At 41.3% G+C, this 144,179-nt stretch overlaps 2 protein-coding genes across 11 annotated transcripts; one reads left to right on the forward strand and one right to left on the reverse strand.

Moving 5' to 3' along the window:
* The first annotated feature begins 10,617 nt into the window (after positions 1-10,617).
* On the forward strand, positions 10,618-52,844 carry LOC125707601 (kinesin-like protein KIF13B). Of its 3 annotated transcripts, none has more exons than XM_048974847.1 (40): positions 10,618-11,842; positions 15,144-15,228; positions 21,951-21,963; positions 22,166-22,226; positions 22,996-23,088; positions 23,711-23,891; positions 25,738-25,825; positions 26,336-26,470; positions 28,171-28,283; positions 29,140-29,251; positions 29,874-30,086; positions 30,491-30,601; positions 31,792-31,926; positions 32,186-32,316; positions 32,421-32,507; positions 32,624-32,817; positions 34,568-34,823; positions 34,920-35,082; positions 36,253-36,399; positions 36,732-36,881; positions 38,918-39,034; positions 39,273-39,443; positions 39,960-40,117; positions 40,325-40,457; positions 40,552-40,695; positions 40,863-40,892; positions 41,108-41,207; positions 42,020-42,146; positions 42,381-42,436; positions 42,597-42,721; positions 42,810-42,989; positions 43,645-43,737; positions 44,072-44,224; positions 44,331-44,408; positions 45,336-45,386; positions 45,517-45,616; positions 46,890-47,023; positions 47,643-47,699; positions 48,437-49,196; positions 49,595-52,844. In XM_048974847.1, exons 1-40 carry the CDS (start codon positions 11,773-11,775, stop codon positions 49,813-49,815), a joined length of 5,526 nt encoding a protein of 1,841 aa, XP_048830804.1. In that variant the 5' UTR covers positions 10,618-11,772; the 3' UTR covers positions 49,816-52,844. The 3 variants fall into 3 exon arrangements, with proteins under 3 accessions (XP_048830804.1, XP_048830805.1, XP_048830807.1); XM_048974848.1 differs by having other exon boundaries at positions 46,926-47,023; XM_048974850.1 differs by having other exon boundaries at positions 10,619-11,842; positions 49,643-52,844.
* Positions 52,845-54,991: 2,147 nt separating this feature from the next.
* LOC125707606 (homeobox-containing protein 1-like) lies at positions 54,992-83,875 on the reverse strand. Of its 8 annotated transcripts, none has more exons than XM_048974857.1 (10): positions 83,464-83,874; positions 66,729-67,271; positions 64,530-64,615; positions 63,416-63,526; positions 62,016-62,169; positions 61,283-61,365; positions 60,509-60,604; positions 60,038-60,126; positions 59,654-59,737; positions 54,992-58,807 (listed from the first exon to the last, which is right to left on the reverse strand). In XM_048974857.1, the coding sequence occupies exons 2-10, from the start codon at positions 67,268-67,270 to the stop codon at positions 58,649-58,651; spliced, it is 1,404 nt and encodes a 467-aa protein (XP_048830814.1). In that variant the 5' UTR covers position 67,271; positions 83,464-83,874; the 3' UTR covers positions 54,992-58,648. The 8 variants fall into 8 exon arrangements, with proteins under 8 accessions (XP_048830814.1, XP_048830813.1, XP_048830812.1 ...); XM_048974856.1 differs by having other exon boundaries at positions 60,038-60,129; XM_048974855.1 differs by having other exon boundaries at positions 60,038-60,132.
* Positions 83,876-144,179: the final 60,304 nt, after the last annotated feature.

Below are 144,179 nucleotides of genomic sequence, written 5' to 3' on the forward strand. Positions count from 1 at the left end.
AATAGAATACTCTATAATGTGAAACATAATTCCACCACAGGCAGCTGAAGTAGACAATAAAAGCCAATATCGTGATTCACACTCTAAAATGGCTTTCTAGATATTTCTGTGCTGCAGTTTGCCTGTCGACTGCTGTTAAACAAAGAAATGGCACATGGATAGACAGATGAATGGATGGATGCGGTGGCAAAGGAGAAACCCTCATGCACAGAAGATAGATGGGTCTCTTGCCTGTGCTGACATACTTTTATACCTGCAAGTTTTGTTTTTTTCTTCCTGTTAAATTTTAAAATTGTATTATTGTCTGACATGTTGTTACAACTGTTTGACAGTGGTGAGTGAGCTGTCATGCAGCAATCTAACCAGCATATACTCTTAATGTATTATCGTGGGGTTTCCCCTGGGTTCTCCAGTTTCCATCCACAGTCCAAAAAAACACATTCTAAGGTGAATTGGAATTGTCATATTGTCCATAGTTATGAAGTGTGAGTGTGCCCTGCGATGGGTTGGCACCCCATCCTGGGTTGTTCCCTGCCTTGCGTCTGTTGCTTCTGGGATGGGCTCCAGACCCCCCTGACCCTAATGGATGTGTCTTTAAAAAGAGAAGAAGAGTCCAGGGAAAGATTCCACCATCAATTGTCTAGTTATCTGCATCAGAGCACCTTGTCTTGAATAATGTCATCATCATGACTGATAACACCCAGCGGTTCACAGATACAATCAATAGACCCTCATATGTGTTTGTGATCTTTGCTTCATTTCTGGAGAGATTTTCTTTTGGTAATGGTCAATTGAATTATTTGAAGGAGCTTTCCCTACATTATATTTTATATTTTTCAATTCTCTTTACAAAACACTGCATAATGCCTAGCAACAACAGCACATTATTAGCATTTAACAAGAAAGAGTATTTTATCACACAAATTGGCTGTAATAATAGTCAAAGGGTATAAACCCAGACAGATATTATCATGTATGACAATAGTTACTGCTTCCTTCTACTTACATGCAGCTAACTAGTTTATATACTGTGTAATCATAATGCTTTTCTTTGAATGAAACCTTAAAATGAATCCACACAGCAATTTTCTCTTCTCTCAGTCACCTACAAGTCTTAAAAGAATTCCATCCATCCATCCATCCATCCATCCATCCATCCATCCATCCATCCATCCATCCATCCATCCATCCATCCAGCTATCCATCAATTTTTTGACGCTTCTCCTGGACCAGGTTGTGGGGGCAGCAGTCTGAACATCTGAGTAGGGATGAACAGATTATCCTCTCACCAGCCACCTCCTCCAGTCCCTCTGTGGGGGGGGGGATACCAAGGTGTTTTACAGGCAAGTCAAGAAATATAATCTCTCCAGTGTGTCCTGGGTCTGCCCCAGAGACTTCTCTGGGTTGTGCAGGTATCCAGGAGGTATCCTAGATAGATGCCCGAACCATCTCAGCTGGCTTCTTTTGATGTGGTTGAGCAGTGGCTCCTCACACTATCTTTAAGGCTGTGCTCCGACACTGAGTAGGAAACTCATTTCTGCTGCTTGTATCCACAATCTGCCTTCCAGGTAAGTACTGTCTTTACCACAACAGAACGATATAATGTCGCACAACTACTGACACTGAACCTATCTGCATGTCGATCTCCCGCTTCCTTCTTCCCTTACTCATGAACAAGACCCCAAGATTCTTAAACTCATCCTCAACCTAGACGGGGCAATCCACCCTTTTCCGGTTGAAAACCATGACCTCGTACTTGGAAGTGCTGATTCTCATCCTTCTCACTTGACACTCAGCTGCAAACCGCCCCAGTGCACACTGCAAGTCACAGCCAGACGATGCCAACAGGACCACACCATCTGCAAAAAGCAAAGACATGATCCTGAGGTTATTGAACCGGACATCCTCCACCCCTTGGCTGCACCTATAAATTTTGTCCATAATAGTTATGAACAGATTCAGTGACAAAGGGCAGCCCAGGCCCAGGTACTGAACCAAGTTCAATACCCTCCAAAACTGAGTCTGACTTACTACTGGCAATGCAAACCAAACTGTCTTTATACAGGTACTTGATGGCTGGCACCAATGGACCCTGCACCCCATCCTCCTGAAGCACCCCCCACAGGACCTCCTGAGGGACATGATCGTATGCCATTTCCAAGTCCACAAACACATGTAGACTAGTTACACAAACTCCCATGAACCTAGTACTATCCTTGTGATGGTAAAGAGTTGGTCCAGTATTCTGTGTCCAGGATGGAATCTGCATTCTTCATCCTGGTTTCACCAACGTATGGACTCTCATCTCCTGTACCCCAGCAAGGAGACTGAGGAGTGCGATGCCCCTAAAGTTGGAACACATCCTCCGGTACTCTTTCTTAAAGAATGGGACCACCGCCCCAGTCTACCAAACCAAGGGCAATGTCCCCAAGCTCCACACAGTGTTGAAGAGGCCTCCATCCAGTCCAAGAAGGCTGGATCTTCCAAACTGGTGTTCAGTGCATAAGCACAGACAACAGTCAGAGTCCGTCTCCCAACTCAAAGTGGAAGGGAGGCGACCATCTCATTCACCAAGGTGAACTCCAACAACCTGGTTTCCAACTAGGAGACAGGGGTGTTGCTAAAAATTTTGGGCCCCATGAAAGCACATCATATTGGGACCCCCAGTCTAGACCAATTCAGTTATTTTCCAAATTTTTAGGGCCCTTGGAATTGACGTAACTCAACCCCCCCTTACTGTATCCCTGCTAGGAGCTGAGCGTAAACCCACACCTGCCTGGTGCCTCTCACCATGGGCAAATCAAGAGTGGAATAGAGTCCAGCCCCCCTTCAGGAGTTTGCTTCTAGACCCTGAGCCGTGCGCTGAGGTGAGCCTGACTACATATAGGCTTCCCACCAGGTTAGGGTTAGGGTTACATTCCATGTCCCTAAAACCACATTGTTCTACTGAGACTCCTGCCTTCCACTGCCACCTGACCTACCATGCACTCCACTCCCATGCCCCCCCGCCTACAGATGGTGGCCCATTTTTAAGCATATTTTGGAGTTTAAGCATTAAACGATATGTAGTTTTTTATTTATTATTTATGCTATAATTTTAAAAAAGACCTCTGTTTAAACATAAGTACTGTTTGTTGAAACATGATGTCATCGAGCATTTACAGGTGAAGGGCAGCACAAATTGGACTTTTATCTCAATTTACAGGCAAATAAGCCTTGTGAAATAGATGGTGGTCTTTCCCTTTTTTCGAGAACAGTGATTTCGCTTAAGCTATAAAGCACTAAAGGTTTGGGCTCAAAACTAAATAAGATAACGGGTGAGAATTAACTGAATGTCTAATTCATTTCTGAACCCAAGCACCTGGACTTTGACTTTTCTGCCACCTCTGTCCATACAATCAACATTACTCTCAAAGCTCTAAGCTGCAATTGCTCGTCCAAACTAGATAACAGGTGAGTGTTTATTGAACTTCCGCTCCATCCATGAGAACAGAGGGAGGCAGTCTCACCCACGATTACCTCACTGCCACTTCTTGTCACTGTACCAGTCAGGCTGTTGGAAACCCAAGCTGATCGTGCAGCATTTCTAATACCCTCAGTGAGCTGCACCAATTCAGGTGCTCGCAAGCACTGGGCCTTCTCCTTGAAATCTTGCTGACTTCAAGTATTTGAAAATAACCCAAGGTTTTTATTTATTTTCGGGGGTTTAATTGAAACCTTGACCCTGCTTCTCAGCACAAATTACAGAGCTGCTCCTGAAGGCTATTTTTATTTCTTGCCAGACATGCATTTGGTTTAATCCATTAGTATTCCAAGAGGTCGGCCGTACACAGCGAGTGCATCAAGTTTAACTGGAGGTTAAATATTACTTACTTTTTGCAACCTAAATAATTACTTAATGCATAAAAAACCACCCAGTACCAAAGATAGCCATAGTTCTGGGATGGCAAGTCAAACAACAGGACCTGTTTTAATATTAAAACTGTGACCTGTAAACAAATTACTCTGATTAAAGCAATATGATACGGACAGAGGCATGCCGAAATTATTTTAATTTATTTTTTACATTAAAGTTTTCTTGAGAAATCAAGGAATAAGGTGAATACTGTACAATTTAGTTTTTCCCATGCTAATCCAACAACTCAGAACTTGATATTGAACCTTCAGTTTTTTTGTGGCATTTTTCCTTGACAAATAAATAGCACAAAAAGCTAATGAAAAGTATTGAGAAGTAAGCAAACTTACTTGTAGAAATGGCAAAGCCTGATATGTGGATCCATATCATCATCATAAACAGAAGATGTGGATATAAGCTTTCACACTCGTTTTACTTGCACAATAATTCTTGCCTTTGCGGCGGTTCTTTCGATTAACTATTTTTGTGTGAGCAAATCATAATTTTATTTACTCATACTACTGATAAATATATATTTTCCAAAAGAAAATATGTAGGGCTATATCACAAATTTTTTACTCATTAATTTTGACAAACCTGTGATGTAATTATAGGGTTGGTGGAGGGCTACCCATGATCATGGACAGTAATGTCTTCCCCACTCATCGCGCTCATTCAGTGCCGGTCAACCCACGAGGCGACATGGACAGCTGGCTAGGTCGCTATCTTCTGAGGGGGTGTCGACTTAGCAGCCACTGGATGCATCACACTACCCTCAGTGCGAAAAAGCCCTCCGCCAAGCCTGCCTGGGCCACCAAATGGGCAACATCCGGCACTCTGCTGATTATACCTCTCGATGAAGCTGCTTGGGAAAGGGCCTTCAATGGAACAAATAGTATTTACGTGAACAGACAAAAGTGCGCTTTTTTCCTCTTTATGAAAGGAAAATTTTAGGAAGTAGTGTGATAGGCCCACACTGATTTTGACTGTATCATTGTGACTACACCTGTGTAGACTTTTTTGTTATAATAAATATAATATTATAATAAATACAATAAAATCCAAATGCGGGGGCGGCATGGTGGTGCAGTGGTTAGCACTGTCGCCTCACACCTCTGGGACCCGGGTTCGAGTCTCCGCCTGGGTCACATGTGTGCGGAGATTGCATGTTCTCCCTGTGTCGTCGTGGGGTTTCTTCCGGGTACTCCGGTTTCCCCCCACAGTCCAAAAACATGCTGAGGCTAATTGGAGTTGCTGAATTGCCCGTAGGTGTGCTTGTGTGAGTGAATGGTGTGTGAGTGTGCCCTGCGATGGGCTGGCCCCCCATCCTGGGTTGTTCCCTGCCTCGTGCCCATTGATTCCGGGATGGGCTCCGGACCCCCCGCGACCCAATAGGATAAGCGGTTTGGAAAATGGATGGATGGATGGAAAATCCAAATGCAACCTCACTTTGAGCCTCATAGTGATTTCTGTGACACTTCAATGGAGAGTTAAAGACACACAGCCCCAGAATTTTTCTTATCTGAGTGTCGATCACCATGACATGCACTCCTGACTGTCTTTTGAAACTCACAATGTTTTTATATCATAGATTTACAACAAGATTTACAGTATTAACCCAGCAAGATCACTGTTTGAATTGCCAGTGGACGGTGCTGCCTAAGTGTACAGTACTCTGAAAAAGTGACGAGCCCAGCGGGGTAGAACTTTTATTGCTATGTACTGTCTGTGAGTCACTTATCAGGAAGCAAAATAAGCAAAACTTAAATTGTAATACTAACTGAAATGAATTAAACTTCACTGTGAATCCTAGTACAGTAAACATAACCTGTCAAACCAGAGGTGGAAAGTTTGGGTACAGAAAGAAAAATTCCAGATCAAAAATTTGTTTCAACCAACCAAATGACTTTCTCAGTGACTCTTTACACTCAACTCTTTGGTTGAAACAAAATCTTGGTCTGAATTTTTACTGAATTCAAACTTTTAGACCTGTGATATATCAGGAAGTTTTAAATATTATGCCATGACTTTTACATGCTAATAATCACAAATCGACTTCAGGAAATCTAAATCAGGATTTCCTGATTTAGTCTAAATCAGGAGCCTCTCCATAGATTTCTTGGAGCACCGTACAGCATTACTGACCCCCTCCCTGGCCTTCTACTCTCCTCTCATCCTTCAGCCCAGATCCTGGAGATCAAGCCCATTGGCTGTCAGGGTTCCATCTGATTAGCAGCTGGACCCATTAATCTAATCGTGTCCATCTTAACGAACCTGCTGATAAGCAGCACGGGCCCAGTTTCCTTACGCAGAATAGTTCCTCTTATCATCCTCTTGAAAGTAAATAACCATTACGTTGGGGGGGGGGGGGGCGGGGGGGGGGGGGGCAGGCGGGGGCACAAAAAAAACTTGCATCGGTGCACAGCTAATAATACAGGTTATCTGATGGGAAATCGAAGGGAATCATCTTCCTCCCAGTTTATCCGTCATAAAAAAGACAATCTCCCTGAAATGGCATCACCCTCCTTTGAGAGACGCCAGGGTCGCACAGTCCTGATGAATGCCCGATGGCTGTCTTAACATATTCACAGCTCAAGGGCAGAATTTTAAGGAGAGTTTAGGTGGATGGCAATTATGGAGGACAAACAATCTTTCTTAAACGTGGCAGAACAAAGACCAGAAAAAAGACTATAAATTGCTTAGCGGGAGGCAATGCAGGGTTGAGAAGGACAGCTGAAGGAGACTCTGGCTTGAAAATCGGTGTCTTGCTGACGTGTCCAAACAACTATTGCAGTGTGGTACCAACAGGCGACGAGAAATAAATTGTGTGGCAGGAAATTTCATGCAAAAATGCAGCAATGTATTCTCTTTTTGTGGTTTGCGCTCATCCCTGAATGCGTCACAAGCATGAATGGAAAGATGCATCTTCTGCCTTTTGGCGAAGCTCTTTCAGGAGCTGGATCCGCAAAGTGTGTGGGAGCTGGCGGGGTAACGGGTGGTGTTTGGCAGCCTCGCATGCTTCAAAGCAAATGCCCTTTACAGTACGGGTTCCCCTCCAGGCTCTCCTGCTTTCACGACAGGCAGTCCCTTACCGGGCCCTTTGAGGTGCCCCCTCTCTAGGGAAGATAGAGGGGGGAGCTTAACATTTACATTAAATTACTTGGCATCAAAGAATACCACTGGCTGTCCCCCCTAAAGACTAAATGATTAAAAGCAGCTTTTACAGGACAGCGAAACACACATTTGTATCAGAGGTGCTTTGCTTCCAATGGCAACCTGTGCCAACCAACTGAAAAACAGATTTTAATAATTCATTATAATTCAGTGCATGCTATGTTAGTGTCAAAGCGATATGCAGGGTATATGTCTTACAGGGTATATATGCTTTGTGTCACCTGGCTGGGAGACGCGCAACAGAGACGTTTCCTCAATATCTGAGGAAGAAGCAAGGGCTCTATTAGTAGTTTTTAATGAGCAAAGATTATACAGTGATTTTAAAGTCATGTTTGGGATTCAGTGAGCAAACAGCGGCCATAAAGACTGCTGAGGGAACTTTAAAGACCAGACAGAGGCGCGAGCACCATTTGGGCTCATTCACAAGACATCAGTTGCTATTTCGTAGAACCCACAGTGGTACAGTTCTCATTTTGATTATAGATCAGTGAAAGCTATGCACTATGTCAGTACAGTAAGCAGAACAGCTTTGCTTGATTCATATCAAGAGCATTTTTCAAGAACTGACCATAATTTGAAGGCTTTGCTAGATAAAAGAGAAAGCCGGCTCGCTGTATGAGAGATACTGAAGCACAGCATTCTGTGTGGTCCGATAAGGGGAATGGCTGTACGCTAGCTGCCCCATAAAAACGTCTGACTGCCCCTGGCCCCCAAGCTGCTGCGTTCTCCTCACACGCTTTCCCTGCTGTTCCTTGTTTGGTGCTATAATCACTGGTGTTGGTTTGATTGCCAAAACACTGGTATTTCAGTCGTTGACTTGCCCAGATTTTTTTTTTCCGCCAGAATTTCGCCAGTGACTTCAATTTATTTCTCAAACACTGATGTTTGGGGCAGTTTCACATATAAATAAAATGTACGTTTTATGTTTTCATTTATAGTCGTTTTAAAATTTCAGTAATCACAACAGTAAGCTCAACTGGCTTTGGTATAATGAAAAACTTTTTTTTTTTGCAGAAATAAAGCTCAAAGAAAATAACTTTGCAAAAGGAAGCAGATCCTACGGACTATGAGTAATATGTACGTAACTTCATTATTACATCAGCTACTTTATTTGAAGCACCATCATGAGTAACTTTATATTTATTGAATACAAAACGCAGGGCAGACTTGGCACTCTGCGGAAGAAAACCGTCAGGGCTTTCGGACCAGAGGTACCAGATTACACTGTCCAAAAAAAGATATATGCAGATGAAATTGCCCATTTCACAACTTACAATTTCATTTAACCGAAAAACTGGAGGTAAATCTGTTTCATAATGAAAGAAATGAAAGAAAGAGGATAAAGATAATAGGTTCACAGTGCCCTCTAGTGCAGAAACACCGGATATTACACCGTTAGTATTGAAAGGTTACCGTTAAGGCTTCTTACTTCCATACACTGCGATGGTCAGCAATTAACTAATGCTGTCAGGGTTGGACTGGGTTTGAAAATCTGCCATAGACTTTGTGTCCCTCATTATGCATTTTGCGAACCGACGTACCCATTGGCCCACTGGCATGACAGAAAGTCATGATAAATATAGGTTAACGGCATCTATAGCTGACGACAATATGTTTAATTAATAAATTAAACAACTGAAATGAGAGAGCAGTTTTTTTTTAAATACTTTTTTTAAAAAAGTAAGGAAGTTTCAGGTTTTACTGCACTTTGGGGACAAATGTGATCTATATCCCCCCCCCCCACACACACACACACACACACACACACACACACACAAACACACACATTAGGGTATAGGCTATATATCTATGTGGTATAATTTTAAAATGTCATCGATTATGAACAAGTTTTGCAGTAAAACATCCATCCATCCATTTTCCAAACCGCTAATCCTACTGGGTTGTAGGGGATCCAGAGCCTATCCCAGAAGCAATCGGCACGAGGCAGGGAACAACCCAGGATGGGGGCCGAGCCCATCACAGGGCACACTCACACACCATTCACTCACACACACACGGGCAATTTAGTAACTCCAATCAGCCTCAGCATGTCTTGGACTGTGAGGGGAAACCAGAGTACCTGGAGGAAACCCAACGACAACATGGGGAGAACATGCAAACTCCACACATATGACCCAGGTGGAGACTCGAACAGTCGAACAGTGTGAGTCAACAGTGCTAACCACTGCACCACCATGCCGACCCTACAGTAAAACATTTTCCAAAAAATCTGAAACACCTGGAACTCTTTTCCCAGGTCCTTGTTGAAAGAAACCCTCCACATCATTGATGTCAGAAGAATCTGTTTTCATCTAAGAGACAATCCTGGGGAAGAAGAAGAGGCTAATTGGAGTTGCTAAATTGCCCGTAGGTGTGCATGTGTGAGTGAATGGTGTGTGAGTGTGCCCTGCGATGGGCTGGCCCCCCATCCTGTTTGTTCCCTACCTCGTGACCATAGCATCCGGGATAGGCTCCGGACCCCCTGCGACCCAGTAGGATAAGCGGTTTGGAAGATGGATGGATGGATTCAATGAAATATAACACAAGACACAAAAGAAGATATTAACCATTTTATTCTGTTTTGTTTTTGTTTGTATTGAGAACAACCCAGTATGGAAAAGGCATTTGATATTATATATTATATTTCATGTACAAAAACTCTTAAGATTGCTTATTAAAACGGTACATCTGAATTGCACAAATATGTACAGAATATAATAAGACTGTGGAAGATATTTATCAGGTGTTCTAAGGATAAGACCTCTAAGAGTCCATGTGGCATTTGTATTTTCGCTCAGGTTCCCTGGCACTGTAATGTATAAAATCGAAAAGTAATCAGATAGCATTTGGGCATTACTGTAGAAAGTAGAATAGTAACCGATTAGCCAACGCGCCGACTTAGCAAGCCAAATCCCCTTTGTCTCAGGCGGGGGATGCCGGCAGTGAAACTTGCCCTGGACGCTTCATGGGCTTCAGCCTGTATCGAGTAGACTTTCTTTTTGAACGACTCTTTTAAGAGAACGAGGTGATCTCGCTCAGTAGACTGGTTCGTTCATCTGACTCATCGAGTGATTCTTTGTTCATTTTGTCCGCGATACAATCTTTTACTACCCATTGGCATAATAATCTAGAGATGCCTGAAAGAGTCAGTATGATTAATGTAACACATAGGCCTAATGCCATACACACACACACACACACACACACACACTTATGCACGTATGTACGTTATTTTAATTATACATATAAACCTCATACCCCCCCTCCTCCATGTTTGACCCAAAGTTACGCCCTTGTAAATACTGATTATGGTTTATGACTTCTAAGGTATAATTTGAGTAAGGTAATTTAATGGAGTATACATGTAATTCATTTTCATGCATGTTTATTAGACTGTTTTAAATATAAAAACCAATAACAATAACAATTCTTTTAGTTGAACGAACTCAAAAGAACCAGTTCTTTGGAAATAAACCTCCTTTCCATCCCTGCCGATTGGTAACGTGAAGATTCGTTGACCTCACCAACATGCCGATGAACCCGCCCAGCCGCTGATCCCCCGCGTGCGCGACCTTCTTCCCCGGAGGAGGCGGTGCGAGGTTATTCTAGGTTAGCCGTAGTGACCGGTACGCGTTCGGGGAGTTAAACAGGTGGATTTTCTTCTAAGTCGGACAGTTCGAAGAAAATTTATAAAATTGAAAGTAAAAAAAAACGGAAACCACTTTTACCCGGATCGGAAAGACGCGTAAAGGAAGCTGACAAGATGGACGTTGTTGCCGGCGCGTTTGCTTGCTGAAGAGGGGACGCGTAACTGTAGGCATCCAGTTAGCCATCTTCCAGGGTTACCAGCAGCTCGCTGTCGGCGAGGAACGGAAGAAAGGCCGAAAGTTAGCGGTAACTGACAAACTACTCCTACTTTTTTATCGCCCATATCAAGCTCGTTTCTTTGGAGTTCAGAGCGAAACGCTTAATTAAAGGCGCCCCTGTCCTGCTTAGTTAGCCGCTAGTTAGCTCCTCCGTGGTCCGCTAGTTAATCACCTGATTTAGAATGACAGTCTAGGTTGACAAGCGTAGAGCTCGATAACAGCATGTCAGGCTCAATTACAACTAAACAAAAGTTAAAACTCGGAATAAGAGACGAAACGCTAAGTATTATTTAATTTGCTAGTCAGACTAGCCCCCGGAGATAGGCGTACGCATAGTTTTAGTAGCAAGTTGTTGTATATAGGGTAAATTCGCATGGAGTCGTTATTTTAATGAGCTGAATAGAGAATAAATTTAAGAATCAAGGAGTTAATACAATGCAAATATAGAACGGTTGGATAGCAGGATACGTTATATAATATATTTAACTTATGCAACTTGCAAAGCCACCACATCTGAAATAATCAGCAACTTTTTAGTTACGTTATGGTCACGCCATTAATGCACAGAGGCAGAATCTGAAAGCGTATTGCTGCCTGTTTTTTTGTTGTTTTTTGAGGTGGAAGAACGAAATAGGTGTTAAATATTTATTTTCTTTTTCGTGGGCGCAGTCGGAGACAAGCTCTACCTCTATTCCCAAAACTGCTAAAATATATATATATATATTATCGGGACGAACAGAAGAAGATAAGCTTTAAAGTTAAATGTCCCAGATTTGAATGAGAAGATTGACAGGGGTCAGAGCATTCCCAGCGTATCCCGACTGACTCTCAGACACCATGGGGGAGTCCCACCAGCCTGACTCCAATGTGAAGGTCGCCGTCCGAGTCCGGCCCATGAACCGGAGAGGTAAGTGAGCTGGGACGCCGCTTCTCAACGTCTAACCTCCATTTATTGCCTCCTGTAACCAAAAATATTTGTATAAGTAACGTTTCATATATATATTAAGGCCGTAATTGTTTTTATGCATAACAAGCTGATGGAATTCTGTAACATTAGTCACCTGTAATTGCTATAACCACAGTCCAATGAAAATATTTACAATTTGGATTACAAATTCATTAAAAAGAGCACCTATTTATGTGAAATATGCGTTGTAAATAGTATATTTTTGATGTTTCACTGTTTGTTTTTATTTTTTTGATAGAGTTAATGTAAATATTTTGCGATGGGAGTCAAAGTGGAACTTCCTACTGTGCACCATACAACAGAACGGTTAATTTATTGCTCATTTTAATGTTGGGTATAAACAGTACTGAGGGAACCGAAATTTCATTTGTTTCATAATGAACACAGGAGCATGCAAACATTTATCTGATACTTCATTAATGATTATACTATGAGAAGAGACATGGCTGTAGCACTGGCTGGAAAATGTTAAAACAATTTAACATTTTATTGATGTTAACCCAAAGCACAGTGTAACAAGTCTGACATAAGCTTTCAATCACTATATCAGAAAACAGAAGTGACTTATTTAAAATTCATTGCTACTTGTTACAAAATCAACCATACAAGTGTAAGGAAGGCCAAAGATTGTCTAAAGGGTTTCTACCCTTTCCTTGGTTAATGTCATAATTTATGGAGAGAGTCACCAAATTCCGTTAGTAATTAAATATGAGTTGCTATTTTAGACTGTCATGTGCTTTCAGAATGTAAACAAATGTGTTACCCTGTCATGTGCCTTACTGTGCATTCATAGAGAGTGTTGTAGTAGCATTAAACTTCTGGCGTTGATACTTTGCTAATGTTTAATGGGCTCTGGTGGAGCTGGTCTGCGCTGTGCTGGACAAAGGCAGGAAGGGAGACACAGAGCTAAGGGCTAACATTGCATAACTGAGCGCTTTCCCAAGTCCACAAAGCTGTGGAAGGGCAGCCTTTCTGCAAGTTGTCTTCTCCCCTCAGCCCTTCGTTCCTCTTGTTCTTCAGCTTAATGCCACCGTCAGCTTTGCAAGGTGTTTTTTTCTGACTCTCAGTATGTGGGATTTTCAAAAATCATCATGTGTATATATGTGGATATTAAATCGAAAATCATAGTGGGTGGGGGGGAAACATTTGCTTATGCTGCTGTTAATAGAACTGGACATAATTTAAGTAATGAAATTAAAGCATGGTGGCCTTTTCCCCTCTATATTTTTGACTTGTAAATAAGGGAGTTCTTTGGCTTAGTGGTGTGTGGAGGAAGCCTGTGTTTCCTCCGGCAGCCACATTCGCTGCAGTGGCAACTCACCCTGGTCACATGACACATCCTCTTGTGGGGGTCATGATTCAGCCTTGTTTCCCTTCAGCTAAATTCTCTTTGCCACCGGATTTGTAATGTAGAGAAATCATCACAGGCACTTATTGAAGTGATAGTTATTGGTCTATGCACCATCTATATATTTGATCATTATAAGCAACTAAGATGAAGACACGGCTGCATCCAAACCCCAAATTCACCTCAAATTTATGTGGAATACAGTTGTCATAAATTAAAGCCACCTTTTAGTTGAGTAATATTTTTCCATTTAACAACAAAATACAAAGTCTTTTTGGGTGGAAAAAATGTAATCATTATGCTTCAAAAGTAGGGCACTTCACACTGTATTCTAAAAGAAGAGTTTGTATCTAGATTGATTCCCCCTGTACCCATGGTTAAGTTGTTGGTAAATTGATTTAAGTTGCATCCAAATCAGAGCTGGACTGAATTGTGTCGTAATTTGTTAATGTATTAAATTTAGCTTTGTCTTGCTTAATGCATTTATTTTTTTAAATGAGCTTATATTGAAGAACTGACCATATATGTTAGAACTGTGTGCCAGGTGGAGGTGTAACGGTACATAAAACTCACAGTTCAGTACAAACCTCAGTTTTGTGTTCATGGTTCAGTGCAGTTTGTTATGTGGTAAAAACAGAATTTGTTTTGAAATGATTTATTATTAAAACTGCAAGCACAATTAGGAACAGTTGCAAACCAAAGGCAAGGCATCCGTCAATGTGATTGAATAACAAAATGTAATAGACACTTATTTGTATAAATATGTAAAATGAAAAAATAAATAAAAATAAAAAGTCTGCATCTCAAGTCATAATGAACTGAATTCCATGTTCTCTGCTGCAGAGTATGATTGCATTTTTGTAGCATTAAACACCCCTATAGTCATAATTATTTTTCTTTCTTAGCCCAGACTGAATTTCCTGGCAAAAGTGCCTTAGATGCAACTTGCAGAGGCTGTTTCTACCTTGTTCCGGTTGTAGACACACGTGGAAGATGGTGTTTCAAATAAGTTAGTGTGCTGGATGCATTTTTGGCAACATGTTTGAGTTCGATATAACACGGGCAACAAATGTTCTTGCTCTTATGAACTGCTGTTTCTCCAGTGTTGGTGTAATTTTTTGCAAAACCAAGATGTTCCCAAAGTACTGACTTAACTGATGTGGCGGGGGGGGGGGGGGGGGGGTCTCTCCAAGATGTCCTTTTGCCATTATGACATTAGTGCCATTAGTTGGGGCACTAGCCCTAACTAACTCACAGCTTCAATTAGCATAATATTTTCTGTCTTGAACATCTACTGGTGAATTTAGGTTCCTCCCGTGTTACTAAATATCCATTTGTTTCATTGGGCACTCTGAACTGAAAGTGATGTACTGAACAGTACACGATGAATACCTGTACCATTACATCCCCATCGTCCGTGATGAAAGGTTGCTGGTTCAAGTCTCGTGACTGGAAAAGTGCTGCCACCATTGAGCCCTTGAGTAAGGGCATTCACTCCAACTGGCTGATCCTCCCACTTGTACTTCATTCTAGATAAAAAAATATCTGCTAAATAAATAAATGTAAGAAATATAAGATTGTATGTTTCGCTTGTTCTTCAATGTTAAGCTGACGTTTTGTTCAATGGCCATGACTTGTAGCTGTACTCTTCAAACGCTTGAAGCATTTGTTGTCTGACTGAAGAGATTTTCCTCTGAGCGAGTCTCCCACCGTTAAGGTGGCACAGAGGATGACGACATGTGACCTGACAGCCGTTGTGTCTGCATTTTCCTAACACATTCAGGGGATCTTTGGGGTTCCTTTCTGTGGTGGCTATGCCTTGACGTAAAGCAAATAGAGCAGTGTGAGACTTTTTTTCTGAAATGATGTATTTTGTCTGCTCCCGTAACACAGAGAAGGACCTGAATACGAAATGTGTGGTGGAGATGGAGGGAAACCAGACCCTGCTGTACCCAGCCAACATCGGCAAAGGAGACAAGTAAGCAGGGTGTTGGGAAACTTGGACAAGCAGATTGATACTTAATAAATGCTAGTAGCAAAATGATCTTGACAAATATATACAGAGTCATGTCGATTGTATGATTCTGAATGCTCTGAAGGGACTTTGTTTGCCTTTTCTGTTTTTAAGTTCAATTTCTGTGACAATTAAAAAGTGCTGTAGTGCTACTGTTAACCAGTGGAGGGAATTCTCCTTTTGGCTCCCGGTTTGAACTCATTCTCACCTGCTGAGTGTGAGACAAGGGAAGATGACTGTGGGACAGTGATGCGTTTAATCGTCCACCCAATTGCCTGCCTGCTGTTTTCCCGCCCCCTCCCCCTGTGCTGTGTGTTGAGGCGTAATACTTCTTCGTCTGCCCCCAAACCTCCCCAGCAGACTTCTGTTGCCATGGAAACAAGGAGGTTAGTTCTAGGTCATCAAGAGCTATAGGACCCTGGTCAATATATTTAAAAAAAAAAAAATCTACAGAAAACTGAATATCATTGCCGTATGAAGAAAGCACAGGTGCTGTTTCATATGTAGACCTGCCATATTTGGGTTAGGCTGAGGTGTAGATGTGTTGAACATGCGGACAGTAGCACAGTTGACTAATAGGAGGCTGACTGATATTCTAATATGTGTGTGTGGCGATTCTTTGTCACGCAAGTGGCGTTGTTTTTATAGCACTTTCTGTAGTTCTGGATGATCATTTGTAGGATCGTGCTGTGACATGCCTCTTGTTAACCACAGACAAACATCCATTTTGTGGTCCTGTGTGACCTACACTGGGTAAATTCCTAAGGAACTGCTGTTGTAATCTTAAGCCAGGCGCTAAACCCAAATTATTTCGATCGGTTGCCTATTGTATGCGTGTAAAAGTGTAGAGTCTTGTGGCTGTTTTGCATACACATCAGACGTGACAGATAATGCGTATATTTGCGCTTCTACTGCAGATATTTGGTGCAATGCCTTTGTTACTGATACAGTGTCAGAGTGCACACGCTGTCCAAAAGCTACAGCTCGCTGTTATACTTTCAGTGATTTTTATATGTAGAACTGTGCCTTAGTAGGTGCTTTGGAGTAAAGTGTTTGCTGAGAAAAATGATACGGGGAGGAAAAAAATGAATGCATCTTTTTCTGGGCACCTCATAGAAGTTTAATGGGCTGAGCAGGAAATCTGGTGGTAAAGGAGTCTTATCTGTTGTGGAAGCCACAGCTAAATAGGCAGAACGGGGATGAATGTTGTCATGGTCCAAGCTTTCAAGAAAGTGAAACCACAAAGGCATAAGGTAGATAATCTCCATGGAGAAAGAACTCGGAATGTTAACCAGATGCGACAACTGCATGGCCCATTGTGATTCCTGTAAATGTTTTGGAATATTAGTTGTTTTATTACACTGAACTTGTAATATATATCTTTACTAATTACCAGTTTCTTGTTTTTTGTTTGGTTCCTCATTTTCAGTTTGATATGAGGAATATTTTGGAAAATGAATAGGTGGGACAAAAACTGTACAGCTTTGTACAATTGCAGCTATATACTGGAACAACAACTAATCGAGTAATTACCTTTAACAGGATTGTGCTCATGGAAATCAAAAACATCGGTGCTCCATGTTGTAACCAAACACAACTTGGTTGGGTTTGTGAATACTGCTCTGATGTATATTTGTTAGAGAGTAGTTTGACACACAGAACAGGGAGCTTGTGCGTTCCCCCCAAACCTTACAAAAATGTTGCAGATCTTGAAGTCGAACAATTCCATTTAAAAGAAAAAAGATTTACATTTTAAAATGCTTCTTTGGTTGGCCAGACCTTGACCTAACAAACGCTCCTTCCAGCCCATGCTGCTTATCTTTGGCTTGCTAAGGGTGTTTCTGTTTGCTTGCGTAAATGTGTCATGCCTGCTAATTCATTGTGAGTGCTTACAGCATATTTATTTCGTCCCTCACGCTGCAGTTGAGAAACAGCTGCCTGTTAAAGATTTAGCCGTTCCTTCTTGTGGCGTCAGAACTACTGTATCTCGTGGCTCAGTTTTCCGGAACTTAATGAAAGCATGAATTATAGATGAACTATAGAAACTGTTTTGAGCTCAGTGTTGGTAGGAGACATAGAGGCAGATATGCATTTGGCAGCCTCTAATATCATGCATTTCCTTCATGAATAAATTCTCATAAAGCATTTTATATCATTCGTCAGCATCCTCTGATTCATACCCCATTCCCTGTATCTTAAAGGGAACATCATAGAATCTTGTTCATAGTTTAAATGCTTTTAAAAAAGGCAGATATAACATAAAGGATAAAATATTTATTGGGGGGCATTAGTTCCAGAGTCCCAAATTTGCCACTGGTGACCAATAATGATGCTTTTTTTGGGGATTTCCTTTTACCCATACGGGATCAAAGTATTACAGTCATACCTTGTGTGCCTCTCTCTCGTACTTATGAGTCAATTAAGTATGATATACCCAGTACTTAAATATAGGCCAGGTTTGGAACACATCATTGTTATTTGTATTGCCTAGTCATTGATGCAGAAAGTACTGTATATAACTGTTTTGTCCAATTGAAAATGCGGAGGGAAACCTAAATCTTGATCCCCTTTGTTTCTGTTGGTTGCTTTGCGGCTCACATGTGTCATATGGTCAGGCAGAAATTTTATGGGTACTATATCACTATTCGTTAGTGATGTACCGATGTGATATTCGGATTGGTATTGGCGCCGATCCAGGCCTATTCGACGGATCAGGTATCGGCGATACGTGACCGAATCCACGTCCGATACTTACTTATTTAGGTTTTGCAGTCTACAAAGATCTGATTTCCTGTACGATCAGTCACACGACAGGTCTTTCCCATTTTAGATCTGATTTTGTGGCTTTCAAGCTGAACGTTAATGCTGCCCCTCAGTTTTTCTGCTTCTCGGTGTGTGTAAGCGCAGTGACTTCCTTCTGCAGTGACGTCATGCGCATACCCTTCACATTAGGCGGAGTGTAAGAACATCAGATAAAAGGGTGACAATCTGGGTATTCTATGGTTTACAGAGCAACTTAGTAGCACAGCGATTTGCAATCTTTTTAAAAACAAAGTTTTGAGAGGTGGGAGTACCATTTACTGGAAAATCCCACTAAAAGCACGAGACAATGCGATTAATATGCAATAACACAATGGATGATTTGGGAGTCATTAGCATGGGCAGTTTTGCGCACTTGCTACAGCTAGAGGGGCTGCTGTCGCAACAAGGGGTTAGTGCCAGTGGGAGAAAAATTGTGGGGCATTTTAAGCATTCGCCGCTCGCGTATCCTCCCTTGGAAATTATTCAAACTGAACTGCAGATGCCTCAAAAATGCTTAAAACAAGATGTGCCAAAAAAGTGGAACAGTACGTTTATATATGTTTGTAGTAGTGTAAGATTTAAAATCTGTATTTATTAGTTGAAAATTATGAATATATGAAGTATAAATATATATTTATTCTATTTAAAGTAAAAAGAGCTCCTGTATCGGAAACTGTGCAGGTATCAGCAGTTGTGTATCGGAATCAGATCGGAACTGGAAAAAATGTGAATGGGCCCATCCCTACTGCTTCTCTTTCATGCATCTTGCGTGTGACCCGGCTGATGTCTTTAACTGCCGCTTAGCCCAGTTGTTTTTCTGCCCGAAAGTTCTACTGTGACACCCTTGATATAACTAGGTACTGTACAGTATGTACCAAGTGCAGCTGTGGATCAGTCAGAGTGTAAACTGGCATGCAGTGATATGTTCTGTTGTGAGTGTCGCTAAGTGTTTAAAATCAGAAATGGTGATGTTAAGAGTGCTCAACACAGGCCTTAGAATCTATGGCTGAATGTCATAGGGATCAGCGCAGTGTGCCCTTCATGCAGATTAACACAAACACTTTAGGCTCAGATGTTACAGTATTTGTCAGGAAAATCAGTCATGCTCAGTCCTTTCGTAAATAAAGCCTTTTGTTTCTAAGTTTTAACTAGAACCGAAATAGGGTTATGGTTTTACACTCTTAAGTACTAAAGGGTCTTGTGAGAGTAGCTAGCTCATAGTCTGAGAGTGTAGCATTAAGGCAGAGAGGACAGATCCGGGGGCACACTCATGAGGCAGAGAGCAGAAATGGCTTTTCATTTACCCTAGTGCCCCTTTTATTGTGGCAGTTCACAGCAAGGAAGAGTTTGCCACCATTTTCTTGTGCCTGCGGTGTAATAAATGATTTTCAAACGCGTCAACCTTTCCCACAGTTACATTCAAAGTTACGCTAGAATCAATAAAACCCAAAACTTCATAGAACATCTCATTATATTGCTATTACAGCTAGGTTTTGTGAAATAAAGTCAACAAACTATTGAGAAAATAGACATTCTCTGCCTTGGGAGGGAACATAACGTCCTGCCCCAGGTCACCCCGCCTACGAAAGACGTGAATATCTAACAAAAACAAAGTCCTGTCCGACATGGTTTCAGAGGGACACTTATACTTGCCTTCAAAACAATTGAAAAGTCAGTGTGGTTTTTGTTCCTCTTTTTTTTCACCCTTGAACCAAGTGTAAGTTATGGAATTGAGATGTTGGCAGCTTTCTGAAACCTTTCAAGTTGGAACTAATTGTATATGTTTTTGTGTTTTTGTCTTGTGCTTATGCATAAGTTTCAAATTGTGTCTCTCACACGCAAACTTGACTCCCATGCAGACACCCCCTGACTGAAGTTCACCCTGACAAATGCCACAGGGGGCTCAATATCTCTGTTATTTCTGGAATGTGACAGCAGGAGACTGCATAGCTCCATTACTATACACTGATCACTTTGTTTGCTGCTCCCCGGTTTTTTAGCTGAGAGGATGAGGTTTGCTGGAACCGAATGGACGTGTTTTTCCTGGTTCCTTTTTCCCTGCCGTTCACAGTAGCGTCATGAGGTTACGGCCACTTTTCTGTGTCTGCGCTTTTGTCATCTGTGCAGTATTTGCCCTCAGGGTAGTCGGCACAGACGCTGAATGTGACATGTTTATAAAGCATAAATAAAATTGCTATAATTAGAATTCACAGGGGATATGATGGAGGGGAGAGAGTCTGGTCTTTTATAGGAGCACTGTGGCTGATTGACTAAGGTGAAAGAACACAAAGGAGTATATTTTAGTGCTGCCTTTCTTTTTTTAAAAATGGGGCTTTTTATGATTTTGTGTTAAAGAAAATATCCCTATTCTTCAAAATGTTTTTGATAGAAATAAGAATATTATGAATATTGTCCAGTATGTATTATATGAATTTGGTATTCAGAGGGAAAAAAAAACGCATATAGGAGGATTGTTTTGCAATTGCTATTTTCTGTTATTCGAGGCTTATCTTTGCATTAGCTTGGTTCTTTAGGCAAGTGCTTATTCATTTCAAAACGTACAGTTTAACTAAATAATTCAATAATTGTCACTTTTATTGCCCATAATTCATATGGCATTAGGTAGGTTTTTGACTTTACGTTGAAAATTTGGTATAATTTACTAAACGCACTGAGAGCTTTATAGAGTAATTGTAATAAAAAATACATAAAAATGCAGCAGTCTTGTTTAAAAGCTTTTCAAAAGTTTATACGTCCCATGCCTGAGGTCGCCTTCAGGAAAAACACGACTGCAATTATAACATTTCAGTATTCATAAATAAAGAAAAGCAAAACATAAGCCACTCCTGTGTAAGTTTAAATCTGAACTGTAATTATGAGTACCACTTTTGCACGTAAGAGGCGATGTGTGAAATTTCGAATATTCATTAAAAATGAGCTGTAAAACATGCAGTTCCCAATCTAGCTAAATGCTATTGAGTGTTCACTGCAACAGTCTCTCCTGATTTTCAGAAATTCAAATATCGAAGTTCGGTCTTGCTGGATCCCCAAGCTAGCTTTAAGCCATTATACGACCGATATACGGAATATTAGAGGAGAAAGGAATTTCACTGTTTTATTGTGGGGGAAGGGGAGACGGTTCTCAGTTTTTGGCAATGAGTAGTGTAATGCAGAGTTCCCAAGTAACACGTTATTTTATCAAACTACTGGCAGAGGATGGGTGCGTGCCTTTTATCCCTTCAGTGCCCTAGAATGCTCTAGTAACACATTATTGCTTACAGCACAATTACATTTCCTGACACTGGGTTGAATCTTGAATAATTATTTACTGTGTCATCCGAGCAATTGAGCAAGCTCTTCTTATTGACTAATCGCTTGTTTGTGTTCAGATTCGGCAAACAAAGGACAGTTGATGACATGGAGTTGATGGCCATTTATAGGGTCCTGGTTTCTACTTCAGTACATCCTTCCTGATTAATTCTCATTGCAATTTCGAACAGCAATTCCACACAATGCATTGACGTGCTTACAAACAATGGAATCTGATTGTTAATGAACCATAGTGAATGCATGTATTTCTGAGGACATTCATTTTAATTTAATGGAATGTTTTGAATATCTTGTATAACATTTGAAAATGTATGTGCCAGATTTGGGAAATGGTGGGGAAACACTTTTTGCTATCCAGATATTTTTAATTTGTCTGTTTGTTAATTATGAAATAATGTTGATCAGCTTTTATATTATTTTTCAGTCACTGGCCTGGACTATTTGCTCAAGCAAGTAGTTGGTATTCGAAAGTATTTAATTCTGAGGTGAAAAATGCATTAAATCTCCCCCTCCCCTTTTCCCCCCCATCGTGTGCCCTCCTTGAACCACACCAGGGGCCAGCCTAAGGTGAGGCCTTAATATTTGCATTTTGAAGTAATGCATACTATATTTTTTAAAAACATGGCTTTGGTTGTGAAACTTGCATGCATTTTATGAAGCTGCTAATCTTTGTGCTTTAGTTAAACATGTAAGTTTTGCTTTAATCAGCCTGTCCTTGCACACATTTGGTTACCCTATTCTGCTATTTCCTTGTATTTCTTCTCTGTAGGTTTTTGCATATGATTACTGTTTCTGGTCTATGGATGAGACGGACACAGATAAATTTGCAGGTCAGCTTTTTTGACAAGCCATTTGTGTTTTTATATTGAAAATACATTTTACATTTTAGTCTCCCCCCCCTCCCCCCTGATATTCTGTTCAAAAAGTAGGGTTTGCACTGTTTTTGGTGCTGTAGCTAGTGGGTAATAATTAACCAGAGCCTTACCTGGAAATGCTGTAAAATGTTATATATCCTTAACTATTAAGGTTATATATTACAGTTGCACAAACATACAGGGGGCGGCATGGTGGTGCAGTGGTTAGCACTGTTGCCTCACACCTCTGAGACCCGGGTTCGAGTCTCCGCCTGGGTCACATGTGTGTGGAGTTTGCATGTTCTCCCCATGTCGTCGTGGGGTTTCCTCCGGGTACTCCGGTTTCCCCCCACAGTCCAAAAACATGCTGAGGCTAATTGGAGTTGCTAAATTGCCCGTAGGACTGCATGTGAGAGTGAATGGTGTGTGAGTGTGCCCTGCGATGGGCTGGCCCCCCATCCTGGGTTGTTCCCTGCCTCGTGCCCATTGCTTCCGGGATAGGCTCCGGATCCCCCGCGACCCAGTAGGACAAGCGGTTTGGAAAATGGATGGATGGATAAACATACAGCCGATGTGGAACATATTTCGAATAATGTATTTCTTGATGAAAATAGTTCATGATTTAGTTTTACCTAGGGGTGTTGTCACACAATCAAATGCATACTGCTTATCTTGGCCTTGGCTTGCTTAAATATAACCAGTGTGCGATCTTTACTTTAACATTAGCATTTGCCTTATTTTGCAGGGCAGGGTGTGGTTTTTCAGTGCCTTGGGGACAGTCTCTTGGACAATGCCTTTCAGGGCTACAACGCTTGCATCTTTGCATATGGACAGACTGGTATGGCATGATCTGTGGCGGTGGTAACCTCTGTAGTTCGGGTGAAAAGGCTGTGTATGAGTATGTTTGCCTGCACACTAAGAAAATAGAATTATTGTTTTAATCATTATTATCCTCGCTGTTTAAGTCACTAGACGGAGTCGTGAAAAAACCTTTTTTTGTTTCATAAATACCCCAATATTTATTACATCAAAATCACATTGCCATATTTGAAAAATGACCAATACAATGTTCTGTCATAGCGTATTATACAAAATACTTATTTCTTGTTATGCTCTCCTGATCTTGTTGTATCTGTTCTTCCGACCAGATTGCAATTAAAGCTCATGTCACTTCATTTGTCCACACCCCCATTATTATTAATGTTATTTTTTTTTTAATGTCTGTGATGTAATAGGTCAACCAGAAAAAGCCCAATACTAACAAGCTGAAAGGATCCATATCGCCACCTATTGTAGTCAAACATACTTCAGTCAATAAATCGATTCCCCTCCCATGCATGTATACGGGGACAAGGACAATAGTCCTATTAAATGGCGTAATTGAGCTATAACCGTGTGCATGTAAAGGTATTGTATGTTGCAGATTGTGTATTTCAGTGTAATCCCTGGATTTCCTTCAGGTTCTGGGAAGTCTTACACAATGATGGGCTCTGCGGACCAGCCGGGCCTGATCCCGCGCCTCTGCAGCTCGCTGTTTGACCGCACTTTGCTGGAGCAGCGGGAGGGGGAGAGCTTCACCGTCGAAGTGTCCTACATGGAGATCTACAATGAGAAGGTCCGTGATCTGCTGGATCCCAAAGGGTAAGAACTTTTATGCGGCTCCCGGTATGACAGACGCGTCGTGGTCAGAAGACGGATATTTCCAGGAACAAGTAATCTATTTTAATGCAGTGAACATAATGGCCTTGCTTACCCTTCTGTTTTGGGTTTTACCTGTTTGTGGCTTGAACTATGAACTATCCATCTGTTATGTACATGCCAATCGGTGTAGGAAAGATTTACAGAAGGTATGCATGAGTTTCGAAACCAGACAAATCTTAGACAAGAATATATTATGTATTAGTTTCTATTTGCCTAATTATAGGTTCTGTCATAGCTATGAATAATGGAAGGAATTAACCTAAATAATTGCATAGGGAATGTATGATGATGATGATGTTTAATGCGGGTCCTAACAGCTGAATTTAGGTGCATCAATCTTCTAACCATGCATCCTGGTCTGGGTCATTAGGGGACCTGGTCTGAGTCTGGGTCATTACGAGACCATCCTAGACAGGGTCCTTCTGCCTCCCAGAGCACATACACACTCATTTGAAGACCGCAGTTAGCCTAACTGCATGGCTTTGGACCGTGGGAGGAAACACGGATCATACTGGCCAAACATGTAAACACCGCACACACGCAGCGGCGGTGGGATTTGAACTCACAACCTAGGATATATAACAATGCTGCTCTTTGAGCCATCGTGCTGCTTTAAATGTTTAATTTATGCAAACTGCTAAATACAGTGAGTGTTCCACTGCACATATATTACAAGATTGTAGCACATTGTATGATAAGTGAATGTAAAATATTGCAGAATTATTTATAATGCGGTGCATCTGCAATCATAAGTCATTGTAGGGGGATAGACAGCTGACTCTTTCTGCATTTGCTATATGATCTATCAAATGAGGCCTCAACTTTTATATTATTTAGTATTTGGGCTGATGATAACATTATCTCTAACCTTAATGTGCTTCCTGTGCCTAGTTTTCCTGAAAAGGTGATAAAAGGGGAACATTGCCATTTGTTTTCATTTAATTGAAGGGTACTATGGCAACAGTTTGCTCAGCGGGAAGCACTTAGGGCTCTTTCTGAACAAGATGTGTTTGATTTCTCACCAGGCTGCGTCTGCAGCGTTTGCATGTTTCCACTTCACTTTCCCATCACAGTCCAAAGCATGTGATATAGGCTGTATAGGGTTTATAGGCTGTATAGGGTTTATAGGCTGTATAGGGTTTATAGGCTGTATAGGGTTTATAGGCTGTATAGGGTTTATAGGCTGTATAGGGTTTATAGGCTGTATAGGGTTTATAGGCTGTATAGGGTTTATAGGGTGTATAGGGTGTGTAGGGTTTATAGGATGTATAGGGTTTATAGGCTGTATAGGGTTTATAGGATGTATAGGGTTTATAGGATGTATAAGGTGTGCAGGGTGTATAGGGTGTGTAGGGTTTATAGGGTGTGTGGGGTTTATAGGCTGTGTGGGGTTTATAGGCTGTGTGGGGTGTATAGGCTGTGTGGGGTGTATAGGGTGTATAGGATGTTTCCTGGCATGAGTGTTTCCCTTCATGAGCTCCCGGCTCATTGTGATCCTTTGCCTGACAAGCGGTTATCAGCGATGTACGGATGAACAGCTAGCTGTAAATATCGTCAGTGGCGTCTTAGCCACAGTAATATGGCAGCTGCTTTTGTCACTGTTTAAAGATCTCTACATGCACGCTGCTGGCAGGGAGAGGAATGGTCATAGACATCCTGATTGCGGCTTCTTGTGAAGTCAGTTTCCAAACTTCATGGAACGTCGAAAGTCAGTGAGTTCTTGAGCACTTGAGGCAAATGTCACAAGTGAACCTTCCTTGTTTCCCACCCTCTTGCCTCTTGGTAGAAGCCGACAGGCACTGAGAGTGAGAGAGCACAAGGTCCTGGGGCCGTACGTGGACGGCCTGTCCCGCCTGGCGGTGGCCAGCTTCAAGGTACGAGTCTCTTAACCATGGTGAACTCCTGACTTTATGCTCCTGCTTGCTGCTCGATCTGAAGTCATGCTGGAATGCTTTGGTTAAGGGGGGAGGGAGTGGCATTTCTGTTAGTACACATGCTCAGGGACCAGACTTTTCAATTACCCATGAATGTAATTCTAATTTCACAAATATTATTTACTGATAGCTTTCCTGTTTTTCATTGCAGACAGAACTATAGAACTGATTTCAGTTTAATCAATACTCTATAAAAACACTGTCGGAACAATCTCGTTAATTATGATCATGAAGTAATTAACTGGATTGTATTTCATATAACATGGCCTATAATAATATAATTGAATGGTATTATAATTGAGTTAGCTTTATTAGTAGTGGCAATAGTTGCAACATAGTATATTAGGAGTTGCATCGTTCTTGATTGTAATTACACAACTGTCAAATTTGGACCAAGTCTCAGAGTTTCACCTGCTCCCCACTGACCCACTCGCATTTCCTCGTTGGTAGGACATCGAGTCGCTGATGTCAGAAGGGAACAAGTCGCGCACAGTGGCCGCCACCAACATGAATGAGGAGAGCAGCCGCTCTCATGCCGTTTTCATAATCATCCTCACTCACACGCTGAAGGACCTGCGCTCTGGGGTGAGCAGAGAAATGGGCTAACGTGGTGTTTTCCAGACCAGTCCTTGGGCCACACTGGACAGATCCACATTTTTCTTTTATCCCAGTTCCCAGAACACCTGACCCAAGCATTCAGGAGCTCTAAACTTTGAAAAAACAAAAATGTGGATCCGTTCAGTGTGCCCTGAGGACTGGTTTGGAAAACACTGGCCTAACGTAAAATTGTTACATATCTGAAATAATAATAATGATGTAACAAATACACTTGTGGTAGTCACTCAATGGGTGGCATTGCAATGTTGCTTTCCTGAGAGTTTCATTCCAACCCCTAGGTCTGTGCATGTGGAGTCCTTTCTGCAGGTTCTCAATTTTGCAAGGGCTTTTATTTCCCCATTTTGTTTCTCCCCAGTTTTCCCAGTAGTCCATAAAACACACAGTTGGCTCAAGTGGCATTTGTAAATTGCCCTTACTGTATGATTGCGTGCGTGACCGCGTGTTCGGCAGTAGATCAGCATCTCATCCACAGTGTCCCCTTCCCTGTGTTCTGTGCTTCCTGCGATAAGCTCTTCGCTTTTCATGTCAACTCCTGGATGAGCATTTATGCAAAACAGGTGGATGAATGGCCGCTTTAACATGCTTAACTACAGCTCAGTATTCACTGGCTGATATTATTTTTCCTCATTTATTTATTTTTGTTGCCCTTTGACATTTGAGAAAATATAGGTTTTTATCCATTTTCTGGAGGACTCTTATGTGCAAATATGTAGACCAGGATGCAATGCTCAAAGCCGCCTGAAGAACAGCAAGGTTAATTAATAACTTATAACGTCTCTCTTCCTGCTCAGATGATTGGCCTCCTTTGTTTCTGTGTTCCATTTCCATCCTGCCCCATTGAGTCACCTGTTACCAAAACCCGTCTCGCTTAGCTCGACCTGGAGCTCATTCCTGTAAATAATTAAAGAGGCCGAGTTAATTTCTTGCATGCGGCAAGGGCTTTTAAACCTCCTTTAAGCTGGAAAGCTGTAGAATGCGGCTTAAGTTTTGAGGAAAGTTTTTTTTTTTTTTTTTTTTTCTTCTTTTTTTCCCTCCCTGTGACTGGCAGCCCTATCAGCTACGGCATAATCCCAAAGGCTGCGCTTTCCCGCACGATTAGGGCTCAATGCCTCCTGTGCCCTTAAGACTTAAATGCTGGGAAGACAAATGCATTCTTTGTTAGCACGAACCCTGCAAGGCCCTCGATCCTCGCTCTGTCATTTTCTCCCCATTTGGCCTACTTAACTCCCAGGCAGCATTTATCTGCATGTCTGTGTTTACAACCTTTTATATGTAAATGAAGAGAAGCTCATAGTAAATCATGTCTGATCTATATCCACCTAAATCAGTCTGTATTACTTAAAATGCTCCATGTTTACCCCCCGCCTCCTCCCCCCCCCAACACCCCATAAAATTTCAGCAATAAATCTGATCTTAGAAGACCAGCGTGGCTTGTTTGCCTAGGTTGGGATCATTAGAATGGCTGCTGTTCTTGTTCTTTGTTGGAATATATTACTAAATTCATTTTAAGCAATAAATCTCCATACATATGCTGCATTTTTCCTCTCGTGGGATGAATAATATTTGTTTTTGCGTTAATAGCACAGGGGTTTACGTTTTGAATTTACAAACCCTAGTGGTACAATCCTTCATGGTCCTCCCCTTCCTCCTCTTTGTTTCCTCTACAGACCAGCGGAGAGAAGGTGAGCAAGCTGAGCCTTGTGGATCTGGCTGGGAGCGAGAGAGCAGCCAAAACGGGTGCCGCCGGCGAGAGGCTGAAAGAGGGCAGCAACATAAACAAGTGAGCGTCGCACCTCTGCTGCCTTCTTGCTGCTGTGATTCTTTTGACTGTCCTGATTTTCACGCCATTGAATCTTGATCATCATATACGTGCCCCCCACCGATTGGTGGGCATGTGGCCAATGAGAATGCTGTAGGGTGGTCCCTGTCGATCATAGAATGCTTAACATATATTTCCTAAAAGCATGTGTGTGAGGCAAGTATCATTTTAATAGCTCCCTGAATTTTCTTAATTTACATGCATGTCAACTTTTTCATGATTCATACTGAATGCTACACTGAGTTGCAGTATGCAGTATATACCGTTTACAGTACAATACGGGGTTGGAACAAAATTTGGATTTTTACTTGGACCTGAAGTATCTACCTCTGCAGGCTTTGCTCTCACCTGTATATGTGTGATTATGTCTGCAAGTAAAGTAAGATGGGATACACATATATATAGTTTTTTACAAACTAAAAAATTGCAATGTGCATGTGCTTGTACAAATAACATATAATTTCATTTCAAAATCGTGTCAATTTAGAAAATAATATTTATGCATATAATGCATATTTCCTTCTTTGGATGGCACTGCTATTTTACTGCTTTTTCCTCAAACCCCTTCTCTGAGAATTATCTGGAGCCTCCCCTGCCTGCCACTCAGTCCTTCAAGCTGTGGGTGTGATTCCAATATCCCAGTGTTTCCCAGTCCGGTCCTCAGGGACCCACAGTCGGCCCATAGTTTTGCTCCCTCCCAGCTCCCTGACTGTATGTGTGTCCATAAGGCCACTGCTCTATTCCATTGCATGTGTTGCTGTAGGAATGACGGCGCTTTGGCCTGACTGTGATTACTGCTTCTCTCCCGCCTGCACAGGTCACTCACTACACTCGGCCTGGTCATCTCGGCGCTGGCAGACCATGGTGCAGGCAAGAACAAGAGCAAGTTTGTGCCCTACAGAGACTCTGTGCTCACCTGGCTGCTGAAGGTGAATGGCTCTGAGGCTGTTAATTCTGAATTAAAATATCAGCCTGTTATGTTTCATTATTTGATCTGCCCGGCAGAATGGTGGCTTAGTTGTTGGCACTGAGCCTCAAAGCTTTAGGGTTGGGGATTGAGTTTCTGCCTGTGTGGACGTGTATGTGGTATTAACATGTTGTCTTTGTGTTGTTGACTTTTCTCTCGCAGTTCAGATGTATGTAATTCAGATCAGGGGTTCTCAGCCCCCAATCCATGGAATGCTGGTGGGGGGCGTAGTTGCCACCTACCCCATGCTTTATGGGACCATTTCATATTGAAAAAGAAAAAAGTTGTGATTCATGGTAAACGTGATTTGCTCCGTATTTCCGTACATATTTCGTACACGACTAAACTCTGCAAAACGTAATCGTTGTCCCCGCCCTTTTTACGCGTTAGTGAACATCAAAAGTTTGGGTACTCATAGTTTACATGAACTAGTGTTTGAATGTATGTGAATGTATATGTCCCATGCGATGGTATCCTGTCTAGAGTGTTCCCGGTCTTGTAGCCGTTTCCTGATATAGGCTGTAGGTTCACCGTGGCCCTGTACAAGAAAAATAGTATGGTCGTCTTCTGTCTTTCTCATTCAGGACAGCCTTGGTGGAAACAGCCGGACAGCAATGGTAGCCACCATTAGCCCAGCGGCTGACAATTACGACGAGACTCTGTCCACTCTACGCTATGCCGATCGGGCGAAAAGCATAGTCAACCATGCCGTTGTCAATGAGGACCCCAATGCCAAGATTATACGAGAGCTCCGCGTGGAGGTGGAGAAGCTGCGGGTTCAGCTCACTCAGGCCGAGGTAGACGATTTGAATCTCTGGGCAAGACATTTACAACATGTTATTTGTAGAGACGGACAAAAACAGATACAGTTATGTTCAGTGTCCCATGAATAATCTCAAATACAATTGCTACTTCCATACAAGTATGCAGAAATTAGCCTCTCAAATAATGTCTTCTATTGTAGCTTTCATGTAGCATAATAATAATGTTAAAATGGCCCCTTCTGACATGGTGAAGCTCAGATTTGGCCCTTCACAGAAGATAAATGCACCGGCCTGCTTTATTTAAGATCTAAATTATCATCTTCCGTAAACTAAATTGTAAATCAGTGGAACATTTTCAACCCTCCTCGATTCAGCCCTCTTTTTTTCTTTTTTTGCTCACCATTGACCTCTCCTTTATCTCTTTGTTGATTTCTCAGTCCATGAAGGCTCCTGAGCTCAAAGACAGGCTGGAGGAATCCGAGAAGCTGATCCAGGAGATGACGGTGACGTGGGAGGAGAAACTGAGGAAGACTGAAGAGATAGCACAGGTCACTGTCTCACTCGCGTACTTCATTCTGTGAGCCTGTTTTTTGTTAACTGTTTGGAATTAACTATATTTTTGCAGTGGGATGTCCTCTGATTTAAGTCATCTTAATAGAGAAAGAGATAGAGACAAATCTACCTTTTCCATGTCTTTGTTGAAATTAGCCCAGCATTTACTGCCTGTCAGCAAACAATAATTTTGCCTCATGATTCGAAAGTTGGCGCCTACTTCAGCAGCAATGACTCAAACCAGACATTTTCTGTAGCATTCGATCAGATCAGTCCTGCTGATTTGGCTTGGAGATGTTTAGCCTGTTCTTTTTTAGTAAGCTGCATTGACTCATTGATCTTTTTGGCTGTCTTATCTGAAGACTTTCCTTTAGGTCATACCATAACGTTTGAATTAAAGTCTGGACTCGGCCATTCCAGAGCACAGCATTTGGTCGGATTCGGCCATTCTGTTGATTCACTTCTGTGTTTAGTTTCAGTTTAAGTAGCGATCCCTTGACATTCCTGTATAATTTACTGGTACAATTTAGAATTTAGTGTTTGTTTAGCTTATTTAGTGTCACTTTGTGGAATTTAGTCTGTGGTGGTAGTAAAATAGCTGCTACATCTAACAGGTTGGCTGGAGAATTGTTGGTCACTTGCAGTGTTTAATTTCTTTTCCCCATACCTAACGTTTCTTGCTTTTCTTCCTTTGCCCATTAGCATATACATCTTGCTGAAGAAATTAATCTATTTTTATGTAAATAATAATCATTATTACTATAATTTTGTGTGAACAGCTACTCCTAAAAAGTCACGGTTTGAATGCTGAAGCCATGTTTCCAACACGATTCTGCAAACTTTAGTGTCAAAGCGCGGATTATAAACACTAAGGTTATTGCACTCTCCCCCCCCAGGGTGGGTCCTTTTATTGTCCTGTCACGGAATTTAAAATGTGACTCAAATCATTATTATACTTTACTTCAGAGGTCATTGCTCTTTTCAATGTCACTTTAATGAGAAAACTAACAAGGTCATACAGACCGATACTCAAATATGGACACATGGTTTTATATATCTGAGTGATGAGTGACCATCAGTCTTGCTAATATGTGTTGATTATGAGCTGCTGAAAAGATGTTGTAAAGATGCTTGTGGGGTGAAGGTGGGAAAGACTCTGATTGCATTTTGGTGATTGTGACTTTAGGAGCGACAGAAGCAGCTGGAAAGTCTGGGCATCTCCTTACAGTCTTCTGGCATCAGGGTTGGAGAGGACAAGTGCTTCTTGGTCAATCTCAATGCTGATCCTGCCCTCAATGAGCTTCTGGTTTATTACTTAAAGGTATACAGTACCTATATACAGGGTATCCTTAACATCATGTGGTTGTTTATCTTGTGATGTGTTTGCTTTCTACTGTGAAACCCAAAAATGCTAGAGATGTATCAACACAAAACTGCTAAACTGTAAAAAAGAATGTTATTGGACAAACATTGAATAGTCATATACATTCTTAAAAGAATATACTTCTGCGCCTGGGCAAATAAAACACCTTTTTGTTCTTTTATTGTTCCTTTTTTGTTACTGCCATATATGGTTGCAGGAACACACCCTAATAGGCGCAGCCAACACTCAGGACATCCAGCTGTGTGGGATGGGTATCCAGGCAGAACACTGCATCATAGACATCACAGCCGATGGGGGTGTGATCCTCACCCCGTACCCGAAGTCCCGGTAGGGCTGCATGTAGATCCACACACTGAGTTGCATTTCAGTAACTTGAGTGAACCTTTATAATGATGTCTGTACTGAGCCTCTCTGCTGACATCTGTCTCCAGTACATGCGTGAATGGCTCCCCAGTGACGAGCCCACTCCAGCTTCACCATGGAGATCGCATCCTCTGGGGGAACAACCATTTTTTCAGGTCAGCATCTGTGTGGGAGGGGTTAAGGAGCACGTCCCTGTGGCTGTGTGTGTCAGGGAAGATTAATTTTAAAGATCTTATAGGAATATGGGGGTAAATGTTTATTTCCTCCTCAGGATCAACTTGCCTAAGCGACGGGTACGTGGTGGAGTTGAAGATGAGGAAGGTGACGGCAATGCCATGAAGAACAGCAACAGCGGCGAGCCACTGGACGGCGACGGAGACACTGGAAGCGAAGTGTCCAGTGAAGTCAGCTTCAGTTATGAGTTCGCTCAAACGGAAGTGATGATGAAGGCCTTGAGCAGCAATGGTGAGTAAGAGCAAATGTCAGGAGGAAGTCGGGGTGGGGGGTTGTGGTGTGGTGATGGCACGTAAACCTGCAGCTATCTTGTATTTTTTTTTTGTTTTTGATATACACATTTGAATTGACCTTAACAGGATGTCAACCCAGAATTACATTAATTTCTTTAGTATCTGTTTATTTTATTTTATTTTATTTTATTTTTCGAAAAACCTGGCCTGTATTGAGCATTAACTTCACCTTCACAATGCATCCATTATGCATTCATAGAACATTCAGTGTACTTTTGTAATGCATTCATAGAACGTGTCCCCACCACACCAGATATGATACTTTTGGTACTTCGAGGTGTTGATTTTCCACTGGTGTAAAAACTGGTATCGGTGCCGAATGACACCACAACGTGACCTGGGGTATTTCATACTGAATTTGAAAAATGGTTGTAGTACATTATAGGCCTGGCTGATGTGTGATATGAATGCCAACATTGCATGTAATGCACATGCATGTAATGGACATTATAGCACAGGGGGTTTCTTTCGCTTAATCATTTTTATTCTGTCATAGGGAGAAAAAAAATCTTAGCTGACTTTGCAGTTTTACTTATTGTTCATTTTACAGATTATCTAATATATGTTTGAAAATCAATTTAAACTTTACCTCCACGACTTTTGCATAAGTGCTGGATGCATTCATCCTTGCTGTTTAAATCATTCCTAGACGGGTTTGTGAGAAATTAATAAATTCCTTTTGGTTATATAAATACCCCAATATTTTTTTTACAGCAAAATCACATTGCTAGGACAGCATGCTATATGCAATATGTGTGCTGTCCTGGTATATTAAACCAAATACTGTATAATGCTAAATTTCCTGTCATGCCATCCTGATCATTTTGTTGTATCTGTTCTTCTGATCTGATTGCTTTTAGTTTTTTTTTTCCCTTTTTCGTTGTGTTATGAGTTTTCAACTTTCTTCAAGATATGCTATTTGCATAACCAGCAAAGAAAGAAAGAATGTCAAGTTCCACCCCAAAGTCCCAAAGAAGTACCCCAGCCGGTTTGGCACTTTGGGGTCTGGCACTTCTGGCATGGTACATTTGGTGCTTTCGCTTTTCCATCGACTTCCGGTTCAGTACCAGTACCAAAGGTTTGATACTTGGTGCGGTGGGAAAGCACCCTAAGTTCACCTTAACAGCCTAACATACCTAAACGCCTTTAATATACATTTACAACAAATATTACTTGTACAATTTTAATGTACGTACATGTTAATGTATAATGTACGTTAGAACGTTAAGGTAAACTTACAGGCAGCTTCTGAATGTTCAGTGACTGCATTATGACGGTATTATGAAAGGGCAGTTAATGTAAAGCGCCACCCTGTATTCTGGTTTTCGTAATAAATCGGGTGATTCCCCGCCATTTTCGGCTGTGTTGGTTGTTTCTCATGCATCCATAGCTCATGAGACGGTCAGAGAGGACTCCAGGTAACAGATAATTGCTAAATGTTATCTGAGAGTGTAAGATCTGTTTTATATCAGACTACCACTAACGTCAAAACAGCAGGGGGCATAAAAAGTACAAATTAATGTCTGAGGAAGCGAAGGCCTATTGTGTGCTGTCATACTGTAATTAACAAGAGGAATAAGATATGAAATGATTGGGTTTTGGTGGAATTGTTGCCTGCTTGTGCAGAGCTTGGCTTAGTGTGAGCAGCTTCCTGTCTTGAACGGCCCCGCTTCCTGTGAACCCCGCAGACCCCATGCAAGCTGTGCTGCAGGGCCTGGAGCGGCAGCACGAGGAGGAGAAACGCTCCGCCCTGGAACGGCAGCGCCAGATGTACGAGCAGGAGCTGCAGCAGCTGCGCAGGCGCCTGACGCCCGACAAGCAGTCGCTGTTGAGCCCGCAGTGGTCGCAGCAGCACTACCGCAGCATGGAGAGACTGAGCCTGGGTGGGGGTTCCTCTATGTCATCCAGTGCACAGCAGCGCCTGCGGCAGTGGGGCGAGGAGAGGTCAGAGGTCACGATGGGCACCACTGATGGACAGGGCAGCGAACTGACGTGACGTTGGTGGTGTTGACCCTGTGACTTGTGCCCAAACCCTTCCAGAGAGGCGGTGTTGACACGCAGCCTGAGGAAATTGCGGGAGCAGATCGTGAAGGCCAACCTGCTGGTGCAGGAGGCCGGCTTCATTGCTGAGGAACTGGACAAGAGGACAGAGTACCGCGTCACCTTGCAGATCCCGGCAGCCAACCTCAACGCCAACCGCAAGGTCTATTCCTGCTCCTCCAGCTCCCACACAGCATGGATCAGGCCTGTCTGACAGTCCAATCAATATGTGTCTGATCTTGTTCATCCCAACACTTATTGAACTTTACTTAGTACCTGGTATCTGTAATGTTTTCTGACATTTCTCCGTGTTTCTCCATGATGCTATCTGACATACAGTTTGGATACACCTGCTTTCTTAGGTATGTTATTTACAATGTAGGAAAAGGCCTAGAAGCAGTTAGGTAATACATATCAAATATTGCAACGATCAAGTCTTCAACATCTCAAAATTTTCACAATTTAATTCCTCTAAATAAACCCCCCCTTAGCTTCGATGGCAGCGTTGCAGACTCCTGGCATTCTTTCAGACAGCTTGCAGATATAGCCACCTGAAATGCTTCTCCAACCATCCTGAAGAAGTTTCCACAAGTTCGGGGCACAAGTTGCCTACCGTACTCTTACTCTTCAATCTGACTCCCAAAGCGCCTCTATAGGGTTTGGGTCGGGGGATTGTGGGGGCCAGGTCGTCTGTCACAGCACTGCATCTTTCCTTGTTCATAAGATGATACGTACTACATAACCTGGAGAAGTGCCTAGGGTCGTTGTCTTCTTGAAAACAAAATGTTGTTCACTAGATATATCCAGACGTTTAACTGGTACTTGGTGTGTGTGTGCGGGTTTGTGTTTAAATAACCTTAATTTTATAAAAAAATTGTGAATGCAATCAAAAAAGTAAAAATGTGCAAAGTCTTGTATTTTATTAGGTTGCTTATGGTTAAGGTTAGGGCTGGGTAGGGGTTAAGGGTGTCGTAATTGGGATTAGGGTTTCTCCCATAGAATTGAATGGACGGTCCTCATTTAGAGAGGTACACCAAGGTGTGTGTGTAAATATAATTTAAACAATAGTGCCCTCATATCTGGTGGTGATATATTCCAAGACCTATCACGGATAAGATAGATAAATAAATATGATGATAATTTAAAACTTGTTACGGATGGGCCAAGCTGACATAATCTGCTGAAAATTAAGGTTAACCTTGTATGTCGTGTGTATGGTAGAAGTGTGTGGCAGCCCTGCCTTCGGCACGCATTTGTATCCTTTATTTACATATATTTCCCAGCTTCCTTACCACAGTCCATCCAATTTCCCCACCCTCTTTTCCTCTGGCAGCGTGATGCGGTTCTGAGCGAGCCAGCGGTCCAGGTGCGGCGGAAGGGCAAGGGAAAGCAGATCTGGACCCTGGAGAAGGTGGAGAACCGTCTAGTGGACATGCGGGAGCTATACCAGGAGTGGAAGGACTTGGATGAGGACAATCCTGTGAGTCCTCATTGCCTTGGATCACATTCTTTTTTGGCATATATTAAATTGATTTCTGGTCTGTTTATGACCCTTAAAGAGAAAGAAAACTCTCCTAACTACAGTAAAGTTGGCATTCTTGGGATGAGAATTCAAAATATCAGAAGCTATCTGGTGATTTTATTTAATTTCTGTCATAGGCATGTATAAGCTTTCAGATTAATAACATTTTGAAATAAGATTATCATCTTGTAACAAGCTGTCATCTACTTAAATTTAATCCCCCATTGTTGATAAGATGGTCTGTGCTATTACTTGATCTCTCGCTCTCTTTTATCCTGCACTGCCTACAGGTGATGCGTTCCTACTTCAAACGGGCTGACCCTTTCTTCGATGAACAGGAGAATCACAGCTTGATTGGTGTAGCCAATGTCTTCCTCTCCTGCCTCTTCTATGATGTCAAACTGCAATACGCTGTGCCCATTATCAACCAGAAAGGGGAGGTAGGGACAGACAGAATGTTGCAACTGTTGGATAAAATCCTTTGGGAAATATCAGGGTGCTGTATAATACATTTTTTTATTTAGTATTTTTTTATTTTATTCAATTAGTATTTTTGTTCCTATCTTTGGTTCCTGGTTATATATATATATATATATATATATATATATATATATATATATATATATATATATATATATATATATATATATATATATATACACACACACACACACACACACACACACACACACACACACACACACACACACACACACACACACACACACACACACACACACACACACATATATAAAATCTCAGTTAAGCTGGTGTTTTTCGTAGTCTGTGAAAAGTAGCCATATGAACCCCTGGCCAGATTTAACGGGCAGTAAACCACACAGCAGACGGGGTGATGCTAATGAAAACGTTAAGGCTGGTTAGGTAGCGTTGTCTGTGACCTTCCATGGATTCGCCAGCAGAAACTGAAATTAGCCCATTAAGTCAAAGGCATGTGTTCAGCAAGAGTATCGGACTTAATTTTTAAATAAAATGACATCGTACAAATAATAACTGCTAATTTTGTAAGTTTGTAATTCACATGTCACAAAAATGCCAACGTATTGTCACAACCCCTTTTTATCTGTGCATATCTGTGTGAGGAAAAAAATGTGAGGGGGGGGAGACAATAACTTGGAAATTGCTCCATGGGAATGTTTAAAATCTGCACTTGCATTGGTATGAATATGGCATGTACTACTTCTGGTAAGCTGTACTGTAAATGGGGAGTGGCACCTTTAAGCGGCGACCACGGTGACTGACATTTTGGATACAGTTTTGGGCAATGATGGTGCGTAAAATGAGGGAATGTGTGGAGGATATTTCAGTTTTCATGTATTCATAGAAGTTTTCTTTGTTCTGTGTCAGCCCATAGAAGAATAACTTTTTAAAGAGGGTAATGGAGCTCTGCTGCTTTTGTAAAGAGTGCCTGTTAAAATTAAATGAATTAATTTTGTGCAGGTTGTTTACCATATACATAATATGGTCCTTATGACTGGCGAGTGCTTGGGATCTACCCGCATTAATTCTGCGTGTGCTTCAGTACAACCTTCAGTCTAGACGCCCCTAGCTGATAGTGTTCACAACATTCGTGACGTAGGTTAAGTACGGCTGAATCTCATTTCACTGCCATGCTATTAAGGAATTGCGTTTCTATAATTTCCAGGACAGTTTTAGAATATATATGTTCATTATGTGAGAGAAATTGAGTTCTAAAAGGTTCTTTCACAAGTGACACTTAAGTAGATCCACTTCTCAGAAGCATAAAATGTAACCAGTTGAGGCTCTGTAAAGTTTCGGTTATATAGAAGAGTTAGTTATTTACAGACTCTAGGCTGTAAAATGAGTTTGCAGTTAGACTGAGTAAAATGTTCGGCATTCAAGCTATTTATTTTGCTAGAAAAACACTTAACTTTTCATAATTTATCATCTTAATTTATCCATCTATCACTTTTCCATGATTGCGTTGCCAGTACAGCATTAAAGTGAACCTGGAACTCATCTAGGGTATATATAATATATTATATAGTTGTATGCTTAATTTATGCTTGTTTATAAAGTCACAGCTGTTAAGAGAGAATAATTCCTGTGGATGCACAAATTGAGCAACGATTGTAGTTGATTAAATGAAGCTGTGAATTGAGAGGATATGATTTTGCAGAGCGCAAATGCTTTTGCAGAGATGTGACTTTGCAGAATGTAAATGAGTTTCCTTTATGTAATAGTGTTATTCTCTTTAGCTCTCTAGTACCACTGTGTGTACAGTTTTGATAGTGGAGGACTGATTTTGATTAGCTAGGTAATATCTTGACTAGTAGCAACTTGTTTCTTGCATACTTTGCAGAATTTTTTTTCCCCCTTTGCTTTGTGTGCGTGCATGTGCGTGCATGTGTGTGCATGTGTGTGTTTGTGTGTGTGTGCGTGTGCGTGTGTGTGTGTTGTGGCATTGGAGTGATAAGCTGATCACTTGCCTTGTCAGGTGGCGGGTCGCCTCCATGTGGAGGTTGTGCGTGTCAGCGGCAGCTTCCAGGATGATGGTGAGGACTATGTGGAGAACCCTGAGGGGGAGATGCTGGAGCGCAAGTTAGTCTGCATGGTGAGTGCTGTTTGGGGGGCCCGTTCCTTTGCAACAAAAGTACATGTGTTTTGGTGTAGGTTTACGTAGATGAAATCAGCTGTCCAGGCTTGTTCCTGTTTATGGAATTATGAAAACCAAACTGGGTTAGGAACAGTGGCAGATCTATTGAAGAAACTGGCTGACTAAACTGTTAAGTCATGGCGGAGTTTGTGTGCTGCAGTGGTCTGATCGTCCTCTCTGTTTGCTCCTATGACAGATAAAGATCTTGCAGGCTACAGGACTGCCCTGGCATCTCTCCAATTTTGTCTTCTGCCAGTACTCCTTCTGGGACCACTCAGAGCCTATTGTTGTGGGGCCGGAGATGGACCCCTGCTCGTCCCCCAGCATCAAGGACCCCCACTTCATGGTGGTGTTTGACAGCTGCAAGGTGTGTAGTTGTAGACGGACTGGCAGGAAGTCAGATGACGTGCTTTCTGGCTTAAGCGGCGCTAATTTGTGCCAGATGTGCAATCTGTAATGCTTTCCCTTCAAGCCGTGTGGAGTCTGGAAAGAGAGACTGATCTGGGGTGTTTATATGTACGCAAACGTGACCGTTGTTGTGTTCTCGTGTACCTGTCTGATGTCATCTTCCTTTGCCAAAGTACAGTTCCAATACTGAAGGACAGTAAAAATCCCCAGATAGTGTTCTTACCCTTCCCCAAATTCCTAGAATGCACAGGTTGCATCCTCGCCCACAAGAACTATCTCAATATTCATTGCGTCCCAAGTTCGTTCTTGGGAGACAAGTTAGCAAGATCACTCTTGCCAACAGCGCAAGTACATTCTTTGCGTTCTTGGTATTGATAAACACCCCTTGTGTATTTGTCTGCATGCATCAATACCTGATTCGTTTGTCAGTTCTCAATCCCGTGTTTCTTTGCCTGCGGCGGCTGGCTTCCTGCAGGAACTGTCCGTGTCGGTAACTGAGGACTTTATTGAGTACCTGACGGAAGGTGCGGTGGCTATTGAGGTCTATGGACACAAGAAGAATGACCCATGCAGGAACCCGGCTCTTTGGGACCTCGGCATCATCCAGGCCAAGACCCGCACGCTGAGGGACAGGTATGCCCTCACAGGAAGCGGTGGATGCACTCTGTCTACAAATGCATGGAGGATATTATGCCATGTGCAATTTAATGCTACTTTCTCGGTTTTATGTATTTTCAATATTCTGCCAAGGTAATCAGTGTGAAGTGATCATGTATGGCAGCAGCTTGTTGTGCTGTGAAAACTCCAACTGCAGATCAGTGTACGTGATTGTGTTTGCAGGTGGAGCGAAGTAACCCGGAGGCTGGAGATGTGGGTGCAGGTGCTGGAGCTGAACGAAAATGGCGAGTACATTCCTGTGGGGGTGGTGGCCGCGCCGGATGTGCGCACCGGCGGCATCTTCCAGCTCAAACAGGTAGGCGTGCGGGTCGACACGCATGCTCGTTCCCCCCCTCGAGGGCTCGCTTTGGGATGCTCGCAGCTTGACCCCCCCACCCACACACACACAGGGCCAATCCCGGCGCATCCAGGTGGAGATCGTCTCTGTGCAGGATTCGGGTACCATGCCCCTAGTTGTGGAGACGATCCAGGCCGTGTCCGTGGGCTGTGTGGAGATTCGCCAGGCTCACACCTCCAAGGGCGGTGAACTGCAGGTTTGGGGGGCATCTCTTTGTTTGGGGAATTATTTACCCTGTCAGGTATTTGTCTGCTATAATATATTCAGTATGAAAACCTGGACACATTTTTTTATTAGCTTTTGCCAGTACAAAAGGATTGTGCTTTTCTTTAAACCTGACATGAGATTTTCTTTCCATTGAAGGGTGAAGGTGATGACATGGACAGCTATCAGGTATATAAAGCTTGTATGATGTTATGTGATGGATCATTGTCATGACAGCTGCATAGCAGTCGTCTTTATACATTTCAGTTTTTGAATTTAATTTTTGTGAAATTTAATTGTTCTTATGATGGATTTAACGGTGTTTAAAAGCTGATCTCGGTTCAGAACTTACTGATATGTTGGTTTCTGTAAGGGGTGCGATTGATAACTTTTGCCTTCTGCAGGAACGGGACTTGGAGCGGCTTCGACAGCAGTGGTTAGCGGCCCTAACCAAGCGGCAGGAGTACTTGGACCAGCACCTCCAGAAGCTAGTCAGCAAACCAGGTAGAGTTTGGTCAGATAATGCATTATGAAGATACGAGCTATAATGCATTATAGATGACAGCTTCAAGTAGTGTTGCCGAATATTTTTGGTGAAGTTATCCTGGTTTTAGATTACGTTATGGTCTAGAGGGATGTGTCTCAAAGTTTTCGCTTGTTCTTATCCAGCCTTCGCACTGTCACAGATGCAGCTGTAGTTCGGGTTAGATATATTAGCTTTCTGTGTCTGTGGGGTACAAGTGCATTTTTCCTGTCTCTTGAGGAAAATGAATACCATAGGTTGCTGTAGCGGGAAAGATGGATTGTCACTGATACGTGAGGAACCACTGACTGCTTCAGCTGAAGGTCCCCATAGCATTCAGCATTTCAGTGCATATGAGTCATGATGGAAATTGCCATGAAATGTGCAGTGATTTGAGGTTATGCAGAACTTCCCGGTTTGTACATGAATCATTGCATTTTTCTATTAATATTCTCTCTTAATCTGTTGAATTTTAATGGCTTACATTCTCGGCATGTCTTGTGAGGACTGGCCAGTGGAATAACTGCCTTTGATTCATGATCTCACTCCTCCACATATGACGATTGTCACATTTTGAATATTTGTAGGTGGAATTTGTTTTACTTGATTTATAAAAGGAATAAAAGAACTGGCATGAAATTTTTGCATTTTAATAGTGTAATGGGATGCTATAAATAGTGTCATTTATCTTGTTTGTTTCTTTAAGGTCTTCATAGCGTACGTTTGCTATGCAGGAATGAGACGAGCTCATTGAGTTCAGCTGTCTAAATTGGGTAAATCTCCGTGTGCACAGACAAGACCGAGGATGACGTCGACCAAGAGGCCCAGCTGCTGGAGTGTCGTCTCACCCTGACAGAGGAGCGAAACGCCGTCCTGGTGCCCTCCGCTGGTAGTGGCATCCCTGGCGCCCCTGCAGAGTGGTGAGTTTGCCCTGGGATTACGGTCGTCCCAACTTTCCTTGCCAGGACGCTTGGAGTGGAGAACACCCTTATACATGTGGGCCACCTTTTAGAGCTGTGTGTGTGTATGTGTGTGTGTGTTTTGGAGTATGTTAACATGACTTCTCATTTTATTGGTACATGAGATTTGAGGTGGAATCGCTCTGTGGATCTTGGGTTCCCAAGGTGCTGACAAGCTGGCTCCTGTTCCCACAGGGTTCCTGTGGCAGGGATGGAGAAACACAGCCCAGTCCTCTTCTTGGATCTCAATGGTTAGTTTCCTCCTCTGTTTATCCGCCGTGCACCGTATGTACATTACCGAAAACAGATGGCTTATGTCCTTGCAAAGGAGACTGTGTGTGTGTGTGGTGATTCTGTCAGCGTGACTTGAGTGATGCAAAACCCTCCACCCCATTCTCTCCTTGTGTCCAGCGGAAGACTTCAGTTCTCAGGACAATCTGGACATGCCGGAAGCTGGGGGCTGGGACGCCACTCTCAGCGGAGAGGACGAGGATTATTTTTTCGACCTACAGATCGTCAAGCACGATGACAATGAGGTGTGGGGGGGGCGATGCTGGTGAGCGACGGGAAGCCCAACTTTTCTCGGTTTTGCCGACCCTTTACACTGTATACTGCCCCCTCCAGGTGAAGGCAGAGGCTTCCTGGGACTCGGCCGTGCACGAGTGTCCCCAGCTGAGCCGGGGGGGTGTGGCACTGGAGCAGCGCGTCTACCTGATCGTGCGCGCAGTGGTGCAGCTAAGCCACCCGGAGGAGATGCAGCTGGTCTTGCGCAAGCGCATCTGCGTCAGCATCGTTGGCCGCCAGGTCCGTCCGCCCCCTACCCGTGCCCCGAATCACTGATTTTATGTTTGCATCCCCCGTAGACATTTCTAAGATTATGCTCCTAACAGCATAGGAGAGAGTTTGGGGGGGGGGGGGGGTTGCAAATTAATAATCTAAATATAACATAGAGGTATATTTTATAGTTATATTATATTTATCATATATAATTATAATATATTTCTATTCTATTTAGCCAAATTAAATATTAAATATCATACACATCCTCTCTGGTTCCTTTGCTGCTTAATCTGTCCCACCAAAATCTTTTCATGGTTTTTTTTTTTTTTTTTTTTTTTTTAACCCCCCCACTCCACAGTTGCTGGCCATTTGCATTTGTTATACGAGCCAGATTTAAGACCTAGTTACATCCCAGGGCTCTTTGTCGTTGCCTTTGAGCTGTTTTGTATAGAGAGGCAAAACCTTCACCAATTAGTGCATCTTGTAAATGTGTGGGGTGTGTGTGTCCATAAAGGATCTTTGGGCCTTAATTAGCAGCCTGGCGACCTGTTGAGAGTTGCCTCAAAAGCTGGAGAGTAGCTGTGAGACCCTGGGGCAGGGGCGGGTTTGGTCCGTGAAAAGCAGCTCACTTTTATGGTCATAGCTCACGATGCACGCGGACACGGTTCTGTGATTGCAGGGTTTTGCCCAGACCTTTCTGCGGCGGAAGTCCCTGCGAAGCACCATCCCTGGCTGCGGGGTCACCTTCGAGATCGTCTCGAACATCCCCAGGGTGAGGGGGCCGCGGCACACAACACCCAAAAGGCCGTCAGCTGTGCGTTAGGATGCTGCTGCTGATGTACAGCGGATGTTTAGCTATTCATAGCCTTAGCCTGATTTTGGCCTTTGACAGCTTGATATGGTGATGTCACATTAATTTCCCTGCCTCATTCTTTACAAGCCCCGCTTCTTATCAAGTGGACTTTATTGTCATAACATCCATATACAGCTATACAGCGGCATGAGATAGTGCCGGCGGACTGGCAGTAAATTAACAGTAAAGTGACCAGTGCCATTGAGGGGGTATTTATAGGCTTATCGCTTAACGAGCCGCATATACGTGTCAGGATGCCCAGAGCTCCGAAGACCGGGAGATGCTGGCCCGGCTGGCCGCCAACGCGGAGAACCCCAAATCTGCCGACAGCGCGGCAGCCATAGAGAAGTACCTGCGCAGCGTGTTGGCCGTGGAGAACATCCTCACGCTGGACCGCATGCGGCAGGTCGGCCCTCTGGGGCTTCCCGATGCGCTCAATAGTATCTCCCACTGTTCCTCACTGTGCATATTGATGTCCGTGTCCCTTTGTCCCTGCTTGTGTGTGTGTACAGGAAGTAGCAGTGCGGGAGCAGTTTGCAGCGAAAGGGAAGGGGAGCAGACGCAGCCTGAGCTCCCCCAACATGAACAGGGTAAAGGCATATGAATACGTGCCAGCCCCCCCCCCCGGAACACACCCGATGCAGAGGATCATCTGTAATATTAACACGGTTAAATGTCAACGCACAACAATTATACCAGTTAAAGCCGCCAAACTGCAAAACGGGAACAGGACATTAAACGTTGCCGTTACCCCAGTGTTTCCTTGGCTTCGGAGTGTGCTGCCTGTTAGCTGCATGTTAGCTGCATGTTCTACATTATACACATTTAGGAACAGCTTTGGTTGTACACACACTTGGATGATGTCGTTTCAAATGAGTTAACACGTTGGATGTGTTTCCAGCAACATATGTGAGTTCGGTATCACAGAGCCAACAGTGTGTCTTGGTCTTAACAGCTTCTCTCTCTCCAATGCCGGTTTAATTTATTGGGAAACAAAAATGTTCCAAAATGGGCAATTATGATTGGCAGTAACCAGCTGACAGCCACAATTAGCATAATGTTTTCTGTCTTGAATATCTACTTGTGGATTTAGGTTCCGCCCGTGTCGATAAATGTATTCATTTGTTTCATTGTGCGTACCGAACCGAAAATAATGCATTGAACAGTACACAACGAATACGTGTACCATTACATCCCTGATCCTGATGATATATTGTGTGTGGCAAACCTTTAGTGGCTTGTATTCCTGAATAGAACATGATGTTCTTAGCTTGTCAGCTGAAAGTCATCTAGTTAAAAGCATTGATCTTGAGTGTGTGAAGCTGGAGATGCTGTAATTATGCAGAGTGCGTTTTTTCTTAACAAGGACTGCCAAGGAGACTTGCTTTAAAAAAGAGATTTGTACTTGTTCTTGACGTTTATTGGTTGAAAAGTTCTCAGCTGTATGAATTGGTGTATAAGTTAGAACACACTATAAAATAATAATACCCTTCCCACCTCATCTTTCCATCTTACAGTTGACTGGGAGCAGACAAGATCTTTCCACAAGTTGCTTGTTGGAGGACAAGGTAAAATCTTTACCTGTTTTCTAAGCCTACCCACAGTTAGATTTCGGAACCAGTGATATAGTAGTTTTATGTTATACAGTCATCTGTATCGCTGGTCTTTTCTTCAAACTGTTGTTAACCGTCCATTCAGGGCCGCTGGGAGAGTCAGCAGGACATTTTCAGGACTTCTCCTCTACTGAGCCGCCCCCCTCTGCAGCCCTCACCTGCAGAAAGCCAGGAGCCGGAATCAGGTTTGCATCTTATCTAAACACACCCGTGAATCCCCTCGCTGACCTATTCAACCAAACTCCTACTGAAGCCTCACCATCTATAATGTCCTTGTCTTGCGTTCCTTGGCATCATTTGCAAGTATTGCATGCTACGATTGTCTCAACCTCATAGTTTTTTCTCTCTTCTCCCCAAAGTATTTTTCTTTAACTGTAAATGATTGCTGCCATCTCTTTATTTGGATTTATACATGCATAGCTTCTTATCCAAGTGCTAACAGGTTCGTTGCATGTGTGAATGATATGCACTTGTGGAGACAGTCTTTTTCCATTCATTATTACGACTGTCCCAGTATTGTAATTTGTTCTTATTTACCAGTGCTGTCAAATTCTGCTCTTCGTTCCTTGCCAGTAATGTTCCATAAATGCAAGACTCGGAATTATTCAGCTCTAAAATTCAGAGGATTTTATGGTCTTGCACTGTTGAGCAGCAGATGAGATGTCAGGATATAGAATGTAATACACGCCCAGACACTGTTTAAATATTTATGTAATATCAGGTCCTGCTCTTTATTTTATTGTCCTTCATCCCACATTTTGCTCAAGTCAGAGCACCCAAAAGCTACTGAAATGTTGTTTGCTATTAGTGATCATGTTCTTTAACAAAGAACAAATGCAACTCAATAAGAACAAATGGCAAGTAAAGTCCATGCGAGTTTTGGTTGGTAATAAATAAATGGGTTTAGCTAGGCATCTGTATCGTTTAGCTATATACACTGCAGAAAAAGTGCCTCGTACTATTACACACTCAGAAGGACACTGGAATGGAAAGCTGTGATATATATTGTTTCAGCTGTTTCTAACACCTGCTCTCTACGCTTTATTACTCGGTCTCACTGAAAAGTGGGCCGACTCCGTAAAAAGGGCTGATCCAATTTTCTCAAAACATGCCCAGGGTTGGTGAGCTGAGGGGAGAGTCATCCCTGCCCCCTCAAAATCCTGAGATAAGAGCTTGATTGAATCCTAACTCATTGTTGATTATTTAAGCTGTGATTTTTCTACACAGTTTATTTTCTTACCCTGTTGGTTTTAGGATCGCAGACTTTATAGGGGGTTGCGAGGGAATCCTCTGAATTTGACTGTGAAAGGCTTCTGATAGTGTTTCCTTCATCTAGCTGCGTCTGTCTGTATTTTCTCTCATCTGTCTTCTCCTATGCTGTCGTCTTTCTCTTCCCCTCTGCTTCTTCCACCTTCCTTGTCTTTTTCTTCCTCCTCTTCTTCCTCTACCCCCTCTTAGGTATCTCAAGACTGGCTGCCTCTTGTCTTTCCCCAGTGAAGGCTCTGGCTCCTCAGATGCCCAAACTGCTGAAATCACTCTTTCCTGCCCGGGATGATAAAAAAGAGCTTCGCCCGTCACCTCAAGCCCAGCAGGTGGGACTGCCCCCCCCTCCCCCAAGACCCTACGGGCCCCTCTTTATAGTAACGCCCCTGCTTATTCAAACATGCTTTTTGTGCATCACTTCCATGAGGATGTTTCTGAAAGAATCGAAATGAGGAACGACTGAGATGGAGCAGTCAGAGGCAGTTTGCGTGCACAGAAGTGAAAGCCTGCAAGTGCAGGCTCTAATAGCCTGCCATGCCATGAGCGGTGGGAGATCTCGTGAAAGGGGTAAATTAGCTTATCAGACTTTGAAAAAGGCAGAAAGAAAATGCAGTCGGCAGCAGTCTTGGGATTCTGTAGCTATGGCTGCAGAAGTTTTGGTAGGAAGAGAAAACTCGAAAGCAAATTCTAGGTCATGGTTGGAGCTTTTGTGTTGCCAGTGATTGCCCTCCAAGCAGCCGTAATCCTTGTCGAGCAAGCTATACATATGCAATACTCATTTATATCAGGAATTGGTATTCGTAGCTGTGAAGAGAGCATTAAAATATAAATTCACGTACAAGCGTTCGCAAAGCTGATTTTGTGTTTGTTGTCAAGCTGGTGCATTTGCGTAGATTCTTTCTTAAACTCTTGCCTCGTATGATGAAAGCTTCTGTTCATTCTCTTTAGCCTATTCCTCGCATCATGGTACAGTCCATTCATGAAGGCCCTGTTAAGCCAGAACTGGTAAGTCTGCTACACTAAAGGCAGAAATCTGAGAACAACCATGAATATTCCATTGTCACTGCTTGCAGAGCTACAGCTGGGGCTTCCGTTTGGCTTCCAGGAACCTGACAGTCTAAATATAATCCCTGCGTGCCTGATTGTTACATAATGTTTTGTTTTAAACTGTCTACCTGGTTAGTGATGTATCTTTAGTCTATAAGAACTTTAGTGTAGTAAAATGGAGTTTTACTTACTGTAGCCGTTTTCTGTTATTCTTAGGGCTGGGCAATTAATCAAATTACAATTGCAACTACGATTTTGGCTTCCAACTATTATCAAAATCGAGAGAAAGCTATTATTGTGCCGCAAAAATGCTTCCATTATAAATCCAGCGCACCCCTTTCCAGCTATTTTTTTGTTTGTTTCTCATTTGAATTATATTGAGAGTTCAATCACATTATTCTTTCTTTTGATTTCAATAAATTCGTGATATTTCTCAAGTTAATGAGTAGTCATCTTAAATAATCGTGATTATGAATTTTGCTATCATCGGGCATTTCGTGCATTTTATGATCTTTGAATGAAGTATAATGTTGATTAAAAATAAAATCGTTTACTTTTTTTGAACATTGGTTTAAATATTCTGTTCATTTATGGGGTTTCGCGTGGTTTTATGAGAAGCTTGTGTTTCCGGTTTTTGTGATGCACTGCCATTGCTATGTCAAAATATAATGATTCTGCCATGTGCATGTCTGCAGGTCACCTCGTTGGGTCACAGTCCTTCATTGGAGAGATTCTCGGACATGCCAGATTCTCCACCTTTATCTAAGCACGAAACGCATGATGACACGTTGCTCAGCCCTACCAGTGAGGTGTCAAGCGGTTATTTCTCTACCAGTGTCTCCATGGCAACCCTGTCCGAGGTGTATTCCACCGGTGGAGAGCCTGGTGCCTGCCCGGGTACAGCTAGCATCGCTACAACACCTAGCATTGACAGTGAGGACACGGTGAGATCGCTTAACTCCACCGCTGTAGTGGATGGGGGGAAAAATGGATTTCGAGGCAGTGCTGAGAAAGGAAAAGGCCATCAAAGAGCAGTGACCCCAGTGGACCTGAAACCTGCTGACAGGAACGGTCTTGCGTCTCCTCAGCCAGACACAAAACCTGTCCTTCCTACAGCAAGCTCCCTGCCAGCATTACTATCTGCTGACAGCACGACGAGCGCCTGCAGTTCCCACAAAGCGGAGATGACAGCGACCTCTGATGTTAAGCCCTTGAATAGGCTTATGGACGAGGTGGAGAAAACAGTTTGGCCTGAAACGGGGCAGTCAGGGAGCCTGGAGAAGCTGGAGATCATGTCGGACTCGGATGAAGCGCTGGACACCACGCTGCCGAACTGGTTGAAGGGTGGAACGCGGGTGACTGTGGGCGTTGGCAAGTGCGGGACGGTTCGCTACGTCGGGACCACGGATTTCGCAGACGGCATCTGGGTGGGGGTTGAGTTGGACAGTCCGTCAGGTACGTTTTGATTCCTCTACTACATATTCATTTATAATTTATGGTCCTTACAGTCTTCATCTTTTCTTAGCATCCTACTGAGGTCTGTGGGGGTTTATAATTTTTAATAATTATTATAATTTGAAGAGCACACCCCCATACATGCGATGTCATCTTAACCCCCTAATTGTCCTCCTTAATGAACAAAAGGACTTAATAGACTGGCTTGTGCAGAACGAGAGATATGAGCAAAAGCACAATGTCCTCTACAGAGGACAACAATGAATTGCTGGATCTCTTGAGGATATTAGATTAGTCCTCAAAATAGTCGTAATTTATCAAACATCATCACCAGCTTAATGAAATTCAGCATATCAGTAGCTGATTGGGAAATGCCTGATATCGGTTCATTCTTGCAGGAAGGGCACTCAGTGATGTACCGTCACTGTCCCATCTGTCCTCTGCAGGTAAAAATGATGGCTCTGTAGCCGGTCGCCAGTATTTCCGCTGTAACCCTGGTTACGGGGTCCTCGTGCGACCGGAGAGGGTGGGTCCTGCAGCGGGTGCCAAGTGTCCTACACAGGACCAGCGACGCAGTGGCTTGTCCCGGGGGGGGAACCGCAAGTCTTGGACCAGCTAATGGAGGCTGTGTCGACATCCCTTCCCCCTCCACACTGGCTCACAGATCTCCTGTGGTGTTGATATGTGTAGACCAGCTCCACCTTTTCTGACAGAGTGCGCCCCGTGGGTTGTCTCCTGCTGTCTGCCTGTGAGGATGTACACGTGATGCGCGGTATGACATCAAGAGCGCGTTTATCCGCAATTAAATCGCTTTGCCCAGGGAAGCGTGCTCGCGTGTTTAGAGAAATGGCAGAATCGCTGCTTTTGCTGCTGAATCAGAAAGTGATTTGCGTCTGATTGATTTTCCTGCCCCCTAACACTATTTAACAGAATGCAGTATTCTACAGCAATATTTTCCAAAAACCTTTGAGTGCAGCTGCTCTCCTTTCGGCTGAAATTATCCTACATGGTATAAGAACGAAACAGATCTTCTTACTGACAAAATGTTGCAGTAGTGTTGGTTTTATTTATATAGCTGAAAATCCAGATTGTGCCTTTAAGAATCAAGGAGGGGAAGGAAATCTTCTATCCACACAGAATGCCTTTTTAAAGACTGAGTTGGTCTCAGGGACGTTTCAGCAGTGCCTTTTTAGAGCTTCATGGCAATCCAAGCACACTGGAAAAACAAAAATCCTCCTTACACTATCAACTTCCAGCAAATATAGTTTGGGAAAAAAAGCTCTTCCTGTTTTTATTACATTTCTGAAGGCATATTCATGCATAGACATAGATATATTTTTATTTTCAGGGTGCGCAAAGACCCTCCCCTCCCAACTTGATTTTACTGAAATCGTGGATTAAGGTATGGAATGACAGGGATGGTCAAATCGAAGTCCTGTACCGCTGATTTTAAGCACATATGCTGGCCTACTGGGATGGACTGTAATATATACATTATAGTAGAGAGACGGACAGTATGTGTCCTGGACCACTGGGCAGTCCTTTCCATTCCCCATTTCCCCTTAAACTGTCATTATCTGTGTCATCTTGTATTGAGTCTAACTGTAGAAGCTGTATAGATGCAGAAAAGTGAAGATTACCTTGTCCCAGAAATAGACACAAAGTGCAGATTATCATTAAAATGTTTGTTTGAAATCAGAATTAGAAGCGGCCCTTTAAAAGGGTTAATATATTTACTTCCTTCTTCTGTGAGGGTCTCTGCTACCTGCTAACGCTTGCTGAGAATTTGAAATACTAGCCTTGATTCCAGCCCTCGATCCTCTCTAGCCTTAACTTTTGGGCAGGTCGTGATTGTGGAGCATCGACAGCAATTCTTTGTTTTTTTGAAAAACGGCCAGATTGGAATTAAAAAAAAGTCAGCATTTCAAAAATATGCAGCATTCTCACAGTGTGGCGAGAGGCCGCGAGTTCATCCCCTCTGCCCTTTCAAATAGCTGTCTGCAGAGCATTTTTAACACTATCATGCCTCTCCGAAATAAGAATTTCGTAGCTTCAGTATTGCATTCTGTTAAAACAAGCAAAATGCATCGTCTTAATCTGCTTTTTTCTGTGCTGAAATCTAAAATCAACACAAACCATACAGACTGACTGTAATATATACGAGGTGGTAGTTTTGCTGATAAAATTTTTTACCTATTAACCCTGCTTTTATAAACTCAAGTCCTGTTTCATCATTCCATCTCATCATATGTGTTGTATATACTTCTTTTCAAGGTATGGATTTTTATTTTGATTTAACGGCGCTTTAATTCTATTACTGCACCCAGTATAGGAATGACATTAAGGACAACAAATAGAATCCAGAAAAACGTGCTTGTTTAACACTGAATCCAACTGCATAGTATTTTAATACTGCAGCTCTTACCATGAACATACAGACGCCCAGATCAAAGAACCTGCACTGCCGCCGTACTACACGGTATGTAGGTGCATTTTGCTGAGGGATCACAGCATGCTGCTCTATGGAACGCACAAAGGGCCAAAGCGTCCATATGATCACCATTATTACCCGTAGCTGGACAGTGTTTGTATCTATGTCGTCGTTCCCTGTTTCCGTCTGTATTGTTGTGGGACCTTTTAATTACCAGTTGCAATCTGCAATGAAATGTGTGCAATACAGGGCTCCCTACCTCTGACTGTTCATGTACTGACTAAACCGATTCACCTGTAGGGTTAATGTCCTTTTTTTTGTAAAAATACTTTTGGGAAAAGAAAAAAAAATCTTTTTAACTCCTAAAATTAATATTCTTCTCTAAAACGTGTTCACTAAACGTATGATTCCTACTGCCTGTTTATACATATTAACACTCAGGTTGTAAATATTTGGTATAAGTACTGTATGTAAACATCTATTATATGTAAACAGCCCTGGAACACCAAGCAGTAGGTTAAGGACAACGTCACATTGTCGCAGAGGAAGTGGAGGTGGCCTTGGATCGAGTTGCTCTGACTAGAATGAGCATTTTCATGCAAAAGGTGCTGTGATACTTACCTTAGAATTTTACCATGTGACCCAGACAGCGGGAGTAAAACGGTTCTGAATGGATCACAGAAGAGGACATGCTTTTTAAGCTGTTGCCTGCTTGATCCTTGAGTGAATGGTCTGTCCTGATGGCCTGATGCAAATTCCGGCAACCGCCCCAATCCTTGTCACTGCCCATACGTCTTGCTCCCTCCCTGACTGCACTGATGTTCCTGCTGAAATTACTTTCCATCTGTGCCTCGTTTCATAATCGTGTTGCTGTGCAGCCAGTTGTGTGATGTGTACTATAGCTGTACCTACTGTACATCAGCCATTAGACAAAACATAGGTTTAATATTGTATTCATATGCTTCATATCAAGTGTATAATAATCCGATGTTCCCATTTAACACAATTTGTTGTATACTGCAGATGTTTGTCTGTATATGTACGTGGGAATGCATGTACATATGCACAGAGTAACAAGTAAAAGTCCCTAGTCTGCTAACTGAACTGTTAACTGATCATTCTGTGCTGAGACCCAAAGAATACAATCGTGTAATACTGTGCATTTTTAAGAAAGCAGTTCTTCTGGTCACAGGTTAATAAAATTTGTTTTTACAGAATCTCTGGAATTGATTGTCCTTTTTCATGACTGTCTTGGCCTGCTGCTGTTAATTTTCTTTCACATGTTCACAGTTTTTCATTTGTCAACATGAATCGATAGTTTAGTTTAGGGAAAAAAGGTTACGCAATTAGTAATATACTGGTCAGGGCTCCACAATTAATCATTTTTAAATCACAATCTCGATTCATTCCCCTATACAATCTTACTCCAGGGCTGCAGAGTTAATTATCAATGCATACCCCGGTCTCATTCTTTCTATACTGTCACATCAAACCAAGCACTTCCTTTTTCTCCTGCAGCATCAACACCATGCAACAGGGAGTGGGGGTTGAGAAACGGGTCTGAAATCACATACTTAGACATTACGTACTGAATCTCATTAGAGACCATCTACTTGAGAACAGCATGCATATACTTGGATGTAGTGATGTTGCCACCTCACATATTACCCAATACGGTTGTTTACGAATGACATAGCTTGACCCCCACAGAAGTTTAAAATCATTCAAAACTATTAATGAAAAAGATTCACCAATTAGCCATAACATTAAAACCACCTGCCTAATATTGTGTAGGTCCCGCTTGTACCATCAAAACGGCTCTGTGGAGAGTTTCCCGAAGCCGCCTCAACACTACGTTGTTTGTAAGTTCCGTGTTAAAAGAGAACTTGCAAACGATGTAGCATTAAGAAGTCTTAGGGAAACACACCCCTGATCTATTGAACTCCACAAGACCTCTGAAGGTGTCCAGGTGTATCTTGCACCAAGACGTTGGCAGCAGTCCTTTGTTTCAAAGTGGGGCCTCCATGGGATGGACTTGTTAGTCCAGCACTCATGTCCTTCAAACTATTCCTGAACATTTTTTGCAGTGTAGCAGGGCACATTATCCTGCTGAAAGAGGTCACTGCCTTTGGGGAATACCACTGCCATGAAGAGGTATACTTGGTCTGCAACAGTGTTTAGGTAGGTGGTCAAAATAACCATATGAGTGCCAGGATCCAAGGTTTTCCAGCAGAACATTTCCCAGAGCATCACACTCTCTGCCAACTTCCCTTCTTCCCATAATGCATCCTGGTGCCATCTCTTTCCCAGGTAAACTAAGCAAATGCACCCGGCTGTCCACATGCTGTAACAGAAAATGTAACTTATTAGACCAGACCACCTTCTTTCATTGCTCATTGGTTCAGTTCTGATCCTCATGTGTCCATTGTAGATGCTTTTGGCGGTGGACAGGGCAGCATCCCATCTCCTGTGGATCAGACCAGATGGATTAGCCCCTACACCCCAGATGCATCAATGAACCTTGGGCAATCATGACTCCATCACCTGATCATCGGTTCACCTTCCTTGGGCCATTTTTGGTAGGTACTGACCACTGCATACCAGAAACACCCCAAAAGACCTGCAGTTTTGGAGATTCTCTGACCCAGTTGTCTACCCCAGTGGTTCTCAGTCCTGTTCCTTGAGAACCCCATGCCAAAAAGTTTTTATTCTAACCCAGTCTGCAACCTGCCACTTTCATTATTAGCCTATTAACAACCATCTGAGCCTTTCCCTGTATCGGTGTACATATGAGTCAACTTATGTTTTCAGCTTAAACTTGTACACAGAAGGCAGTTCCTGTGCCATCAAGTTGCAGCTTCACTTGCCTTGTGCGATTGCGTAGCATCCATTATTCTGCAGAAGATAGTACGTCATCGGGGTGCCATTTGCCTTGTGTCTCATCCCTACTGAGGATTCAGATATACTGTCTTGCATTTGTAAATGAGTGGAGTGTGTGCCCTTTATGTTCTGGAAAGTTGTGGTTATCTAAATGTATAAATACATAGACAAAAATTATATTGGTTTTATATCACCAATACCGATAACTGGCTAACCTCGGTGAACTGTAAGAGAAAATCACGATCTTAATTTTGAGTGGAAAAAAAGTGAATGGTGCTGCCTTAATACATTTTCTACTTTTTAAATTTAGAAACCCATGTAAGGATATAGATATATACATTTAAAAATGACAAATATAATGGACCAAAAGTATGAATGCAAACATGTAGTTTGGTCTAGGTGGGATTCTGTTAAGAATTGTGAAGTATAACTCCAGAGAGAAATGCAATGGTAACATTCAAAAAAGACAGTCATTGTGGCTTCATTTATCATTGATATAGTATTTTTTAATTCTATAATAGGTACAATACTAAAATAAACACAAGTTAAATTTCAAAAACAAAAGTAACAAAAGCATATATACCGTATACTACATTTTAATTACAGAACAGTCTACTGTCCAAAAAAGGCACTAAATTCTGAAATAGGAGATACAGAACTTTTTAAAACTATTTTAAATTGATACAACAATGATTCATTTAATCTTTTTTTTTTGTTATATTTTTATATATTTACGTTTCCTTACACATATTCAACAAGGACAAATGGCAGGGACAGGAGAAGTCTGAACCCTGGGACATTAACGACGACATAACCCTTCAGAGGTCAGGGGTTGCCACACCTTCCATTTCCCATCCCCCCTCCCAGAAAAAAAACACAGCCCTTGACCTTGATCACAGAACATCAACCCCTGAGCCAAGACCCCAGTGACTTGCTTACTGTCCTTGTCACACATTTTAAATACACACAAAAGGTCTCATTTGGCGCAAGTGTAATGGCATCTATCCTATCCTTTTCTGAAGCAGTCCAAGGGGGATGCTTTATGTGTTCATTTATTCAAAGCTATCCTCAAAACCTCCAGCCTTCTAAATGGGTTTCTTGTGATTTGATTGCATTTCTATTTTTGTACAAGGGCCTGTGGACTGCATGCCTAAGAAGCAGTTTTTTTTTCCCCTAGAGAAGGGGAAAAAATGTTCTTGTAATTCACAGACTGAAAGCAAAACAGTCCTTTAGCTAGACTAAGCACAAAGAATAGGATGTGCTGTCTTACTGAAGAGGGATGAAACATATGTGTCAAAGGAAAGCCTTAAGTATACAAGAAGCTCTGCACAAAATTGACACCACCTTGTGCCGTATCACAGCCACAACACACTTCTTGGCAATCATGTTTAAGCAGATCTAACTGCATGCATTCTCTAGTATCAGTCACATGGAGCAGAAGAGCTTTAGTGTAGTTTGGCGTTTGGGCCCTTTCAGAATCTCCAGTCCGCTTCCAAAAACCCGTCCAACTGCAACTTTTGTACTGTATGTGCCAGAAAAAAAATATAAAAATCAAAAAACGTATCAATATGGCTTGCTGGACACCAGAAACAGTACAGGGAACTGGCCCAGGTCGGTGGGTCGTGTAGCGATGTGTAAGAATTAAAGTGCAGAACAACATTAGTATTTAAAAATAGTCTTTAAGCACCCTTGTTCTTTTCTGTTGATGCGTCTTCCCTCATTAGCTTAACAGTGGGAAGGGAAGCCACACGTGTCAGCATTTCCGTACCTGGAGTGAACCAATGCATGAACCTCATACATGGCAGTTTTAAACTGCATACACACTGCTGCACTGGGAGGACTGCCACTTTAAAAAAAACTGAGGTTCCCCCCAATGACCTCTTGAGCTAGGTGGGTTCTACACTAAGTCTGGTCAGGGTCAGGCGTTCTCCTGTACCCTGTGCTCTGAACCGGATGCTTTGTCATTAAGCAATCAATTACAATTAAAAACACAGATGGATTGCCATTACATTAAAATGGCTGATGAACAGATAGGAACCAAGGCAAAACAAAATTAATCGTAAACAAAAAAATGAAAAACAAAACTTCAAAAACATACTAAAACATAAAAAAAAAATATAGAATCGAGAAAAGTGTCATTTCATTCTATACATTTCTGCTTAGCAGAATTTTACACAGGAAGAAAAAAAATTATTAAATACACTTTGTCAGGTTATGTTCTGGAACAGTCTTTTTTCATAGGATACATGATTGATATAGAACCAAGCGCTAGATTAGTCAATAGCAGAGCTTCAAAGATTCCCAAGCTCTGAAGCAGCAGAGAAGATTTACTAGTCAGCTTAGCTGTCATTCAATAGCTAAAACATTAGGTTAGAAAAATCAGTTCATTTACATTAAAAGCAGCATCCTAAGAGCTAAAGGATCACGGTCTGTGGGGGCATTTTTAGAGGGTCTGCTCCCCTGAATCTAGAGAAAGCTGGTCATCCGCAATCTGTCTCAGCTAGTCTACCTCATGCCCTTACATCTACCTAACAGCTCAAGGGGGCCAAACTCGACTATGGAGGCGCTAATCTAGGTAATTTTTATTTTATTTTTTCATTTTTAATCACCCTTAACCTATTTCCACAGAACATTCAAAACCATGTAGAATATTCTTAGCTATATTTGACACATTTTCAATAACAGTCACTGATTCACAGATGACAGTTCATTTTTTTGTCAGTTCAAAAAAGGCCACCCAAGGTGACATGCTACATGTTAATTGGCCTCTTCAAGGATTCAATCTGGCCCCCCAGAGCCTACGCCCATTAATGAATCCAAGTGACCAATAAGCTTTGAGGGGAGGCATTTTGAGCACTTTGGCGTGAGATTTCTTCTTGTCTAATATCTTGGCAATATTATGGTGTGTAATCTAACCTTCCACTTTAGTGACACAAGCATCAGCCTGACGACAGCAGATGCAGCCCCACACTGAAGTTCTGTGTACAGTGAACATCTTTAAAACGCTGGTCAGAGAGAGTGTGCGGCTTAAGGCCAGAGGCATCCACTGAGGAACACACCGTATGCGGTCGCCTCAGCCCGGCAGAGTACACAGCGCTCCTCCTCCTGCCGCTATCGCTGCAGGGGCCGTGACAGATGCACACCATTATGTTTCAGCTGGTGGACTGCCCTACCAGCCTGACCTGATCTTATCTCACATACGCACAGATCCTCCTCCCTGCCCTTTCACCATTTCACACCAGGACCTTGATGTTTCTTTAAAATACACTAATTTGGGGACTGGAGTATTGAACAGCTCTAGGCTGTATTTTGGCAAATCAGCCCTGTAGTACTTCACAGGTTTTGCTGGATAATGGAATGCAAAATAGGGCATAAAAAGAAATGTTAAAGATTTTTAGTGCTCACGTTGTTTTCTTACAGGCAGTCGACTAAACGCATTAATACACGAATGTGTCCCTAACCTCTGTACCAGGCTATTCTCCTTCCCCCTTTGGAGACCATCTGAGATAAAGGCTGCCCCACACGCGCCACACTGTACCGCGTCCTGTTGAGATATGACGGTTGCCATCTTGTGTCTAGTATAGCTACAGCACTGAGGGGTGGAACGACAACAAATAATACTGCTGCTCTGAGAACAGGAAGAGAGGTAGAGAGAAGGGCCGTTCTCCCTTAGCCCCTCCCACACAATGGGGGGGATGGGGGAGTGGAATGGGTTTTTGGGACAGTGATGGGGGAGGGGTCCACAGTTGTTTGTTATGCCAGGCATTTGGGTACGGTAAGGAGAGAAGAGTGAAGAAGGCATACAACCCATTGCCTAGGGGAGGTACGGAGGAATTTGTAAAAACCTAATATTCTTTTAGTTAAAACGCACACAAGCATATATGTTTCTGTTTTACAGACATTTAACCTGCAGAGGGTGCCTGCCATGGGGCAACTACGGGCACCTTTGACATAAAACAGGGGAGGTTAATTAAGGATTGACAGCTTCTAACATTTAAGGATTACGCATAGTCATTTGGTCATTACAGAATGCGTCTGCCGTGAGGCGACATTGCACGCTCGCTCGACGTCGGACACTGTCGCACACACACATCCACACCACACCCCTCCCCACCCTGCCCACTCCACTCCTGGGGCCCCTTCAGTCATCATCCAGGACCTCTGTCTTAATGTCGCCGCCGCCGCCACCACCGCTGCCCCCGCCCTGCCGGGACAGCGCCAGGATGCTGTGGTTGACGGCAGCCATCTCCACTGCGAGCGTGATGGGGTCCTGGTGGTCGCTGTGGCTGGTGCTGTCATCCTGGGGGGAGACCAGGAGAGAGCGGTCAGTCTGGGGACTTCCGCCTGCCCTGCACCCTGTGAGGCTTCCACTAAGCCAGGCCTGGCCAAGCTGGCAGCCAACTGGGGGGCAAAGTGGACACCTACAATCGCAAGAAGGGTGGTTTGTTTAGATTGATTTCCTTCCTGTGATGCCATGACTGTTCACTTGAGGTCTTTGGACATTCACACAAACACCAGGCGGCAGCTCTGTACTGTTCGGCTGGGATGAACATGCCAAGATTCAAGGAGCAGAAACTCCACAGTTTCTGAGCATCGGCCTAATTAATAACTTGTCCCCCTACCCCATCAACATATCAGGAAATATAGACCAGAATCCCTAAAAAACTGCTGCTAAAATAATTCAAACCTCAGTTCATTTGACTATTGTTCTCATTTAATTAAAATACATATAAAGAGCTATATGAAATGATTTAGTTTCTCCAAATGCAATGCAACAAAAACTTAGGGAAAGGAATGGATGCGCGTTCATAGTTGTGTTATTCCAGTATCCACCTCAAACGGCTTCTTGCAGGCAAGAGAGAAAAAAAATCCAGACAGCATATTATACAACTAATTTAAACTTGGGAAATTACTGAAAAGTATAAAATAATTGTAAAAGCTAGTGGTGCGATGTCAAAGCCCACAAAGGTATGCAACAGTCAAGCTCAGTTAAGAGTCCAGTCTTAATTTAATGTCGGTTAACTATCTATTAGTCATTTTCCGTGTTAATTTTGTGATGTTACTTCGTTTTCAGTTTTGGCTTTATGCAGTGATTAGCTTAGTGTGCGACGACGGCTCTTATGGGTTAAGTGTTTTTCTAGCATACCTGTGTGGGTGATGACAGGTCAATTCTGTTGAAACCAAAGGATCTGGGGGCTGGTCTCTTTTCAAAATAGGTGACATCGCAGCCCTGCAATAGTTTCATGAAAGTCACATTTGTTTTCCCGCAGTTGTCAGGAAGCACACCTGCGGGTACACACCTCCCAGGCCATCTTGGGATCCCAGCCCCACCCCCAGTACCAGTGTCCTCCACCCCCCTCTCAAAGAAAAGACTCCAGGGACTGATCTGCGGGCTTTGGGTTTTCAAGAGGGGGAAAATGTCAAAGGTTAGGCTTTCGCGTGGTGGACACTGTTATAAACAGTACATGTTTTAACCCCAATCAGCTCTACTCCCACCAACACCTTGCCGAACCCTTGTAGCCATAGCTACCTGTTCGGAGTAGTCGTTGCCGTCGATGTCATCGCTATTAGAGTGACCGCCAGGGCTCTGCATGTCTATCCCATGGCTCTCCAGGATTGCTGCTTCTTCGAAAAAAACAGACCTCGCCATAACATATCTGAGGCAGCGTGCACATCGCAGACTCACTGCCAGGCGACTTGATTAATTCTGCCGGCGTCTGACGTCTTCGATTATGAAATGCGTCACGTCTACAAGCAGATGCCAGACTCCTTCACTAGAAACCCCTCGAGGTTATACTGGAACGCAAAAGCAAACTTAGCTGTGGTGCACTCGAAAAACACGACGAGTACTTTGCACAATTAAGGAAACAAAACAGTCCAGTGCACTCTGTATTCCAAAAATAATATCTGCCTTGGATCTGTATATAAGGACAGATGTTACTGTATCAGATCAAGCTCCCTGTCTTCCACAGGCACCCCCTCCCCCAACCTGAAACATTACCAATATTGGCTCTCCTCTTGATCTCCTTTCGCCGATTGGCAAACCAGTTGTAGACCTTGAGGGAAGTGACTCTTTCCAGGTCAGACAGCTTCTTCCCTGGGGTAAGAACAGAGTCAGTGAAAAACATGCATTTATGATCAAAGTTTTATGGTGAAAGGGGTACTACTACTACTGCTGCTGCTGCTGCTACTACTACTACAAGACTTGGTTTAGTCTATGTAATATGAACTGGACAGAATATCAAACAGGCCTGTTAAATCTGACATGCATTTTGGTACAGGAAAGCGAAGAAATTGCTGAGCACTGACAAAAACGGCTCAGCTTGCACAAATTCCCTGACAGATATTCATATTTTCTCTCTCTCTCTGTCACCCCCGCCCACCCCCAGACACACACTGATACACAAACCCCTCATTCATATATTCCCATCATTGTGGGGACTCTCCATTTCTATGGGCATAACCCTAACCCAGAACTAATTTAACCAGAAGTAACCACACAAAATACAAGACTTTTGGTCATTGTGATCCACACAATATAGGAAATCCAACTGTGCACATATGTATATATGGAAATGTAAAACCCGGGACTGAATGCGACACAGTTTCAACATGTAAACAGGCGTTTATAAAACCTTGTATGGCTAAAATATTTGTATTTCAAATAACTATTTTGCTGACCATTTTGAAGCAACATTTACAAACAGCGTTTCAGACATTTGTTATAGCTACGATCTTAGGAAGACTGTTCTTTTGACCCGATCGTAATCCGTACCTGGTTTCTGAATGACGGCATTGCAAGCATTGGCGATCTCCTCCCTCTTCGCTTCATCGGGATACTGGTTCTCATTGAAGTAGCTTGGAGACAGATGAAAGGCCAGGGATAATGTATCATCACAAGTTGCAGACAGGAATAGCAAGCATCAATCTTATATGTGTTGGGTGGCTGGCTGCATCTGTGCCTGTACCTCAAGTGGAACAATGCTCACAGTGGCAAGAACTGAGCTTGAAAGCAATCAGGCCACTGAATACCCAGAAGTCAAGGTCGCAGCTGGTGCTGCAGGCTCCCCTTTTAGTCAGAACTATCAGACCTTTTCATCAAATCAAACACGGCTCTGTAATTTGCATGATTTAGTGCTAAAGTACTGGCTGACCTTAACAACTGCTGCTCTCCCTCTTTCCCCCCCTTTAACTCAGATCTTCATCTTTGACGCTTTTATTGTTTATTCCCTTGTCGAAGGCAACGTTCTCAGCTGTAAATTTTCCCATTTAAAACATTTACAACTTCATGGATTTGAAAACAGCAGCTGCTTTTACTGAGCAGCTCAGGTTAAATGCCTGACCAAGAGTGGCATGACCTGACCCTAACCAGAACCGGCAACCCTCTACCCACAAAGCTAACAAACCTCACTTGGCAAACGACCCCAAATCCCCTTCACCTCAGATTCCCCTTGCACCTTGGACCATCGTAGCGTGGCTGCCCCATTCACCTCTCCATGCCTTCTCACCTCTCCATCACAGCGAGACACTCTTTCCTCCAGGTGAACCGGCTTCCCCGGCGAAGGCGGAAGCTTCCGGGTGTGGAGCTGATTGGGGGAGGCGTCTGTCTCCATTCCACCTCATCCAGTGCCATGGGGGCAGGCCGCATGGTCAGTGTGGCCCCTGGGGTATGCATTAAAAGCTCATACTCAGGCAAATGACACTCATCCATAGCTTACGCACACCAGAAAACAAACGTGATCGGCTGGAGTTCCCTGCTGCAGTCTGGACATCACCATAACCAGGTTGTTAATGTCTGAGCTACAGGGCTGCTGATTTACTGTTCTGTGTTGCAGAAACTCTCACCATAAAAACCTGACAACCTTCCCTGACTGGGCTTTTATCTTGATTTAACTTGATCAGTTACTTAAGTGCTTGTCAATTAAGACTTACAAGGTTGAAATATAGTATGCTCTCTTCTGCCTCTCCCTGTTTGTGCTTTAACTATTTGATTATACGCTATTGAGTCAATACATCAAAAGATATTTTTTTTTAATAAGACTTTACTGCATCTGTATGGGGGTGGGCGGGGGTAGCCCCCAGTTGCTGGTTTTCACATGGCCCCGTGGATCCCAGTGCCATTGTGGCCCATTAACTCGACCGTTTGAACAATCCTCTTATTCAACGACCCGTCAACTGTCAACAGAAACCAAGCCCTGAGCAGAGTAGACTCTGCGTACTGTGAACCGGTGGGCTTTGTGAACAGGAGGTGACCCCCGTCACTCTCGGAGGAGGAAGAGGAATGGAAGCAGTCTACCACCAGGGAGTTTGGAAGGAAAATTTGGCCGTCCTTCATTAGAAGAAGGAAGAAAAATGCTTTTGCTGGTTTTGGCTCAGTGCCAGCACTATGAATCACTACTCAGAGTGGCAAAGTACATGGGGGGAGGGGGTTGGATCTATAGATACACTTACACATCTGACAGTATCTCCCCTTGGCCCACTGACCTTTGTATTTATACGAACAAACACGGAAAGTTGCAGCACTTCTTGAATGTGGTTTATTAAAAATCGTACTTTCAGGAGAAAGAAATGTTTTTTTTCGACGCCCAGACTTCGAAGCACGTGTGCATGGCCAGCTGAAATACGGAGAGCTTTCTGTCTGGTGCACCAGCTTTCAGCCCGATCCAATAAAAAATTATGAGCCCAGCTACATGCCTCGCCTCCCACCAGAAGGAGCCCTGTAAAGAGGATGGTCTGCTTTCCACCCCCCACCATTCAACAAAGACTCATAGTGGGGGGAAAAAAAACATCAGATAATGACAGAGAAGTCATACTTCCACACTTTCGTGACAGACCAATAGAGTGAAACAGCTGTAGGGGGATGAAGAGGGGTGAGATGTCCGGGAAAAGGCAACGGGGTGGGAATTACCGGGGGTGGTCTTCTCCATCTGGTACCAGCGAAAGAAAGCCCTCTTCTTTTGTTCACTGAGGTCTGAACCCTGCTGCAGTAGCCAGTGGGAGATCCGACTTTGGCTGATACCTTTTTTTTTGGGGGGGGGGGGGGGGGGGTCCACCAAACAACGATCAATAAATAACCCAACACACATCTGAGGACAGACAGAGGTACTCACACAGCAGTACTAGTCCGCTAGCTCAGCATACACAGGGCACCGAGGGATAAAACACATTTACAACTCAAAAGAAGTGCTATAAAACCGAAAGTTATCTGGCTTAACGACGACCAGCTTAAAGGCAAGTGCAGCCAAATTATGTTTTACGCAACACTTTTACTGCAAGATGTGCATGATTAAAAAAAATAGAATATTAAAAAGAATCTTTAATGGAAGTTCAATGTGCTTTGGCAAAAAACAACTTTAACACAAGGACCCCAGAACAGCGCTTGCCAAATCATGCATTCATCTCCGTTCTGCCCTTAGAAAGTCATTCTACTGCATGATAACTTTGTGATAAAATGCTATTTAAAAAAAAAAAAATGTAGCTACGCTTGATATTCGTGTTTGCGGCTAGGGTTTCTGATATGAGGATGTGGACGGGGACATGCCGCCGCATAGCATTTGGGGAACGCCACACGAGCAACACACATGTGGTCGCGCGTCCAATTAATCCGTACGCGCTCCCGTGTACACCCATGCCGAAAGGCACACGGAATGCAAGCACGGACGACGGGCGACTGCCTGTACCTGAAAAGCGAGGCGAAGACAATTGGGTGTGAAATTGTAAGAGTGCAGAGAGGGAGCTCATAATCAGAAGGTTGCTCTTTTTGATCCAGCCAGCGGCCCTCGGGGCTAACCTAAATTGCTTCAGCAAATATCCAAGTGTATAAATGGATAATGTGAAAATATGTGAGCCAAGTAAGCTGCCCTAGATAGTGCTGTCTGGTGAGCAAATAAAAACAATTCCTGTTGGGACCAGATTACCCAGACTTTTAGAAAAGTGGGACAAAGACGGGCAAACTAATTAAACTATATTATCCTTAAAGCGGGTGAAGCTGTAGAGAGGGCCACTCCATCTCGCACACACACCTGTGACCTGGGCCACGACCGCTTGGGAGATCCGACGATTGCCCAAGAAGGCTTTGATCTCCTCCTTGATGATGCTACTGTCCCTCCTGTGGGGGAAACAGGAGGAAAAAGGGGGGGGGAGATTAATACTAAAGAAACTGAAGTATTCTTTGATACGATCAAGACAAGTTGGGCCAATGTTCTCAAGACCTTTTTTCAGGCAGGGGTGACCTGGAGCCTCGCTTCGACTCAAGTCTTTTTTTGTCATTTTCCAAAAGATGAACAAGACAGAGACAAACGGCAGGTCGCCTCTCCATTTCCGAGACGGAATCCCCTGGTGCAGACCGCCGCTGGTGCAGACCGCCACTGGTGCAGACCGCCGCTGGTGCAGACTGCCACACCAATTTCTGCCATCATACTGCCACACGCACCTTGTGTGATGAACGCGCGTCACACACACCTCGATGTGCAACAACCTTTTTTGCTCAAAGTTTCAAATAAACAAATTTAATAAATAAATGGATAAATAAGCAGGCAAGCTAGGCTCTCTCATTTACATTTATATTGATTTTAATTAACAGCAGCCAGGCCTAAAAGTGTGCTTGCAAAATGCAGTCAAAATCTGACTTAAGTCTCTCCCCCCAACATAATCAAATCAATACCCTATGCATAAATGAGCCTGGGGTGTAAAGTGTCCTTGAAAAAAGAACAACTCTGCATTAAGAGACACCTCAGCTTGGTTTTTCTGGGACACTCAGATCAGCACCACACAAGCAGCAGAGCTTAATAAAATGACAACCCCAGAATCTTAGCCATGGTTTTCTTAACCTTCTATTAACTCTAGTCTCATCCACAACACTAGGGTTATATTCCTGTATGGGAGGACAGTACATATCTATACTGGAAAACAATGGAAACAATCCTTTATAGTGGAACTCACTATAGGTATCAGTTTTCATCGCCTTTTTTTCTAGAATAATTTTCATCATTTCTGAGCTCTGTGTGGTAAAGAATCTAAACGCATTAGGCAAAATGATTTATTTTACTTTGTACCGAAATTGTAGCATTTTAATAACTTTTGAAGATAAATGTTTAAAATGAGATCAGGGACGGATTTGTTTTGCATGTGCGATGCTGCATTTTTTGTACAACGAAATTTAAATGCAGCCAAAATACATCTATGTACAAAAGTTGCAGCAACAATGTAAACGTCTCCCTGTCTGCCTCCCCACCAGGGAGCTTCGCTTTGCTCCAGAACTGTGGGTACCTGAGTTGCTGTGTGACTGTGGGTAACAGCTGCCATCTGGTGTCACGAAAAGGAGAGAACTGTCCAATTAATTATAAAAGAAGGGGACCAAAAAGTAGCTGGGTACAGGATGGAGGCCAATCAGAGAGCAAGAAACTTTAACCTTCTGTTCAGTTCCAACTACGATTTTATGAACACTGAAAATAATCTGATGGCAGACACAAAACGGCATTTAAATATACAGAAAAAAAGCTTTAATGTACATAAATTAATATAAATAAAATATGATCACAGAAAGTTTATCAAATAGAATTTTCTATATTACATTTGACCAGTGGTCAAATAATCATATCTTGTCAACTGCTCCTAGAAAAAAAACATTCATAAGTACCACAAATGCAATAATGTATTATGGTTCAGAGAAATACAATATAGTTCAGTGTCACTGTCCCAGCAATGGTAATGAATTTATTAGAAGATTTATGTGTTATATTTTTGTGAAACGCTCTTTCATCATAAATACTATATTTGAGCTCTAGGAGACAAAGAAACTGTGGATATGAACATCACTTCACGACACATCAGATCACATCCCATCCATCCATCCATCCATCCATCCATCCATCCAGTGCAGGGTCAGGAAGCACAGGACACAAGGCATAAGACATTCTGGCTGCGATGCCAATCCATCACAGGATACACCCACAAACAACAGGTTTAGAAGGGAATCTCCTAACCACAGGTTTTTGGACTGTGGGAGAAACCTCAAGTTTGCTTGGAGTAAATTTACAGGATTACAGGGGGAGCATCCTAACTCCTCACTTATGGGGTCGAGATCAGGAATCAAACCCATAACCTTGTAGGTGAAAAGGGGTTAATGTCATCACACTTCCAATTCAATGATCAACAAATGGCAATTAGCACGTTCTCTGTTAGCGAACGCTTTGATTTCGTCCCGCATCCTTCACACTTACCTCATGAGCTCCTCCACTTTGTCGTCGATGTCCAGCTCCTCCTCTGTGGCCTCAAAGCCGTAGCCCCGTGCCGCTGCACTGTTGACCGGATAGCGAGGAGGGGACAGCTTCCCGTTGGGGACCGCAGAGAGGGCTTCGCGGCCGTTCTGCGTCACCACGGCGAGGGAGACGGCGGCCGGGGCCGGCGGCGGAGGTGGCGAGGTGTCGTAGCTATTGCTGGGTGAAGGGGAGAGGCTGCCGGCGCTGCCACGGTACTGCGTCTGCGTCGCTGCGGTGGCGGTGGAGGAAGATGCCGGTGTGTTATTTGAGGATGGGGTGGCAGACGAGGTGGAGGCAGTGTTGCTGGCTGCTGAGGCACCCCCGCCTCCGCCCCCTCCATAGGCGGGCCGCCGGCCAAACTTCTCCCCATGCTCGCGGTCCAGCCGGTCCAGGGTATCGAGCGCGTGCAGGATCTCCTGCTTGGTCATACCGGTCCGCCGCAGCCGCTGCAGCAGGTCGATCTGCTCGATGGTGAAGCGTGGCTCGTCCGTGTAGTGTGACATTCTGGGTACAAAGAAAGGAGAGAAAAGGAGGGGTATGCATTTATTAAGCTGAACCGCCAAAGACGTTTTAACAGCTTGGCCGTCCATCGACCTCACGGATCTCAGCGCTGCAAGTGCTATGGCGATTCCTCCTCTGCTGTACCATCCAACGTTCATATCGTTATTCGTTTACCTGGTTTTAATACCTATTAACTTCCATTTGTTTTATAATCTTATCAGATCCCATGGCAGGTGGTCATTACTGGAGAGCTGATCCAAGTAATTTAGGGCAGAGGCGAGCATTAAACGAGACCATTTTGGTTTCCTTTACAGAGGTAAGACTGACAATCTAAATATAACAGCACTACAGTAGAGAGGCAAGGCTGTAATATTGTCAGTTTTTCTCGCGTTACTAGAAGAACTGACAAAAACAGGAGCAAGACATGGCATTTTTGTGCCTGCAGATGTAGACACAGCGTCAGTGTCGAGAGAGCGTCCGCCACCCTGGTGAGCTGTGACACCTCCAGGCACTAGCAGTACAGAGACACTTCGGCAAGAGGTTTCCACACCAGCTCTGAACCGAGTTCAGGCACTGGTAGCCTCAGTAACTTTCTGCACTTCTCTTTCTTAGGAAGATTTGAAAAAAGTCATTTCTGTCCAGAGCCTACTGGAGATCTACCCACTTGATCATTAGCTATTTTTGGAAGGCACCAATTGTGATGGACTGGCATCCTTTCCAGGGTGTTCCTCACATTATGCACTGGGTTTCCTGGGATAGACCCAAGACGCAGTACGATCCATCTCTGGATAGAAAGCACCAAAATCTAGGGGTGTAACGGTATACAAAAATCATTGTTGGGAACATACCTCGGTTTTGAAGTCATGGTTCGAAACATTTCCGGTACAGCGGGAGTAAAAGAAACAAAGCATAAAATGCTTTATTTATTAAACAATGGTTTACTGAACAAAGTATGACTGTCTTAAAAAACTGTCAATTTTGCTGCAACCTACTAACAAAAAAATGGAATTTACTTAAAAGTAAATAAAAATAAATATCCATTATGGTGCACATTCAGAAAATTAACTGCACCTGATCTCTACTGTATTCACATAAACACTTTTCAGCTTCATATTCAAATTGTGCAACAAAAATATTGTCTCAGAAATACAAAGCATAACAGAATAAATATCCATCATGGTGCAGCATAAAAAATACCTGCGCTGTACTTGGATTCACATTAAGAGCATGCAGCATCCCGATAGCATGTACGCGCGCATGCGTAATGGCGCGGATTCATCCGCCCCTTCCCGAATGCTGCTTTGGAGAAACATACAAACACACGATGGAACCGAAGGACCCAACCGAAAATTTTTCGTATGATTATATGTACTATTACGCTCCTACCAAAGACGAATGGAAATGTGGGGAAACTCAGTGATATATACCTTCAAGCACATGTCTGTGGTCATGTGAACTTCCAACAATTTCAAAAAAGCATTTTGGCCACCAAACATGCAGCCTCCCCCCCCCCCAACATAATTTTTTTATATAGCTGACATTTACAGCAACAGCCACCAGTCTTGAACGGCCATTACAGGTCCAGCCCACATGCCTGTTAGGAAGAAAACGTGACAATCACATTAAAATATACTGATAGGGTATCTGTGGAATTGGCCTTCATTTCATCATGTGTTTTGATGATAATCTTGTTTCATAAGGAAATGAGACCTTAGCCTTTGGCCCCAGGACCCATATTTTTTTTCTACCATCAACGAGGGAACAGACCAGTTGTTCCATATAGTGGAAGAGCTGCAGGCAAAGACACAAAATGGATTTATCTTTCAATTTGTAAAAGGCTTTTATTATAGCGAGAGAGTGAGAGTGAGTGAGAGAGTGCGCGGGTGTGTGTGTGTGTGTGTGTGTGTGTGCGCGCGTGAGAGAGAGAGAGAGCAGGAGGGTAGAAGAGTGGGTGAGCAAGCAGCAGACTCTTGAGGGAAAACTGCCAAGAAAAATTTCCATCTGAAGGAGCCAATCTCCTTAAAAAAAAATAAAAGGCAGAAGATGACTCACAGAGCACCAGCGATGCATTTGACAATGGAGTATATAGGAATCGGCTCAATGAACGATCACACGGCGAAGCCAGACGTGGGTCCCAAACGCTGCAGACAGCACACACATCAATGCATTGGTTATTATTAAACTTTTGATAAAGGCATATGGAGCGTCTCCACACACAAGGCATCCAAGTGCTCCAGTACAGAGGGAGAACATTACTTAGTATCTAAACGATGGGAAAAAGTACAGTAAATCAACCCCAGTTCACTTTTTACTCTTTGTGTTCTGAAACGTATCAAGAGCTAGACTCATTTGTTATAGTTTGTTCCAGAATGCTTCAAGGTTGGAAGCCATTTAAACTTATTTTGATGTGGATAATCTTCATTGGGGGGGGGGGGGGGGGGGGTTCCCACTGTGACATTTCAAGGTTATTTCCATTATCCGCTATTCAGGATTCCACTAGTATGGTCAGAGTAACCAGTCTGTCCGCAGCCTGACAGTCAAAAAAACTTAAAATATTTGCATTTCTCTGGAAACCACTAACCATCAGCCAGGCAGACTACTTCCAAGAACTGCCATTTGTAGACAACCGAACGAGTGAAGAGGCAGGGCAACGTTCAGGATAAAGCTGGGTTACTGCGGAAGGGGGTGTGAAGCATGTGTACTGCTTCACTGCCATTCATTAATGGTTGCATATGGAAAGTTGGGACAGTATACATTAACGATTTCCAATGTTGGATTCAGCAGGACCGAAACCTTCCTGGAGAAACATCACAGTCATTATTTACTCAAACTAAGAGGAATAGAATTATTCATAGGGCAAAGGAAAGCAAACAAACATACTGAAATGTACTTCACTTCAGTTATATTCCAAACCAATATACTGGCCAATAAAAGCTGAACAAAAGAATGTCAGCACTGTAACTGAACATACCAGTTTCCAGCCTGCTGCTATAATTGATTGATATAGCAGAACAGTAAGAACATGCACATTTCCAGCCGGCTGGGTAACAAATTAAAAAACAATTGATTACGGGGCTACACGCTACAATATTCTCGTATGGATTTTATTGCTGGTATCGTGTCTATTTCATCTCTTCCAAAGGTGTTAAGCGAGACTGCAAAATATCATTCAGACATATCTGGTGCAAATAATTAACCTGCACCAGTGCATGCGAGTGTAAAAAAAGTGTCTTGAACCCTGCATGGTGCAACTTCAGCACGCTACTAGTGCAAAGGGGGCAGAAAACTGTGCAAAAGAACATTTGTTCCAAAAACCACTGCCTAATTTTATTTGTAGTGTTTTGTGAAAACAACCCAAATGCCATCCTATTATTTTGACATGGGTTTGAATGAGCTTTAAATTTAATTTAAGTACATATTAAAGATGGACAGACAGTAGGAAAATGTGCCTTATTATCACAGAATGAAACCTCCTAAATTCAGCCCCAGGGGAGGCAAAAAAAATCCACTGAGGTACCACTGTAGCATCGTTAAGCAGTAATTGGGCAATACTGACGGCACCTTCAGATATACCGTTAACACCAAAATAATGCTGAATAAAACACGTATAAAATCAACATATCAGAAATGCTCCGGTAGCTGAACATGTACAATGACAAAGAAAATAAAATAAATGCCATCTGGGTGAGCTCCTAACAGCTTGAACATTTTAATGGAACTTGAAACATGCTCCAATGAGGTATAATGTATAATTTTCTAATCAAAACCAAGTGTTAAGTCACATGCACAACAGTTGTTTAAAGTTGTTCAATATTTTGGTTAAATTCAAAAGTCTAAATTAATCGAAAGTAAGCTACTTCAACAAAACTACACAGAGTTCCCTGCTCCTTCCATCATTAAGTGATGTATACCATCTGTTGTTGCAAATGTAAACACGTTTCCTCAAACTTAACTTTCCAACTTTACATTTAATCAGGTAGTACAACTCGCATTTATCATGGATACCAACTCAACTATCTTCTGCAAGATCTGCCAAGTGTAGTGAAACCACGAAGCCATGCATTGATTGCCCTGACATGTCTGCTAGTTTCCAAATTTCAACAAGAAACATCATAACATAAAAAAATTCTGACCTAAATCAACTTCATTGTATTAACATACAAGTTTCCAACCATTAAAAAAATATTATCTAGACATAAAATCACTTCGATAAAAATATTAATAACGTTTGTTAGGATTTCAGTACAGCCAATACGCACGCCAAGACATTTTTGACAATTCTTTGACTCCAACCTTGTAGGAACAGTCTGGGGAAGGCCCTTTTCTGTTCCAGCATGACAGTGCCCCAGTGCACGATGCAACGTCCATAAAGAAGTGGTTGGATGAGTTTGGTGTTGAAGAACTGACCTCAACCTCATCGAACATCTTTGGGATGAACTAGAACAGAGGCTGTGAGTCAGGTCTCCATGTCCAACATCAAAGTCTGACCTCACAAACGCTCTTCTGGATGAATAGGCAGAAATTCCCACAGACACACTCCTAAATCTTGTGGAAAGTCTTCCCAGAAGAGCGGCAGCTGCAACAGGGGGGGGGATCAACTCCATATTGATGCTGAAACTGATTTACAATAGGAATGTATACAAGTTCCTGTGGGTGTAATGGTCAGGTGTGCCAATACTTTTGTCCATAGAGAGCAGCTCTCGCCTTACTTAAAATAAACCTGCATACAGGCCTATCCATTCAGTCTACCCTAAATGGCAAGGCTTTCTAGACAACCATCAACCTGGGGACTACCGGCCCTCCCTTTTGACAGATAAGAGAATGACATTTGAAACTTAGGATACAAAGCCAGGAATGGAACTAGACAGAAGACATGACAATTAAAAACAGGTAAGGCAGTTTTTTTTTTTTTTTTTTTACACTTTATTTGCCGTTTTTAAGACTATGTAAAGCAGAGGTAGGGTGCTGCTGACATGTTGCAGTCCCTGAACCGAGTGAGAAAAGACTTGTGTCGATTCTTCCCAAGGATCAGAGCTTTCAAAATAATGTATTTGACCAAAGTCTCCAAAATGCTCATGGCAAGGAAAACACACGTATGTATGTTAGTGCAAGTTTGTTTATAATTAGAGTTTACCCATGAAAGAAAAACTTTTGGAAATTAAGATTCTGTTTGGTTAGCATCTCATTACTGTAAGGATTTAAACTAACACTTCTGTGAAAGTTGGGTAGGTGTTATAATGGTTTATTTTGGCAAGGTCCAACCGCTGGTGCCATTTTCAAATAGGAGGCGCAGGTGAAAGGCCTACAAAAAAAGAAAGAAAATACGGCAACCCCATAGCCCCACCCCCACTATAAAGGATAGAAAATGGGTAAATATGCACAGCTAATTATACAGGACAGTTTTACACCAATAGGAAAAAAAAGCATGCAGGTCAAGCATTAGATGCTTTAAGAAATATAGCTCTGACATTAAACGAGAGGTACAATTATTAATATTACAAAGACTTGTAATATGTGCAATCTGTAAATCGTGTTTCTTAATTATTTAAAGAATAGTTGTAGAAATAGAATACAGGCAGTCCCCAGGTTAAGAACTCGACATTGACCAATATGGATTTTTCAATGGCTGATGCTGCTGCCGATTCTCTTGGGTGGTGAGGCAGGCTGATGGCCGATATTGGGCTGATGTTTTTTTTAAGTAGAAAAATAGTAAAAGGTCAATAAAACTGTCTCTTTAAAATATTTAACATTAACAACATACAAAAACAATAAATTGAATATTAATCACACGTTATAGATGTGCATGGAGCATTTTAAAAGTAATAGATAATAAAAACAATTATTTAACCACAACCAGTGCATTTCATATTTCAATTTATGAGAAAAGTAATAAAACAATATTGTTCAAAATTGAGATAGTTTTGGCTTTGAGGTGATTTTATTCATCAGCTGAAACTGATTTAAGGAAGGGGAGGTTAGAACTCTTACATTTGGTGATCATGCAGGTTCACTACTGTAGGTGCCGATAAACCACACAACAACAGTGACAAAGTTAGTGGTTCGCATGGTTGTGCGTCAATCAAGCGCAGCCACCACTATACTAGCCATGTAGTCTGATTAATCGGCTGATGCAGATTGCCATAAAATACTTGGAAATTTTTTATTTATTTTTTTTTAAATCAGGTGATTTTTCCAGATCAGTTAACTTATGGACAACTTGTCCTTACAAAAGGAATGCCATTTTTTTATAAAAAAAATTCGGGTTAAAAACAATGGTTCGTAATTATTATGTGATGTTCGTTGGCTCAAGGTACAGTACCGTATGTAGTTACATTATTATTATTATTATTATTATTATTGCATAAGTATAATTACGATGACATACTACATTATTTTTCCAACTTTCCTACAAATTAAACTTGGGGAATGAGTCTTGTTCGTAACCTGGGAACTCTCTGTACTGCCTATTTAATTAGATTTTTGCCTCCTACTTCAGGGAATCCGGACAAGCCAGTCCAGCTTGGAATTTTTAATTTGTCATTTTCTCCATTCCTAACTGGTTCAAGCTGATTGAAAGGTAACAGTAGTTCAAATAACCACTTTTACAACCAAGGTATGCAGAAGAGCATCTTTGAAAACTCAACACATCTCACCTTGAAGCAGATGGGCTACAGCAGCAGCAGACCACAGTGGGTACAACTCCAGTCAGCCAAGAACAGGAAACTGAGGCTATAGTGGGTATGGACAATGGAAGTTTGTAAAATCGTTGCGTGGTCAGATGAGTCTCAATTTTAGCTGCATCATTCAGATGGTAGGGTCATAATTTGGCATAAAGAACATGAAAGACTGGATCCATCATGCCCTGTACCAGCAATTCAAGCTGGTAGTGGCGGTGAAATGGTGTTGGGGATATTTTCTTGGCACACTTTGATTCTCTTACTAATCAACTTAGCACCTTTTAAATGTCATAGCCTACCCAAGTATTGATACTAACCATGTCCATCCCTTTATGATTAATCACTACTGTAGGTGCTGATAAACCACACAACAGTGACAAAGTTCGTGGTCCGCATGGTTGTGCGTCAATCACGTGCAGCCACCACTATAAATGTGATTAATCTAAGAAATAAATTCAGATATAATGAGTACTTAATCTACCATAGAAATTTCGTAAAATAAATAGACAAATAAATAAAAATACATGACATTAAATAAAATATAAACTTGCAGGCATAGGCCTACATAGTTGTTTTACTTTCAGTTTTGTACATTACATATTTGGGATAAGAACACAGACAATGTTTAAAAACAAAATGTTTTGTGAAAATCCGGAATAATGAAATGGCAAATTATAAATACATGGACACTGCATTAGTTTCGTGAAGCCTCTGATGTTTCGAGATCAAAAATTTGTGCTCTAATTTTAAACATGGTTCACAAGCTCCCAAGAGTTTGGATTTCGTTACAGTGCTTGTGAACATGGACCACAGTCTCTGAGGAATGTTTGCAGCCTCATCTTGAATGTGTACCATGAAGATTTAAGGCAGTTCTTAAGACAAAAAGGGGGTCCAACCCAGTAGTAGAAGGTGTACCTAATAAAGTGGCAAGTAAGTGTATATTTTATATCTAGTACATAAACACAATAAAATTTTCAGGATAAATAGCTTAACTTTGCTTGCATGCAAAGTTAAAACATAATATAATATGTGGATTTTTTTTTTGTTAAAACGGATACCAATTTTTCAACTTTATCAGACAATTTTAATCCACATAACTAAGCGCAGAAAATATGGTTGCACAATTATGGGGTCATCGGATTGTGAACCTTAGGTTTCCTTCGGTGTCACACATGTGGCAGTGTTACCCAATTAAAGTCACACAGGACACACTCCAGCACCTGGTGCACCAGGAGGTCGCATCCAGAGCGTTAAGCACCGTCGTTGACAAGAGCCACAGCATAGAGTGTAAAAACCAAAGAAAGCACTGAATGGGTAACAAGGAATATGTGACATCCCCCAAAAAGGCCATTTACATTCACACAATGCAGTGGAACCATGATTTCACACATCAGCACATTAAAACCTGCGGCTTATTATAAAAACAGGGCTCTGAGCAAACTCAGCATTGAGCAGAGTAATAATAAAAACATCGCATGAGAAGCCATACAGCATTCATGTTTTGTTTCAAACAGACATTATCGCACCCAATCTGAGAATAGAGGCAAACCAACAGCCTAACTTCTTCTTAAAAGGCAAATGATACAGCTAAGAGAAGAAGAAAAAAAGCAACCGAGTAAATAGGGGGTAAGTAAGTAAATAAATAGCAATTTCAGGCAGGCTGTCATGAAGCAGCCAGACTGGAAACCCATGGTATGTGGGTTCACAGCTTGTCTTCAGAAAAGGGGTGAGAACATCTGTGAACGGGAGATGAAACAGGCAGGGGGGGAAGGAAGCTGTGGAAGGAAGATTATGCATGTGGATGAGTGCAAAAAGGAAACATAATGTCAAATAACAGACGAGTAAAGCAGGGAAGTAAATGCAAAGGGGGAGAGTTGTTTCTGTCCTCGGCTCTTCTAAACCACCTTGTCGTGACACGTTTTGTGGACAAAGGGTGTCGGCCTGACATTCTAATCAGTGCTCCCCTTTCAGACCAGCTTAGGTGAGACTGTCTCAGAAGGCTGAACACAGGTAAATCGAGCCAAGCTTTCACGCTAAAAGGTTTTGCACGTCATAAAACATCCAGAGTAAAATGGTTCAAGGAATTGTATACACACACAAACACGTTCAAATCTACAAATATAGACTTAGTTAAGAAACCAGATGACTAAGACAAGAACTGCACACTTGTGTAGGTCACAACGCTGGCTTTCCCGTTGACAAATAAAGGGAATAACTTTCCATGACATTAAGATTATGTTTAAACCTGACAATTCCAGGTTACGATTCCTAACAGAGGCAGTGGAACAGAAAAATTCCACGTGTAAGCAATGATATCCACAGAAAACCAAAGCAAATGTGCTTCAAACATCTCTGATTTGAACTGTGATGCAGTTATTTTCCATTGATTAAGGTTTGTGTGTTACTTCTGCTTGGGGAGCGGGAAAAAAGTGCCCTACCGTGTCAAATTCTCATCAGAACAAACGAGCTTCCGAAAATACTTCCTATCACCAAAAATGACCCAGCCTGCACTGCCTAGCAACAACAAATCTGTGTACAAAATGACAAGGTTGCGTGAAAGTCCAAAACTTGACACTGAGGAAATCCTGCTTAATAATTTTTGGATTGTGTAACTAAACAATTGAAATCACTTACACTTGATTGTGTCATAGGTAAAGCTAATTTTATGGCATGTTTCTTTTCTTCAATCATTCTTGCCAAAATAGGGCCATAAAATCCCGTCCGTTGGCCCTTTACCATATTAAATCAGGGACTATTCTGCAGTCCATCCTACAGAGCATACAGTCTGTACAGGTTTGTCAGGACATCAGTCAATTTCAGGCCACTCGACCCAAAAAAATGACACACAAATAGAAAGGCAGCAACATTGAATGACACAGAGATAAACACTAGGTACAGTTTAAAATAATAGTAACAGAGCTGGTCAATTAAAAAGCAACTCAACCCATAGTTTCACTCTGTCTCAATGTGTAACAAGGTGAAAAAATACATTAAGTGGCAAGAGATATATTAATACATTGATTAGCACAGTTAAGTAGCCTAAATGTTATATATCTAAATATTACTTATTGATAACCTATTATTGTAAGCTTTGGTTGTCAATTATCTTAATACAAGATGAGGTAGGAAATTTCCACACCTATACAAAAAAGTGTGTGATCTTCAAACTGCAATAATACCTGCGTAATCTGGGCCAGTAACCAACCTTGAACAAGTGTCCCAACGGAAAGCTTAAAGAAACTGCATCAAATGGCATTTTCATCGCATCTCCCATTCCCTTGGTTATTCATGACCTCCATATTTCCCCGCACAATATCAGCCATGGAAAATTAAAATCTATAAAGCCTCTTGACAGCTGCCTGTCAATCTCTTAAAAATTCTTCATAAAATATTTAAAACATACGTGTTCCATGCATGTTGTTCTTTGCGAATCCAAGTGCTGTGATTATGTACTGGCATAAAAATTTAACACATGAAACGAAGCGAATGGTGCGATATTTAGTTCATAACTGATTTTAAGATCGGGGTTTTTAATTATGAAGTTTCAGAGCTCAAAAGTCTCAGAACCTAGAATCATAATAACAAAAGCGTGTGTCCTTTTAACCACGACATGACAGGCTCAGTCTCATTTATCCTAATGCTACTTCAATTAGCAAAAAAAGTATTTATTGAATTCCCCTTTTCTGAAATGCAGGGTGACAAAACAAAACTGGCTATATTTTACACTGGTAAATACTTATCTATGCATATTATACAAATACACACATTTGTATTGTCACATATTTCACCGTAATGGCACATATTGTTATCCCCTTATATGAGCAGCACATATGAATGTTTCCTTTCCTTAACAAGGAGCAGGACGGGCCCAGACGTCTTTTGCTGTCTGGTCATTCCAGGGAGATGGGCTGGCTTGCCAATATTATAATGTCCCTGAAGATTACATTTTCTAAGTTGAGCTGCGACTTTGCATATCCTAGCCAGACCACAGAGAAAAACTGCACAGACACTGGTGAGAGCTGTCTAGAGAGTAATATATAAAGTGGTGAAGTCTAACGCACTGGCACACACCCTCTGAGAAGAGAATGTAACACAGTCACAGATTTTACATAAATATGTTCTTCTTCAGCTGCCTGACAGGCATTTCAAGCATTGCTTTAAATAACTTCAGGAACAAATACAGTTCTCAAAAGTGATGGTATTTAGACAATGAGTGCAAACACCTCATCACTTGTGCACCGGCGACTTTCCACGTTTCCGAGACTCATAGCAAAATACCCAATGAAGCCGTTTTGCAGTGTGCTTCATGATCCGACAACTACCTTCCGGCGAACAGCTGTCATCTGGAACTAAAAATGTAAAGGCACCTCTAGTAAACTTGCTGTAACTGATAGATTTAAGTGAAACATTATAAACTACACACACAGACTGTATATTATATATAATAGCAGTCAGAACACCGAGTCCGGATCCTCATCAAGGGCCATGGGTCTAGCTACTGAAAAGAAGAAAAAAACACATTGTACTTTACTGCAGCCAACAATCAAAACACGACCTAAAACATGCACATTACTGAGGTCCTGCAAAGTGGCCGGTACTACATGAAATACAAAACACTGCTTTCAAAGGACTCAGGTGTAAAAAAAAAAAAAACCTTTATTGCTTCCATTGCAAGGAAAATGATGCCTGATTCAGTCAAACTGTGAGTAACGTAAAGGCACAGAGTTTATATTGAAAGGACAGTGCCCAAAGAGCATCGGGAGCTATACAAAATGAGACAGTTCTTTCTCATGCTGCATGATTAATGGGAATGTCGAAACAAATACAAACAAATAGCAATGCTTTCAGCTAGGCAGATCCATTATGGGCTTCACATAATTCTGATCTGTGTCAGCTGGTGTTTTCAGCTTCCTTCCAACCATCTAATTTGGTTTAAATGTACTTGTAATAATTATATTTTTAAATCAAAATGTCAGAAATATTTTATATTGTCAAATTTAACATGCAAAACATAATTAATATAGTCTCTTACATGCAAGAACCAGGCTTAGTTGTTATTCAGAACGGTCGTTTGATTTTAAACATTTAACATTTTTACAAAATCTACTAGATACAACAAGGGTTCAACATAGCAATGAACTTGGTCCATATTCAGACCTTTTTTTTAAATTTCTATTTATGCAGAAACTCCCTTGTCCAAAGCAATGGAAGTGAGGAAAGTCTGGGTCAGACAGCAGTGCCAGCCAGCATTCCTCGAGTGGTTGGGGTTAAGGGCCTTGCTTGAGGAGCTAATAGTGATATGATTACTCTGTCAGCCACAGAACTCAAACTCACGACCTTCGGTGGCCTGTACTACGAAGCGGGTTTCTGGCTTATCTGGGTAACTAGTCGGATTTAAGGTACCACAGTTTAAATGGACTTCATATTCGTTCACTTACATTTTGCCCAGACTACCTTAAATCCGACAAGTTACCCCGATAAGCCAGTGACCCCGCTTTGCGGTACAGGCCACTGGACTCAGACATATATCCCAATAACCACAGTTCCCCGTTTAAAGTGCTGCCTGAAATGTTGTCACTTGTGATGACCTGCAGGAACTTTATAACATACTCTGATCCGTTTCAGAGAAATATTACCAAGGGCATTTAATAAACTGATTATAGTGGGGGCGAAAAAACAGGTCACATGAGACATATCTACTTCTGCATTATATTATCATAAGTCTTAATCATCCAATAAATCAAAAGTGCACATAAATACAAAAACATCTTTCCACGTTGTGTTTTTCAGTTATAAAAACAGAACATTGTCCTTACAAATCAGTGCCATGAAGTATGAACTGAAACAAGGACGCATTGCTATCTTAACATATATGGATGGCAAATAACACAAAGCAATCATAGATACGGACTGCAGAATCATTTACAAAGTGACTTTAACCCCTCGCATTTCAAACTACAAGGGTTTGCATTCAGCTACGTACTTGTTCTGGGCAACATAAGTAAACCTTATAACTATCCGTCTGCAATGCAGAGGGGTAGTTTAAAATGCTCAGTATAACCAACAAGTAGATATCGGACAAGGGAGGTGTTCAACCTAGTTTTGCCTCCAGATAAGTCATTTCCCCCTCAAATCTTGAAGTTTGAATATTCCCAACGGTACACACATTTAAATGTAATGCAGCTCTTCTAAAAGGCAGAGATAATAAAAAAACAGGTTATCCTTATATGCAGTTAAGACAGCTGCATATGGCACAGACATTCAAGTCCCCACCCAACAAACAAAGCTTTGAAGTATTCAGGTCAGCTCCACTTATGTCTCCGGCAAGGGTGACAACTGCAGCTGCAACTGCATTTATCATTTTCCCATAGCCTTGATCTAAACAGAAACAACACTTCTGATTACCATTTCTGTTTCCAACAGAAAACATGAATGGAAATAGAAAAGAAATTAAAATGCAGCATTTCTATGAAAATGAAAACCTTTTAGCACAAACCAGTTGTGCAGATTTTAAGCAACATTGCAGTATTTATGCGGTATTTGCTAATAATATTATGTTGCATACATTGTAGAATACCAGTTTTATTGCACTGGTCAGCAACTGCAAGAATCATTGTGATTTACAATATCGTCACTTTAGTCCATCTTTATAGACTTTAGCCTTCCTCTTACCATGTTTGCTATTGATTTGTTTCAATAACAATCCGACCAGCCATTACAACTCTGGGATATCTTTTTTTTTTCCTGTCCACATAAACTTGCATCAACAACAGAAGAGGTCACACAATGACACCCCTAAGTTAAAGAAATAAGGTGAGAGATAAAGTACTACTAAAGTACCGCCACTTACGAAAGGATATAGAAGTGAATTTTAAATTGTGAAGCATTTCCATGCAGTACTGTATTCAATATACATTCAATACAATATACATCGCATCTACAATGGTTGCAGCTAGGAATTGGTCATCCCAAAGACCGTAGGACAGCACAGAGAAATAAGGATTTTTATTCAGTATGGTGCTATAGCATACCTAGATGTCTTCAAACAGAGCATTTACACCAACAATGCAATTCAATAACACTTAAAAAAAACAGAAGAGCAACAACAGAAGAGTAAAAATCAAAATTCACTAAATACCTCTGCTGGAATATAAAGTATCTGCATGTAGATTGTATAAGAATACGTTAAATTACACTGTACGTGTATAAAGATGGACTGAAATGATATACATAAAATGAGAATGCATTCTTGCAAAACAAAGATATCCACATGCAGTTCACATGTGCAAACCATGAGGTTTAAGCACAGTTTCAAACACTTATTGCAATTAAGATCAGTCACTACGCATAATAGACATCCCATTTCTCCAAGGATGTTGGCAACTGGCCAGTAGTAAAATGGGCGGACTTTGTCTCTCACTTCAACCTCTGTGCATAATAATCAATTTAATTACAGTTATTATAATTCACCACTTGTGTTTATGCAGGGTATCTTGAAAAGCAGGTGCAGGTTTTGAGTTAAAAACTGCATCAAAAATACGTCCAAATATAACTGCGAAAGCAGACTTGAAGATACAAAATTCACAGTGATCTAAAACAAGGATTGAAATGTTAGAATAGAGAGATTCTGGGACCACATGCAAAGAATAGGCAAATGATATAACTGTAGAAAGAAATGCAGTATATACAAGTTGATCTTAACCATCTTTAAAAGATCATGTAGAAAGATTGGTTGTTTTTTGGCAGGTATTTTTGCCAATGGGAAAATATAGAAAATAAGTATGCAGATTTAGAGATAAATTAAAAAATAACAGCTGCCAATGGAAAATAACAAGGCTAAACATAAAAAACCTGGTTATCCTTAAGCAAACTCTGAAAAATGCCTCCTGTCCTATTACAGTTAGCTAATGGATTACTTGGTAAGAGTGGGGAAAGATTTTTTTAGCTCTCTAAAACCTCTGGGAGACATTCTTGAGCAGAAAATATATTTTGGAATTAAGTGAAAGTAGTACTATACATCTGATCAAAAACAGCATTTCCTGCAAAGTATAAAAAGTATAAGAATAATACTAGATGCTTAACAATAAAGTATCTTTTGAAAAAGAACTTCGGTTTCAGTTTTTCAGGTTAAACTTCAGCCTAGCCTTTACAGATTAACTGCAACTAGAGAATTTAAATTAATGATCACCGTTCAAGTTGGGACATCCAATAGTTAGTAGATGCGCAAGGCAAAGAACGAATACCCCATAACCCACACTCCAGATCAAAAACAAATGGGTCTTCATTTACTGGGTTCAGCCTCTATCCTGAAGTCAACATGGGTGCTGTGCGTTGTTCAAAAGATAAGTGCTACTTAGAAAAACAGAGTCCGCCCACACATCAACAAAGCACAGGTCTTCATCGAAAACATTTACCCTGGGATGCATTTAAAACTCGAGAGGCCGAAGCAACAGACTGGAGCTATTCAACGTAACGGTCACTTTTAAAGTGCTCCAGTAAGAGGGAGAGACAACAGTTTCCATGGGTAACTTTTAAATTAAAAAGAAGAAATGATGAGGATGAGGATGCGAGCCGCTTTTATCAGACTCTGCCGGCGCGGTATCCGCACAGTAATGTCATCCTTACGTCACTGCCTACACAAGCTAAACGGCTATCGGCAAGGCGGAACGCCCAAACTTACCAGTACTAGTTACACCTCACCGGCAGCCCGTTAATAACAATACGTCCCACTGACATGTAACTAACTCAATATTAAAATATAATCTTAATAGCAAAATAAACATTCGGAGCAAGCGGGCAAACAAACAGCTACCCTGACGTTAGGCTACGAGCTAATTGAAGACCTGGAGCTAACGCCCTCTGTGTCCTATTTGACTAGTTAGCTAGTCAGCTATATTTCCCATAGTATTTATTTCTCTGCTTTTCAGCAGTATTTGACGAAAAAAGAATACATGAAAGCAGAGTAACGTGATTACGGAGTTAACTCCATGAGCCCGTCTTTGCTGGGAAATATTTTGTATCAACTAGTCAGTCAGTCAGATACATATCTGCGCTCCAAGGACAGATGTGGCCACTGCCAACTACTCCACTAGCAGATAGTTAACTTGCGACCCCACCAGCTATTCGCGTCTAGTCCCCTCAATAGCGATGGTTAACAAGGCAAAAAAAAAAAAAAACACCTAGAGCCTCGCTAGCCAGTAACTTTGCCGACTTCAGCTGCAACACTTGGGACGCGAATGGGCGTAGAAGCAGCTTGTGTTCAGTTTTAACAGCCAAACCATAATGCAGTAGACAGCCGCAGACTTTGCATTTATCAACAACTGTTTTGATAGCTCGCGGGGTATGTGAGCAATCGGTTAATGTTATTATATCCCTCATTTAGCAAACGTGTATATTTTGCATTCGCCCCGTGCATGACATCTGCAAACGCAAACTGATAACTACCCGACCCAACTACTCTGGATATGTGAGCACAGATGTGGCTAACTAGTTAGCCACGTTAGCGACAAATTTCTTACCTTGGTCTGTGGATCTATGGCCTCCGTCCACCACACCATTTAATAACGGGATAATATATTAGTCCTAAAGTAAATCCGTTCGCGTAGTCCCGACACTGAACATGCGCCAACTGTTTTACAGCCTTGCCGCCTTCTTTTCGCCACCTAATTTGATTTCGCTTGGAGACGAGACTGACTTGCCTTTGTCTGTCTGACAGCAGCCATATTGACATTAACAGAAAATTGATCGCAGTTCCACGGGAATCGTAGTTCTTTTACGCAACAGGGAGCTCGGGGAGGGGGGCTGCTAAATTGTTTTCAAGGGGGGGTCATAGTCTCGGATAGGTCTCAAAAACACTACAAGTCCCGTGGACGCCGAAGGAAAACAGACACTTGGCCATGTTTGTTAGCATCACTCTCCGCTCCGGCCGCGAGCGCAGCTCGAGCGCTGACGTAATGGTCAGCCGCTGCGCGAGTATGGAGACATGGCAAAGACGGAAGCATGCATGCCAGGGGGCGAAAAGGGTAAACGTGGGACTGCGCTGTGCAGACATGTCTGCAGCTGTAAAAAAAACACACGCTTTGGACAAATCATTCATGTAGTTAATCAACCAGTTAGGTCTTTTTCTATACTTCTAAACGGTTTTAGATGTTTTTCCCCCCAGTGCAAGTCAATGCATCTCCTGATATGATAGAAATTTAACGCAAATGAATGCAAAGAAGAGTAAATTAACTGGAATTTTAGATTCTGTATCATTAAACCAATGCATAAAAACAATGCTGTTGAATAGATAACAATAGTTTATTAAATTAAACTGTGTACTTTTCTGCATGGCTGTACCTTTTACAGAGCTCATACTCGTTTCAATTGTGGATTCGGGCTGGAAAAAAAGGAACATGGTACATATTTTCAAAGAAAATTACTGTAAATGTGTCAGCAGTAGCAGCATATGCACACATGTAATTGTAATCTTGGCCCAGCTCTCCCCATTTAGCCTTCCATTTGTCCCTCCATCTCACTGAAGAAAAGGCTTCAGTTTATTGGCGAGGAGCCTCGACTTCATTCTGCCACCTGATGTAAAACTAGAAGTCATTTAATTTCTTCTAGTAATATTACCTGACTTATAACTGTTCATATTCCTTTAACAACCCTTCGATTTCATTCAGTGTTATAAATGACACCATATATTTTAAGAAGTAGCATGTAGTATTACATGTAGTACCATATATATATATATATATATATATATATATATATATATATATATATATATGTCTGTGTGTGTGTGTTCCTTAAACTTACATTTTCATACTCCATCTTCCATGTCCAGTCAGAGTAAGCCTGTAGGCTAACACAGTTTATTTTAAGGTACATACTACTGGCTCTCAGTTTGACTCACAACATGTTTTAAGCGTGTAGAAGGAAATCCACATTAAAACAGGGAGAACTTCACATACATAGTGCTATGGGTGAGAATCAACCCCACAGCACTTAAGATGAAACTTTAAAGTCTACAGTGGTACCCAATGAGCTATCATGCCACCTCATTTTATATCAATATGGCCATGTGATTTCTCCATAAATCTAGCTTCAAATGCGACCACAAGGGTAGGGAAGAATAGACCAATAAGACAGTTTTGTTGTTTGGCAGAAATTTATTTGACACTAATACATTTCCAATGTGCTTCTGAAAAAGCAAAACTTATTCTTTTTTTTTCCCCTTTACATTTTCAGGGTCGTCAGCTTTGGTCAGCTGGCTGGCGTGAGATTTTCAATTCGAGACAAGTCTGCATGCACATCTACATCTATGTAAGAGTTTTATTACCTTGTAAATAGTCTGTAGGATTTGCAAACTGACAGATGCTTTTGATGTTGCTAATTTTTGGTTTATAATGGAATAATATAGATTTACCATATGATTTCTTGCACGAGAGTGAGAGTCACACAGTGTGAGTGTCGTGCCAGATGTGTGAGAGTTGGCAACCCTGCATTTTAAGGGATATTGCCTTCCTTTGAATTCTTTTGAAAGTCTCTGTGACAATACATGTTATGGTGGAGCATGACAATGGACAGCATGATCCGCGTTGCGACTCTCAAACAAAGTTTTATTACACAAAACAGAACACAAAGAGAGAACCAGAAAAATAACGGAGAAGACACATGGGACAATGCCAGACAGGCACCGATCCTGACAGTACAAGCATATGATGGGAACAAAATGACGATGGATATGGTTATTAAAAATGAATGGCACTGCATAAATCTGCCTGCCTTCAAAACAGGAAGTGAGTGTCAAAATCGTCCCATCTTACACTCATTGCGCCACGTGGGAATGAGAGATATCACCTTCGAGATCAGGTGTGACACGTGGTTTGGCAGTAGATCTGAAGAAAGAAGAGCGTAATTAAAGTTTTTGTTCCGTGAGTTGATACAATGTTGTGTAGTGAAGGCTGCTTAATTTTAATTGTTCCTTATTCAATTTCTTAGCAAAAATAAAATAACATGGGAAAGGCGAATGATGGTGCCAAGTAGTACTGGGAACACTAGATGGTGCTAATTTGTTGGAGATTCTGCGGTCTTGATACATTTTTATATAATCATAAAATAAGGTGCCTTTCTTAAGTCAAAATTCTTATTTTCTCTTTGTATTAAAATTTGAATAGGAGTAGACAAATGCGGAATAAGTACAGAATGAATTTCCCCCCCATCTAATATTATTTAAAGCCATCATCCTTAGTATTTAAGTGTTTCAGGAATACAATTAGACATTTCAAATTTAAGGGAACTTCCTTACAAATGCCCATATAATTTAACAGTAATAGCATTTTGTGATGTAACGAAATTCTGGTGATGCTGTGTAATAACATAAGTTGATGTGCCCCTGTGTCAGGCACCAGCTTAACATTGTACATTTCTCTAATAAATTTTAGACCCTAGAATCAACAGATATTATTTCTTTCTCAAAAGTAGCAATAAACAACAACATACTATTGTTGATTTGGCAAAGTACATTGAATAGAATGTGATGGAAGAAAGACTGATCAAGAAAAAACAAAAAATATGCAAAAATGTACCCTAGATTGAGACTGGTATACTTTCACAGGAAATGTGAACACTGATAAATATCTCATCACACAGAATAATATGCATAAAATGCTTATTATTTTTTCAGCTGCAGAACTGGGATATAAATTCTGGCATGGTTCGAATAATGCTCTAATTCCAGGAGAAGTTTTGGATGTCTGATTAAATGTTTTATTAATTTCGATACTTATAAATAACCTATATAGGATCTGGTATCAAACACTGTAGCAATAACTGTCTGCTGTCCTCCCCCCCCCCCCCACCCCCCAAAAAAAAATAAAATAAAATAAAATAAAAGTGACATTCATTAACATTAGTTACCTTAAAGCTAATTCCAGTAATGAAAGGAAATGGAATGTTTTTAAAACATTCCTTTCACAGGCGTATACATTTGTTTTCATAATATTAGACATTTTATGCTTTTTTATGTTCTCGTGTGTCCCCAGACGACATTTAGAATTCAAATATACCAAAATATTCATTATTCATTCGCACATTTTAACCACATAGCATTACGAATCTACCGACATGCAGTATTTCAGCTTCCGTGACTTTATAGACTCTGATGAAAAACTGTCCTATAAACCACGGATAATTTCTTAAAACATTTATGATGAGAACATTAGCTCTCTCGAAGGGGAAAATGCTGAGAACCTGTGCTTCCTTAGCACTTTCAATTTGAGATTATTAGTAAATGCTGCAGATCAGAGTCAAGCCGTTACAGAATACATGTGTGGTTATTAGGACTGGGCAATGTTAATATCGACATCACATGGCATGTACATGCAGATTTCACCACAAGGACCACAATAGTCAGTTGGGCTGTTCTTAGGTTTGGGTGGTAATTAATTTTTATAGCATCCAGACATTATACCACAGTATACATGTTTATGGAAACACTATTGTGGCATTTTGGAATGGGATCAGGGTGTCCCAGAATACCCCTGTATTTTCATAATGCCACACAAGTCTGGTTGACTATCAGTAAGTTTCATTAAAACATTTTTGCTCTGTCATAGGAAACAAAACTTAGCAAACTCTGCGGTTTTAATAAGCATTCCATTTCAAGATTATCTAGTATAAGTTCAAAAAATCAGTGTAAAGTTTACCGCCACCACTTCTGCATGAGCTCCGAATGTCCAATGATAACAATTTTCACCTTTGCTGTATGACACACTTATGGACATTGTGGGGTGTTTGAGGGAAATTTAACAAACATGAATGAGGAGTGAGAACTGGTCACCTTCCCTTGTGTTGAAATACTTTGGCTACAGAAACGATATTGAGCAAAAACAAGTGATTTTTTTTTTGACACTACGTTGTCACCAATTCATTTGATAGACTTTATTGGTAGATAGAAGTTATATTCGGCTATAGTTTATAGTTTATATTGGACAAATATATATATAAACGTCCACTAAAATTTGAACATGAAGCAACCTGACAAAGGTTACACAAAACTGGTGTGCAGACTTGTTTAATGACCAACCTAGAAAGTCTACCAAGTTTAAAGATAAGTATTCTGATTTTATATAAAGTCAGGGTTGCCAGCTCTCATGCATCTGACGTGATGCTCATTCTTTCTTGCTCGTGCAAGAAATTTTACAGAAAATCTAATCTATTCCACTATAAACCTAAAATTATCTACTCCAAAAGCCTTGGGGTAGTTTGCAAATCTTACAGACTATTTACAAGGTAATAAAACTGTGACATACATGTAAACGTGTGTATGTGTGTGCAGACTTGTCTCGAATTGAAAATCTCAATCCAGCCTGCTCACCATAGTTGGCAACCCTGATAAAACGTGACTATGTATGTTTGCCGTATATACTGTTTGTCAGGTGTTGTAAAAGATAGTTTTCCATAGACTTTAGTTAGATAACCAGCCTTTTTTCTCTGGCTTTAGTAAAAGTAACAGATCTTATACACATTTTTCTGCATCCAGTGGTCTGTAAGACACAGTCTGTGCCTGAACAAAATATGTTGACCTGACTCAATAAAACCATTTATTTTCAAATATTTCAGTTCAGGGCTGTAAATTGTAAAAATGTAATTAAAATAAAAAAATGTTGCCCTTTACAGCTGCCCTGTTTCAGCCTTCTTTGCTAATTTATCTGGCATTGAAGTTTAGCTATAATTCCTGCAGTATTTGATCCTGCATTCAATGCTATAACCCTTTTATACACATTTGCAGGACAGACGGAGCGAGGGTGGTTTAATGCAATGGCACATTGGCAGTCTCATCAAGGCATGTAAACTGTTATGAAACACTGTTAATTTCCAATATACTGTATGTCTAGATTTCCTCATCAATATTCCACATACGCTGCATAACTTTCTTGACAACAAAACCCGCAAAGCAGTAGTCTTTAATCATGGGTGATGGCTTTCACAAAAAAATAATGATTTGTGTTTCATTATATTAAGTAAGTAATTTTGTCATACAGTTAATTTACCAATGGCTTTGGACCCTATTCTTCTGGCGACAGACTCTTTATCAATGTGAACTGGTTCCTAGGTTAGTTACACTTTAGAGACAAGCAACATCCAATTTGTCTACTGTACATTCTTCAGTGTATCATCACATGACAAATATTAAATGAAGGAACCAATAGGAAAACCCAAACATAAGAGCCTTAAATAAGCATAGCGATAACGTGCTAGAGCACGTCTTTTCAGGAATGGGAAAACATAAGCTGGTTTTACAGCTGTTATTACACTAAGGAAAGCATCCCTTTAAGGCACAACGTGAAGTCTGCATACAAGTATTTTTAAATTTTATTTATAATAGGTCAGGCTTGTGTTTATTTTCTTTCAGGAATTTACCAGGCCTCTGTTGGCCTAAACTTAGGTGGGTCCAATTCACCCACCGGCCACCCTGAAAACAGACTGTACTTCTTCTCGCCGCTTTCCTCAAATACAGAGCAGAACATTTTTTATTTAAGCCTATAAGCCTGGAACGTGAATTTGGTCCAGCCATTTATGCGTATTTCACAGGGATTTGGAGGTGGGGCTTGGACTGTATCCCAGGCAGAAAAGACTCAAGGTAAGACACAGACATGCATATGCAATCACACACAATCAAGAGACACCAATTTAATTAACTGCATGTCTGACTGTTATGTGAATTTGGTTGTTTAGGATGTTAAATGACAGGGAGGCTGTTCTGCAGACATTAGACATATAGCAGGAATGTGAAACACTTCAATCTTAGTCAAAGAATGGATATTTATATGCCCAACATAAGAGTTTTTTTTAATCTCGTAATAATCCGGGATGGATGGAGCATTAAGGTCAAACCAATAAATGCTAAACATTACCGACAAGCTTTCTAGCATTCACATTACAAAGCAGAAAATATACTTCAACAACAAGACACCTTAACCACAAGAACAGCAACAGCCCTGCAGAATTCCAGCTTTCAGCGACAGTCTTGCATGTGATGAGATGCCAGGAGGCCGTCTTTGCAGATGATACGCTCGTCTCCCGTCCCGTGGATTCGCCCACAGCTACTGCTGGGAATACAAATAAAAAGGGCAGGAAAGTGAAATCATTTGCAAGTTCCAACTAGCATGAGAGGCTTCAAGGGGGGGAAAAATCCTCTTTCAAAGGGCAAGTATATTAACCGGGTTAAAATATTTCTGACAGCCTATTTTAAGTATACTTTTAGGCAGGTAATGAGAGGGTAATATGAAGGGCTCAAACATGACCAGTAAGATTGCTAGGTTTTTTTTTAAAAAGACACGTTTTGAGTGGTGAAGGGCATGTTGGGTTTTGAGTAATATTTCAATTTATGCATGTAAGACAGCATTCAAATGATATCATATAGAAAACAAGAGATCTGGTTGTGTGTTTCATTGGGTGGGGGTGTTACATTTACCTTGGTACCAGACTATACATTTATTATGCCTTGTGATCAAGGATACATTATCCCACACTGCAATTTCAATGAGAGATTGTAAAAAGACTCTGGCAAATGCAAAGGTATGAATTTATGCATGAATTGGATATCTACATGCACATTTCTGAGATGTAAATGATTCTTAAACACTTGGGAGAGAGAAATAGTATAATTCACATTCACTTTCTTAGAAAACATGGGTCTTCACCTGAAAGTGCACATTTAGAATGTGCAGCGGTACACAAAGCATCAATTACTGGGAGATCTGTTAGGAACGGGGCCCATCTGATGCTGCTATACTGTAGCGAAACCGTCAGCTTGACCTTAAATTGAATAGTAAATAACATAGAACCATGTTATTCAGTTTCACTACCTGAAATGTTTTACCCACACAGCAGTTGTACCATAAATACCCTCAATGACAAAAAGCATTTTGATAAAAAAGAAGAAATTTTTTTTCTTTTTCATCTTCTCTATGCTGACATCAAATTCTCGCATGTAAATGTAGCGCTGCCCATTTTACTGGAGGGAGCACATGCCTTCTCAGCTTTTTTCAAATTAAGTGTAGAAGGATGGAAAATTTAAATAATAGCACTTTTATTTTCGATTTAGCATTTGTTCCAGCCTTGATATGATAAGTGTTTGAACGGCGTCTTTGTAATCAGGCATTGTCAAAGGGGCAAGATGTTCCTTCGCGAACTTGGTACTGTGCAGCTAGTTGGATGCTTTTAAGCTTAAAGTCAAGTTAAGTTTAACTGGAAAACTGACGCAACATTGGCATTAGAGGAGAAATAGCACAGAAACTGATCAGCTTCATAAGCTGTAAAATTGAGTTATACTCTATAATGGACACAACTTCAAAGCTAAAATATACGACTTGTATTTGATACTTGTATTTTCCTGAAGCAACTAAGCTCCAAAGACAATGTAGATTTGTTACAGCTATATACATCTTAGCAATGCAAGGCAAGCGTTATCATCACTTCCACAATAGTTTGTACATGATGTCACCAGTAAATTATTAACATATTTAAAATGGTCAGTTTTACAATGAACTGATCCACGGCACAATTTTGTATAAACAAATTTGCTGATTGAAAGCAAAAATGAGCAATTTCATAGTTTCGACACACGCTTTTGAACTTTGGACTTCTTTTAACTTATGGGGAAAAAAGTATAAGGTTTTACATATTATGGCACTGAATTTTGAATGGCTAGACTGACAGACTTACCATGTTTTGTTACAAACGTATTTGCAGAAGGTTATTATCTTTCAGGTGTTTTCACTGTGAAGATGTGCCTCATTATTAAGCCTTTGATCTTTAACATCGTGTCCGTCATAAACTAGAAAACAACCAATGTTTTTTTTTTGTTTTAAACAAAGTGTATGAAATTGAAATGAAAAAAGTGGATTTCTCTTCTAAAATGCCCAACAGCTCATACAGACAAGGAAAAACGGATGAGGGCTGGGAGGTTAGGTGTAGATGGGTGAAGAGAAAAATAAAAAAGATAATTGGTTGATTGATGAGTTAATTCAGAGAAACATGCTGCACTTAGTTCTGCTGACCTGCCTTGCTAATCATTAGTCTGAGATCAGGGCTACGAGTTGGAGGCATGTGAGCGGATAACGGGTGATAAACGCAGGACCGAGGCAGGTTTATGTGGCTGTAAGAAACACTTCAGTGTTGGAGGTTGCTGGTGCTAATGAATGAGACAAAGAGCATTTGGAGTTCGGATCTGGTGGAGGTGAACGATGTTGCTTTTTACATCCTGTGAGAATTATTGTGTCCTGGAGCCTAGTGGAGGCTTCCAGGCACAGGGAGGTTGATGAGACATGGCTGATTTAGGAGGAGAGTGATGCAACAGCCAAATCATGGGAAGTGCAAGATATCTTCTCCATGTGAATGATACTGTCCTCAAGGTCATGGGTGTTGTTTACCGCTGAACATATATAGGGAATTGAAGACATATGGAAAGGTCAAGTTGCATAATAAATCACAACTCAAAGCTCTAGTGTTGTGTAATGTAGATGCTCACTTGCTTAGCATGAAGGTAATTCTCTGTTGCATAAGTGTGGGATTAGTTGCAGAATGAGCTGTGGAGTTCACACCAGCCAGATGGATTTCCATTACAATGAAGAAGCCTTGAAAACAGCCTGTATAAATGTTCTTCTGTTCACCTTAGGGGATGAAGAAGTAGCTTACAGTTTAAATTATTGCTTTAGTACTATCAGGAAACTCAGAGATTTACTGTTTCTCATTGCAATTTGACAGATTTATCATTGAGTTGTGTTCTGGGATCAGTTTCTTGAATCCTCCTATTTTGCATGCTCTGAGCTGTTCTATAGCTAAAGCAATTAAGAATGTATATGTATAGTTGGCATCTTCCTGGAACGTGGTGAAGTCAGCAGATATTCTGAGTACCGTGCAAAGAAACAAAAAGGATTCTGCAGTTAACGTCTGATTTCCGGCTACCGGTTTAATTTTTGATCGCAAGTAGGTACAGTTTAAATAGCCGCAGTCCTAAACTTGATAAATGGAACATGAAACAAACACCTAATCACAGCAGTCAACTGTCTGTGCAGAGAAAGTTGTCTAAAGGTGATTTGTGGAAGACATATATCATCACAACCTTGAGGTAGAACAGTCTATTAAACATCTCCGTTCCTATGTTTTTCAACCCCACGGTCGTTGCACATCAGGAAACAGACCCATCCTTGCAATAGTGAAAATCCGTTATCTGTCTTTTTTAATTTCATAAATACCATCACTAATTATCCATCCATCCATCCATTTTCCAAACCGCTTATCCTACTGGGTCGCAGGGGGTCCGGAGCCTATCCCAGAAGCAATGGGCACAAGGCAGGGATCAACCCAGGATGGGGGGCCAGCCCATCACAGGGCACACTCACACACCATTCGCTCACACATGCACTCCTATGGGCAATTTAGCAACTCTGATTAGCCTCAGCATGTTTTTGGGCTGTGGGGGTAAACCGGAGTACCCGGAGGAATCCCCACAATGACATGGGGAGAACATGGAAACTGCACACCCATGTGATCCAGGCGGAGCCTCGAACCCGGGTCCCAGAGGTGTAAGGCAACAGTGCTAACCACTGCACCACCATGCCACCCCATTAAGGAATATTTATTTCCTTACTATTCATATAATCTGTTTTTTAGGATATACTTTGCTGTATGCACACAAATTTCCGTCTGGTATCGATAAATCTCATATTATTCTTAAAATTTTCTCCTGAGCGACAGTAGCAGAAAATCCACAGCCGGTGCACAGAGACATAATTCTGAGTAAAAAATAAAGTCTAGGAAAAGTGAGGAATTGGATCTTTCAAGTTTCTACACTCTGCAGGTAAAATTTTACAGGTGCTGGACTATTTTATCTAGGGTGTCCACCCTCGCTTTCTCTTTCCCTTGAAGTTGAACTCCAGGGCAGGTTTGGCCGACATCGAATGGCATTTATCAGGATTTGTGCCTGGGTTGCTAGTTAAGAGGCTGCTGAGAGGGGCTTTGCTGTGGCTGCTCTCCCATAGCAGAAGGTCCCTTGCAGCACACAGCTGGCAGGCTGTTCACAGAACTGCTGCAGTGAAAGAAGTGAAGCCGCAGATCCATGTCTCGCATTTGAGGCCCAATATTATTGGAAAGATGAATAGGAGCTGGAGAAGGCTTCTAACTGCGACAGGGATCACACGTCGGGACTCACTTTCATGTTTCGCACCAGTATTTTTAGAAAAAGATTATTATTATTATTCTTGGTGAGAGGCTGAAGCTCTTTGAGAGCTAAGATGGATATTGCCATAGTTTTGGACAAGGTAACACTTGAACATATTAAACCTAAATACTTGTGTGTAATACCCGTGCATTCTTATAAACACATGAATCTTCATAATTAAACTCTTAATAATAACGATATAAATTGAGGTACGAGGTTACCGGCACACACACTGATAACTGCTTTCTTCTGCTTGGCGGTTTAGGCATTAACATCCGCAGCTAACCGTCCTTTTCATCACCATTTTATTCTCCCTTTTGCCTGACAAGCTGCTTTTCATGCCGTGCAGTTAAGTAACCCCTGTTTACAGACAGCTGGTTGCCATTTAACGGAAGCAGGTAGCACCAAGCTGGAATTAACTTGGCATACAGGCAGTAGAAGGTCCTGCCTTGCACTTCTGATATGCACATTGCCACTTCAGAAAGTTAATACCCAATAATTAAAAATGGACTTCTAAACCTCATTTTTTGTTTTTTAAAATTTCTCCAGACTTTTAGTGGAAGAAGCAATCTGTGGTATGTGTTTCTGCAGCGCATATTGTAAAAGTGGAGTTTTCATGTTTACATTACACACCCATACTCGGTATCTGGTGCTTATGTGAGCTTTTCCCCAGCTACTCTGGCAGCCTGCAAAATCTGGTGCTTCAGAATTGCCCTTGATATGTCACTATGTATGTAGCATTCAGTCTAGGATAGTGTTTCCAAACTCAGTTCTGGGAACCTCTATACAGTCCTCATTTTTGGTCCCAGCCAATCAAGAACACCAAATACCTGCTATGGGTGTGTTGGAAGCAAGGATAGAACAAAAACGTGGACTGCTGGGGATTCCTGAGGACTGGATTGGGAAACACCTAAAGCAGGAGTGGCGAACCTGATCCATGGAGGGCCATAGTGTTATTGGCTGATTGAGAGATCCCCCCAAAAACCCGCACTCACAGTTGCCCTCCATGGAACAGGTTCCCCACCCCTGAACTAGGGTGTTCATTGCCTTATACACATTCTAGCAGCAAAACTCAAACATACAAGAAATCAACCTCTGTGAAATCAATTAAGAAGTTTCCTTCTACCTCATTTACTTTGGTTGACTTATTGCTTGTATTTCCCAATGGCTCATCAGTCATCTTTAACATGGTATAGTGAATTATGCTCTTTAAAGCACAATTGTCGTTTTGATTTCTGTTACTGAGAAACGAATCTGATCTGCGCTACTTCAACTATGTCTGAACTGAAAATACAAATATCTATTTTGTGAAATCAAACATCCCTAGCAATTCAATTAAGACTTCTTCGGGTCAAATATTAATCCAGATGCAGATTTTAAAAGTGAATTATAATATGTAACGAGTACAGTCTATTATAACTTCAGGTTATAATAAAATGCAAAAATATACACAAATTTGTTATCTTGAAGAAAAAACGAAATAATATTTTACTCATAGAAGGGTGACCAGGCCTTGGTCAAGAAATCAATCAATCAGTCAGTTCAAAATGAATTCCAATCACAGATAAGTTTTAGAAAAATTATCTATGTGAATTGAAATGTAATGAATTGTAACTTGTCATTGCAAACTGTCACACACAAGCAACCATCAAAGCAAAAGTTCACCAGTAGATGGAGGTGTGTAACTATGAAACATTTCCATCCGCAATAGTCTCTTGTAAACGGCATAGTGGTATGTGTTTCTGCAGCGCATATTGTAAAAGTGGAGTTTTCATGTTTACATTACACACCCATACTCGGTATCTGGTGCTTATGTGAGCTTTTCCCCAGCTACTCTGGCAGCCTGCAAAATCTGGTGCTTCAGAATTGCCCTTGATATGTCACTATGTATGTAGCATTCAGTCTAGGATAGTGTTTCCAAACTCAGTTCTGGGAACCTCTATACAGTCCTCATTTTTGGTCCCAGCCAATCAAGAACACCAAATACCTGCTATGGGTGTGTTGGAAGCAAGGATAGAACAAAAACGTGGACTGCTGGGGATTCCTGAGGACTGGATTGGGAAACACCTAAAGCAGGAGTGGCGAACCTGATCCATGGAGGGCCATAGTGTTATTGGCTGATTGAGAGATCCCCCCAAAAACCCGCACTCACAGTTGCCCTCCATGGAACAGGTTCCCCACCCCTGAACTAGGGTGTTCATTGCCTTATACACTGGGGGTGGGGAGGGAGCAAAAATGTGGACCGTCTGGGGGTCCCTGAACACTGGTTTGAGAAACACTGCCTTATGCCTCTAGCAACAGGCTGCAGGCACACCAAGACCCTGTACTGGTTTTTGCAATTATGGAAAGTAGATGATTGGATTGATAAAAAAATTTATAAATCTAAATTTGCAGGAACAAAGCAGAAACTGTGATACTTTCAAACATTAATAGTGATTATTTAGGCAATAGATTTCTTGTTATGCAATATTCCAGAATGTTGCCTTTTAAATATTAGACATATTTTGAAAATACAATATGGAGACAGAGTTACAACTACAGATGCCAAAAATTGAGAAAAATCTTAGGCACTGTACTTACCCTTAAGTGTAAGCAAATGAGGACAGAACTGATAGTGATATTATTATCCAAGATATCTATATGTCTATGTCATTAGTCACATACACACATTAAAATGACTAAGGTCACATCATGCAAATAGAAATAATTTTCCAGTTGCACACTTCACCTAAAAACATATTTTCAGTATAGTTTGAAAACATATAAAAATGTGTCTGGATGAGCAAATATTCCATGAGGCATAGAAATGATAATGTAGTACTTAAGGATCTTTATTAAATGAGGGCATGTAAAATGACAAGCTATGTAATTCCATTTGGATGAGGATTCTTCATAGATTCATTTTTCTTTTTTACACCTCACTACATCAGCTACGGAAATGAATTCTGAGTAAACTTGGTACCACTCTGGCAATTAAGCTCAATATTAGGAATGATTCTGAGCTTCCTGTAAAAAATAGATATAAATCCTAAAATATATGAACTGCGCATTGCGAGAATACATCTTCAAATGTCATTCTCTCATTGTTATCACCGTATATGTCCTATTGTTTTCCGAAAGAAAATGAAATTAAAAACTAGACAAACAGGATCCCTGAAGGGGTCTTTAATTTAAAAAGCAGGCAAATTAACTTGAGATAAAATTTTCTACACTTCCTACCTTCACAGAAAAAGAAACTGCATCAGCCTAATATTTCGGTAACGTTTGCATATAAACATCCGAATAACGGCATGTACCTGTAGCTAATGCCAGGACACAACTAGAGCATGCAAAGCCCAGACCACTGGCCACGTAAGTTCACACTGAGTGCATCAACCGCTTTTTGCATCCTCTGCTGTGGCTGTGCAGCAAGCACAGAAACCGGATTGGCTAGAGGTAACCTTGGGCTACTTAAAAAACAAAAAAAAAATACATTCTAAACAACATTACAAATTCAGGTCCAAATCCTTTAATGCTCAAGTACAACCGATACTGATCATGTTCTATCCTGTGACAAGAAAGGAAAATGTGAGTTTCGAATTGCGAAGTAGGGTGACCATTGCATGTAGAGTAAAGGAATTTTGAAAACATATATAGGGCTTGGTTCCTTTCACAGGTGTTTATTTCGTGAGAAATTCCATTGCAAGACCATGTAGCGAAAAAGTAGAATCGATACTTTTCAGAACATTCCACCATATTAAATTTTGATTAAACTTATACTTTAAATACATCGTTTCTGGAAATGAGTGCATTACATTAGATCACTTAGTTAATCCACTATAAAATGTAACCCTGGAACATCCATCCATCCACCCATCCATCCATCTTCTGTAACCCCTTATCCTGTTCAGGGTTGTGGCGGAGCCTCTCCCAAAGGCTATGGGCAAAAGGCAGGGAACAACCTGCGTTTCTTCTTTTCTTTTCGAAAAGTTATCCCCAAATAGACAATCGGTGTTCTGGAGTGAGAACAGACGCATGTTTTGATACAGAGCTGCTTTCGTGGAATTGCAGATCATGTCAATGGATCAACTCGCCAAGAAGAAGCATGTGAATGATTAACAGTCAAAGTATGACCAGTAAGCCTAGACTCCCCCAGGGAACAGAGTCACTGGAAAAGTGCGAAGGCCCAGGGAACCACAGATCGCTTTCTGTCTGACACATATGGAGCCACCCGACAGCAGAAATCAGGTCGCCAAGTGAAGATGGCACGCATTCCGAATGCAGTTTGGTACTTACTGTATCAACAGAGTACTTATCTCCAGCATAATGAACATGCTTAACATGCTAGAGGCGCAAACCATTTCCAAGTCCTATCACACAATGTGGAAAAGAAACGATTATTCAAGAGAATTTTCAAGTGTGTATGCATCAAAATAGCCATGTTTTCTATTAGGTTCACTTACCTTCAATTATCCAATGATGGCGCAGAAGAACAATGTATTGAAATAGTCACAGGTTTGCCTCCTTTACTCCCCAGTGCCAAAGCCGTTGGGGGGACGATTTGATTGTGGAGGTAGCGGTGTGACAGCTGAAGGTCACTGACATGTTATGAGGGCTCTTCCACGAATAAAGCCAGCTAAATAAATCGCCTCTCCCCCCCCCCCCCCACACGGCTTTGATTGTTTGTTCTGAGAGGTCCTGCTCTCAGCACATTCTAGCAGCAAAACTCAAACATACAAGAAATCAACCTCTGTGAAATCAATTAAGAAGTTTCCTTCTACCTCATTTACTTTGGTTGACTTATTGCTTGTATTTCCCAATGGCTCATCAGTCATCTTTAACATGGTATAGTGAATTATGCTCTTTAAAGCACAATTGTCGTTTTGATTTCTGTTACTGAGAAACGAATCTGATCTGCGCTACTTCAACTATGTCTGAACTGAAAATACAAATATCTATTTTGTGAAATCAAACATCCCTAGCAATTCAATTAAGACTTCTTCGGGTCAAATATTAATCCAGATGCAGATTTTAAAAGTGAATTATAATATGTAACGAGTACAGTCTATTATAACTTCAGGTTATAATAAAATGCGAAAATATACACAAATTTGTTATCTTGAAGAAAAAACGAAATAATATTTTACTCATAGAAGGGTGACCAGGCCTTGGTCAAGAAATCAATCAATCAGTCAGTTCAAAATGAATTCCAATCACAGATAAGTTTTAGAAAAATTATCTATGTGAATTGAAATGTAATGAATTGTAACTTGTCATTGCAAACTGTCACACACAAGCAACCATCAAAGCAAAAGTTCACCAGTAGATGGAGGTGTGTAACTATGAAACATTTCCATCCGCAATAGTCTCTTGTAAACGGCATAGTGGTACTTTTCCACTGCAGATCCTTATGCTTTCCACAAGACAAGGATTCCATCTCCAAGAAACACATTCCTACTGTCGGAACTACGAATAGGATCCACAATGATAAGAATACCTCAATACTGATCAATAAAAATAGCCAGAAATTGAATTATTCTATCATTTGCATGTTGACCTCTCACACCTTCTAAAAACAATATTAACAATGAGTATTCCATCCATCCATTTTCCAAACCGCTTATCCAACTGGGCCGCGGGGGGTCCGGAGCCTATCTCGGAAGCAATGGGCACGAGGCAGGGAACAACTCTAGATGGGGGGCCAGCCCATCGCAGTAACAATGAGTATTGAAATAATGTTTTCATTATTATTATTATACCATTGTTTATAAGGTAAACACATAGGCCAATGGGTTTGGAAAAAAGATCTCTTACATCTTCAGTCTCATGCCTACTTAAAAGGTTGTGCTGCCTCTACTTCATATGTCCATCTTTATGACTTTAGTAAGCATGAAAAATGAATTTTTACCTTCATTGTCAGTGTTTCCCGACTCGATACATACTGCTGCATTTAACCTGAACACAGAGGCAGAATGAAAACAATTCATGTTGTCTTTGACTGTATACGATAATATATAGGTTTCATTTGAAAGGAAAATATCAAGGATGGTTGCATTATACTTTTTCTCTCAGGGAAAGTATGTCTGAGCCAAGTATATTAAATTTTAAGGAAAGTACTGCTTTTCTAAAAGCAGTTATGTTGCAGCTACAAACATGCCAGAGCAGGTGGTCATAACTTTGTTACATAAGTATTAGCAAACAGGAGCTAACAGATTTCCATCAGTAACTATCTGAGAGAGGTGATAGACTGCTGTAATATGGCTGCATAGCTGTGATCATTTTTGAAGTATGAGGTATGAAAACCTTATCCCTGGGTGAACATACCTCAATTTTTGCCTCCAGTAAAATAGGTAAGTATACATTTTGTCCCGTTCCTTACAGGACGCAACAGACTGGGAGCAAAATCAGAGAACAAGCAGATGAATTAGCAAATAAATAGATAGACCATTCTTACTGGTTTGTGTGGGCTTGTGTTAGTCCTGAGGTCCTGAAGCACTCAGCGGCATCACTGTAATTAATCCCCTTTCTATATTTTTATGCATCACTGATATAGGTGACGGTTTTGCAAATTCCAGCGGGTAATTTTTTTTTCTAATTTGGATTAGTCTTGAGCGATGCTTCATTGCAGAACTGTGACACACTGCGAATGCATTTCCCTACCTTGGCAGGCAGCCAAGCCTAGGGGCAGACATGTTGTGGGACGTATGCTTGCTGCTCTCATTTGCATATGCGCGTCACTTGTCCCTCACCTCTGTCGCATCGCGAAATTATAGAAGCTTAGGGGAGTAAATGTTCAAGATGTGAGGGCAATGCATGCCTGACTGTCCCTATTAAGCACCTGCCAAAGCTGATACTGAATGGAGCTGAGGTAACTCGTGCTAGACGTGGACTGATAGTGGCTTTTCTCTGCGCTGCTCAAAGCACGTTCCTGAGTTGAGATCCTTGGTGTTCTTGTTTGTGAAAGGCTACCAGTTACTTCATGGTCCTGAAAGATTACAGCCATGGATGTAAAGGAAAAAGATGTGTTTGCTGTTGGGGGGGGGGGGGGGGTGCAGACTTGAATTTTCTTTAGCTTTACTTATGGCTTCTGTCACAGATCATCTGATTGCCACCACTACACTGACACCATATTTATGGTGGTGGATTTGTAGCGGACGGGAAAGATGCTACTTTTTCTGTTGCCGCTGACCATCGTGACTTTGTTACAGGTGATGCTAAAGGTAAAAACAACAATGTGTGGATGTCCACTGGGCTTGTCTGGGATTCACGTACAAGGTGATGTACAATTATGATAGGTTTTTTTGTTTTTTGAAAACTAAATGTGTCAGATAAGCTACATTAAGTAACATTGTTCACGTAATACGCACATTATTCTGGTGTGGCGCCCTCTAGCTTCAGATGCCACATACTGTATGTGACAAACCTTAACAAAATAAATCATACATTGCAGTAGAAGCTGCCAATGAACTAAAGCTTTCTTGTGTGTGTTTGTGTGTGTGTATGTGTTTAAGTTTGAAAAGAGGGACATGAATTGAATTTAATCCCTAAAAACATTCCCTAGAGATTATTAGAACCTAGATACCCTAAAGAATTTATCAGATTGATAGACCAGCCAGCATTTCTTCAATCATTCTATTCTCAACAAAATTGATGGTTGCGTTTCCTCCAAATTAAAGGATCGAAACTGATAAAGAAAATAGTGAGTGTCTGTTACTTTTTGACATTTCCAATCACTATTGTTTCCTACGACTTAGTGAAATACTTGAGCGATGATTCTTGTTTTGCTTCTGAACATTCTACTCTAGCTACGGGGAGGTGACTGTGCAGTCGACCACTGTGATCATACTGATTGACAAAAAAAAATAAACAAATTGCCTGATTGTCTTATACCAACAGTACGGAAAACCTAATCAAGAATGTCTTGTTAATTTATTGACCATAACTTCGCCGTGCTGTCAGCTAAATGCAAAACTTCAGCTTTAGGGGTGGCTAAGAACGACATCCGTTCCCTGTCTTTAGGTCGCATTTGTAGGTAAGTAAACAAAACAAACAATAATACATAATAATAAAATAATAATACAGTAATAATAAAACTAGCTACATATGGTACTGTACTGTACCGTGAGCTGACATACCGCTGAAGCCGCGTACGAGTGTCACAAAGTAGCGAGTTCCTTCATCATTACACACCATTGTATTTACGCCGATTTTTTCATATAATAGGCTTTATAGTCCATTTGTAACTACGAGTTGTCAATAAGTGGGAGGTTCTTAACTCAGGGGCTGCCTTAATTAGAATTCTGGTGTGGTCCTGGAAGCAGGCACTTTGGAAATGTAAATGCTTATATTTGTGTAAGTGCTTATACCTCAACAATCCCCCCACCACCTTCTACAAAATCTCCAATCCCTAAGCACCGTATGGTAATTACTATGTTTGCGATCAATAGGTTAGGGACAAGTGATAATGATGAGGTTAAATACCCCTGGTTTAGTTAATTTGGCAAATTTTAGTTAGCCAGTGGCCTAAGTACCATAAATCATTAACCACGCTTCGCGATTCTCATCACACGAGAACAATGGTGCTCAGTTTTTTATTTTAGAATTACGATCAGCGACTTGCAGCTAGGTCACAATCAAGCTAATTTTGCCTCAGAAGTAGTCAGATTAGTGCAATCATGAAATGTATCAAAGCCAAAAAAATATTTAGAACATGCGGGGAGAAGAAGGGCTACTGTGTCACTCTGCCAAGATTTTTTTGTTAATTAAAATTCCCTGAGCTGCAATACCCAAAGACCAATTACTTCTATTCTAAGACTGCTGCAATCACTGCAGAAACATCAGCGTGTGGGTCCTTTGTGAGCACATGCAAACATAATAAATCAGCAGACTATATTAAGACGGCTATTTTGGACTTCTGCCCTTCCTTAAGTCTATTAAGTGCTTGATATGTTGGCATACCTATTACAGATATTTATTACAGGGTCACTTTATTAATGAATTTACTTCTGATAATGTGGTGTGGTTATTTTTTGCATGGAGAAGATAATAGTTTATGTCTAGTCTCATATCAATCAATGACGTCCTGCTTGTGCGGTCTCATTTTTCAAGTGCATCTCTTAAATGACTGTGTGACTTGGTGGCTCGAATGGACAATCGGGCCACTCTCGTGCTTATTCACAGTCCTGTCTTGTGCAAGGGTCACACAACTGCCTGTCACCCCCCAGATGAGAATGATGAGGGTACGAGGGACAGCTGTGCTTTCAGCAGGAGTGTGGCCACATGGGGAGACACAAGGGGGATGGCAGGGGAGTGACTGCGGAGGGTTTCTTTTTGACCTGGAACTTTGCTGCTTGAATTCAGTTGCTCCATGATTTCCTTGAAATGCCTTTTAAATGCCTTTTTTCATGGCCTTTAAACTACTTCCAAAATTTGCTGTCTTAAATGGCTGCTCTTACCGAAAGTAAAAATTTTATTTTACAGCCTCTGGCCATTTGGCCTAGTGCGAAAAGTAATTTTCTCAGATTTGTGCTAGATTTATAACGCATAATCTGCTAAATGTTCAAGGCTAAAGTCGTATATATATAGGACAGCAGAATCTGAATGTTTCCAATGACATTGAGAAGTACACAGCACACAAGACGATCCTCTGTACCCACAAATGCTTCAATTACTAATGTTATTTTTCCCAGAGGGAGTCTGATCAGTGGCTCAGTGGACGTCACTGAGCCGTCATACCTCAGGGATCTGATTTCTGTCCTACAGTAGCTGTATACCTGCCTCCTCTTTACTGTGTCACCAGGAGCTTTTCTTTGTACTCTGCTTTTCATCCACATTCCAAAGAGGTGTGGTGCAGATCAATCGGTGTATATAATCGCCCAGATTGTGTGTGAATGCTGTTATGTACTGGCATCCTGTCAAGGGTGGAGTGTACCCCGAGATAAGCTTCAGGTCTGCCTTAACCTGGTTACGTAGTCACAGAGGCATGACTTTCTTCCTGAAGGTGTCGAATGATGTAACCATTATTACGAAGAAGTTTAAGTAAATTATGATGTATGTTATTATGGAGGTAAAAATAAGAAATGCATGTAAATACCATGGCTTACGCAGCAGAAATGGAAGGAGGATTACTAAATAAATATTTATCATACATTTTTCTTTCTGTATAATCAGTCAAAATACAGATCCTAATATAAAGAATATAATAATTCTTGAAGTGATTAAAAAACTGAAACAAAACTCATGCATGAATCTAAAAATATTACTGGTGATACTGTAGTTCTTCAGGCCTTCACTGTGGAAGTGAAAGCCATAAGTGTCTCGTAATGTTGTTTGCTTGCTGTTTTTATGCATAGGGACATTGCAAGCGGCTGTCTGATGTAGATACCGTAAAGGATGCAGGTTTAACGTCGCATGTTGTACACCCTTTACCTTTTGCGGTAAGATCAGGCTGTACATATTAAGCTAAGCTGCTTTACATATTTTTTTGTGAGACACTGAAAATTAATGTGATTTAAAGCTTAAATGTATAATGAAAAGAACGTTTATTAGTTGTAATAAATCTTGATTTTTGTAACGTGTTGGACGTAAAAATTGAATCTTTATTCTATCACATCTGTCATGGGAAAAAAAACCTTGGGGAAAAAAATGTTCTGTTCTATAAAAGTCCGTTTCTTTGACAATTAGCCACAAATTTATTACAAAGTCCTACACATATATACAGCGAGCACACGTGTCTTCCTGCGATGCTTAGAGGTCACTGCATAACGTGAAATTTCTGGATGTTAACAAAATGCCTTGTCACATTGTTTTTTGATTGTGTATCGTTGTGAGTGAAGCTGGATATTTTATGGCATGAAGGAAATGGAACTTCTGGTCTTCTCAGCTACTCTTACGCTTTATCGGTTTATCACTTGCTCGCAACACGATTGTCACAAAGTACTTTCTAGCTATTATCCAGAGGGTAGGAATGTGTAATTTCAAAAATGTTCCTTTACTTTTGGTTGCGAGGCGGATCAAGAAACTGGGACATTATGACGTACGTAAGCAAAAATACCAAGCAAGGCCAACATTGTAAGGGAAGTCATGATGTAATTCTAAAATCATATGTGTAGATATGGAAAACTAGAAAATATTCAAGGAGTTGCCCATTAACATATATTGGGCTGCAACTGAGACCACAGATATCATAAATAATATACAACACGAAAAAATGTAGCCCATTTTGATGCAGATAGTGTTCGTACAGCTTTCCATAATGCAAATGCCTGATGTTTAGGTTAACTGGTTACTCTACATTACACCAGTATGCAACGGGACTATATGTGCATATACTCTACCATACACACTATGGTCACTGTGGCCCTAATCAGGCAAGTGATTACTGAAAATGGGAAATGATACGATGCATTATTTACATTCCAAAATAAAAGGCAGTCTGTGTTAATTATTAGGAGAGCACTCACAACTTGCAGTCCCATGTGACGCGTCGCAGTCACTGACACAGGACCTACTGTAAGGTGACCTTCATGTGCACGTTCACTGATTTCACTGGGATGAAATTTCCTCACAATATGGAAAAGGAAAAAAATATCCAATAATGAGTGCAATAGAGAAAGCAGATCCATGAGATAAATTCTTCCGCAGCCAGCCCAGAAAATTAATTTAGCTCAGATTAAACCATATCTAAACATAAAATTAAGATAAACTAGAAAAAACTAGAACTGATCAATATACATTTTAAAAATAGTAAGTAATCTCCCAAAAATGTGCAGAATCTTATCTATTAAATTACAAAGATTTCAATTATTTTGCAGCTGAGGTGAGTGAGTCTGACTGTCAGCATGATTTCTTTAAGGCTCAGTTTTAAATAAAAGCCTGATACAATTGTCTCACATAGAAAATAAAACGGCACATTTTCTTCCTTCATATTTAATTCTTTGACATATTTAGCAGCCACTTTTATCCAAAGTGACATACATTTTTAAGAAAAAAGGGTCAGACAAATGCTGGAGCCACCAGGGATTAAGGGTCTCGCTCAAGGACCAAACACTAAAATAAGTGTCAACGTTGGGATTTGAACCAGCAACTTTCCGATCACAGAGCCAGCATAGCCAACCCGTTGGGCCACACAGCACCTCGACTCTTTTGACAGCTTTTTCATACAGTAATAGAGAAGAATTTGCAAAGGGCAAGGACACGAAGTAGCTCAGTAGGGAGAACTATTGCCCCATACCCCCAACTTTTAAAATGAAGTGTTTAATTCACAGGATGCAGAGCTCTGCTTTAAGCGAGAACACCATTTGCTCATCTCAGCTCAGGGCGGAAGGCTAAAGTAGCTACTTAGGAACATCAGTTTAGCCTAATGGCATGTTTTTGTACTGAGGGTGGAAACTAGAGTACCCGAATGAAGTCCACATGTCACAGGGAGAACATGCCAACCCCACATATAGAGCAGACATCCAACACCCCCCACTCTGGAGGAGTCAGGCAACACTGCACCCCGCTGAGCCGCAATGCTAGCGTCAAACGAAATTAACAAATAAACTCAATAATTTTAAGAAAAGGTGCCATATCTGATTGTGATCAGGCTCAAGAATAAAAATATCCAAGGTTTCTCTCATTGGGGTATTTTCCATTTATCTTACCTGTTTTACTTTGTTTTCAAATACAGGGTATATCAATCAGCCTGCTGACCAAGTCAACTGCCCATCAAAATGATTTAGCTGTGTTATTAAATGCTGTTTCTGTGTTTTTTTTGTTTCTCTGCGTTATTGATTGTTTTTATATTGTAAACACAAGTGTTACCAGTTTATGAGGTTCTATATCTGTGTTCTGGTATTTGGGAATTACAAGCAATCTGCTCAGCTCACACCCATTCAAAAATCTATATCCAGGGTGTCCATCAAAGGCGTTATTACTGAATCTGTTGGAAGTATGTACTTCTCCCCACCCGTGACTCTGTACTGTGACTCTGACACCTTGAGGTTTGTTATTGAGGCCGACCTTCGGCTGCCAGTGCACTAGAGCTCAATAGTTTACATTCCGTCTCCTCCTGAGTTTTAACCTGTTTAACAACCTTAGCTTCATCCTGCTGGTCAGCAAATATTAATATTGAAATATTTCGACGTTATTAGAAATAAGCAAGAATCCACAGAAATCTTAGTTTTGTACTGCAATATGAAATGCTCTTGACTTTTAATTTGAAATGTGGCAGCTACAGAATATTGAGCAAGAAGCTACAGTCTGGCCTGCTGATGTGTTAGATCATTCAGTGTCAGTGGGGAGAGTATTTCAAACAAGTGGTGTTTTTCTGCCAAGACAAATGAACAGATTGATTGGAATGTATCCCAAACTCTTCTCCATATATTGACAATGTTCTGGAATTCACATGTTGACTGCTGATAGGTTTTTAAACCTAGACACCAGCAGATCAAAAGTTCTTGATTCAAGCTGGACATAGCTACACAACTGCATATCATTCTTTCCCATGGTGCACCTGTAATCCAGCCAAAGTATCGCTTTCTCAGCCAAAGGAATGCAGAACCCTTTGGATGTCAAACTTATCAGGCTGGTTGAAGCAGCTCCAACTCAGGCTGCATGTCACAGAGGTTAACTCACACCACGTATTAGCATATAAACAAGCATCCACTGTTTATCCTGTTCAGGTTCATGGTGAGTCAGAACCCTGTCCCGAGAAGCACACAGCTGATGAGATACCAGTCCATCACAGAACAGACACACACTATGGGGCGATACAGAGATGCAAATTAGCCTAAGTGCATGTGTTTGCAATGTGGCTGGAAACACGAACTTCATGGTGAGAACATGCAAATTCCACACATACGCCGAGATGCTGGATTTAAGGCCCGAATCGAGGAACTGGGAGGCAGCAGTGCTATCCAGTGACCCATCATTTCACCCCGATTTTAAGCTAAGGCTTGGTGTAAAGATAAGAGATTTTTAAGGACCAGTTCCAATTATGATTTATTATTTAGTAATCTATCTATCTATCTATCTATCTATCTATCTATCTATCTATCTATCTATTAAAACGTCATCACAAAATAGAAAGTCGAAATGTGTATACATGCGTCAAATATATGTGCATTTAATAAAGAAGAATAGAAGTGCAATGCTAGGTAGGGCAGGACTCATGGACACAAAGATCAATAGCATTAAAACAAGGAACACAGACATCAGGAGTTTATTAGAACTGATTGTTGCAAATTTATACTCCCACTGATCACTCGCTTGAAAACTGTGGTATTACCTCTTAAACACTGAATTGGCATTAAAAATCTCTAGAGCAGTATTTCCCAACCCAGTCCTCAGGGACCCACAGATGGTCCACGTTTTTGCTCCCTCCCGGGTCCCTAGGGAGCAAAACCATGGATCGTCTGCGGCTCCCCAAAGACCGGACTGGGAAACACTGCTCTACTGGAGCTAAATTGGGTCTGAAACCAATTGAGGAGAATATATGTTATTGGTAAAGCCAGTCAAGGTAAATTGTTGCTAACATTCAATCAATCTGGATTTTGCATGGCAAGGATATTAAAGGGTTTTAGCACAAATGCGCATGCATGCCCCATAATCACAGTGTGCCGGTTTAATCATGTCTTAAAAGGACAAGACTGAATGTCATGGCCTAAACGGTTACAGGATGCATGCGGAGCTAAAACAATTACAAGGAAACAGCAGCACCTTCGGCCAGGGTGGCTTATTTATGTGTATGCCTCCACGTTTTGGACTCTACCATCCCAGCTTGACAGCATTATTCAAAACAGTGTCCTTTCCCAGAAAGTACCTGCCAGCGATCCAGTCACCTGGGACCTGCTGCACATAAATCCTTACAATACTCTGCTTTTTGTTTCCTGCCCAGTTCACGGCCCATTTTCTTCTTGGGAGCTCGTGTTGCTTAACAGACAGAGGATATAATGTTCCTTGTCACATAACCGCAGGGTTTGCCATTCCATCTGGATGCAGAAGGACCGGCGTTAGGAATGTCCCACTCCGTTTTTATTAGATTCCCAAAAAAAAAAATAATCAAACGATCAGTTGATTCCATCCTTTATTTCAGCCGAATTACAGGGGACATATTAACTTTTAATCATGCATGTGGTTTTGCAGGAAGTAAGTTAAAGATTTTCAAGGTCAAGGTCAAGTACAACAGAGGGAAAAATTACCTCGTATACAGATTTCCTGCTGGAGGACGCTGCCATATGTTCATATTTAGACACTAGCTGTCATCTGCCATGCATGTAAATTATTTATCTGTCTGTTTTTTTAAGGCATCCCTGAGCATGTATATTGGGCCTATCCCTGAATTATGCAAAAGATTATTATTTTTTTTTATTTCCGTGGGGTACTAAACGCTGACTGCGCAGACTCTACAGCAAAGTTTGGGCTGTCTCCCAGCTTTCACTACGCCTGCCTAAAACAACAGTCCAAATTCTTAGGGGACAAAGCAGATGTGGAGCAGGTGCTGGAGCAACAAATCGATTCATCGATTAAATTACCTTGGTCACCTCACTCTCTGGTGGCTTTTACTCATACTATAATACATTAAGAAATCTGGTAGGTGCTGCTGGTTTTACATGCCAATTTTCTAAACACGTTATCAGCTAAAAGCTTACTATTAAAAAAATGTAAGTAGCCTAATTAATATAAAGCATTATTTTTGATGAATATTTTACTGAAATTATTGCTTCTATGCTTCTAATATTCACTGTTGAGACAATGAAATAAAAAGAGGAAATGATATTTCTATATGAGAAAGTCTTTTTCATAATAACTTGTAGATATTAAAAGATTAAACGAAGTTTTAAAATTCTACATTTAATTGAGTAATATTAAAGCAACCAGGTTCCTTATATCAGTCTGTATCAACCTCAAATAAAGTAATTCAGTGTATTCTATCCATCCATCCATCCATCCATCTATGGGGGACTAGAGCTTATACCAAGCAACACCGAGTTTGAAGGAGTGGAATACCCTTCAGATGATGTATACCATTAAATTGCACTTACTACTGAAGTTAATATAGAAGTAATTGTAAAAGCAAAACGATGTTAAGACCAGCCGAGGTTTGTCTGGAATCTATCAAACCTATTCTTGTATGTCAGATGATAATTTGGCTGGTCAGAGCAACCTGATTTACTGTATTCTTTATAAGATTGATAGCATGCAGTGAGACTTCTGGGACTGCTACTCTACTCCCTTCCAGGAGGATGCGCCCGACTTACAGGTCATGTCAGCTTCCCAATTCCTGAGAATTAAAGTGCAGCACAGCACAGCAACATTCTGCCAATACATGACAAATCTGCTACAATGGCCTGTCTCAGATACAAACACAACATTTCAACATGAACCTCCATCTGGGAACATTTCCTGTAGTTGACAGTTCAATTGGTCAGTCACTAATTAAAAGAAAAACTGCAATTACATTTATATATACGTGTACTTATATATAGGGCACACGGTTCCTAAAAACAGACCAGGTCAAAAGTGTAATAAATCGAACTAAAGACAGGCCACAAACAAATGAATCTGAACCCAGAATCTACCTTGAAAGCTCCTCAGTTCTCCATTTCACCAAGCTGACCCACTGTAAGCACTAGCTTGGAGAGCTATCCAATCAGACTCTGCTAGGTTTCATCACCCAGGGCATTAATGACTGGTGGTCATTTGTAATGGAGAGGAAAAACCCAGCCTTTGCTCTGCCTCACACTGGGTCAAAAATTATCCCTTTAATGTTGTTGTATTATTAAAAAATAGTAGCAGTTCTAGTAACTATATATATATATATGACACAAGGTCCATTCTTGATTAATGTTGCATTATGAGGGTAAAAACAGGTGAAATGTATATTTTATCACCTGCAGAAGCCCCTCATTACACTCCAAATGGCCATTACTCCTCCATAAACATTTTTATAGTGTCTGGTTCTTCTTGGGTGGCTCAGTATTCACTGTTGTGTCACACCTCCAGGGTTAAGGGACTTTGAATTCTGCCTCCCCTCTTAGCGTGTAGTTTCTCTTGGTACTCCAGTTTCCTTTCTTCGTCCAGTGATATGCAGTTAGGCTAACTCATGTCTTTAAATTGTCTGTGGTGTGTTATGTCGGGACATGACGGAGAAAGAGACTATCTACATATCGGCTCCGACAAGCAGAGCTGGGTAATTCAGGTCCAGAGAGTAAACGTCCAGACCAGTTGAGTCCTCTGCAACAGTGACTTTTTGTGCTCATCTGGTTGGTTGAAACAAAATCCCAGTCTGGACTTTTACTCCCTGCACCGGAATTACTCAACTCCGCCGACAAGACAAGGACTTATTAACAAAACAGAAGATAAAGGGAGAAACAGAAAACTGAGGGACCGTGAGGGATCAAAACTACACGAAGGCAGGAAGCAACACCAGGAACAGGAATACTGAGGGCAGGTAGGAACACAGGAAGCTCCAATAACTAACACAGGGTAACTGAGACTAAGCAGCATACAGGGAAACAGTCACAAAGAACCATCAAGGAATAGAACTGGAACAGACATTTCAATACACTACTAATAAGACGTGACAGAGGACAGGTGAGAACCATAACAAAATCAACCACTCACTAAGGGCAGGGGGCAGCAAGAAACTGGTGGAGTAAATTATAAATAACGAACACTAGAGACTAGGAAGTAGTAACAAACACAGAGGGCTACACACACTAGGAGAAATTCAGGAATACAAGTAAAACTTAACATAAACAAGGTGTAGACAGGATAACCATAAACAAGACGTAACATAACCATACAGACAGGAGCAGATAAAATAAAACCAAAATACAACATTAAACCAGCCTCAAGCTCATGACAAGAGGAGTGACTGTCGCTAGGGCTCTCTACTCAACCCCCTGAGCCCCGTGGCAGCCCAGGGAAAGGGAAACGCACTAGTGTATGAGTGTTTTTCTATGTGCCGTGTGATTAAATCACAGCCGTCCAGGGTGTGCCCCAGCTGCATGGAGTGGGGCTCCCCACAAGCCTCCCCATGCTCAGGGGTGCGAAAACGGACGGATGTTTTTCACTCCCATACCTAGATGACCTTTGTCTTATCCATGCCACACTGCAAAAATCTGACGAATCATTTCTCCTTTCTCCAGGACACCACTTCAACTGAGCAGAATATTTCATTTTCATCATTATCTAGCTCATACCTAAGGCTTGGTTTTACTGCCTTCTCATCTGGAGAGGTAGCTTGCTGGAGACAGAATAATAATATAAAAAAAAAACGTGCTTTTCGCCCAAACTTCAATGACGGGCAGCTATACTGTTAAAACTAGAAGTAACAAGAAGTAGCAATAATACTAGATCTATATCATACTGGAGACACAACATGATGTTAATGGTTCGTTAATTGTGCCATATCTCTGTAGCATTTGAACAGGCTTCACGATGTTCTGCTGTAGTTTAATCAGTGGTGTTTTGCTTTTAAGTGTCGGACAACTAAATTCTGCAGTAAATATTCAATCCTCTGAACATCTCGAGCAAATGCGGCAAAAAATAAGCGGCTAATTTTGCTTTACTTCCACAGCTTCTCCTGGCTCTAACAAAAGCTCCACCAGCTTTCACACGTCACCGAACCTCACAAGATTCTACAACTTATTTTCCGTGTTCTGCTACTACTTTAGATGCCGGATGCACCACTGATGTAAGCGTCACCACGAGCTGCTTGATGAAGAAATGCTGTGTAGGTAAGTAACCTGGGCATATGGGGGAATGTTACTCGGATTAATGCTCTGATGAGAGAGGACAGTGGGGGGATCTAAGGCGCTCAGCATGATTCTTTTCCGTCTCCTGAGCTGTCGGTGCTCTGAGGAGACAGGAGACGCTTGATCTCGGCTCTCGCCTTCATGCTCCAGCCTTGGATTAAGGGGCCCGTGTGTCAGGTGAGACACACGAGCGAGGAGCCAGCTTCAGCACTGGCAGTGATGAGGGTAGAGGTGGGTGCATATGGGGTGGGAGTGCATTTTCTCTTTCCAGTGCACCTTATCCCTCAGCTCTCAGGACAGAACTTAGAGAGTTATACTGCGCTTCCTCATCTTTTTCACGGTGTAAGATGATAATTTGTTGCAGGGAGGTAAGTGGGGTGGCATGGATGGAAGAAAGGCCGGGATCTTTAGAGGCACAGCATGGGTAGGTGTGTGCGGGAAGTGTTGCTTGCGGCCACAGCATGTTGTGGGGAACAGCAGTGCTGCAGAAATGAAGCAGGGAGGCCGAGCGGAGCACAGAGCAGAGCGCATTGAGGCCATGGACGACCTGCAATCGGTTTCATGCTACCTGAGGTCTGCTGCTATGATACTTTGGACCATGTTGTTATTAATTTCTTTTCACCAAATCTTATCAAAGTACAGTAAAAGAAAACAGATTTCCTACACTTACTTTAATCCTTTTATACACACATACTAAATGTTATTGTACTTTTGATTTTAACAATGGGGTGATGTCGCATGAAGTTAGATATTTGATAAAACACAAGTGATCACGGGGTAAACAATGCTGGAACAAGGGGAAAGACTACCAAGACGTGCTTTTCCATAGGCACATGCAGTATCTCGACTGTGCTGAGCACCGGAACTCAATTGTACTGAACGCAGGAACTGGACTGTGCTGCGTGCAGGAACTCAACTGTGCTGAGCGCAGGGACTGGACTGTGCTGAGCGCAGGAACTGGGCTGTGCTGCGCGCAGGAACTTGACTGTGCTGCGCGCGGTTTTTCTTTGTTATTTTTTGTTGATTTTAGTTAGTTTAGTATAAAATTGCAATAGAACAGTCTCATTACTTGTTATTATAAATCTTAAATTTTTATAGTGATATTCTCGAATTGTACTAGTTACTAACTACTGGATACAAGAGCCTTTGCTACATTTCAGTGGGTGCAGAGTACCTTTTGATTTCAATAACCTAGATTTTGGTTTCCAAGGTAAAATCTTGACCATATTTTTGTAACGTAGAGGAAATTTCATTGAATGGGAAAATTTAAGCCAACTTTCTAGGCCTTAAGTAAAATTAAACATCCTTTAAATCAACTCATATTATTTTTCGTGTACCACCAACCATGTCCTGTAGTGTCTTGGCCAGTCAGAATTCTGCTGCTGCTGTGCTGCCAGTCTGTTGTCTTGTTTTGGGTTTGTTGTCGGTGTCTTCTAGTAATGTTTTACCCCCATTTCTGGGCCCCCATGTCTTGTTTCCTCTGGGCCATTCTAGGATTTTTTAAGGCGGGAGGCATCATTATCAGTAGCCAGTGATCGTCTGATTGGGCAGTCGGACTGTTGCACTCCAATTGAAATATTTTTCTACCATGTCCTATCCAATGGGCTATTTGACAGAAAACCTGCCTGTGAAGATGGGCGGCTCAGTTCAGGATGCTCAATTTTGTAGAAAGTCAATAAATGTCTTTTAACCGAGTGTTGCTGGTCGTGACACTTATATTGTGCTGTGCTGTACATACTTTCACCTGCAATAAAAGAAAACTCTCAATAGAGAACTACAAAGCATCATAAAAGATAGACCTGAAAGCTGGGAAAGCGCAACTAGAATCAGGTTAAAGAAAGCATTTGAAGAAGCAAGAATTGTTTAGGTGTAACGTTACATGTGTTATGTCCTGCACTTTGTAATGACACCTGTTCTTTTGAGCTATAAATTTCTCCAGGACAGATTGTAAGTTTTGTTGTCTCCTTGTTAGACAGAGGCTGAAAAATATCTATTTATTTTTTACAAGGTATTCGATGCCAGCTGGTGCTTTGTCCACCTCTGAGTTGAGTACATGATTGTTTCATCTTCCCTGTTCATGGGAAGAAATGTCCAGGCAATTGCTGTGGCCTGTAGGGAATCCCAGCCTTTTAGACTAAAAGTTTGCTCGGCTCAGATTGAATGAAATACCAAAAGCTACACAACAGCATTCCGAGACACTTTCTATGAGTGCCATGTCTAAGAAAATGTAAAAATATATAAACCTGGTACAATTCAAGATCTGATAACTTGTGCTTTGTATTTTAGTTCATTTATTGATTTTTTTCATAGCTGCTTGTCTTATGTGGGATCATAGGAGTCATGGAAGCAATGGGTGAAAGGTGGAGAGTAACCTAGGGCTGGGTGCCAATCCAATGCAGTGCTAAGGAAGTTGTATATACAATATTTAAATAAACAAAATATGTTTTTCTTCCTTGTGTGATTTTTTTTTTAATTATCAGTGCAAAGAGGTAAAAAAAAATCCCCGCATGAAAAACAGGCATAGCGATGAAGTACAGCTGATGCATCACATGAGTATTTCTGGCAGTCAGGAGTAAAGCCCAAATGGCTAAATTATTAGCCCAATGTTTGTTTTGAACTTCTGTCTCACTGTTCTTTCAGCAAGTGCGTGTCTTGAGACAGCGTTCTTCTGCTGTGAGTTCAGGAACCCCAGAGAGGAGTCTTTCTCAACTAAGGATTAAAGGTTGTGTCATGTGATATTCCACGGAGCAGTCATCATTTATCTCTGCCTTGGATCTGCACCGCGTCAGTCGCTGACACGCGATGCTCCATGATTCCTGCTGGGGCATACTGCCTGGGATGCTATTTCTTCTCAGGAACATAAAAATACTTGACCCGGACATAGCCTTAGGCTAAGCTGGATAGTCAGAGAAGGAAGCCATCTTTTCTGAAATTATGTAAATGAATTTTCAGTCAAATATGTAAAATGTATATGTATATATATATATATATATATATATATATATATATATATATATATATATATATATATATATATATACACACACACACACAATTTCATCGATTACCAAAATGGAGTTGAAAAATAAAATGTAGAGAGGGATATTATTTTATTCCTTTTCGTAAAACTTCTCAACAGTCACAAATTAATTTAATACCATCCTCTGTCACAGACTGTTGACCAAACTGCTAGACATAGGACTTCCACATGCCACCTGCCTTTGGATCAAGGATTTCCTGAGTGACTGCACACAGAAGATTAGAGTGGGCCCCCATTAGCCTCAGGACTGGCTCCCCGCAGTGCTGTGTGCTGAGCCCCCTGCTCTACACCCTCTACACTCACGGCTGAATTCCCGCCCACCACAGTAACACCATTGTTAAGTTCGCTGACGATACCACGGTAGTAGGGCTCATCTCTGGGGGGGATGAGTCCACCTACAGGGATGACATGGGGCGGCTGACAGCATGATGTAGGAACAACAACTTGCTCCTCAACACGGCCAAGACCAAGACTCATTGTGGACTTCAGGAGGACAGCAGACAACATCCAGCCAATCATCATCAATGGGGACTGTGTGGAGAAGGTCTCAGATTTCTGCTTCTTGGGAGTCACCATCAGGGGTGACCTGACCTGGGTAACACACACCGCTGAACGTGAATGTATCCTGAATGTATCCTACTGTCTCCCTGCATGGTTCTCCAGCTGCACAGTAAAATGTATCCTACTGTCTCCCTGCATGGTTCTCCAGCTGCACAGTAGAATGTATCCTACTGTCTCCCTGCATGGTTCTCCAGCTGCACAGTAGAATGTATCCTACTGTCTCTCTGCATGGTTCTCCAGCTGCACAGTAGAAAGTATCCTACTGTCTCCCTGCATGGTTCTCCAGCTGCACAGTAGAATGTATCCTACTGTCTCTCTGCATGGTTCTCCAGCTGCACAGTAGAATGTATCCTACTGCCTCCCTGCATGGTTCTCCAGCTGCACAGTAGAATGTATCCTACTGTCTCTCTGCATGGTTCTCCAACTGCACAGTAAAATGTATCCTACTGTCTCTCTGCATGGTTCTCCAACTGCACAGTAGAATGTATCCTACTGTCTCTCTGCATGGTTCTCCAACTGCACAGTAGAATGTATCCTACTGTCTCTCTGCATGGTTCTCCAACTGCACAGTAGAATGTATCCTACTGTCTCTCTGCACGGTTCTTCAGCTGCACAGTAGAAAGTATCTTACTGTCTCCCTGCATGGTTCTCCAGCTGCACAGTAGAAAGTATCCTACTGTCTCCCTGCATGGTTCTCCAGCTGCACAGTAGAAAGTATCCTACTGTCTCCCTGCATGGTTCTCCAGCTGCACAGTAGAAAGTATCCTACTGTCTCTCTCCATGGTTCTCCAGCTGCACAGTAGCACACAGAGCCCCACAAGGTCATTCACATGGTCTGGATTTGTGCTCTCTGCACCTGAAATCTCCACCCCTGACTTGGATTACTTTTCCAACACTGGTGTGATCAATAGAGTTGCCTTGGCTGTGAAAGCTGTGTATTTAATGTTTTAGAGTTTTATGTTTTAAGGATAGCTGTTACCTGTGATTGTATTATGTCATGCAGGATAATGCATTAGCATGGTCTGTATACACATAATAGGCTTTATGACTGCATTTTGATTTGTGCCATTTGTCAATATTCACCGGCCTTGTAAATGCATTTATGTAGGGCTCAATGCTAATTTTGCTTCCTTGGAACTTTTTTCTGCAGATTGGATTTTATCGAATGGTATAGTAACTTATTTACTACCACAGACAACTGTTATACCTCTAATAATGCATGGGGCATCTAGAGTTACTTAGTTATATTTGATTGCGATAACTGCATGTATGATCAATGTCTTGCACTTGTATTAATATTATCACTTGTGGCTTTGCCTGGGAGGAAGACAGACTACAACGCTGTAGTCCCTCGGCTTTTAATAAGTTCATTATGACTTTAGGCTCACATGAACAAGCAATTGTTTGCCTCAGAGAACTTGCCCTCCTCCTGCACAGAAAACCTCACAGATGAAATCTCACAGGTAATCACATTTAATTAAATTAAATTATACTTTCACTGTTGTGCATTATTTTTAATTATTTTTGGAGTGATTTCATGCATTTTGTTAAGTCTGTGCCAGTACTGTTTACGAGCCAAGAAGGTTGCACCCTATTACCTTCATGGTTCAGTTAAGTCACCCATGTAATTAATCTGCAGTGAAATTAGGGAGATAGCGAAAGTCGATAACATTGATCAGTAAACAGATCTCACCCTATTTCACCTCCCATTTTATCCTTACATGTATGAAGCTCTCAAATGGCATTTATGTTCCCTAAACATATAATGCTTTTCATTTAAAACCAAATGGGTTTAATTAACACTTACTGTCAAATGATCATTATCATTAAAAACATTAGGACAATATTAGGCTTTACACAACTGTAACTGGTCATTTTTATTCAAAAATTTAGATATATTCCCTCTGCTCCAGAGCAAATACTTCATTCGCTTATGACATTTTGCCCAAAACACCGAGCAAAAAACAAAAGCTGCACTACAATTCTTACTACGATCACAACTCATAATCAGATTTCATGACTTTAATGAGCTCATTATTGCACCAAGTTGCTGGCGGAATGAATGCTCATCGTTTTCAACTTGGCTGACCATGCTGACCTGGTCAGCTCTCTTTGAAGCACGAGGCCATTAGCAGCACATTAATGCGGAGCTGTACTCTTGCTCAAATGGCCACTGGAATGTCCTACAGTGGGATTTCATTCCTAAAGCCTAAAATGTGCATGAACCCCAGACTACTAAGAGGTTATATTTCACAGTCGGTTCAGATGTCTTACATCAAACTGTACTCTGAGTGAAATCTTGAACCCAGATAACAATTTCAGTGTTTTGTCGGAGAATTGGCTAATAGACTTACGTGAAGTGGATAGTAAGACAAATCGAAGTAAAGGAACACTTGGATGAAAAAATGAGTCTGTGAAAGAATTAAGGCATTGTTTGGTTTGGGATTGAAAAAGATGAATGTAAAACTTGAGCATGTAAAGGTGTTATTGTAAATAATATTATTGTCCTGTGACATTGAAATTAAATCACTGAATGAACTATGGTACTTAAGGAATGTTTTAGTGAAGAAAAATATGTGTTTATTATATACCCGCAATATTTTAATAGGTCCATATATAATTATCCATCCATCCATCCATCCATCCATCCATCCATCCATCCATCTGTTTTCTGTAACTGCTTGTCCTGTGTTGGGAGATAGGGGGGTCCGGAGCCTGTCCCAGAGGCTACAAGCACAATGGAGGGAACATCCCAGGATAAGACGGCTACCCGTCACAGGGCAATCTATAATTATCGCAGTGAAAATACTATATATGTCTGAAACTCTATTGGTGGAATGTGAAACCACTCTTCACGAAATGATATCATTTGGTGTTTTGTTACTGGTATTGTGAAATGCTGAATGACACAAATCCATCACAGAATCATTCAGATGAAGTGAATGCAACAGTCATTACTCATGGCTACATGCTTTTGTGCTGCGTAGCACGATGGCTCAGTAGGTATCACTGTTACCTGACATGTCTCGGGTTGGGGTTTAAATTCCAACTCTGTATGTGTTTGGGGAGTTTGCAGGTCTCAAAGGTACAAAAATATATAGTTAAGCTAGTTGTCTCTAAATTGCCTGTTAGGCATGAGCCCTGCCATAGACTGGCATACAGTCCAAGTTGTACCACTGCCTTGAGTCCTGTGCTGCTGACAGGGGTCTCTAGGGCCCCACTTCTCTGTCCAGGATAAGTGGTTGTAAGATGGATGAATAGATTTTTTTCATGCTTATGACAAATCTGGTAATGGCTCATGTCCTTTGGTTGAGTGTAAAGTCATCCTGAGATTCCAGTTCCGTCAGGATAGAAATTCTTGTGCACACGATGAACATGACCACTCAGACTGTTTCTGTTGTTATTGACGGTCATTTTGAGTTTGTCATGTGTTGAGTGGACATAATTATGGCGGAAAAATGAACCTCACACCGTAACGAGGCTCAAAGTGAGAAACTAGCACTTGAGCCCATCGGTATCTTTTCGCCATCAACTGCACATGTGCTTTTATACTTGTCAAGCGCAAATATGACACATGACTATATGAGGTATTTTTCCATTGAGTAAATTCACAGACATCGCAGTTGACACATACACACCTTTCTCCATAGATCTACCTAGTTTTAATGTATTTCTCTTTGTTATCCATAACAGCCTGACCTTATCCATTGTTCTCATGAAGCACCGGCAAATTGAACAATCTTTATAACTGATTCTATTGCCAAACATACTTCAAATTTTAATCTGTTATTTCTATCGTAACCAAACTAATTTGCAGCACTCTTACATACAAGAGTAAGCATGCTGAGATATCATTTAAAAATTTTTTTTTAACATTGCTTGCATCCTCAGTGGGCTAAACCTGTGTGCCTGTAATCAGAAGGTTGCCGGTTCAAACCCAGCCTCAGCACGTCCGCGGGTCCTTGAGCAAGGCCCTTAACCCCCAGGTCCCTGGGCGCTGCTACGGGTGGCTGTCCTTCAGGCACAACTTACTCTACAAGAACAAGCTGAGAGAGGCGTAAGGACAATTTCCCCATGAGGATCAATAAAGTCTCAGTTGTTACCAGTATTAGTTCAGTATTTATTTTCGTTGATCATCATATGTTGCATGTTCTGTACCGCCTGAACCACATGTGCTATAAAATCAGTAGTTCAAATACATGCAAAGGCAAAATAGAGAAAAATTGTGTTTCTAGTACAATACATGGGAACATAAGAAACGATACATGGCAGAGAAGATGCCCTATAAAACAGTCAATTACATATCATGGCATCTGAAAGTGGTGATCACATGCACGGTGAGAAGAGAGTGCTGATTGCTTGGTCATACTTATGCATGGGCCAAACGTTCCACAGCACGCTGAGGCAGGAACTTGGTTACACTTTTTTGCATGTGTAAGACAGTCTTAAATGAATTCTTATAAAGGAAACGTTTACGGTTGGTGGAGACGCCACGTTATTTATGCTGGTATCAGCAGAATAATAGAAATTCCGATTCTGTCAGGACTAAAAAGCATGTGACTCATGTCTTTCGCTCTGAAAGAGCTGTCAAAAAAAAATTGTTAATCTAAATCCTATTGTTCCATACACATTTTTAAGGATTGAAATATTTTGCGACATTACACTAAAACTGACTTTTCACTCTCTATTATCATCAGTGTTAATTTACACTATACTTTTAAATGATATTCCAAAAGTGCATCGGAAATGAGGTTGAAGAGCAGTGGATCCTAGAGCGCTGAGGTACTCTACACCTGAATAGAGTATTAGAGGGACTCATTCACTCTAACAAACTGATAACAACCCAAGAGAACATAATACAGGAGTAGAATATCAAACACATTTGTGAGATAAATGAATTGATAATATCTATCCTGAACATAACAGCATTTGTATTTACGTAAACATATGCTTTTAGTCTGTATTTGTTCTGCCATAATGTCATATGCCAAGAGAACATAAATCCTGAAGGTCTTAGTCATTTACTGGGTGATCTTTTGCTTATGGTCTAAATGAATGACCTACTTTGTTTGGTGACGTGGAGATTTACTGAAGTCAATTACCACAAGATCACCTTGAGATTACTAGGATAATGAATAAATTCATCAACCCCACTGTCTTTGAAAACAACACTATTGCTTGACTCAAGCTTTATTTTGGTTCAAAGTGCAATAGGCAATCCCGTTGTGGGCTGTAGACATGCTTGTCATTTCTTAAATGTATGTATTACATTTTTTTAAGGTTTACATATTTGACAGGACAAAGTTAACAGAGTAAGATACCTATATGCTATATGCAGCTGATTATGAGTAACTGCTATTTTATAATCATATACAAATCTATCAATCCATTTTCTGAAACCTCTTAACCTATTCAGGTTCAGAGGGGGTGTGGAGCATACTAGCACCCCCCCCCCCCCCCCCCCGACACATAAACACACACGCACACACACACACTCTCTCGCTCTCTTTGGTAACTTCAGTTAGCCTCAGCATATTTTTTGGTATGTGTATGTGTGTATGTATGTGTGTGTGTGTGTGTGGGGGGGGGGGGGGGGGGGGGGGGACATACAAACCCCACGATGACATGGGGGGAACATACAAACTCCATACACACACAACCCTGGTAGAGACTGGAACCCAAGTTCCAGAGGTGTGAGGTGACAGTGTTAACCACTCCACCGCTGTGCCACTCCCACATATTAATAAATATTATAAATAGTTATGTTAGTCTAAATATAAGTTTTATTTAACACTTTCTTGTATTCCTAAGATGAGCTGTACAGTACATTAGACCTTTGCGCTAATCTTCTGCATTCCTCAGTATCATGGCATGCTTTACACTATAATGCTTAGTCTCGCGTAGCATGGATGGACTCGCACAGTTTACCAGCACAGCACGTGCTCCAGCCTGACTCTTCATATCTTTGTTTTAATCATTTGCATTTAAAGGAAACCGCATTTCATCTGGACAGAAATTGAACAGAAGTTAATTAAATGATTATGAACAAATCCTAAGAAAATGTAAAGTTGTAACCTTCACTATTGGTACAGAGAGATAGGTTCCAAAGCCCAGGAGAAAGGACTGCTAATAGGCAGCATGTACACTGATTGGGTGTTGAACTGCTGCCCTTCTCCATGGTTTATTGCTGCTCCTGTCCGATGATAAGCAGTGATTTTCTCTAGCCTGCATTAGTGGCGCCTTTCCAAGGGTTCAGGCTTCAGTGGATGGTTAGGGGAAAATAAATCACTGTAATAGCAATGATGCATCCTAAACAGCCGCAGACACATGCCAAAATATCTATCCCTGCCCATTGTATCTGACAGCATGCAGCCTATTATCTCGTGTTATGGTAGGTATGAAGTTCAGTCAATAAGTATTGAATCAAAGTGTATGAGTTTGTTTACTTCTTCCCTAGAAATGTTCTACAGCAGTCTCCATCAGAAGTGTATTTTAAAAAAGTATATAAAAGAGACATTGATTAGGCAATTTCATCAATCTGATATAATGCAAAAATTGTTTGGAAACGTTAAGAAAAAAATTCCTCCCCTCTGCTTTCATCCAATCAGTGCTCAAGGCAGATAGCTTTGCCAAATACCTGACAGGTGCATGAACTAAATTCAACTTAAATTTACTATACACTGATATTTTGCAAAACCACACATTATGAATAGCAATTACAGAGGACAATCAATATTTACCAATTCTATGCCTCATACGTACTGAATAACACTACTGTTTAAAAGGGCAAATACTGCTGAAGTTGGGGATATGGTTCAGTGTCAGACATATACTCATGAACCATGAACTGACCAATAGAATGGCCTGGTTGATATCGGACTTGTTATAGGTTGATATGCGATCTTAGCGGAAAGTGAATTACCTCACACCTGTATACTGAATAAGCAAAAACTTACAGTCAACTCCTTGTGTTTCTTCAAATAAAAAGGATGATAAATATCGATAAAACACAAAAACAAATGTGCTTGAGAATGACAGTGAAGTAAATAATAAAGGCAGAAAATAGAATAAGCAAATACTAGGGTGAACATGTTTGAAATACTGTATAAACGTTCACCATTTTTCCCCTGTTGATTCATGCTGCTTCTTGGTTCAGTCCAAAGATTCCCACAATATTTTCATGTTCAGCATGTTTTTTCGTTCCATTTCGGAATGATTCCGTCTTCTATAAGCGTATATTAAAACAGCCCACTTGGTGTGTTCTTTTTGTGTCCAAAAGCTGCGATGTTCTTTTAATGGTACAATGAAGGGGGTAATCATCTCCTCGGTGCTGCCAGATAATGATACTCTCACCTTCACGTATCCATTTCTGCTGCAGCCTCCTCAGCATAATTTCTCACCTCGCAAATCACAGACTCCTATGGTTGCTGCTGCTGGCAGCTACTTCAAAAACAAAAGGATAATCATTAATAGGCATAAATTGCTTCTTTTATCATTAAGAGAGTCGTGTAATTATAAATAGGTGCGATGCTGTTAAGGACGTGTTGAAATAAATATTTGAAATTTGCATTTTGGCTCCAAATGAGAATTGCTACTGCGAAATTGGCGGACAGAAGAATGAGACACAAGGCTGGGATAAACAAGTAGGATGTTTACCAGGGACTGTGCTTTTCTTTTCAGGGGGTTGACGGATGGGGGACTTAGAGTAGTCTCCATGACACAGATGGGAAGCATGAAAATAAAACAGAACCACTTGGACAAGGAAGGAAGGAAGTCAATAAAAATTGTATTTGGGCAGTGGTGTCAGATAGAGAGCTGTGATAGGAGGCAGAGTAGGAATGGGGATCTGGGCAGGTCTTCTGGGAGATAGAGAGCAACAAAACTAGGAGCAGGTGGACAGCATAATGCTTTGCATCTGCGTCTGCTTCCTGAGTCACTCACTATCCATCCAACTCACCCGCCAACTAACTAGGCAGCTTGATTGGCACTAGGGGGCCCATACAAAGTTATGAAAATAAAAGAAGAGGCGCCTTGTTATTATGTGTGCTGAGTTGGTGGAGCACACACTACAGAAGCTCCCATCAGCCGTTATTAGAGAAACAAACGCAATCATAACCAATCATGTTGTAGTCGGCCAAGGACGGCAAACACAGCAAGGTTGATTGAGTCATCGGAGCGCGCCACATGCGCACATGCGATTGGTTTGATAATACATGGAAGAAATAAGCACTCCTTCGCGGGAAACTTGGTAAAGAAAGCAACAGGAGATATTGAGGATAAACAAGGTAAGAAGATGGTGTACTTTTTGCAGCTGGACACACAACAGACTGGTTGTGCGAACTATCAAACTGGAAATGCTGCAAACTTATTTCATCACTTGAAGCACTGCAATCCATCTACCCATTTTCTGAAACCACTTATCCTATTCAGGGAGCAAGGGGGATTCCAAAGCCTATTCTAGAGCACAAGGCAGGGAACCACCCAAGAACAGGCACCAACCCATCACAGGGCACACTCAAAGTCACAATTTGGTAATTCCATTTAGCCTCAGTATGTCTCAAGAAACAGGGGGAAAATCGTTTACCGTATTGATTAAAAATGAGTTGGATGACAGCTATGAGAGTCACTATCACTATGAAGTGCCTTTGAGAGTTCTTCATTACCAAAAGAAAATGCAGAGATGTTCCATTTACCCTCATATTAATTTTATTAAGTTGACCTTATGCTGTTAGAAATGCATGATAGTCAAGCACTTATTATAAATTAACTGCCAGCAGTCGATGTTTGGGCAAATTGCAAAATATACCTACCTTGTCATGGAAAAAGTAAGTACAGTACACTTATATTTCCCACATTCTATATTAGCTACACAGTTTAAGCGGGAGTCAATATCATAGGTAATGTAAACCTGATATTATCCATTTTAAACATTCACTTACACTAGGTGTGTATATGGATCATTAACCACTTTAGCAAATAAGAGTAATTTTGTTTGAACTCCTTGCCTACTGTGCTGAATAAAATAAATCACTGGGAAAGTATACAGTAGCAGGAGATTTGAATGAATTAATAAACACACACACACACACACACACACACACACACACACATATACATACATATATAAACAGAATCTTGCTAAAACTCAACCACTGGAATCAACTAGCTGTCAGTTAGTTGGCAGAGGTTTAATTGCATGGCAGAGTGAACGTCTAGCATTATACTGTTGTGTGCTGGATAATACTGGCTGAATGTCACATCATAGAGTGTACAATCAGAAATATTTGTACAGACGGACTTTATCTTAGATTAAAAAAGTAGATTCTCCTTTTCCAAACGGTCTTAATCTAAAGCTTTGAAAAGACCCCTAAGCCTAACCCTAACCCTAACCCTAAACCCAGACCATAATTTTAACCCTAACCCAAACCTTAACAGTAACCCCTTTTCCCTAAACCTAACCCCAACATCAACCCTAACCACTAACCCTAAACAAAGCAACAAACAAACAAAAAGCAACCCCCCCCCCCACAAACTGCAACAGAGGGGAGTAGGGACCACAAAAACAATATACAGGCAACCCTTTTGCATGGTAGGTTTGCAAAAGCTGCAGATGATAATGCAAAGGCCAGTAAGCGACACACAAAAAGCTTAGTACCTCATAAATGCAAGAAATATATGCAGAGTGCTGGTTTATAGGATGCTAAGCTTGGTCATGGCAGCCTCCCACGTGACATCTTGCAGTGATCTTACAGTGATCTTCGCTTTACTTTGCTCGCATGCTCAGTTTGCTCGCCATAGAGAACAAAGGGGCCAAAACATTTTACACAATTTTTCTAAAAAACTTTTTTTTCCTGCCGCTTTAATCACCACAGGAAGAATACCATTCACTCCCATTATATTCGAGAGAAGCCCGACATTTCTACGGCCGATATCTCCAAAACTAGGAAACTCCTAGCAGAACAACCTACATGAAAAGATAGCATTAAAGCCCTTCTAAAACATATCCTTTTCAGTTTTGGGGTGAACTGTACCTTTTAGCAAAGCACAGGGTTCACCTTAAGAGTTTTTACCTCAGAGATGGTCGGGTATGGAATGGAAGAGATCATTGTGACCCTGAAGGGTTAAGTTTACCATGAACACGAGTGGTCGATGGATGAATTTAGTTCATTTTCTGGACAGATCTGAAACTGCCTTTTGGAAATATAGGTTTTCGCAATGCCAAGTGTAACAGCTTGGAGATAAAATGCTGGGCTGTCTTTGAACATTAGATGTATTCCTCATACAGTTAGCCTCAAAGTGCTTCATACTTTTACAATTACAATTTCAAGCATTGGGGACAATCAAACGGCTGCCTATTATAAACTTACAAATGCTGAGAGGAGCGCATAATCTTTATGACATTGCTCATATTGCACTTTAAATAGTTGACTACTTTCAGGGCATATAATGAATGCCATGTGTGTTAATTCTATTCTCCTTTGGCAGCTCCAGGCTGTTTCTATTACATCTGAATTTTATGACCATCTGTCCTGTCTAAATTCTTAATTAAACACTGCATTCTGTCTTTTTCAAGTGCTCGAGTTTGAAGAGCTTAATTCTAACATGTGAAAACAAAAACGTTAAACAGGATTACTATAAGCAAAAATCCAATGAGTCATTTGATACTTAGGGCAGATCTTATTAGTATCTCATAACCTTGAAATTATTTCATTTGCAGATTATAGCAATTTGTAATGTTTCCCCCCCAAATCATATTAAAATGACTTTCATCTTCGGGGTCACATTTTTTAAGAGAGCTTATTCAATCTTTCTGATATGCACGAGTCATCACATGGACAGTAATCAAATTGTAAATTAAGATTGCAAAGCAGTTTAATCCTTTTGCACATTATGCTTGACAGTGACCTGAGGCCTGCATTAGCCTGTTTAAATGTGGCCCTTAAGAGTCTTGTGTACCTCACAATGGCTGCTTTCTCTCACATTTCAGAAGGTTAACATGGCATTACTATAATACCTTCCAGTATCCCAGCAGAGGGTAACCCAGAGAGGCTTTAGAGGCAAAGTATTGCCATTTGGCACAAAAAGGATTTACGATCTGTGGTTAGAAGCAGCATTGTGATTCAATGGGTAATGCCAACAATAGATAGCTTTATAACGCATTATAAGGGTTGGTATAAGAATTCATGAAGCATTACAGCATCTTCTATTAACCGTCATTAGGCATTATAGTGTTGATTATAATACTTCATAAGCTCCAATGAAGCTCTCATCTACAATGCACTATAGATACCTTTATAATATGTTATGATGGTCGATATAAAATTTACGGATGCTTTCTATTACATTACGGAGGTAATTATAGCACACTACAAATTAAAGCTTTATAAAGCATTCATAATGCACAATAAACATAGTATTGTGTTTTTATAAATATTTATAGGTATGTTTATAATACTTTATGAATGCATTATAGTGTGTTATGAATGTGTTCGTAGATTCTTATAAACATGGTACTCAAAGAAAGTGTTACTTTATCTATTAATTGACATTTTAGTGTGACTCCCTTAAAAAATACCATACATACAACATACATGGGTAGGTCACATACATATTTGTACATATGCATAAGAACCTGGGTATGTCATGCATATGAACAGACATTAAAATGGATACACATTGGAAGTATCTGCAGGCCTTTTTAATTAAATGACAACAAGCTTCTTTTTAAGCACTGGCCATTGTTAAACACGTGTTCTTTTGTGTGGAAAGTGTGAAAGTGGTAATCTCAGCAACGAACTAATCGGTGTTGTCTACAGTCATACTCTAGGTGGAACATCATACAGCGGAACATCCAGAACTGATACTAAAACTTCAAATCGATTTGCTCTGCAAAAATAAATGCCATAAAATTGCAATAGGTGCAGTTGATTTATATCTTGGAACTCATGCTTAATGAATTTTAATCACCATTTGGTCTTTTATCAGCACGTGAATAAAACATGTGGATAAATTACAAATAAAAAAAAAACACTGATAATTTTTTAGAAGGTAAATCCAAAACTTAATCCAGGTCTTTGCTGATTAGTATTACTATGTGTTAAGATGTAGCAAACAGACAAACAAACAAAGATGCATGCGACAGTTGGATTAAGGCAGCTATAGATGTCATTAGCCGCTGGGCAAATATCCCTTTGTCTTTCATCAACCTTCCTTGGTTAATCTCTGCAGTTAAGTGGGCAACCTCAAGTAATTCTGCACCACGATCAAATTTGGCACCTTGTTCAGATGTTAGGGGTGTTAATTGTTTTATTTTCATTTTTATGACATTTTGTATGTGTCATATATGTCAATGCTCTTTTGTTCATGCTGCATCTTTATTGCAGAAATGTATTAAAGACAAGTGGTACATATTTATTGTCCTACAGTATAATATTTCTTGTAAATTCACTGTCTGCATTCTATATGGAAAAAGTTCTGTCAAGCATGTACCAAACCCTAGATTCCCAAGATGTGAGGATGGTTACTCCTGAACAATTGATCCCAAATTGGTGGCTTATTTTTTGTCCAGGTGAAGTAGATAAATAAAGTTTACACCATACACAAACTTTGCCATTTATCCCTGACTGCTATTAATGACTCCACTCTTCTCTGACACTGTATTCATTAATCTCCATGATACAAAGTACTTCAACAAATAGTTGAGGGTCATTGCCATGTTTCATCCCACAGAGGCATGACGTCTTACATGGCATATAAACGATAACCTTCCTGGCTACACTGCTCAACGGGAAAAGCATTCGGGCTTTAAAAGGATGTTTAGAAGAGATGAACAGAGCATAATGGTGATCTGAGCCAGTGGTGTTGTACTGCTGAAAGGTGTAGTTCTGGGAAAAGCATATTGATACCCCGGCAATTCCAGGAAATGTCTGTTTATGTGAAATTGATGCATGAGGACAGGTTTGCACACAGTTGCAATAATCCGGTTGAAAATATATCCTTGCAATTTTCTCATTGATTAATCGATCCTTTTATCGTTGTTATTTTTGAAACATCCATTTTTATGTGCTGGTGTTAAATACAGTTTCAGTGCTAGACAAGCATGTTGTGATTTGGTGAGTAGTTTTATTCATCGTGTTGATGTTGTAAAACATAAATGTGCAAAATGTGTAAAAACATTCAAAATTTTAAGAGTTATTACATTCAACCAAGCAGCTTAGAAACCCAGTCCTCAAAAAACACAATTGCACTTTTCAGATGTATGCATAATTCTTCTATTGTCAGCAGTGCAAATTATAAAAAAAATTAACCAATTAAACAATAAACATAAAATATTGCAGGAATACCTTATACATCAAACAACAATACGTAGGAATGTTAATTGTCTTTCCTATTGCTGGCTTCTTCATCTGAGTGACTCACATGAGTTAAGCTGAATCCACAGCAAAATAATACATTATTCATTTCACAGACCATTGAAAACAACGACATACTGTAGAGGAGAGAGAGGTAAGGAGCGCGCACTGGCTACAGTGCATTGCCACACCCATCACAAGACCCGCTCAGGGATGAGAACCTGAGTGCAGTCACACGGTAGCACCACACAAAACTGAATGAACCAGAATGAGTTTTTTCCAGTGGCTGGGGTGCCAAGTCTACCACCAACCCCTAAGTTTTTCACCTGTAAGATTGAGGACCTTCTTATAGGGCTGGATGTAGATATAATGTCATACGCAGGACGAAGCAGTTGCAGGCCTTGCTCAAGGGCCCAATGGAGTAGAATTACTCTGGGTATTCACAGGATTTGAACCAGCAACCTTCCAGTTCCTACCGGATTCCTATCCTCAGAGCCACCACTCCACCCACAATGAAATAAAAGGTCAGATTACTTTGTTTCTGCTGATCAACTGCAAATTTGGGGATGATATTTGTAGCGGTGTTTATCTACTTGAATTTAAAAATGTACACAATAAGAAATTTTCGTATGAGATATTTGTGTGACATTATTGATACAGATTCCACAGAATGCACATAAGTATATTTACATTTTTTTCCCGTTATGAAAGTTTTCAAGTAACTTGAAAGCTTCCACTAGAATGTCTTAAAAATAAAATAACATAATTTTCTTCTTAAATTGTAACACCATAAGGTATCTGAATGGCTGTGATTCTGGTGCAAAGTTCATTTCTGAGAGACAAAACACAAACCCTGCAAAGTAGCGTGAAATAATCCAGAATCGTAGGTCGACAATGCAGACAGGAGGTCATATACAAGAAATCACAAATCGGAACTGCGGCTCAGCCTGCACTCTCTCTCTCTCTCTCTCTCTCTCTCTCTCTCTCTCTCTCTCTCTCTCTCTCTCTCTCTCTCGAGAGAGAGAGAGAGAGAGAGAGAGAGAGAGAGAGAGAGAGAGAAGTATTCCTGGCCAGCTCAAGTGACCAAAACAAGCTGAGGGGCAGGACACTCGGGGTGGGTACCACCATCGATGAAGGAGCCAGCTGCTCTATAACCTTCCCAATACACTAAGCACTGCGGTCCCACCTGGCAATGTCGGCCGACCGTGGCGCTACCTGGATGCCATCCTGGGCTGTGCATTTTGTGTATGTGGTGGGCGCCAGTGTTCGAACTGTGTCAGATATATTCGGGGGGGGGGGGGCTGGTGGACAGTCCGACCATGACGTGCAGTAAGCTTGCCTAAAAATCAGACAGGGGTCTCCAACCTTATTTACAGTGAGAGCTACTTCTACAAAGACAATAATCGAGGGAGCTGTGTGTAATACGAGATTATGCTTGGGGTGGAGGGCTACGGTAAAGGTTTTTAAAGGAGAGTGGCACTGAATCATAATTTCTGTCTTATGGGAAAACATTCCTATTGAATCACTAAAGACTGGTAAAATTTGATCTGTCTCTGCTCGGTGAACAGACGACTCCCCTGCCCATCCATAACCATGCCCCTGTCGGAAGTTACAGGGGGCATTGACTGCATTAGCCTGACAATCATGCAGGAGTAAAGGGGGGTGGGATGTAATGTGTTAGCTTCTAAGGGGGTCTATTCCTGGTTTGAGGGAAACACAGAAAGTCGGCTTGATCTTGTACTGCAGTGGAATCCTGAGATGGTTGGATACAAGGCTAACCTGCCTAATGATCGGGAAAAAGGCAGATGAACTGTGAAGTCAGTTTCCTAGATGGGAGCTTGAGACAGATGTTCTGGAAAGCTAGCCGGACTTCCTGATGGGGCTGGACGTCGGCTTGAGATATGTTAGTAGCTCCTGACACCAATTTGCTGTAATGCTACCATTCACTCACTGACGGTATTTTCAGTGGCTTGCCAGACTATGGAAACAAGGGGGATTGATAACCAAAAATACACTGGAATAGGGTAAAGTTATTGGATTCACCAATGAGGGAATTGCAGGTATATTCTGCACCGGGAAGAAACCTACATCAGTCACGCTGGTGGAGATGACAGTAGGTCTGAAGAAATCTCAGTACCTCACGTTTGGTCTGATCATTGGACTGGGGGGTGTTATCAAGACGACAGATTCACTAACGTGCGGAGTTTATCAAATGGGCAGAGCAGACCTGAAATGTGAGCTGAGAATCGGCTGCGAAAAGGTCTGAAAACATGATGAAATAGAATGTCTCTGGTTTTCAATGCTGGGGAGCTGGCCGGCGCATTCTGGAGAACCTTTCCATAGCCACGGGGATCTTTGGGCTGACTGGAATACGTAAGTGCTGTACCAGACAGTCACTTATGAAATTTGCAGCGAGTCCTGAATCAATCAGGCCCGCGACAAAGACGGAGGGTGACCTCACACCTCCATGACTGTGGGCTTTCTGATCCCAGCCCTGTTTTTCCAGAGCACGCTCCCCATCTTGGTTTGGCTTTTCTATGGGAATTGAATAGCTCTCTCTTAATTTCTCGGAGTGTGTTATTGTAAGTGAGTCTGTATCTCAAAAACAGTTTGAAGAATGAATGAAACCGTAACAGCAATTTAAAGTCAGGGGTCGGCGATCCTTCGTGTAGATAAACAATTCTGCTCGAGTTTCAGTTTAGTAGATACGGAACCTTCAAAGGCTGCTGAAGTGGTTTATTTTCGATCTTAGTCTCGAGCTTTGAAGCTGTGGAGTGATCCTGAAGCTGAATTGCGATGTGGAGAACGTGCGCAACATCAAAGCCATTAACATTAACTTCAAAGCGCGTGGCGGGCAGAACGACGACAACCCTCACCAAATAAACAAACACATCTGCTTCTTCAGGCCTTGGCTTCATCCACCACACCAGCTGTGGCTTCAGCTGTCTGCCCAGTTTAAATTTCCATAACGAAATGAAGCGTAAGGTGTCTTAATGTCAGTGTCTGTGGGGGAGGGGGCACCGAGAGCACGTTCGCATGCAGGGCTTCAACCTGCCTGATTCGTCATCCTGCTGTGAACCCACAGGTCTGGGGGCAGTTTGGAGGACACACAACAGCAGGGTACTTAATGCTCACCTTTTCCCACCTGACACTAGCCAGCCCTGTGTGCCTTTGCCTGGGTTTCTAGGCAGTCGATATCTGTTTCCTGTTTGTTCGTCTGCCCCCATATGAGTTTCTTTTCTGACTGATCACCTAATACCTGCTCTTTTTTATTTTCACCAGCCAAAGAATTCCGCTGATTTACTTCCAGGACAACCTCCTCGTGTGTCACTGCGGCGGGGAGAATACATCGACGATGACATCTGTCAAGGTGTGTTTAAAGTTACAAATTCACGTTGCACTATTTAAAAGAAATGTCAAAAATAAATAAATAAAGATAACAGCTAAGTATGTGGGCAGCTTTGTCGGCAGCGGAATCGTCGGCGCGTTTGGAGTGTTTCGAAAAGGACACGGGATCAATATGGACACGGCCTAGGGGCAGATTACACTGGAAATGTCACAGTGAGATCCAGATTTCTCTGACATGCCTAAATATCACATGTCAAGTTTTTAAAAGAGTATGCCGACAAGACATGCAGCAAAAGGAATTTTCTGTACTCCAAGGTGGCAAATTGCCTATTTTTTCCCCGACTGTCTGTGTGTTGGCTTGTTTTAGCACTAATAGTGCTTTACCAGTATTAATTGTTTATTTAGTACCTCTATGATTAAAGCACCACATTATCAGTCGAAGCCTGTGATTATATCAAAAGGCAACTGATCTGATGAATCTTCAAACAAGGGCAGTTGCTAATTAGCTTGCTACCTAGAGTATGTGTGTCGCTGTGTGAAATTTCAAATGCATGTTTTCTTCTTTTACACTTGCGGCTTTGTTTTAAAATTCACTTCACTTAATTTTAGCCATTTTCTCGTCTTTTCTGAAGTTTAAATGTGCACTGAAATGTTTGTTAATATCTGAGAGGTAAAGGAATCAACCAGGCGCATAGTTAGGCCTAATTTTGGGGGACAGACGCCCCCCTAAAATGTTTTTTACCCCTCGCCCTCCAGTAAAGCCCCCCAGTAAAGACTCCCAATAATTCATCTCTAACTATGCCTCTGGAATCAACCATATGCTCTGACTGTATCAGTTTTGCATTTTCTATAATTTTTCCATTTATTTCTATCATATATCAGACGCCTTAAAAAGGCAGTGTGGTTCATTTGTCCATTAAAAGTCCACCTTGGTTGATGGAAGTAAAAAACATGAACTGTTAACAAAAAAAATCCAATAAACGCCTAAATGGATTCTGCTCTCATAAAGGCCATAGTGTAATGGGCAGCATCAGTGTCTTGCTCACCAGACCATTGAGCACCATGGTCTGTGAATAGAGGCATTGTCATCTTGAAAGACAGCTGCCCCTGGCAACAAATAAAACAATGTAAAGTCTGGAGGAGATGGAACCTCTGCCACCCAGACTAGCTAAACTGTTTCTAGCTTATATAAAACATTTTCTGAATACATAACATCCGTGTAATGTTTTACTCAGGCATAAGCAAAAGTAATGGCACTCGCTTCTTTGAGTTCAGCGCGTGTCTGTTTTTGCACTCGGATGCAGTGCACTGCCTTTCACAGAAGCCAGTTGTTCAAGCCGCCTCTTCCTCAGATTTATGCGTCAGGACAAAAGCGGAGGGGAGAGGGTCACGCTGACGTCGAGAGGCACCCATGCATAGAAATCACTTGCGAAAGTCTGCCAGGAATACCGACCATGTTTTGCTCAAAAGTGTTAATAAAATGGAAATTAAGTTCAGTTGTACATGTACTGTAACTCGCTCTGCTGCTAGCGCATAATCTTAGCATGCAAGCTAACTGCAGTTAGTTAATATAGCAGTCTACCACATTTACATCTAAAACTCCTGTAGCATGGAGTTATATGTCATATTAGTATATTGCAGAATATATTATATGCTTAAAATGTCTTATTACAAAGAATATAATGTAGATCTTTAAGGTAAGTTCTGCATCATACTAAGATTCCATCTAATCATGTCCAGTCAGTTCCTGTTCCACCTTCAAACTACTAGTACAATATAGCTCATCTACTCGATCAATTACCATAGTATAAAACAACTAGTGTCCAATCACCTCCTTGCGGAGCACTAAGTGTTTCCCGCTTCCTGCTGGTCGTTTCGCGACCTGCTTTCCAAGCACCATTTCTGTTTGTTCTGCTGTTTGTCTGTCTTTTTGTCTTGATTCGGCTGTTTGCCCTTTAATACCCACATGAACATTGTGATTTTGAAGGACGAATTTGGATTCCGATTTGATTGCTTTCATTTGTCTCTACCCTCTGCCTGTCTATAGACTTGGATTCTGGAGATAATCTCAATGCACCTGGGTTCCCTTCCTGTCCTGGCAGTATTAGAATAAGCAACAACTGTAGATTGTTTTGATTTTATTTAAAGCACATCTCCGGGGTAGCATTGCGGCTCAGCTGGTGGTACTATTGCTTCCCACCTCCTAAATCTTGCTCCTGCTCTCTGTTTTTCTCTGGTTTCTTCCTGCAGTCCAGGGGCAGCTGCTCATACTTTGTGCTTGTGATGGAGTGGCGTTCCATCCTCGTGCCCTATACTTCCTTGGATATGTTCCAGGCCCACAGTGACCCTGATCAGGACAAGCGGGTTAGAAGATAGATGGACAGGGTGCAACTGATTTGTCTGCCCTAGTGGAGGCCAGCGATGGAAGGATTTTAAAGCAGTAGAGTATTTGTCAAAAACACCCCCTCTGTAGAACTGAACGTGACAGAAATCCACAGAAAAAAAATCTGCCAAGTACAATGCCAGAGATATAAATTAAGATTTCGAGGATGTAATTTGAAATAAAAAGTCCAGAACACCTGGAGACCTCCACCACGATAAGCAGTTGGAAGAACAAAGGATGGATGGACGTTCAGAAGAAAAACACAGCAGAAATTCCTATGTGGGCAATACATTTTACTGTTGTTACGCAGAATAATAGTTTTAAATAATTTCTTTGACTGCCTAAGACATTTATACTGCATATTAAGTAAATAGTGCTTGTCTGACTGCCTCCAGAGGCTGGCTGCTACAGCAGCTCCTCAGTGTCTCTTAGTTGTCTTAGATTTTGCTTTTGTAATTTAGTGTTTTTCTATGTATATTTTAAATAAGTTTGCGACTACCATGGCGTGGAACAGATATGTTTTCCTGTGGTTTATAGTCATCTGTATGCTTATGTCACTCACATATGGCAGAATATGTGAGAAACACCTGCCGTTCACTTTCACGTGGCAGGAAATGCACAACTGTGCCCCCGCTGAAGCTGGCAGAAACCTTAGCTGCCCTCTCGTCATGGGCAATGTACAGTAAGATCGCCAGCAAATGACAAACAAGCTGAGGGCATTCATGATGCGTAATGAGCATGGATATAGTGTGGTATGCCTTTTTATAAATATTTATAGCCATGTTCATAATGCCTTATGAATGCATCATAATGCATTATGAGCGTATCTATAATGCATTTATATGACACTGGAGTAGCCACAGAGAAAATGCATGCTGTGGGAGTTTTTGTACGCCATTGTTTTGGTGGTGTATGTACCCCTGTCGGCAGGCACTGGAGTAGGCACAGAGAAAATGCATGCTGTGGGAGATTTTGTACGCCATTGTTTTGGTGGTGTATGTACCCCTGTCGGCAGGCACTGGAGTAGGCACAGAGAAAATGCATGCTGTGGGAGATTTTGTACGCCATTGTTTTGGTGGTGTATGTACCCCTGTCGGCAGGCACTGGAGTAGCCACAGAGAAAATGCATGCTGTTGGAGTTTTTGTACGCCATTGTTTTGGTGGTGTATGTACCCCTGTCGGCAGACACTGGAGTAGCCACAGAGAAAATGCACGCTGTGGGAGTTTTTGTACGCCATTGTTTTGGTGGTGTATGTACCCCTGTCGGCAGACACTGGAGTAGCCACAGAGAAAATACATGCTGTGGTTCAAAAACTAAACACTTGCCACTCCACTGATTTTATTACCATTTCTGGTGATTTCAACCACATTTGACTCTCCTCCATTATCAACCATTATCAGTTGATATTATCATTATCAGAGGTCCTGCACCACCTGGAGAATCAAGACTCTGGACTTGTTATATGCTAACAAAGGATACATGCAAGTCCATTGGTATGATACAGGGCTATGGGTACCTGGGGCTCCACCGGAAGAGCAGCTTTAACAGGGCAGGCTAGACAAGGTCTTTTAACGTGTATGGCAAGCTGCTCTGTATGTTATATCAGTCTGCAGTGGCCAGTGTGCTTTTCTGCACTGTGGCTTGCTGGGGAAGTGCCATCAGTCTATGCGATGCCAAACTGGTCAGGAAGGCCAGCTCCATCACAGAAAAGACCCGGGAGCCACTGGAGGATGTTAGCAGAATTGGACAATATTATGATAATTCTGCCCATCCGCTCCAGGGGGCGCTATACTAGAGCAGATTTAGCCACCGGCTTATTCCACCACAGTGTGCTAAATAACACTGCTGGGGATCGTTCCTGCCTGCTGCAGTGAGACACTGCAACACCTTCTCCCGATATCTCGCCCCCCACCCCCAGCCAAATCACGTCAAGAAGCGTCATAGGAAAAGTGTGCTGCTGTCTGTATTTTAATTACATATTATAATTGTACATTGCCATCCACTAATTTATTATTATTTTCCCCTAACATTTGTTTCATTAATATTGTATTTTTTTCTCAGATATTTTTTTTTTTGGCAACATGTTTAGTGTTTTGTGCTACATGTATGCTGTGGACTTGCTGCTATATGCACAAGAATTTCCCTCTGGGATCAATAAAGTTAATTTAATCTAACTAATCTAATCTAACACCTGGTGAATCTATTTTTTTTCTCCCTCACTTTAAGATGAAAGCTATTTGTATTGAGTTTTTTTTTAAATGTCATACGTGCCCCTAGACGCCAAACCCCAACCTTGAAACACAACAAATAATTTCGTTCCGATGGCCTCTGCCTTCACTTTTCTCTCTACACACAAGTTAATGTACATTTATTGATTCAATAGTTATTATTTTGCTCAACTTACTGCTTTTAGCAGAAATAGTAACCTCTTTTTCTTACACAAGGTTCAAAGGTCTGTGATAACTGCAGTTATTGCCTACTATTTGTGGACTGTGTGCTTAAAGTATCATACCGTATCTTGACAAAGGGCAAATACCTTGGGTTTAAGTCTCTATCTGTACTTTATGACTTTAATAATCAGAAACCCTCTCATACTATTTGTTTGGATATGGTTTCTATTTCTGGCTTGCGTGTTGTTTTGCATCCGGCACCAAATATCATTTTATACAATATACTACTTAAAGGATACTTATATTTATTTTAAGCATGGCAGTTATTCATCTTCTAAAGGAATCCTTTAGGAAATCTCAGCACATTGTTTTGCACGATTATAGTGTGAAGAGGTTGGGTAGAGTCTGCTCTATGTAACCCAGCGACACATAGAATTTATCATCCATCCATCCATCCATCCATCCATCCATCCATCCATCCATCCATTTGCCAAGAGACATTGCTAACTAACATGACCTTACTGAGCACAATCCACAAATTGCAGTACTTGAACCACGAGTCATTTGCAACAAAACTGGAATTCTCATATTTGACAGTAAAAGAATAGTCTATATAAGGAAAATCGGATGCTGGTGGATCATTGATGTTTCGGGGCTCTTTTGTTGCCAGTGTTCCAGGTTTTAAGATCAGTGGTATAATACATTCCATTGAGTGCCAGGATGTTTTAGCTCAAAGGCTGATTACCGGAGACTTGGCTCTGGATGAAGCTTCCACTAACATAATGACCCAAAACATATATCAAAAGAGAACACGGAAATGGCCATCTCATACTCTGGCCAGGAATACATGCAGCCTGATTTGAAGGCAGCAGTCCACAAGCACTAAGCCCTAACACTGACAAGAATCTTGAAATGTTCTCCATGTAGAAATGCAGCAAGATTCTTCCGAAAATGTGCTCTAACCTTGCCGTAGTTAAAGAAAGCGGCTCAGTGCTGTTGAAGTCTCCTGGGGAAGTTGCACGGAATATTTTAATGTAGGCCAATAATTTTTAAACCTATGCCTTACAAAAAAAAGATATACATATATATATATATATATGTTTGCACAGGATTTTGAAAAGTAGACCAAAGAAGTGGGGTTATTTTGCATTGAAAGTCGAATTTCATGTTATGGTTCAAATAAAAATTGCATCTGTTTTTAGTGGCCGCAGCAAGTCAGCAAGCAGAATTTTGTCAGTAAAATATGGTTTCAGTTTCAGTAATTCAGTTGTTAAAAAAAAAAAAAAACCTTAAAGTACATTAACCTTTATTTCAAATGTGAAATAGAAATCGGGACTATCAGTGCACCAAAATAAAACTAAAACTTTCATTTTAAATTAAGTGGATGTAAAAAGATGTAAAATAATACTTAGTCTCCTTGTCCTCTCATATTTTCCATTTTGTGCAGGAGAATTACTAATCTGCTCTTCGCAGGACCAGAACATTTTGAGCCAGTACTGCACGATCTTATCATCTATTTAGACTTTATATGAATAACTTGTTTCGGCATTATCTACTTGATGATGGAGACATATGTTGCAGCTTGGAGACAGGCATCAACAGCTGCGTATAAAGCACTTACTCTTCCTAAATGGTTAATTTCTTAAGTGCTTGTCCATAGCCTCACGTTACCTTTCAGCACTGAACATTTTTAATATTTAGCTTGCATCTGCAGTCCGTCTTTATGTAATGCGGCAAATAAACTCACCACTCACCAAAAAAAAGGACATTTTCCATTTTGTATGTACTTTGGGATATAAATAAATAAGTCAGTAATGAATTTCTCTTTCTATCTTGCTGTAATGTCTCTTAAATTACGCATAAACTCAAAGTAGGATAACCTGCCTTTGGAAGAAAATTTATACAAATAATACTGTCCAGAGGGGCTGCACATGTTTTATTATTGGATGTACAATATAATACAACGTTGAGAATGGTGATTTAAATTCGACAGTGTGAGTGTAATTGAACGTATCTGCTGGGTGCACAATTACCCTACAATCTTTGCCAGTAAACAAAAGCTGGTTAGCATGTTAGGTATGAAAAAACAGACTTTTAATGGCCTTTTGTTACCGGTGACAGAGTTTGCTGTAGGTAAGTGAGACACATTACCAAATGTATGTCATTAATGGTATCCGTCCCCCATATTATAAATCCATACTCTAGTAGGTCACTTCCATATGAGACTGGCTACTGTGGTAGCTGAGGAATTCTTGCATCAGCTGTATAATAGATTTGGTAAACAGACATAAAATTTTTCACTGCTGTACATTTTGTAATATTGGAAGAAACTGGCCAATATCTAATTATGGTAAATGGCCTGAAGGATTAAAATCTGACATAGGAAATCAAATTAATTTGCTTCATGGTCAGTGAGGGCTATTTCACAACTTGTTTCCATGAAAACGACCATTTTACTTAATTGTTTGTGGGGAAATTGGACAGATGTAATTCATTACAATAAGAAATGTGTCAATGGACACTACAAGTAGTGGGGGGAAAATGATAATAATTGGTTTGTGTACAGAACATAGCAATCCAACCAAGCTATCAAAATGAATTGTGTATCTTATTACAGGATTATTATTTAGAAACAATACAAAAATGACTGAGTAGCGGTTCCTAACATTGCTAAGATCTACATGTATGCCTGTTTTTTTTCCAGGTTTTACAATCTGCTAACAACCTATTTTGTGTGAGCCGAAGGAACCTATATTTTGTGGTGACCCTGCATGGAGGTAGAACCACCAACCTCCAGTAGCCTATTGAGCAGCTTGCATACTTTTGCGTTGCTTTGGAGTCTGAGCACTCTGGAGCGGACGCTCGTCATCCAGTCTAGATACAAGGGCAGTTAACAACTACAGCGAACCTTATCGGGCCTGTTACCATGGCAAAGCCCTCTGGCGGGAGGGTATCGCTCTGCTTTATGACCCGTTTTGATGGATGGGTATCTCTGCACGGGTGCTTTGCAGAAGCATGTTTTTTTGCCCACACTTCTGAACGAGCTTGGCTCTTCAGGCAGAGCGAGACAAACGACATTCACCCGACTAGCTATTTATCCTTCTGATTTTGTAATTGCGTGAGATTACTTTCAGTGCAGTCTTTATTTCGCATGTGACTCATCATGCTCGTGGACCTTATTTTCTTTGAAAAGGCTCCAGAATGTCCAATGGCATGAACCACTCGGTGAGAGTAAACAAGAGACTTCCCAAAGGCCAGGGAACAAGCCAACCGTCAAAGGACACAGTCATCAAAGGCCCTCTGAATACCAAGGAGAACTTTCCTGATTATCTGCTCATGACTAGCTTATAAAGTTTCATACAACTCATATGATTGCATGTTGTCTGTCATTTAACCTTCTCTGCAAGCTGGTACACTCCCATCAACCTCCATCATTTATGCTAACGTATTGGAATAGATTGGATATGTCATCAAATTCATCTAAATTAGTGTACACGCTTGCCTCCCTGTCACTGATATCACCACCGTAACTCTTCTCATCTTTTTTTTCCAGACTGGAATATATTACAGTGTTTGACATGTTCCGAATTCACACAGTGGAATTTCAATCATGCAGAATTAAACAGCCTTAATTTTCACAATCAACGGAATGATGTTTCTTAAAGGTCTTCGATGTTAATACATTTCAATGTGTGATTTTTAATTATTTCTTTTTACAGGCCTATTGCAACATTATAATTTCTTATACTGGCTGTTAAACTGAAGAAAAATTTGACTAAATTGTCCATAAACCCAATTAGCACTATAGATAGTCTGGAGATCATTCACCCAGAAGGCCATTAGAAATCCAATAAAGACCCAATAAGACTTCAAAGTCTGGCTATGAAGAGTGTGAAGATTCCCCCCCCCCCCCAAATTAAAAAGTTTACTCTGCCATGTCGAATCAAAGCAAAATGTAAACAGAGAAAAAGTACAATACTTCAAAGTTTCCCAAAGACGATTTTGGTAAAGTCAAACAAATACTCATTATGGGAATCAACACAAGCATTACCCATCTTAGGGGTTAGAACAGCCATGGTGTGAATGGTATTATGTTTAACAAAGTATATACCGGTAATTCTTGAATTTATGAGCTGATTCTTTCTAAATTATAGCTTATTAATCGAGAACTCGTAAAGTGGGAGGCATTTTCCCATAGAAATGTTCTAAAAATGATGACTCCACAGCTTGAGCTGAATGGCTCACTCATGGCAGAGACCCGTTCAATAGGAGAATGGAGTCACATGCTTTAAATAGACCACCCCCTAGGTGGTGATAATCATTATGTAAGGGCACCATCCTCAGCACTCTGCAGTAGTGACCCACCCATAACACACAGTTATGATATAAAGATCCTGAATAGAGCTTCTGTCTATTACAGGTCACACACCACAGAACCTGGAGAAAATCCAGCTGCAGATCATAAAAACCCCATAAATATATCTGGGGTAAGGGGTTGGAGGCTAGATGGATGGATATCGCAAGAACATTCCAGAACCTACAAGCACACCATGAATGAAGCTTGCATTGCGCAGAGGAATATACCAATTAACCATAAGATCAAAAAGACCAGCCTAATAATGTGTGTGTGTCTCCTTTCTTGCAACCAATACATCTCTGACACATAGGGAGATGGACTCCACAAGACCGCTTAAGGTGTCCTTTGGTGTCTGGCAGCAAGACGTTAGCAGCAGATCCTTTAAGTCTGGTAAGTTACGAGGTGGGGTCTCCATGGATTGGACATGGATCAGATTGTCTTGCACATGCCACAGATGCTCGATTGGCCTGAGATCTGGGGAATTCGTAGACCAAATCAACACTTTCAACTCAACTCTTTTTCGTGTTCCTCAAAAACATTCCTGAACAACTTCTGCAGTGTGACAGGGTGCATTATCCGGCTGAAACAGGTCACTGCCATTGGGAAATACCACTGCCATGAAATGGTATACTTGGTCTGCAACAATATTTAGGGGTGGTCGGAAGGTATCAAAGTAACATCCACATGAATGCCAGGACCCAAGGTTTGCCAGCAGAGCACTGCCCAGAGCATCACACTGCCTCTGCAGTGTTACCTTCTTCCCAGAGGGCATCCAGGTACCACCTCTTCCCAAGGTAAACAACGCACATGTACCGGCTGACCATATGATGTAACAGAATATAATTCATCAGACCAGGCCACCTCTTTGCAATGCTCCATGGTCCAGTTGTAACATTCACGTGCCCAAAATTGTAGGCATTTCTGCCGGTGGACGGAGGTCAGCATGGGCACTCTGACGGGTCTGCTGCTACGCAGCCCCATACTCAGCAAGCATCAATATACTTTGTGTTCTGACACCTTTCTGTCATAGCCAGCATTATCATGCTTTAGTAATCTGTGCTGCAGTAGCTCTCCTGTGGGATCGGACCAGACGGCTACCCTTTGCTCCTCAAAGTGCATCAGTGAGTCTTGGGCATCCATGAGCCCATCGCTGGTTCACCAGTTGGCCTTACAGTGAGTACTGACCACTGCAAACCAGGAACACGCCACAGGACCTGCCATTTTGGAGATCCACTCACTGAATCATCTAGCCATCACAAATTGGCCCTTGCCAAAGTTGTTCAGATCCTTACACGTGCACATTTTTCCTACTTTCAATACATAACCTTCAAGAACTGACTGTTTACTTGCCTATTATGTAATGGCACCACTGATAGGTGCCATTGTAACAAGATAGTCAATGTTACTCACTTCACTTGCCAGTGGTTTTAATGTTATGGCTGATCTGTGTATATTTATGAAGTACATGCAATGAAATACTTCAGATTGCAGGAAAGAATATAAATTTATTTTGAATCATAGAACAATGGCTAAGGGATGTAGTTAATCCATCCATCCATCCATCCATCCATTTTCCAAACCGCTTATCCTACTGGGTCGCGGGGGGTCCGGAGCCTATCCCGGAAGCAATGCCACGAGGCAGGGAACAACCCAGGATGGGGGGCCAGCGCATCGCAGGGCACACTCACACACCATTCACTCACACATACACACCTACGGGCAATTTAGCAACTCCAATTAGCCTCAGCATGTTTTTGGACTGTGGGGGGGAAACCGGAGTACCCGGTGGAAACCCCACGACGACATGGGGAGAACATTCAAACTCCACACACATGTAACCCAGGCGGAGACTCGAACCCAGGTCCCAG

Source organism: Brienomyrus brachyistius, chromosome 14, assembly GCF_023856365.1.
Source record: "Brienomyrus brachyistius isolate T26 chromosome 14, BBRACH_0.4, whole genome shotgun sequence".
Taxonomy (NCBI): domain Eukaryota; kingdom Metazoa; phylum Chordata; class Actinopteri; order Osteoglossiformes; family Mormyridae; genus Brienomyrus; species Brienomyrus brachyistius.

Excerpts from the sequence above, each read along its gene's own strand:
- LOC125707601 (XM_048974847.1), top strand. The coding sequence starts at position 11,773 with ATGGGGGAGTCCCACCAGCCTGACTCCAATGTGAAGGTCGCCGTCCGA. Across the intron at positions 11,843-15,143 it reads CCGGCCCATGAACCGGAGAG|AGAAGGACCTGAATACGAAA; the intron begins GTAAGTGAGCTG and ends CCCGTAACACAG. Across the intron at positions 43,738-44,071 it reads TCGTCTCGAACATCCCCAGG|GATGCCCAGAGCTCCGAAGA; the intron begins GTGAGGGGGCCG and ends TATACGTGTCAG.
- LOC125707606 (XM_048974855.1), bottom strand. The coding sequence starts at position 67,270 with ATGTCACACTACACGGACGAGCCACGCTTCACCATCGAGCAGATCGAC. Across the intron at positions 64,616-66,728 it reads AAAGTGGAGGAGCTCATGAG|GAGGGACAGTAGCATCATCA; the intron begins GTAAGTGTGAAG and ends TTTCCCCCACAG. Across the intron at positions 58,808-59,653 it reads ACCTGTCATCACCCACACAG|GATGACAGCACCAGCCACAG; the intron begins GTATGCTAGAAA and ends GTCTCCCCCCAG.